Source organism: Rana temporaria, chromosome 4, assembly GCF_905171775.1.
Source record: "Rana temporaria chromosome 4, aRanTem1.1, whole genome shotgun sequence".
NCBI classification, from domain to species: Eukaryota; Metazoa; Chordata; class Amphibia; order Anura; family Ranidae; genus Rana; species Rana temporaria.
Window position 1 is genome coordinate 204,420,300 of NC_053492.1, and position 104,302 is coordinate 204,524,601.

The 104,302-nt window shown below is 43.5% G+C and overlaps 2 protein-coding genes across 3 annotated transcripts; both read right to left on the reverse strand.

Moving 5' to 3' along the window:
* Positions 1-2,089: 2,089 nt before the first annotated feature.
* CAPN10 (calpain 10) lies at positions 2,090-38,809 on the reverse strand. Of its 2 annotated transcripts, none has more exons than XM_040349736.1 (12): positions 38,539-38,809; positions 38,332-38,463; positions 35,207-35,403; positions 32,467-32,657; positions 27,004-27,145; positions 25,561-25,727; positions 23,799-24,058; positions 13,720-13,922; positions 10,764-11,013; positions 7,284-7,471; positions 3,947-3,992; positions 2,090-2,422 (listed from the first exon to the last, which is right to left on the reverse strand). In XM_040349736.1, exons 1-12 carry the CDS (start codon positions 38,650-38,652, stop codon positions 2,396-2,398), a joined length of 1,917 nt encoding a protein of 638 aa, XP_040205670.1. In that variant the 5' UTR covers positions 38,653-38,809; the 3' UTR covers positions 2,090-2,395. The 2 variants fall into 2 exon arrangements, with proteins under 2 accessions (XP_040205670.1, XP_040205671.1); XM_040349737.1 differs by having other exon boundaries at positions 38,738-38,804.
* A 13,379-nt stretch (positions 38,810-52,188) lies between these two features.
* Positions 52,189-80,444, reverse strand: RNPEPL1 (arginyl aminopeptidase like 1). Its single transcript, XM_040349738.1, has 11 exons — positions 79,090-80,444; positions 74,527-74,667; positions 70,980-71,131; positions 70,747-70,863; positions 68,467-68,702; positions 64,498-64,611; positions 61,955-62,067; positions 56,735-56,843; positions 56,428-56,655; positions 55,528-55,670; positions 52,189-53,842 (listed from the first exon to the last, which is right to left on the reverse strand). The coding sequence occupies exons 1-11, from the start codon at positions 80,137-80,139 to the stop codon at positions 53,600-53,602; spliced, it is 2,646 nt and encodes an 881-aa protein (XP_040205672.1). The 5' UTR covers positions 80,140-80,444; the 3' UTR covers positions 52,189-53,599.
* Positions 80,445-104,302: the final 23,858 nt, after the last annotated feature.

Genomic DNA, 104,302 nt, shown 5'->3' on the forward strand with positions numbered 1-104,302 from the left:
GGGTTAAGTATGTTCCCTGGGTGTGTTCTAACTGACTAGGGGAAATGACTGATCGCTGTTCACACATTGTATGAACAGACAATCAGGCATTTCTCCCCCTGACAGGACCGGGAGCAGTGTGTTTACACACACAGCTCCCGGATCTCGCTCTGTAACGAGCGATCGCGGGTGCCCGGCTGTGATCACACCCGCCGGGCACGCGCGTCAGGGGCGAGTGGGGGGGGGGGCGCACGCCCCTATTGGCTGCTCAGCGAGATGACGTAGATCTACGTGATCTCGCCCAGCAGAGCCAACCTGCCGCCGTATAACTGGTGGCTGGTCGGCAAACGGTTAATTGCAACAATTGTCTGGGTAAAGTGGTGCATTGTCTGACAGAAATGCAGGAGGGTCATAATTGCACATGATCCTGCATCTCTGGGTAGAGGGTTCGCATGCGTGCTGCTGGCGGCTCGTTTTAGCTGTCATTATATACAGCACAAGTTAAACGGTGAGTGTCGGGGTACTCAATGTCCACCGACACCAGCCAAGCATTGAATAAATTCCACCTCTTCCCCTAATAAAAGCACAGTACACATAAACACTGGTTGCGCACACAGTTAACCCTTTGATCGCCCTAGATGTGTAAACCCTTCCCAGCCAGTGTCATTAGTACAGTGACAGTGCATATTTTTAGCACTGATATTAGTGTCACTGGTTCCCAAAAAGTGTAAGTTAGTGTCAGAATGTCCACTGCAATATCGCAGTCCCACTATAGGTCGCTGATAACTAGTAAAAAATAAAAATATGTTGCAGAATACATATTGACCTAAATTTATGAAGAAATTCAATTTCTTTAAATTTTTTTTTGGATGCAGCTGAACTTGCATTGCACAACATCGCAAGTAATTGGTACAGCAATTTGGGTGCCAATCACATGCGATGTCTGTGTTCGCATATGTGTGAACCCAGGCTGACACAAGAGTTCCTTGCAATACTGGAACAGGAAACGGTCATCTCTGGGACAGATCCAAATACGGTCTGCTTGAGATTTAGTAAATTCTCCACAGTGTAATTTGTCAAAGTTCATAAGAATATTTTAACCACTTCAATACCGGGCATTTTCACCCCCTTCCTGCCCAGGCCAATTTTCAGCATTCAGCACTATCACGCTTTGAATGACAATTGCGCGGTCGTGCGACGTGGCTCCCAAAAAAAATTTAGATGCTTTTTTTCCCACAAATGAAGCTTTCTTGTGGTGGCATTTGATCATCTCTGCGTTTTTTATTTTTTGCGCTATAAGCAAAAAAAGACTGACAATTTTGAAAAAAAAAAAACTCAATATTTTTAACTTTTGGCTATAATAAATATCCCGTTTTTTTAATAAAAAAATTTTTTTCTCAGTTTAGGCAGATATATATTCTACTACATATTTCGTAAAAAAAAAAAAAAAGGATAGTGATTGGTTTGCGCAAAAGTAATAGCGCCTACAAAATAGGTGATAGATTTATGATTTTTTTTTTTTTACTAGTAATGGAGGTTGTCTGCGATTTTTGTCAGGACTGCGATATTGCGGCGGACAGATCGGACACTTTTGACATTATTTTGGGACCATTCACATTTATACAGCAAACAGTGCAATAAATATGCACTGATTACTGTATAAATGTGACTGACAGGGAAGGGGTTAACGCTAGGGGGCGATCAAGGGGTTAAATGTGTTCCCTGGGAGTGATTCTTACTGTGGGGGGAGGGGACCGATCGGTGTTCCTATGTACAAGGGACACAGCATCAGTTCTCTCTCTCTGACAGGACGTGGAGCTCTGTGTTTACACACAGAGCTCCACGTCCCTGGCTCTATAAATGCCGATCGCGGGTACCCGGCGGACATCGCGGCTGCCAGGCACGCGCATCGGCACACACGTGACGCACCAGGCACAGCTTTTACCCGATGCGCGCCCACGGCGGCGCGCAGGGAACTAGTAAACAGGAGGATTTGAGCCAGAAATTGAGCGCTGCGCTGTAGATGTTTTGTCTATAGCGCAGGCGCAAAGTGGTTAAGCTTGGAAAATATTAACTATAGCATTAAAATATATTTTGGACAAAGAATGAGTCACATTTTCTCCAGCTTTAATTTACCTCCACAGTAAACAACAGTTCAAAATAAACACAGTCATGGCGCAAAGGTAGGCAGTGTACAGTTTTATAAGGATTAGTAATACCAGAGCACATTTAAACAGAATTCATAGAAAACGCTCAAGAGGGTCTAAAAAGCTATTAGCTTTACAGGTCCTTTTCAAGACCACTAGGAAAGAATCTGGAAAACGGAGTTTAGAAATTTATAATAAATAGATTGTTGCATTCTTAACAATAATGATATTGATATTGGTTGGCTGGATTCAAAAATATCAAAATCTTCTTATTTCATCACTGTGACAACTGAAACCTGAAAAAAATAAAAAAATAAAAAATAAACAAAGTTCAGCGTTTGCACACATATGGCTGTCCAATGTAAGTATAAAACAAAGAAACAGAGTATTTGAAACCTAAACACACATTAAAGCTGGGGTTCAACCCTAAAACATCTACATACCATTACATCCAGCATACTGCTGACATCAACAGAATGCTGGATTTTTTTTTTTCCCGCTGTACTTACGTTTTTTCGTTGTTTTCACCCAACTTCCGAGTTCTCGCTCCCCCGGGGAGTAGGCGTTCCTAAGACGACGCATAGATGATTGACATGCGGGTAAAGCGTGTCATAGCCTTCCGAAAATATCCGAGGGGGACTCGGCACTTTACGGCGCCTGCGCAGTCAGCTCTACACGGCAGGCGCGGTAAAGAGCCGAGTCCCCGTCGGATATTTTCGGAAGGCGACGATGCTTTACCCGCACGTCAATCGTCTCCTGGGAGGATCAACACTTACTCCCTGGAGACATTGCGCAGAGCTCCCCGTCGGGGAAAGGGAGCGACACGCCTACTCCCCGCAAGGAAGAAGACCCGGAAGTGCGGCTGAAGACAGGTAAGTGTACACATAAAAAAAAAAAATGACAACACTACAAGCCTTTATTAAGGCTAGAGATAGGTTAGCGAAAAAGTTAATTTTGAGGGTGAACCTCCGCTTTAAGAGAAGAAGTACTCCAAACTATTTTTTGACTTTGAGCAAACTATAAATTCACCTTTATGTGTAATTTGTAAAGTGTGCTTCTCTAAAAAGCATGTCATGTACAAAGGATTATAATATTCACATAATGATCAGATTGTATGAGCTATAGAGACCATGGAGCTCTGAGTTTTCTGCTGGCTGTTACATTAGGGAATGAGATTTAAATGTATCCAAGTTCATTTTGTTTTCATCTGGCTTTGCTGGTCTGAAGTTACTTTTTAGGCCTCATTCACACAGAGCATACTTAAAGCCTCGTACACACGGTACGATTGTTGGACAAGGGCGTGTGCTAGGATCTTGTCTTGCATACCAACGGTACACAATTGTCATGACACGAACGTAGTGACATACTACGAGGAATTTCAGCTCTTGAGCGCCACCCTTTGGGCCCCTTCTGCTAATTTCGTGTTTGGTGAGCATTAATTCCGAGCTTAATTGAAGGATATGAATCAACTGTTCATGTGACCTGACTGAAATATCTATGGTGTGGCCTCTCTGGATTTTGACTGCTAAATGGGAAAGACATACCTAACAAGTGTTTACCCTATATTGATCTGGTGAGTGTAAACTCTGAGGGGAGTGGAATCGCTAGGTGGGGTGAAGGTTTTATTACTACACATCCAAAAAGGCCCCAACGAACATTCAGCAGAGCATGTTTTTCAGCTGGACTCACTTGTGACAGAGTGTATCATTGTAATTTTTGGAGTAACACACAAGAGCGCTGCTTTAGCCTTATGGATCACTGGAGAGGAAGGCTTACGTTTTATAATATCATTTATGTGCATTAGAAATGCATTCTCTCACCTCATTCAGGATTTTCCCAAGAGCCTCCTGGCTCTGGATGGATTTCCTGTAGCCAGAAAACAAACTAATGTTAAAAGGGCAAATCAATTATTACTTGTGCTCATTGGTCTATTTAATGCATATTTAATACCTGGATATTGACTGCAGTTAGGAGGTCTTATTTTACCTTTCCACATTATTTTGATACTGCATATATTGTGATTGAAGTGGACTCTGCTTTCTGTAAACAACTTACCATTTGATTTTATCATAGAAAACAAACATTTTGAAAAAAAAATTATTAACTTTTTTTTGTTCAAAATAAAAATTACTAGGTTTAAAAAACAAAAAGAGACAACATGTAAAAGACAAGAAAAAAAAACACACAATGCTAATGTCTGTGACCATATTAAAATAGAAAAGTAGGGAGAATAAATCGAAGATTGGATTTCAGATGAATTTACCATAGTCCACTGCAGACAAAGTTATTAGAGGACCACTATGCAAGTTTTTCTGTGTGGCAACGCTGCTTCCAGGAGACTACATGGGACAGAACAAGGTTATTTCTGAATAGAGAGTAGTCTCCACTCAGCCAGTAACCTATTGTGGAGATGTGCACTACAGAGGCAGCAGGGCAGTGTGGACACACAAGGAGTAACCCTACAGGCCAGTGCTATGACCAGACTGACATTTGAAGGTAAGGATTGTTTAAAGGGTCACTAAAGGAATTTTTTTTTTTAGCTAAATAGCTTCCTTTACCTTACTGCAGTACTGGTTTCATGTCCTCATTGTTCGTTTTTGCTTTGAAGTAGCTGTAATTCTGCTGTGATCTCCACACTTCCTGGTTGCCTGTTTCCTTATAACCATAGTACTGGGAGATTTTCACGGTGGTCTAAGCTGTCATTACTGTGTGTCTAAAACTCCTCAGAACCAATCAGATTAATTTTAAAAACAAAACACTGCCCTGGATTTGTTTGTTTTTGTTCTGTGAGTCTTCCCGACTCACCTCTCACACGGAACTTCATGTATGTACATTTAAAACCGAAAGTGAAACTAGAGGCACATTATATGATAGATTAAATAAAAATTTTAATCATTTTTAAAAGGAATCAGTTAACTTTTATGTCTCTATACCCTGTAAACAACCATTTCAGCAAAAAAAAATGTTTCCTTTAGTGACCCTTTAACACTATCTTGAGAGCAAGAGAGACTTTGCCTGAAGAGGCAGGGCGCCAAGCTGAGAATCTAAAATGAACAGGAAGCTGAATATTTTCTTTGCCGAAAACACCCCTTGTGGGTAACTCCTAAGTGGCTTCCATATGAATAAAAGTAGACAGTAAGCCTTAAAATGCAAGTTTGAAAGTATTTGTCACAACTATCCACGCAAAGGCAAAATCCAATATATAGATTTATACTTCTATTTTGTTGAATAAAGGAGCATTTTTTCATGACATAATTAGGACTCATTCACACATTAGTACTACAGTGTACACCTGTGTAAAGGCCATGTATACCTGCACAAGGATGCATAGTTGTTTCATGTATCCCCATTCATGTCCATTGGGATACAGTAGCTGCACACACAGCCACTGCTCTCAATATGTTTGGGGCTATGAAGTCATACTGGGAGCAGCGTCAGTGTCCATGCAGCTTCTGCATAGACAAAAACTGCCTGCACGAACCACCAGTGCATCTCCATGCAGGTAAACATGATACTTGCTGGAGTGTATGCTGTAGTATGCCCATGTGAATGAGGCCTTCTTACTCTATTTTTATGACATTAAATGCTATAGAGCATTAGGTCTGTCCCCGGTGTACATAAAGAAACAAAACCACCCAATTATAGATGGGCAGAGTTGGGATTCTGGGAACTAGGATGCACTGACTTGTACATTTCCAAGCACAGACAGAAGGAACTCCAGGAGAGCTGGTTATTAGCAGGTACATGGATTTACAAAGCAGGCATGCCTGGTGCACACTGCACAGTATCAATGCTAGGATGAAAGCACTATGCTGGTACACGGTGCACTGTGTTTTAACAGTAAACATCTTTAACTTGACATTTAATGTACAGTAAAACCTTGGTTTGAGAGTAACTTGGTTTGAGAGCGTTTTGTAAGACAAGCAAAAATGTTTTAATACAATTTGACAATTATGTCTTGATATAAGAGTAGCATCATGTCACAGCCGAGTATAAAATAGAAGAGAGGTGCCTCTAAGTGTAGCAATATGGTTACATTTAATGAAGGTACAACATTTAGCAACTCACATGGTTGATGAATAAAAGAGGCACACCAAATATGCAGGGATCCGGGGTAAAGCTGTCCACATAGACCATTCTCCTCCTCGCCATTGATGTAGTCCCTTTCAAGAGCGGTTCAAGCCTCACTTTCAGATCGCTCTACTGCAGGGTAGTCTTCCCGGTCACAATTGCAGACTGACAGCGGTGAGAGACGGCGGTGAGGGGGATGGGCTATGTGGACAGCTTTACCCCGGATGCCTCCATACTTAGATGTGCCTCTTTTAATCATCAACCATGTGAGTTGCTAAATGTTGTACCTTCATTAAATGTAACCATAGAGGCGTCTCTCTTCTCTTTTATACTCTGGAGCTCCTGCTGGATTTTTCCTATAATCCTCTTGGGGAGGCTGCCATTTGTGGATGGACATTTTATGGTTACACAACCTGGTCACATTGCTATAATCGTTTTATATAGACTATAGACTGAAGGAACGAATCATTTGAGTTTCCATTATTTCCTATGGGAAAATTTGCTTTGATTCGATTTCAAGTATGCTTCCGGAACGAATTATGCTTGTAATCCAAGGTTTTACTGTATTTGAAACTGAAAGTAGCTCTTTGTGGCACATTAGATTCATACAAGTTAAAGCGGTGTTCCAGCCGCAATTTTTTTTTTTTTTTAAAAGTCAGCAGCTACAAACTGCTGACTTTTAATAAGGACACTTGCCTGTCCTGGGTGTCTGGGAAGTCGCCCCCCGGAAGCCGATCCGTGTATCGTGTCACGGCGCCGCCATCCTCACTAAGGGAAACAGGCAGTGGAGCTTTGCGGCTTCACTGCCTGTTTTCTACTGCACATGTGCGAGTCGTGCGGTGCTTTGTGATTAGGTGGCTGTCTTCTGGGACACCCACACACAGGTCCCAGAAAACAGCGAGGGGACGACAAGAAGGAAGACTACCGCGGAATAGGAAGATCTGCCAACAACAGCCATTTCTGGTAAGTACAATTTTTTTTTTCCCATTTTCTTTGGAGCCATTTTATGTAATTTATTTTATTTTATTTTTTAAGGGTGGACCTTCGCTTTAACAACTGAAGCTGAAGAATGAACATTGCACTTACCGCTCCATCTTGGTAGATATGAATACAGAGAAGTCACATTCCTCATTAGGCAAGTAAGTGGAAGGCACAATGATGTACTGCCCAGGAGAAAGGTCACACATCATGGACACTTCATGTGAGTAACTGTGTGGTACACAACTGGCACGTGGCTCTTGTACAAAAGGTGAAAGGCTGCTATCAGAAGGAACCTACAGATGGGTTACACACATAGCATTTTAAAATAACCAACAGTGATTTCAACCACAAATCAGAGGACAACCATTAGGATTATAACAAGACCATATTTTTCCATTCATGTAATTTTATGGTAGATTTATTTACTACAGAATATTTAAATAGTGAATTAATCACTTCTGCAAAAGGGCAACATATTACAATTTTGTAAAACATTGGGGTTGATTTTCTAAAACCGGAGAGTGCAAAATCTGGTTCAGCTGTGCATGGTAGCCAATCAGCTTCTAACTTCAGCTTCTTCATTTAAATTTGAGGAAAAAAGCTGATTGGAAGCCGATTGGTTTCTATGCAGAGCTGCACCAGATTTCGCACTTACCAGTTTTAGTAAATCAACACAACAGTATACTAAATAGGATTGTAAATGAAAAACAAACAAAAAAAAAGTTACAGAAAAAAATATGCCCATTAGTCCATTAAATAGAGCAAAAGAAAAAAAAGTTGCCAGTTAAAGTTAATATGAAATGAAGATCATATCACAACATATAAAAACTCATGCACTAAAGCTCAGATCACATTTAACATTTGTTAAACATTGGTTTGGCACTTTGTTATAGGGTGACAATGCCTTGTCCCTGTGTTCAAACTGTGCTCCAGCATGGTCATGCTGGCTTCGGATGGAGACTAAAAACGGCCAATTTTGACACTTGTGTCACCATCACAAAACTCACCCAAAGAAATGCCATGCAGCCAACACTGAAGTGCATGCATGTAAACATAATGGGGTCAATTCACTCACGTTTACTGCATGCAATAAGGAAATCATGTTACTCGTTTGCATAAATTATTGCATGCATAAAAATTAAGTTAAATTCATTAAAAAAAAAGGATTATGCGGTATTTACAGGAAAAAAAAAAGTCCCAATAAATATTGCATAAAAGATCTTAAGTCCAATTTACAAACCGACCAGAAAGTAAAAAAGCATGCATGCTTCCGCCATCTGTCCAGAACCCTTCATTCTGAGCGCAACATACTCCTGATCCTTGCATTGAGCGCAGCGCACTCCTTGACCCTGCATTCTGAGCGCAACGCACTCCTGATCCCTGCGTTACGCTGAGCGCAACGCACTCCTGATCCCTGCGTTACGCTGAGCGCAACGCACTCCTGATCCCTGCGTTACGCTGAGCGCAACGCACTCCTGATCCCTGCGTTACGCTGAGCGCAATGCACTCCTGATCCCTGCGTTATTCTGAGCGCAACGCACTCCTGATCCTAGCATTCTGAGTGCAAAACACTCATGAACCCTGCACTCTCTAGTAATACTTAGGGCCCTTTCACACGTGCGGACCGTATGTCTGCATTTTCATCCGTCCGTTGTGGATAAAAACGGGACATACATTGGTCCCTATGTGATTACGGGTGTCAGCGGATGACCATCCGCTGACACCCGTAATCGTCCGCCTCCGCAAAGATCCGCATTTGTGGATGGAAGAAAATCCTATTTTTCTTCCGTCTGCCGGATCGGATAAACACGGACATACGGTCCGTGTTCGTCCGATCCCCCATAGGGGAGAGCGGAGGAAAGACAGGGCGGTGCCTGCACAGTGTGCGGGGACCACCCTGTCAGCTGCCAGCTCAGCGGGGATTTTACGGAGGATCCCCGCTGAGCTTTTGCGGACACACGGAGCGGATCATTACTGATCCGCCCGTGTGAAAGGGCCCTTATTTTATTTTTGTGCTCACAAATGCACTGCATTTACGATCCAAGTTTGGGGTTAACAATTAATCATCACACACAGCAGATCACAAAGGCAGTGCATTTTGAACACAGTGCAGAAAACACACATGAACATGCCTTTCTGGCACTGCATTCTGGTGTGAACCGGCCCCAAACAACAGGACACTGTGCCCGGTGATCTTTGACTTCATCAGTGTTGTTTAAGTAGATCTTCATCTCTTTAAAGGAAAACATTTTTTTGCCTAAAATTAATGTCTGCAAGGTAGACAGACAGAATAGTGTAATGAATGAGTAAATACATTCCTTCATCTATATCACCTCCGGCGTTCTAGTTTCTGTTCTCTCATTCACTTCCTGGTTTGCGGCGCTCGTTCATGTAAGAACTACATTTCCCAGTATGAACTGCGGCACGCCCAGTAATTCACACCTCCTTGAAGTCTCTAACACGTAGAGAGCATCCTGCCACACAGATGTAGTTCCTGGAGGGGGTGAGCACGTTACTGACCACTGCAGTAAAGCCTCCCATCACGGTGGTCAGTAAAATCAGACAAGCAGGAAGTGAACAGAACAGAGAAGAAATAGAGCAACTTCTGAGCAAAAACGAACAATGAGGAAGTGAAAAGAGGAATGTCTGGTAAAGGATGCTTAATATGAAAACATTTTTTTCCTTTACAACCCCTTTAAGGTTGCCTACCCCTGCCCTAATGCAATAGGCTGCACACACCTATGGCTACATTATTCATCTGTCCTTACTCAAGATGGCCATTGCTAGAAATGCTAGGGGGGTTTTTTAAAGTGATTTTTCAGCAAAATAAATCATGGAGACATGGATAGTAAGGGGAAATTTGCTTTGAATTTTAAAAATGTATTACACATTGTTTTTGGTTTGTTGTGCTTAGAGTATAATTTTTTTCTCCTTTTTTTTGACAGTGCAAGGCCCTGCCACATTGTGAGAAGTTACAGATTATTGTTTCTGTGCAGAAAGTTATAGATTTCTCTGGGTTTTGTAGTCCCGGATGGCCTGGAGCTTGAAGGCTTTGAAAAATTTTGGGTGGGGAAAAGTTCTTAATCCGTTGTTCAGTTCTTACTGGAGGCCTGCAGGCTGTGCAAGTATACAGTATGCTTAGGCTTGGCCTCTAATCACCCTATTAGAGGCCAAGCCCAAGTATAGCTCAGGACTCCCATTATTACCTTTTTTTCTTTCTTATATTGGTACATTTTCTCATTTTAAACATTTGATATGTTTGCCATTTTCTATTGTTAGGTATATTTTACATAACGTCCTAACTTTTTTGGAATTGGGGGTTGTAATTTTCCACCCACTGCAGTTCCTACCAGATTATTTTATTAAAAACATGGACTGATCATTCGAGTACAGAAGGGAGACCCTTCAACTCTGCAATTAAGAAATGAGTGTACTGTTTGTATTGAAGCTCACACAAAAGAATAGAGGGTAAGACATTACAATTATGTTTCCCAAACCAATGCAATTGCAATGTGTATAACTGACCAGGGGAAGAGGGGATTTTTTTTCTCAACAAAAGTGCAGTAACACTTAAACAATTCTTACCATGTACACATGGAACCCTATTGCATGGCAGTGTTTTCCCTGACAATGTTGCTTTAGTGTCACCCTCACCAGTCGGGCTTTACTGGGCACTATAAAAGGGATGGTTGGATTAAGGCAGTAAGATGGAAAATTCCTGCTGCCTCCGGCATTAACATCCTTTTTCCACTGGCCTTTTACTTCTCGGGTCTCCCAAGTTCCTTTTACATCATCTTCACTTGTGTTTAACTGTGGCTGATGGGAGGTTATTTCACTGTAGGAGACACACACAAAATTAGGAAAATATCAGTTAAATCTCCAGCACATTCATAACCAAAAACTGTATTACACAAATGTGCTTTCCATTTTGTTTTGAGACACACACACAAAAAAAAAAAAAACCCAACTAGTTCTAATAGGAACAACAATTAAGGTCAGGGAGATAAAAGAAAAAAAAAAAAAAGAAAAAAAAACATGACTGACATGTAAAAAGACTTTCCTATCCCAAAGTGTTCTCTGCAGCGTTATGGAGAAGGATACTGCAACCTCCACAATGCATTCTACATTTTACAAATGAAACATAAAATGCAGGAGCAGTGTGGAGTATTTACTGCAATGACCTACAACGATTAGCCACTGATTTCTGTTATAAATAATGCCCAGGAGACAATTATGATACATATGACAAGTGACAGTGATCAGTCTTCTTGCATCATGAAAAAAGGACTATGTCACTCGCCGACTTTCGATGCTGCCCATATTCCTGACAAGGAGAGTAAAAAAGTGCAGAAACCATAGATCTAGAGTGCACAATAAAGTTACTAGGATTGTTAACGCCATCTAGTGGCCATAATAAACATATCAGTCATATTACAGGCACTATTTGTGTAGGCCAGTGGTCTCCAAAACTGCAGCCCGGGGGGCAGATATGGCCCTTTGCTTGCCTTTATCAGGCCCTTGAGACCCTAATCCCCCACTGATACAAGGCACTATTAATTGGGCACTATTTCTTCTACACCAACAATAGGGCACTATTCATCCCACTGACACCAACTGCAGGGCCCTATTCATCCCATTGACACCAATGATGAGGCACAATTCCTTTCCCTGATACCAACAATGGGGTACTATTCCTCTCTCTAATGAGGGGGCCCAATTCCTCCCAAAGACGCCAATGATGGGGCCTTATTTCTTCCTCTAATACCAACACTCCCACTAATATCAATGATAGGGAATTCTTTACCCACATTGACACAGGGGGGCATTTTCTACTTCCACTGGCCACAGTCCGGCCCTCTAGTAAGAAAGTTTGGAGACCCCTGGTGTAGGCTATGCGAATGCTGAGAATTTATTTATTTTTTCCCCTTTTTATAAATAGACTCCAAATGTACCGTATATACAAAGTACCCTGAGTTCATTTTAAATGAGACAAATGAAAGAATAAAATGTATACATTGTATCTACAGTAACAATCCTTTTTTTTTCTTCATAGATCGTATAAAAAAATAAAATGTTTATGCAAGGCAATATCACCAAAATTCCTTGTTTGTCCCAAAATAGGAAAAACATATACATTGCTTTGTTGTCTTAAAGCAGAGTTCCAGCCGGTTAATAAAGTCAGCGGCTACACTTTTTTTAGCTGTTGACTTTTAATAAACACAAAGCCTCAGTTCTCTCCCTCTCCGCTGGCATCACTACTGTGGGCACCCAGCTGTGACAGCTTGTGTTGCATGTGCGAGTCATGCTGTGCATCCTGAATGGTCGGGCCATCTTCTGGGACCTGGGACGTTTCCAAGAAAATTGCAGGGAAGTAGGGGCCACCCAAGCGGAAGCTGGGTACCTGCCAAATGTGGCATGTCATGTGGGTCAGGATTCCTTAAAGCGGAAGTTCCACTTTTGGGTGGAACTCCGCTTTAAGTAATGACAGATTTATTGCTCAATCAATAGGCCCATGACAAACGTAAAAACTGTTCTTGCCCATAGGTAGTGTACAGGTGTGAAAGCTGAATTGGTTAAAGGATAAGTTCACCTTTTCTAACATGTTACATCTGTATTCAGAGTGTAACATGTTAGTTCTGCAGCTGCCCCTGTGATCCTCCCCTCCTCTTCTTGATCCCTGCTATAACAGCAGACCAGTGTCTGCTGTCACAATTGAAAAAAGTCGTGGCCGTTCGGGGCTGTGAATGGAAAACTACAATTACCAGCTTTGGCGGCTGTCAGGTTGTAGTTCTCACTGAACTACTGTGGCAATGTTGAGCGCTGTGGTAATTCACTAAAAGTTATTGTCTGTGTGTAACTGAATGCTTGTACGAGCACACAGCTTACACAGACAGTCTGCAAGAGTCCTGCATAGCACCCACAAACTGCTGATTGTGGGTGCAATGCTTTGCAGACTCCCAATAAAAGAAATAATAAATGCACACCTTTTTACCTGCAAAAAAAAATAAAAAATGATGTGCATTTATTTATTTATTTGAAAAGGTGAACTTATCTTTTAATCTAGCAATTTTTAGATTATTGTATAGTTTGGCTTTTGACTTGATTGTGATCTATGTTTGGTGCACTAAAAGATGTAGGGATATTTAAGTTTCTAACTGCATGTAAACTAGACCTTGGCACCAATACTGCTTTGACAGTGTAAAAAATATCAGAGTATATCCAAAGACCTCCCTGATCCAAGCGCTCTATGGGTGTAAGGATTAATTAAAATATAAAACGCAGAAAAGCAGCTATTATAAAAGGTAAGTATATATGAAAAGGGTGTCCTGAAAGGACACTAACAGCGCTAAATGAATGTCAATGGGATTCAAATGAACCTAGCGTTCATAATCTGCTGTGATGTGATATTCTGCAGATTATGAATGCTAGATTCATTTGAATCCCATTGACATTCATTTAGCGCTGTTAGTGTCCTTTCAGGACACCCTTTTCATACTGCTTTGACAGTAGTAAATTTAATATATAGTTTAAAAGATGCAACCTGAGGGTGATTGGTCCACTAGATAGGACTCGCAACAAGAAGTCCCCCTCTGTGTCCCTGAGGAAAGTGCTGGGTATAACCAGGTAATATCCAGGAGAAAGCTCACAGCGCAGGTGAAGCTGTCTGTCATAGGAATGTGAGGAGGTGCCAGCAACAACAGGGGACAGTACAGTCTTCTGCAAGTTAAAACGACGTTTTTCTACCTACAGAGAAAAGGAGATAAAATTTCCATTACATTTTTTTCCCCATAAATTTACAAAAGTGCTAACTAATTTAAGAAGATACAGTGCTCAGCATAAATAAGTACACCCCTATTGAAAAGTAAGATTTGAATCAATATATCAATGAACACCAGAACAATTTCCAACATTTTGACAAAACTGAGTTTTATAGAACATTTGTTCAGCTCATTACATAAATGAAAAAATATTAATATAAACTTAGATTGCAAAATCTTCAGTTTTACTCAAATTAGTTGATGCAAAAATAAATACACTCCACAACAAAAACTACTACATCTAGTATTTTGTATGACCACCATGATTTGTAAGGACAGCACCAAGTCTTCTAGACATGGAATAAAAAAGTTGGCGAAATATTAAAACATCTATCTTTTTCCATTCTTCAAGAACTACCTATTTTAGAGCCTGGATGCTTAATTGAGAGCGATGCTCAACTTGTCTCTCCTTAGAATTCCCCATAGGAGTTCAATTGGGTTCAGATCAGGAGGCATACTTGGCCAGTGAATCGCTTTTACTCTGCTGTTCTTCAGGAATGCAACAATGGCCTTAAATGTGTTTTGTCATGTTGGAAAAATACATGATGACCAAGGCACAGAGTGATGGTAGCATCTTTTCTTTCCATATAGAGCAGTACATCTGTGAATTCATAATACCATCAATGAAATGCAGCTTCCCGACACCAGCAGCACTTAAGCAGCCTCACAGGACACTGCCGCCACCACCATGTTTCACTGTAGGCACTAGGGTTGTCCCGATACCGATACTAGTATCGGGACAGATACCGAGCATTTGTGCGAGTTCTTGTACTCGCACAAATGCTCCCGATGCCAGATCCGATACCTGGAACCGGAAGTCGGCGGACGGAGAGGAGATCGGTCTGGCAGCAGCGGATCACGGGGGTAAGCTGGCCGGGGCAGTGCTGCATATTCCTTCCAAAGCGGTGACCGGAGCAGTCACATTCGGTACAGGAAGTGACGTTCCGTCGGAAGGTAAACATCACGACGCCCATTTTGGTACACCCTGCACTCGGCTGCAGTAAGCCAGCAGCGGACATCTTGTTGCACCCAGCTCATATAGTTTGGGCTGGGTGTAACAAGATGTCTGCTGCTGGCTTATTGCAGCCAAGTGCAAGGTGTACCAATATGGGCGTCGCAGTATACTTACTAGAAGTTAAATGACATGAATGATGAGAGGAAAGGAAGGATTTTGCAATTCTATATGCCATAAAGCATTGCAAAATCCTTCCTCTCATCATTCATGTCATTTATTATGCAATTGCCAATCAGTGCTGCATTTCAGTGCCTGCCCATAAGTGACATCAGTTCCATCTATCAGTGCCACCTTTCAGTGCCCATAAGTGCCGCCTATCAGTGCCATCTATCAGTGCCTATAAGTGCCATCCGTCAGTGCCCTTCAGTGCCACCTATGACTGCCAATTAGTCAAATTGTCACATGACATTAAAAAAAAGTATTGGTAATCGGTATTGGTGAGTACTTGAAAAAAAGTATCGGTACTTGTACTAAAAAAAGTGGCATCGGGACAACCCTAGTAGGCACCATGTATTTTTCGTTTTGTTTCTGTTCCAAAAACATTTATCTTGGTCTCATCATTCCAGAGTACAAATTCCCAGTAGTCTTCTTTTTCAGCATGGGCCCTGGCAAATTCTAGGCATGTTTTTTTGTGCATGGGCTTTAGGAGAGGCTTCCTTCATGAACAAAAAACATTCGTGCCATTACTCTGCAGTGTACGCCGTTTTGTGTCACTAAAAATAAATCACCCAAGTATGGCTTTCTACTTCTTCAGCCAACTGCAGCGAACTTGCATGTCAATTTTCTTCAACCCTTTCCATCAGAAGATGCTCCTGTCAAGGTGTTAACTTCCGCAGAAGGCCTGTACATCTGTGAGATGGTTGCAGTTACATCTTTGTTATATTTTTCTATTACTTTCGCTACAGTATTCTGACTGATAAGTAAAGCTTTGCTGATTATCTTGCAGCCTTCACCTTTCTTGTGTAAATAACATTTTTTTTTTTCTCAGGCCTTGTGACCTTAGTCTTCTATGTAGTGTCATTGTAGATAAAATGAAATAGGAAGGGGTTTTCTTTAACCATTTTCCGCCTGCCATATAGCATAATGACAGCCGGAAGGTGTTTTTTTTACCCTGACTGGGCGTCTAGCGATTGCGTGCAGCGAGGCGATCCGTGGTGTGTCAGTCTGACACACCGCATCTCTGATCAAGGTAAAGAGCCTATGACATAAGTTATGAAAGATGCAGATAAGGCACCAACTAAAAGCGGATGTGCCATGGGGAAAAAATATTAAAAGCCAGCAGCTACAAATACTGCAGCTGCTGACTTTTAATATTAGGACACTTACCTGTCCTGGAGTCCAGCGCTGATCGCAGCAGAGCACGAGCGATTGCTCGTCTCTTTGCTGCTCCCCCCGCCATCCATGCTGAGGGAACCAGGAAGTGAAGCGCTGCGGCTTCACTGCCCGGTTCCCTACGGCGCATGCGCGAGTCGCGCTGCGCCCACCGATTGGCTCACGCGCTGTGTGCTGGGAGCCGAGTGTTCCCAGCACACAACGGGCGACAGACGGGAAGTCAGAAAAACCCGTCTTTCGCCCGTAGCGTGTGGCCGGAAGTGGGTGCAAATACCTGTCTTTAGACAGGTATCTGCACCCCCCTCCCCCTGAAAGGTGTCAAATGTGACACCGGAGGGGGGGAGGGTTCCGATCAGCGGGACTCCACTTTAGGGTGGAGAACCGCTTTAATCAGCCACAGTAATTAATATGTGTTTGAGTTTAAAGGGATGAGGTGGCAACCCTACCAGGGATGGCCAACCATGACCACCAGGTAAGCCCACCAGGGATGCCATTTGTGCCCATCAGTGATGCCTACCAGTGCCTCCTGATCAGTGCTGCCTATCAGCGTTGCATGACTGCACAATTCTCATTCAAAATATGATAGCGCTGAAAGCTGGTCTGGGTAGGAAGGTGTATAAGTGCCCTATATTGAAGTGGTTAATTTAATGCTCTTTTATAATCAACTGTCTGCTGGACACCTGTTTAACCACTTAAGGACCGCCTCCTGCACATATACGTCGGCAGAATGGCACGGCTGGGCACATGCACGTACCTGTACGTGCTGTGCTGATGTCCAGCCGTGGATCGCGGGCGCGTGCCCGCGACCCGGTCCAAAGCTCCGGGACCACGGGACCCGCAGACCCGATCGCCGCTGGAGTCCCGCGATTGGCCCCTGAAGAACGGGGAGAGCCGTGTGTAAACACGGCTTCCCCGTTCTTCACTGTGGCGGCGTCATCGATCGTGTGATCTCTTTTATAGGGATCCACAATCGATGATGTTACACCTACAGCCACACCCCCCTACAGTTGTAAACACACATTAGGTGACACATAACCCCTTCAGCGCCCCCTGTGGTTAACTCCCAAACTGCAACTGTCATTTTCACAGTAAACCATGAATTTTAAATGCATTTTTTGCTGTGAAAATGCCAATGGTCCCAAAAATGTGTCAAAATTGTCCGAAGTGTCCGCCATAATGTCGCAGTCACGGAAGAGAAAAAAAATAAAATAAAAAAAAAAAAATCGCTGATCGCCGCCATAAGTAGTAAATACATTTTTTTTTTTTTTTTTTATAAAAATGCAATAAAACTATCCCCTATTTTGTAAACGCTATAAATTTTGCGCAAACCAACCGATAAACGCTTATTGCGATTTTTTTTTACCAAAAATAGGTAGAAGAATAGGTATCGGCCTAAACTGAGGAAAAAAAATGTTTTTTATATATATTTTTGGGGGATATTATAGCAAAAAGCAAAAAATATGTATTTTTCTTGACAAATTAGTTCAAGACCATGTTTCAAAAATTAATACACCCCAATGAAAGTCTTCGGAGCAAGGCTACATTTTGGACAACAAAATCCTAATTAACAAGAATTCAGTCTAATTATTCATTAACCACTTAAGACCCGGACCAAAATGCTGCTAAAGGACCCGGCCAGGTTTTGCGATTTGGAACTGCGTCGCTTTAACAGACCATTGCGCGGTCGTGCGACGTGGCTCCCAAACAAAATTGGCATCCTTTTATTCCCACAAATAGAGCTTTCTTTTGGTGGTATTTGATCACTGCGGTTTTTATTTTTTGCACTATAAACAAAAATAGAGCGACAATTTTGAAAAAAATAACAATTTTTGTGTGTGCAAATTCAAAAATCTTGGTTGCAATCAACTGGCTTCCCTAACTCCAGCGCTGGGTTTGAAAGCCCTACACTAGGAAAAGTCTGGCCTTGGAGGTCAGATAAATGGGGCAGTCCAAAGAGGAGACTTTCACCCCACAATGCCAGAATGTTGAGTTGCAATGGTCTGGAGTGAAACTGGGCATACAGCACTTCCTTGAAGAAGCAAACCATTATGCCCCGTACACACCATCACTTTATGTGATGAAAAAAAACGACATTTTCTGTGAAGTAAAAAATGACCTTTTTGAAACTTCAATTTTCAAAGACGAAGTTGCATACACACCATCGTTTTTCTCACAATGTTCTAGCAAAGCGAGGTTACGTTCCACCACGTTTTACCATTGAAGCTCGCTTCATAACTAGTTTCTGGGCAAGCGCGGGTGTAAAAACGTCTTTTTAAACAACGTTTTTTGCTACACACGGTCAATTTCTGTGAAGTAAAAAACGACATTTTGAAAAACGACACATAAAATTGAAGCATGCTTCAATTTTTTTGGTCGTTTTTTACAAGACATAAAACAACGTTTTCCCCACACACGGTCAATTAAAGTGACGTTTTTAAAAACGTTGTTTTTTTTCATCACATAAAGTGATGGTGTGTACGGGGCATTAGACTCAAACCCCTCATGCAGATATGAATTGCAAGCTTCCCCTGGGTCCAGAGGTCCCAAACATGAGACTGAAGGGAGAGAAGTTTGTCCTGAGGCAGAAAGATCCTGGATAGAGCCAATATCTAGAGTCACGCCTAGGTGCTCGAATCTGCAAAATGCATCCAGCGATGACTTCTCCAGATCAAGCATCCAATCTATGTGCTGCAGAGTCTGCACTCTATTGGATGCTGGCCAACCGAAACAGGGAGGGCTTTAAAGTGGTTGTAAATCCTTTACAACCACTTTATGCTACAGGTAAGCCTATAATAAGGCTTACCTGTAGCTAACCAGGATAGCTCCTAAACTTGCACGGTTTAGGAGATATCCCTTGTATGTGCTGATGTCATCGGCACATGCGCACTAAAGCAAACTGAAGCAATGGCATGCATGTGCCATTGCTTCAGTCAGTGTGCCGTTACCGGCGGCTCCTGTGCACATGTGACGTCATCGCTGCTCCGGAGCACAATCACAGTGCCGGAGCCGCGATACCCGGACGTAAGCCCCAGGAGAAATGCCACCGCCGAAGGGGGGTATGAGGACCGCTGCGGGGGTTGCAATGTGAGTTAAGTAGTTCATAATGAGCTAGTATGCTATGCATACTAGCTCATTATGCCTTTGTCTTGCAAAAACCTTGAGCATAGGACAGAGTTAAATCCAGGTCAAATACCTTGGTGAAAGCTTGGGGGGATAAGAATGAATGTGCAAGTAAGCATCCTGGAAATCTATAGAGGCCAGAACATCCTCAGATGTAGAAAGGCTATGACCAACCTGGCAGTTATTATTATTATTATTATTATAATACAGGATTTATACAGCACCAACAATTTACGCAGCGCTTTAGTCGCTCTAAAGTAACATTGTGTATATAGAAAAAGTCCAGGTGCTTATTGAAATATGAAATGGAAATATTCTAATAAAATATATGTTAAACAAGTGCATATAACTGCTACACAGATAAGTGACATACAGTGAAGAGCACCAAATGTATATAAACGCAAAATATATTGAAATGCAAATCATCACACAGATCCCTTCTGCGTGAAACAAAAATCTGTGAATAAAGATGGCAAATGTTCATGCGTGTAAAAAAAAGTGGAATAATAAAATGCAACATATATTGAAATAAAAAATATGACAATAAAAATAGTCCAATATATCTAAAAAGAAGAAAGAAAATTCCAGTCCCACAATGGAAAATCCATATACGTTAAAATTGAAAAAAGAGAGGGATAAAATGGCTGTTCACCACCACCAAGATGTATTCCTCCTCCTCCTACGGTACCCACAGGTAAAAAATGGAACCTTACCAGATAAGGTGGACATTCCTAGGGCAAGGTCATAGAGGCTTGCAGATGAACCTCTGCGGGGTCTTAGTACTCCTCCACAATGTCGAGATCATCCGACTCCTGTAGTCCTCCTCGTCTCCACTCAGAGTTGCCAAATGGAAAAAAGTGGGTATCCCTCTCTCCAAGGAGGTGAATCCCATACGTGGAACAGGGGGGTGAGAAAAAACTACAATGGTGAGATAACGCACCCCCCTGTTCCACGTATGGGATTCACCTCCTTGGAGAGAGGGATACCCACTTTTTTCCATTTGGCAACAAATGAATATCTGAAAAGTGTGGTGTGCATTTGTATTCAGCCCCACTGAGTCAATGCTTTGTAGAACCACCTTTCACTGCACTTACAGCTGCAAGTCTTTTTGGGTCTGTCTCTACCAGTTTTCACATCTAGAGAGAGTGAAAGTTTTGCCCATTCTTCTTTGCAAAATAGATCAAGCTCTGTCAGATTGGATGGAGAGCGTCTGTGAACAGCAATTTTAAAGGCAGTTACGGAGCCTAGCAAACAGGAGAGGATCCGAGGAGACGCTGCATCCCTTCCACATTTGTACTTATCGCGCGTTTTTACCAAATTAACTGTAAGTGCAATTTGTATTAGCCCATTAAACCCACTTTCAAGCAGTATCACGCTATGGGTTCCCTTTTTGTTTCTCATTTCATGAGTGATTGAAGCATCTACTTATTCTTTGGAGCAAGTTTTTTTGGAGTCATTGTCTATTTTGAAGCAAGTCTATTTGGGAAGACTTTAACTATCCCTGTGTCTGCTTAGACCGCTGTAATGACGGTCATTCATCTGCGGTAAGGAGACTACATCTCACTCACTGGGTGTTTCCTTGGTGGAAGAAGATCCATTCGTTTAACCCTTATTATGATGTGAATCACAATCTATGGACTTTTCTAGTTTGAAACTTGACCTTCACGGTTTTTTGTTTTCATATAAGTTTTAATTTCTTAACACATTTTTCATTATATATGTTCATTTCACAATTTCTCATTTTCACTTAGCGCTGTACCTTATTTTTTATTAATTTTAAAGTCTTGCCTCAGAGTATCAATTGGATTTAGGTCTGGACTTTGACTGGGCCATTCTAACACATGAATATGCTTTAATCTAAACCATCCAATTGTAGCTCTGGCTGTATGTTTAGGGTCGTTGTCCTGCTAGAAGGTGAATCTTTGCCCCAATCTCAAATCTTTTGCAGACTCCAACAGGCTTTCTTCTAAGTCGGATGATCTCAACATTGTGGAGGAGTACTAAGACCCCGCAGAGGTTCATCTGCAAGCCTCTATGATCTGGTAAGGTTCAATTTTTTACCTGTGGGTACCGTAGGAGTAGGAGGAGGAATACATCTTGGTGGTGGTGAACAGCCATTTTATCCCTCTCTTTTTTCAATTTTAACGTATATGGATTTTCCATTGTGGGACTGGAATTGTATTTCTTCTTTTTAGATATATTAGGCTATTTTTATTGTCATATTTTTTATTTCAATATATGTTGCATTTTATTATTCCACTTTTTTTTTTTTACACGCATGAACATTTGCCATCTTTATTCACAGATTTTTGTTTCACGCAGAAGGGATCTGTGTGATGGTTTGCATTTCAATATACAGGTGGTTCTCAAAAAATTAGCATATTGTGATAAAGTTCATTATTTTCTGTAATGTACTGATAAACATTAGACTTTCATATATTTTAGATTCATTACACACAACTGAAGTAGTTCAAGCCTTTTATTGTTTTAATATTGAGGATTTTGGCATACAGCTCATGAAAACCCCAAATTCCTATCTCAAAAAATTAGCATATCATGAAAAGGTTCTCTAAAAGAGCTCTTAACCTAATCATCTGAATCAACTAATTAACTCTAAACACCTGCAAAAGATTCCTGAGGCTTTTAAAAACTCCCAGCCTGGTTCATTACTCCAAACCGCAATCATGGGTAAGACTGCCGACCTGACTGCTGTCCAGAAGGCCATCATTGACACCCTCAAGCAAGAGGGTAAGACACAGAAAGAAATTTCTGAACGAATAGGCTGTTCCCAGAGTGCTGTATCAAGGCACCTCAGTGGGAAGTCTGTGGGAAGGAAAAAGTGTAGCAGAAAACGCTGCACAACGAGAAGAGGTGACCGGACCCTGAGGAAGATTGTGGAGAAGGACCGATTCCAGACCTTGGGGGACCTGCGGAAGCAGTGGACTGAGTCTGGAGTAGAAACATCCAGAGCCACCGTGTACAGGCGTGTGCAGGAAATGGGCTACAGGTGCCGCATTCCCCAGGTCAAGCCACTTTTGAACCAGAAACAGCGGCAGAAGCGCCTGACCTGGGCTACACAGAAGCAACACTGGACTGTTGCTCAGTGGTCCAAAGTACTTTTTTCGGATGAAAGCAAATTTTGCATGTCATTCGGTAATCAAGGTGCCAGAGTCTGGAGGAAGACTGGGGAGAGGGAAATGCCAAAATGCCTGAAGTCCAGTGTCAAGTACCCACAGTCAGTGATGGTCTGGGGTGCCATGTCAGCTGCTGGTGTTGGTCCACTGTGTTTTATCAAGGGCAGGGTGAATGCAGCTAGCTATCAGGAGATTTTGGAGCACTTCATGCTTCCATCTGCTGAAAAGCTTTATGGAGATGAAGATTTCATTTTTCAGCATGACCTGGCACCTGCTCACAGTGCCAAAACCACTGGTAAATGGTTTACTGACCATGGTATTACTGTGCTCAATTGGCCTGCCAACTCTCCTGACCTGAACCCCATAGAGAATCTGTGGGATATTGGGAAGAGAAAGTTGAGAGACGCAATACCCAACACTCTGGATGAGCTTAAGGCCGCTACCGAAGCATCCTGGGCCTCCATAACACCTCAGCAGTGCCACAGGCTGATTGCCTCCATGCCACGCCGCATTGAAGCAGTCGTTTCTGCAAAAGGATTCCCGACCAAGTATTGAGTGCATAACTGAACATAATTATTTGAAGGTTGACTTTTTTTTTATTAAAAACACTTTTCTTTTATTGGTCGGATGAAATATGCTATTTTTTTGAGATAGGAATTTTGGGTTTTCATGAGCTGTATGCCAAAATCATCAATATTAAAACAATAAAAGGCTTGAACTACTTCAGTTGTGTGTAATGAATCTAAAATATATGAAAGTCTAATGTTTATCAGTACATTACAGAAAATAATGAACTTCATCACAATATGCAAATTTTTTGAGAACCACCTGTATTTTGCGTTTATATACATTTGGTGCTCTTCACTGTCACTTATCTGTGTAGCAGTTATATGCACTTGTTTAACATATATTTTATTAGAATATTTCCATTTCATATTTCAATAAGCACCTGGACTTTTTCTATATACACTCTAAATGTTACTTTAGCGCGACTATTTCCTTTGCACAGTTGTTTCCACATGATTATCACATGTTTTATGTCGCAGTTTATTATTCACTTAGTTTAATTTTGACATATAAGCACCACTAGCGCAGTATTTACCTTTTTCCTTACGCAGCGATTAAATCTTAAATATTGGTTTATTGAGTAACATATTATTCTTCATTTATAAAGAACCCTACAGTAATTTCTTATACTTACCTTCCAGACATGAAGTCCAATAGCATACAGGAGAGTACTTTTTGAAATCATACTTCTTGACTGGTTTCTGCGTGTACCATCGGCAGATGATATTTCACTTTGTGGCCTTTGCATAAGTGCTAGATACACCTCACTTTGCTCCCTAACAACCAACCAGAATTTAGGGTTGTCAGTAAAACTGACATTATTACGGGATCCACCTGCAGTCTGACCTTTGACCCAGGAACCATACAACTGTTGAGCGTGGGGCAATGGACAATCTGTAACACAAGAAATTAACATGTAGGTACCATAGAACAAATACATTGATTGCTGATTATGATACATCCAATGTATTAAAAACATCATTACTAATGTCAGTCATTGTTTTTAAAACATGTAAGTTTCCTTGTTCACTCTCCTTGGAATACAAGGGAAAGGCCGCTAAAGAAAAAGCATACTAATGGGGAAACGTGGGGTGGGTGAGTAAGGCAAATTCAGTCTAGAATACTCATCTAGTACCTTCTGTAAAAAAAAAAAAAAAAAAAAGAGGAAGAATACTCATCTAGTGCCTGTTTTTGGTGACACGCAAAATTAAAAAATTCCAACATGTGAAATCAATTATTGAGACCCTATTACTATTTGGTGAAAACTGCAACTGTGCTACAGGTCTGTGTTCTCCACTGCAATAAGATTTCACAGAGCTCTTCATATACAGGCTGGGTAAATGTACTTTGTGTGCTGTGCAACATGTCCCTTTTCTGCTTGATGTATTAGCAGTCGGTTTCACACTTCCAAAGTAGACTTGACTCACTGGTGACTGCATGAAATATCTTAGTGCTACATTATGAAAAAGCAAGAAGTCTTAAGAAGATGATTTTAGGACTACTAATCCCGTATTACAACCAATTCAGCAAAAGGTGTCCACAGATCACCAACAAATGTGAATGGGGTGGATTCATCGGCTATGCCTGTAAAAAAATAGTAGGTAGTCTGTTTCTTGCATGCCAAGGTTTCATTTTCACTGGAATGTTCTTTAAAGTGATTCTAAACCTTGTTTGTTTTTAATAAGCAGCAAGTTATACTTAGCTGCTCTATACCAGTGTTTCCCAACTCCAGTCCTCAAGGCACACCAACAGGTCATGTTTTCAGGATTTCCCTCAGATGAAACGGCTGTGGTAATTACTAAGGCAGTGAAACTGATCAAATCACCTGTGCAAAATAATTGAAAGCCTGAAAACATGACCTGTTGGTGTGCCTTGAGGACTGGAGTTGGGAAACACTGCTCTATACAATAGTTTTGTACAGTGCAGCTCCGAATCTCTTCTTCTGGGGTCCCCAGCCAGAATTCCTGGCTCCTCCTCTTCGGCAAAGGCTGGTGACATCACCCGTAACCCTTCCCCTTGGTTTACTTTGGCGGTGGGGCAAATTACAACTCCTTCTCCAGCTTTATAAAGTAAAGTAAATTAAAAAAGGGAGCCGGCAACTACATTTAAATCCGGTGATGACAGTCAGCGCCGGCAAGTGAGGGAGCCTGTCTGTTCACACTGTGCCCTCACTATATACACTGCTCCTCTCCTGCCTCTCTCCTTGCACACATAGCCACCTTCCTTGTCGCACACGACATACGGAACACTCGTGTGAAAGGAGCCTATTGGGTTCCCCCAGTAAGAGAAAGAAGGTTACACCACAATATGTGGCTATCACTATGAGGACAATACAGCCTGCAAACTGCTTTCCAGCATATCTGCACAATGGACATTCTATAATCACATTAACTCACCTGTCCAAATGCTTTGTATGTGCTCTATCTCATCCATGGGAAACGCCATAATAACTTCATTAAACTCTTGCAGAAATTCTTCTTTCTCTACCCAGAACTCCCCATCTTGAAGACCATAAAGAAACTTATCACTTTCGGACTTGTCCATTAAGGCCCATTTATCACCTCTGAAGAAAAAAAGCAGAGTAAAACTTACTTTTTCATAAACCAAATGTTATGATACAAACAGTAAACAGTAAAGTGTAAGTTTAATACACAAGTCCTCACAGCTAAATAGCCATAGGATGCAGCTACACAAAGCCTACAGCACTCTGGTCACAGCAGAGGTATGGTGGCTTTATTCTCTGTCAAAATCTGTCTGTACTTCATATTTTAACACATTATTAAACTATGCAAACAAAATGACTGACTTTATAGGTTACAATCTGTCACAGATTGAGAATCCCTTCCTACTAGGAGCAGAATCAGGAGAGAAGACTTAGCTTTAGCAGCTGAGAAAACTGTGGAGTAAACCCAGAGAGCTCAGTGTGCCCACTCACTTAGTGATGATACAAGTCCTGAGAAGAACCAAGGCGCAGAGTCCACAGTACCGCCTTGTCTCCACCAGAGCTTCTAGGGGGTGGAGATGTCATGATGCAATTGACACCCAGATTACAGTCCTCTGACACACTCAAGAAGGCTGCAACTGACAGCAGCTTGTAGCGCCAGTGGACTGGATTGACTTGACAGTAGGTAACGCATAAGTGTTATTACCTACAGAAGTGTTAGGGCCTGTTCACACCACCACACAGGTACATTCTGTCATCTTTAGACGTGTATGGGTGCCATTGTTGTTGGCACTCCCATGCATCTGGCAAACACAGGTGCATTCTTGGCCACCAAATCGCAAGGAAACACAGTACTAAGTGGTCTGGTGTGGTTTAAAAAAATTGTTCTGCCATACTTTTTGCGCTTTTCCACACTGGAATGAACATGCACAGGGTCATCAAAGCAGGATACTGGGGAACACTGGGATCACATGGCTGGATGAAGGCTGTGAAAACACTGGGAGCGCAGGGCTGGAATCACCAACAACGCAGACACGCTGGGGATCATTGAAAGTGCACAGGAGCTGGGTACAGACTGGGCAGGCAATTTAAATAATGGAAATAACACTGGGAGGCAGAGGAAACCACTTGAAAAGTCGCAAGGGACCACAGGGTGTCCAGCTACTAACATGAGAAATGCAGAGAAATGTGCACCCAGCCCCTTTAAGCCTGGCCATGGATTTGCTGATCTGCTGTCAGAAAATGATTGGCTGCATGCAAGTGGCCTCACACAAGTGAAAAACATGATGCTGGACCATAAACAGGCGAGTATAATACAGCTTCTGCTTACTTGAAAAAAAAAAAAAAGTGTTCAAAAAACATAATTCCTTAATAAAAATTTGCAATTTCTACTTACTTCCTCCCCCACGCTCCACTCCAGCGGCTTCGCCCCCAAGGATTATGCACACATAATAAAATCAACTCATGTCCATACTTTGTGACTCCAGCCTTGATGTCTGTGATTGTAAAGGCATGAAATTCACCCAGATCTCCAGCACCTAAAATACATTTAGATTGAGATATTGGCATATTAAAATTTACAAACGAAAGAATGGGATTGTTGTTCATTGTAAAATCCTTTTCCTGAACTTCAATGAAGGACACAGAAAGTATTTTATCTTTGGGTTATACTGCTGCCTACTGGAGGAATGGACACTCTTAACCTAAAAACTGTAGGCTCAGAAGCTGGTATCAAATGATGCCACAATCTTCACCAGCCACCCCCTGCTCAGTGTGACTGTAAATGATAGTGTGTACCATGTGCGACAATCATATATTCAGTGTCCATTTTAAGCAGCATGTAAAGAAAGTACAATGAATATTATGCACTGCAGGGCAGTGAGCAGTAAGAAATGGTAGTGAAGAGCTGTAGAGTGTGTGGCATGTAGCAGAATAAAATAATAGGGCAGTATGTAGTAGTAGAGAAGCACAAGGCCATGCACAGTACATAGTGGCAGTTCAAAGCAAGCAGTGAAATGTGTTCTGGCAATGGTAGGATAGCAAGCAGTATGTAGTAGTAGGGCAGAGCAGTGGGGAGTGGTGGGTCAAGTCAGTGGGCAGTATGTAGTGGCTGGGAAGTGGACAGTAGGCAAAAGGAATCATGTAGTGGTAAGATGGCAAATAGCATGTAGTGGGCAGAACAATAAGCAGTGGCAGGGCAGTATGTAGTTGCAGCACAGTGTGGAGTGGCAAGTCAGTGGACAGTGTGCAATGGCAGTGGAGAGTGAACAGTGCAAAGCAAAGCAGTGTGGAGTGAAAGTGTGGGGCAGTGGGAATCAAGTGGCAGAGCATTGTGCAGAAGTTAAGCCTGGTACACACTCAGCGAAATGAAAAAACCTGGAGGAGCTCGGGAGGAGTTTGTTGTACTAAAAATGCAATGTTCCCCGCTGAACTTTTGTGTTCCGACAGGGGGACCCACAATTTTCCACCGACCAGTACACGTCTGATGACCTGGTTAACAAAATTCCCAGTTTTCGTATATACACACACACACACACACACACACACGCATCCCCTATTTATATCCTTGTATGTGCGGGAACCTGTGTACCCGGTGCCACCATGTTTGGCCTTGATGTGCTTGGCGGTGCATCTATTGGAGCATGCTATTGCTGCATATATTTATTTTATACCTATAAGGATTCTATAAATATGCATCCATCTCTTCCCCTGAAGAAAGAAACATAAATTTCCAAAGGTTTCTCAGTGAACATCCACAAGAATTTTGGCTCTTCACCATATCAGGGCAAACGTGACGTTCTAATTGATCCAAGCTTTAGGGTGCTCCAAGTATATGTATCTTTGGTGTCCTCGTGTAATGGATTTAACGATTTGATGTAGTTTAGACCATATGGTCAAACTTATTTTATCAATTCTAATAACATTTTGCATACTTTTTAAAACTTTTGTTATATATCTTTACTATTTTACACAATCTGCCTTAAAAGTACCAATTGGGGTCATAATTTTGGACAATTCTGACAAGGGACTGCCCCTCTGCCAGAGCACATCGGTCAGCCTTTGTAGCCATTAGCTGCCAGCACTGATCAGATACCAATTGGATGCCGGTTTTCCAGGATGCCTGCTTAACAGAAGCCGTCTTCTGTCAGACAGGCCGACGTACACACAGGGTAAATGTCGGTCAGTTTCTGTTGAACCAGCTGATACTGCCTGATATTTGGCCCATGTGTACCAGGCTTTAGTCAACCATCTGTCTGAGCAGGGAGGAGGAGGTAGCCACATCTTAGCCCGCCTTCCCCAGAGAGGAAGCAGAACTCAGAGATAGCCCACTGACTGCCAGCCACAGAGTGCATCTTATAGTGCACCGACAGGGAGGAGATGTACAGGAGACCAAGAAAACTGCATTCTGGGAGAGGCGAGAGCCATGGGCAGCCCCTGCTGTGTCTTGGCCCCCCCGCTAACTTGATGGGGTCTGGGCCCGGCACAAGAGGACTGGCTGTTACCCCCTATCAGCATCCCTGCCTGGTAGTAAATATATAAGAACAGATCAGGTGGTAGCCCAACACTGGAAAAACCTATGCAATGCCAAAGGATTGAACACTCACATAGTGAAGTATGTCTTGACAGGAAAAGGAGTAAATTATTCTAGGACCATAAGCTTGCAGCTAGTCTACTTGAATAACCCGGAATGGTAGAGAAAAAATAAATAAAAATAAAATCACCCTACAAATCCAGGGAGACCAAAGGGGAAGAATATGTAGCCATGAGGCAGTCTGAACCATAGTCAAGCAAGAAAGAAAGAAAGCTATTCTCAAAGAACTGGTGAAAAGACAGGGGAAGTTAACCACTTAACCCCCGGACCATATTGTTGGTCAAAGACCAGAGCACTTTTTGCGATTCAGCACTGCGTCGCTTTAACTGACAATTGCGCGGTCGTGCGACGTGGCTCCCAAACAAAATTGGCGTCCTTTCCCCACAAATAGAGCTTTTTTTTGGTGGTATTTGATCACCTCTGCGGTTTTTAGTTTTTGTGCTAGAAAACAAAAATAGAGACAATTTTGAAAAAAAATAATATTTTTTACTTTTTGTTATAATAAATATTTCCCAAAAATATATAAAAAAAAAATTTTTTCCTCAGTTTAGGCCGATACGTATTCTTCTACATATTTTTCATAAAAAAAAAAAAAAAAATCGCAATAAGCGTTTATTGACTGGTTTGCGCAAAAGTTATAGCGTTTACAAAATAGGGGGTATTTTTATTAATATTTTTTTTTACTAGTAATAGCGGCGATCTGCGTTTTGTTTTCTGTACTGTGACATTATGGCGGACACTTCGGACACTTTTGACACATTTTTGTGACCATTGGCATTTTTATAGCGATCAGTGCTATAAAAATGCATTGGATTACTATAAAAATGCCACTGGCAGTGAAGGGGTTAACACTAGGGGGCGGAGAAGGGGTCAAGTATGTTCCCTGGGTGTGTTCTAACTGTAGGGGGAGTGGCCTCACTAGGGGAAATGACTGATCTTCTGTTCATACATTGTATGAACAGAAGATCAGCATTTCTCTCCCTGACAGGACCGGGAATTGTGTGTTTACACACACAGCTCCCGTTCCTCGCTCTGTAACGAGCGATCGCGTGTGCCCGGCGGCGATCGCGCCCGCCGGGCACGCGCACGGGAGTCGGGGGGCCCCTAGTGGCCTGCGTGAGAGCCGACGTTATATTACGTGCTCTCGTGCAGGGGAGCCGACCTGCCGCCGTAAAACTTAGCAGCTGGTCGGCAAGCGGTTAAGAATGATGACCTGTTAAGAGAAATATCTGAAATCTACCCTAGTTCAGGAAAAAAAAAAAAAAGACATAGACCTCAACTCTGTTCCCATTACATTAATTAAAATGAAATGGCATTCTGTCCACAGATGGCTATCAGGTAAGATACTGACCCCACAGAGGCGATGACTACCAGGAAAAGAACATTTAATGATGAACAAAATTACCTCAAAAAGGAGTCCAAACAGCAGTTCCTGATCTCACGGAGTCATAGGGGACAAAGGAAACAGAACAAAAAAAGCCATTGATGTAAATGCTTGTGTAACTGCAGTGTGAGCTGGATTTTTGCTTCACTTTGTGAGTACATCTAAATCTGCTTGTACATCTAACACTATCCTCCCCCAGACTGAGGTGTGTCATTGGCTAGATCACCAGGTAAAAATAGAGAGGGAAAAAAAGAAGAAAACTAACAAACAGAGCCACCACATCTACAGTGAGGGAAAAAAGTATTTCATCCCCTGCTGAGTTTGTACATTTGCCTACGGACAAAGAAATTATCAGTTTATAATTTTAGGAGGTAGGTCTTTTTTTTTTTTTATAAGAAGAGACAGAACAAAAATATCCAGAAAAATGCATTTCAAAAAAGTTATAAATTGATTTGTAATTTAAACCGCTTCCCGCCCGCACAACATCATATGACGTTGCAGATTTTGAGTGAGGATATCTGAATGATGCCTGCAGATACAGACATCATTCAAACATCTTGTTTTACAGCCGACGATTCCATGAACCGTAAAAACAATCATAGCGGCTGTTCAGCCAATTGATGATAGCGGCCGTTTACCACGTGATCGCTCCGTCAAATGACGGAGCGATCACTTGTAAACAAACCGGCGTCATGTGATGACGCCGGTTCCTCCCTCTCCTCTCTGTACCGATCGGTACAGTGTGAGAGGAGAGGGGGGAGAGCGGAAGCAGCAGTAGCTGCTGTGGGCTGGATCTGTGACAAATGCAGTCACAGATACAGCCATCCCTCCCTGCGCAATACTCTGCAATACCCCCCATACTCTGCAATACCCCCCATACTCTGCAATACCTGCTAATATGACAGAAACGAGAATTTTTTTTATTTATTTATTTTTTTACAGAATTTTCAGTGTTTTTTTCTTTTATAGCGCAAAAAATAAAAAAACGCAGAGGTGATCAAATACCACCAAAAGAAAGCTCTATTTGTGGGAAAAAAAGGACAAAAAGATGGGCACAATGTTGTATGACTGAGTTATTGTCATTCAAATTGTGAGAGCACCGAAAGCTGAAAATTGGTCTGGTTAGGAAGGGGGGTTTAAGTGCCCAGTGGTCAAGTGGTTAAAGTGGATCTTCGCTGTATTTGAGCACAACAAACCAAAAACTCTATTTAATTCATTTTTAATATTCAAAGCAAACCCCCCCATCCATCCATGTCTACGTGATTTATTTTGCTGATAAATCACTTTAAAAAACAACCCCTAACATTTCTGGCCATGGACATCTTGAATAAGGGGAAATTATTCATGTAGTATTTCCTTCCTGGAATCTATCTGCCCTTAGCTCAAGCATGCATGCATGCAAGTTTAAAACAAGTAAATATGATATACTTTCCCAACCATTTAATTATGCTTGAAGTATAAGGATTAAAAATAATCAATGTTGATTGGGAGAGTGAAGTTCCACTTTAAGGGCCAGTTCACACCACATGCAGTTCAGTTTTCTGCATAGAAAAAAGCATGGATAGTAAGTTATATGGTTTTCAATGGCATAGTTCACACCAGTATGGTCAGGTCCAGTGAAAAAAAAGTACATGCTGAATTTTGTTTGCACTGGACTGTACTGGAACGAGATAAAATGCATCAAAAATGCACCTAAAACGCAACAATGTCCTGGAGCACACATGTCCTTATTTAAGGTTAGGAAGAAGAAAAAAATGCACCAAAAAACATCAAAAACACACATGCAGAAAAGCATCCGGGCTGCGTTTCTATGGTGTGAACTGGCCCTAAAGGCACCAAAAAAGTAAGAATGCAGTAAACCACTTCATAGATTTCTCTTCTACCTTCTTTACTGTGGAGCACAGAACAACTTATTGCACAACGATCCTTCAGGTCCAACATTCTGCAAAGCATTTTCTTCTGGGCGCTGTCCTCCACATCTTCTAAGGACCACCTTTCTACCAATCCGCCCGTCAGATCTACCAAAGCATCAACAACCTGACCTGCCCACAGGGACTCATAGGAGCCATGTAACCTGCCAATACATAAAACAAACATCCAAAATAAAGCGTGCTTGTTAAATGTGTGCAAAGTACATGTGTAAAGTTGATCTATATCGCAAGTGAAGCCCTTTCTTTTTTTTTCATTTTTTCAGCCCTTTCTAAGAGACTATATTGCACCAGATACAAATGACTTTTCAGCCCAAACAACCCTGCCTAGGATTGTATAGGTCTTTGGTTTAACACGTCACCTGGAATTTGTCCAAAAAAAGGTCACTTGAGAACAACTTACTCAATTTGTCCGCCAGCAATTGATGGTTGAGGCTTGTTACTACTAATGTCATTCACTTTTCTGAAGCAAACTAAGTTGGGGTGCTGTGGAGACTATTTATCACCACAAAATACACAGTAGAATGCTGGGATAGCCATGGGGAGTTCTCAGTTCCCTGTTCTAGGGTTGCGCCGATTCTGTTTGTTTTTTTTGCCGATGAATAGGAGGACTAATACCTTCAGTGCGATTTGAGCAATTCCTGTCTGAATCGCATGCGATTTCCCACACCACTCTTGTGTGAACCAAGGCTTAAGTTACTATGACAAGCCTGGGTTCACACAAGAGTGGTGGGGGGAAGTTGCATATGATTCAAACAAAAATTGCACTGCATTCCTGTTCAAATTGCATGTGTTTCTTAGCATTGCGATTTGAGCCTATTCATTTTGTATGAGCTCAAATCACACTGCAAAGGTATCGGTTTTAGGTATCGGTGCAATTGCACGAGTACCAGTACTTATGCAAATGCTCAGTACTGGCACAGAAAACTGGTATCAGTGCAACCCTACCCTGCGCTGTTGCTAGATGTTCCAAAGGAGGTTCTCAAATTGTATATTTATACTTAAAGGTGACTTTTACCAATAAAAGTGCATGAGCTGCCACTTCTGCCCTCCCTGTCAATAAATGCTAGTTGCCTGGATGCCCTGTCGACCCAATGGCTTTCCTACTTTCAGAGGTACTGACTCAAAACAAGTATGCATACCAAAAGTTATTACTTCACTTAAAGACAACAGCACAAGGGGAACACATCACACTGAGGCTGGGTGCACACCAACGCCGCATGCGGCTCCCAGTAGGGGTCCGGTGTGTGTGTCCTGGTTCACAGTTTCAGGTCTGATTTCAGTTAAAATTTTGGGCTGAATTCGGACCTGAAATGGACCAAAAGATGCAAAGGGCTACTGTGCAAATTCGCAGTGGAGATATGTGGATCGGCTCCATAGAGAGCTGGTCAAAATCTCCTGCTATTGCAAATTGGATGCGAGAAACCCGCACCCAATCCGCAAAAAACCTGCACCCTCAAGGCAAGGCAAGGAATGTCCCTTAATTTTTTATTTCCTTTTTTTGGTCGGTAAACTTAAAGTAAAAATTCACAGAAGAGGGGCAAGTTCCGCTCTTTCTCCTCCTCCCCCCTACTCCTTCACATTTGGTACTTTTGGGGGGGGGCGGATACCTGCTGTGGCGATCCAAACGAAAATTCGTCCCCCCTTATTCACCTGGAGCCTTCTGGGACACGTCAAAGACACGTCAGAAAGCTGTGGGACAAGCTGCAGCACACGCAGAGAGCACAAGAAGTTATCAATTCACAAGATATATTTGTCCATATCAACAGGTATTTGGACTTCTAAAACAGATATAATAATAATGGATTCATTGGTAGCAAAAGGAAGCAAATGAGAGTTCATTATGTTATCTAGACATTTCATAAAACAGCACTGCCAGGATTTCTCTGCTACCTTGGAAGAACTGCAGCTTGACAAAGGCCAGCCTAATCCTTTGATTAGATATTAAAAGGTGGATCAACCCACAGGTGAGAGGAAACTAGCTATACATTTTCTCTTGTTCAACCTACAAGCTAAAAAGGGGAAAAAATGAAGTAACACCCCCTTCCACATTAAACAATGTGAATTGCGGAATCTCCACTGCCGACTGATGCATTGAGCAGCCCCAGCACCCACAGCTGCCTAAACACAGTGGTGCTGCCGAATACTGACAGAATATAAAAAGATTCAGTCTCTGTTCGGCCCATGATTTGCTACCTGGCTCAGTCAATTTTTAAAACTTATTTTGTTGAGCAGGGTGGTGCTTGCAGGTCCACCCGTGGCTTGAATTTCAGTCGATCTGGCAATATGCCAAATTTCCAGTTGTCTATGCTCACCCATCTTACATCCCCATCACGGTGCGTCCCTACATCAGGTATCCCCAGCACAGTGCTTTTGTACCTTTTAGAGCCAGGCGTGGAAAGGGTGGGAGCTGACAGGAGGAGCCAACTGCAGGTGTGGACAAATTCCACTACCATCCTCCTGTACTGGAGGTGTGGCAGGCATGTGACATAGTTATTAGGATGCCAGGGGTTCTAACAACCAATCACTGAGGAGCAAGAGGAGACCTCTGCTGGGGACTGGCAGTCCAGATAGAACTGTCACTCAGTCTGGACCATTTAAGGATACCTACTGTATAACATTTATCTATAACTTCACCTTTAGAAAATTAGTAATCACAAATCAGATCAGAAAAGCAAGAAGACAGATGACATACTTGGCATAAGCTTTCTCCAAGAGTGGAAGCCAGAAGACTCCCTGATCTTGACAATGGGAGAAGCAGAGCTTTTGTCCCAAGCATGGTAAGCAGTCATCGATGGTCACCTCCACCCAACGTCCAAATCTCCAAAATCGGCAAGTAAAACGTCCGGTGTATCCAGGTTCATTCCATGTACACTGTCCTCTGGGAAACACCTTTGGGAAAAAAAGGACCATAAAGCATAGTCTGGAAAGGGAACATATGAGGTACATATTTAAACTACCCTGGTACTAGAGCAATTTTTTGTAAAAATCTGCATTTTTGCCTATAAGGGCCGGTTCACACTAAATCTTGTGTGGCAGCAGGGGGTAAAGGTTAAAAAAAAAAAAAGTTTTATTTTATTAAACTTTTTACATTTAATGTTATTTTCTTTTAATCACATATAGTTTTGAGCACAAGCGGCAAAGGATTTTTGAAAATTGCATTGGAAGATTGACTTTGGTGTTGGGAATTTATCACACTGGACTATATAATGACTTATATTTGTATTACATTACTTGTGTTACTGTACGGTCACGTCACTTTTATCATTATTTAGAACCAAGCGCCATACCTTTATGGCATTTGGGAACGTTGCATGTTCTACTCTAAAAATAGGATGTCAATCCTTTAAAACAGGGCTCGACAAATCCCGGTCGCCATGGCGACTAGAAATAGCCTCCTGGTGACTTGGCTTGAAAGGTGGGCAAAAAAAAAATGTTTTTTTTTTTGTGAAGTCCCCAGCTCTTCCTTGTGTGAGCTGGCACCATCTGGTGGTGGCTGTTGGTATTACAAGTCAAGCATTACAAGTTAAACAGCAATTCTAATGTAATTTTTCACTATTTTCACTGCCATCTTCTTCCCTCTAATTAGAACCCCCAAACATTATATATATTTTTTATCCTAACACCCTACAGAATAAAATGGCGATTGTTGCAATACTTTCAATCATGCCGCATTTGCGCAGCGGTCTTACAAGCGCACTTTTTTTAATTAAAAAATAAGACAACAGTAAAGTTATCCCCATTTTTTTTTATATTATGAAAGATAACGTTACGCCGAGTAAATTCATACCCAACATGTCACGCTTCAAAATTGCGTCCGCTCGTGGAATGCCGACAAACTTTTACCCTTTAAATTCTTCATAGGCGACGTTTAAAAAAATCTACAGGTTGCATGTTTTGAGTTAGAGGAGGTCTAGTGCTAGAATTATTGCTCTCGCTCTACCAATCGCGGCGATACCTCACATATGTGGTTTGAACACTGTTTACATATGCGGGCGCTGCTCATGTATGTGTTCGCTTCTGCGCGCAAGCTTGTCGGGACGGGGTGCGTTTTCTGGCTCCTAACTTTTTTAGCTGGCTCCTAGATTCCAAGCAAATTTGTCAAACCCTGCTTTAAAACAAAGACCTCCAGTGGTGCGCTGACACTGCTGCTGAGGCTTCCATGTTCACCTGGTCTTCCTTCCTTCTGGGTTCTCGGGCTTTAGCCATTTGCGCCCAGGAGTCATGGCCGTGGCACACAGCACTAAATATCTTCTAAATGGTGTACGTTTAGGAAATATTTACTGTACCTCGAGGAAAGCCTTAATATAGATTTTCCTGTAGGTAGAAATCAAAAGCAGACTTTACTACTGCTTTAGGCTGCGTTTACACTATTGCAAATTGGATGCCGGGCAATAGCAGGAGATTTTGACCAGTGTTCTGTCGAGAAGTGCCCCCCCCCCCCCATCGAATAGTGCCTGGGACGTCATAGCACAACAGCTGATTTGCCGATCAACTGGCCTGATCTAACCATGGCGCATGCGCACATCGTAGGAGATCAATTGGAAGTTCATCGCTCCTCCCCCTTCCCATTCAGAAAGTGCAGCATGCTTTGCGCATGTGCAGTAGGGAAGCCGCAAAGCTTTACTGCCGGCTTCCCTCTACAGGCAATGGCGGCGGCAGCACCCGAGAGCGGATCGAACTCTGTTTAAGGCCCCTTTCACATCAGCTGACCAATCAGGTGGACCCGACTGAACCTCTCTCTCATCTTCCTCTATGTGGTGGCAGATTTCATCGGACATATGTCTGCTGACACCAGCGGGGCATCCGATCTGACTAAAATCTGCTGAAAACAGACGTTTGCTAACCGTCCAGCAGGTCTGATCAAATGATAATCAGATGTAAACAGACGGCTTGTCAGTTCCCATCTGATCGTGATCCGATCAGACCTGCTGGACGGTTAGCAAACGTATCGCCATACATCTGTTTTCAGCAGATTTTAGGCAGACAATGGGAGATTCAATCTGGTCTACCTGAAAAACAGACAGGCTGACCTGATTGGTCCGCTGATGTGAAAGGGGCCCTAATACTGCCCTACAGAGGAGAGCGGGCTCTGTCCTTGTCTGCTCTGTATGGAGGAGCGGACATGGACTTGTCACCTGCCACCCTTTGGGCAACTTCTGCTAATGTTGTGCTATGGTTAGCATTGGTTTGGAGCATGATGTGTTTGTATAATACGACAAGACACATTTGTTGTCGGAAAATTTGAAAGCATGCTATAAAACATTTTTTTGTCGGAAATTCCGACAACAATTGTCCGATGGAGCATGCAAACGGTCAGATTATCCAACAAAACCCTTCCATCACACATTTAGGATGAGCTCCGGCCTGTTTGCAAAGCCCACGTGCAGAGCCCGCCAGGAAGTCGGCACTGCGCTGCGCTAATCACAGGCAGGCAGACATTTCCCGGTCTCTGCAGCCGTGCATCGGGACAATGTCTCCCTGCCTGTGATTAGCGCAGTGCAGACTTCCTGGCGGGCTCTGCACGTGGGCTTTGCAAACAGGCCGGAGCTCATCCTTATTTGTTACACACTTTAGGCCGTCCATTCCTAAAGGACAGGCCTGGCACACACGTCAGCGGCCCTGAAATCAGACGTGCCCACGGCAGCGCACATTTGCTGCTGTACAGTGCAGCTCGGCCAGCGGGGAGCCATTGTGAACGAATGGCACCGTATCCCCCTATTGCAAGTAGCGTGGAAGGGTACCTCATGTGGCGTCAAAGCACGTAAAAACACACACTTTCCCACAATGCAACAGTATAGAATAAATGAAGAATTGTACCTGGTGAAGAAGCTTTGTAGATTTGTGAAGAGCATAGCAGGCACATATAAACCAGCAGTCCCCCAATATCCCCTGCTTTCCCAAAGCAAGCCTGGCCTTCTCTGCGAATAGATGAGGGGATGGACAGATCTCCTGAGGGGAAGAAAACACACCTATTAATCACTGTGCACGGTGCAGGGAGGAGGACACTGTGACTGGACGGCTCACCTGGGGTCTCAGCCATGTAATGCGGTCACACAGAGGGGACAGAGGAGTACCCCCTCTCCGGACTAAGGACGACACACAGGGAGGGAATTCGGGGTCCACAAAGAGCCCCGACATGTCACCATGTATGGCATCTCCATCAGGCCCCCCTCACTAATACACACGGTAACGGTGTGACCCCGAGCACAGTGCACTGACACACCATCACACGGGGACACTCTCCACATCCTCCCATCCCCATCTGTTTCCACCAGCTACCCTGCGGCCAGCCAATCACAAACTTTCACACACAGGTCTGCATGAGAGGGGAGCTAATACTGGGCTGAGCGCCGCGCACGGGGATTGGCTGCCCCTCACACGTGGGCGGGGCTCTGCTGTAACCTTTATGTACCACTTTCCTATGATGGTTGTGACAGCACGTTTGGTTTCAGTGATAGACTGGGCATTCACTCGTGTGTGATATCTGGGGAGAATAGGCTAGCTTGTACATAGTAATTAATCAGCTTCTGCCCTCATTTGTTTGATCTTGCATGGTCCATCCTAAAAGCCACCCGGAATCTCTATTGTGTCCATTGCTCTAGGATACAGCTACATTGCATGTGCCTTTTCTATTGCTTTGTGGTCTAACTGATGCTCAGGTATAATCTAAGAACAGTTCATGTTCCTCAGGTCCAGGCTTATAGTGCCATATTATGTATGTTCGACTGAACTGCACCCCCACTAGCTAGCCCCCCTGGTGCCCAACCCACGGGCCAGAGGCCTCTGGGCTCCTACAGACATTGACCTGTTCGTTAACCTATCGCAGTGATCTCAGTCTAATGTAATGTTGCCAGTCTCTTGAAGCTGGTTACCAGACTTTAGCAACTTCTACATCATGTTCACATGTCTCTGACCATTTCTTGTATCATGTCTGCAGTCTCTATCTCCAATGTTATATCTGCAATCTCTGACCATCTTTTAAAATATGTCTGCAATCTCTATCTCTTGTATCATGTTTGCAGTCTCTGACTCTCTCTTGTATCATGCCTGCAATCTCTGACCATCTCTTGTACCATGTCTGCAATCTCTATCTCTTGTATCATGTCTGCATTCTCTGACCATCTCTTGTATCATGTCTGCAGTCTCTGACCATCTCTTGTATCATGTCTGCAGTCTCTGACCATCTCTTGTATCATGTCTGCAGTCTCTGACCATCTCTTGTATCATGCCTGCAAACTCTGACCATCTCTTGTATCATGTCTGCAGTCTCTGACCATCTCTTGTATCATGTCTGCATTCTCTGACCACCTCTTGTATCATGTCTGCAATCTCTAAACATCTCTTGTATCATGTTTGCAGTATCACGACCAGAGTCTGACCATCTCTTGTATCACATTCAGAGTCTCTGACCATCTCCTGCATCACGTCCGGAGTCTCTGACCATCTCCTGCATCATGTCCGCAGTCTCTGACCATCTCATGTATCATATCTGCAGTTTCTAACCATCTCTAGTGTCATGTCTGCAGTTTCTATCTCCTATGTTATATTTGCAATCTCTGACCATCTTTTAAAATATGGTATACAGAATAATTCCGTGCTGCCTTAAGGGTAAGCTGCTGACACACCAAGTACACAAATTGCAACAATGTGGAAACAAAAAAAGTGTAGCACTAATCAAAATATGTAAATTATTAAAAACGTGAAAATTAAAATGAATAAATACGTAAAAACTTGATAAATAAAGTGCTCAAATATTGATAGTGAACAATGTAAATAGAAATGTCACCATAAGCACCATGTGAAAGTCTATATGCAGGAAATTCAAAACGGGTGCAAAAATGCAAAGACTATCTGTCCTTGGAGTGATCAAACTTCGGTGTTGACAAAGTTCAAAATATGGTGACGACTTCAAACCGTCCAGATCTGTGCGAGTGATGAAGTGATGAAGTGAAGGGAACCACCCCACAGGTAAAAGGCTTGCCAGAATGTATGGACCCTAGAGAACCTACGTTCAATGGGTCAAAAAGGCTTGCGTGGTGGAACCACAGTGTAATTTGGGTGATCCTATGGACGTCAGGATGCTGTGCCAGAGATGACAAAACACCAGTAGGATAGAGAAAATCTCAGGGAAAGGTGACTTCCTAGTGGGTTGTCTCAGAAAATGATAGTACAGGGAATCCCAAATAGATGTAGAAAGGGTATGCCATATAATAGAAGAAAAAAACGGCCACATAGCGTAACTCTATATTACATATCAAAAGTTTAATGAAGTCAGAACACTTACATTTGTGATGATATTCAAGCGCTTTGTATAAAATGTGGCAACAATGGAGTCCTCCCGATGTGTTTCATCCGCTAGGACATCATCTGGGGTAATACCCCAGATGATGTCCTAGCGGACGAAACACGTAATATAGAGTTACGCTATGTGGCCGTTTTTTTCTTCTATTATATGACACAATCCTTCTAGGATTTTAGGATTCCCTGGACCATCATTTTCTATGAGACAACACACTAGGAAGTCACCTTTCCCTGAGATTTTCTCTATCCTGCTGGTGTTTTTTGTCATCTCTGGCACAGCATCCTGAAGTCCATAGGATCGCCCAAATTACACTGTGGTTCCACCACGCAAGTCTTTTTGACCCATTGAACGTATGTTCTCTAGGGTCCATACATTCTGGTAAGCCTTTTACCTGTGGGGTGGTTCCCTTCACTTCATCACTTCATCACTCGCACAGATCTGCATGGTTTAAAGTCGTCACCATATTTTGAACTTTGTCAACACCGAAGTTTGATCACTCCAAGGACGTTCCTGCATATAGACTTTCACAGTGTGCTTATGGGGACATTTCTATTTACATTGTTCACTATCAATATTTGAGCACTTTATTTATCAAGTTTTTACGTATTTATTCATTTTAGTTTTCATATTTATTTATTCATTTACATATTTTGATTAGTGCTACACTTTTGTTTCCACATCTTTTAAAATATGTCTGCAATCTCTATCTCTTGTATCATGTCTGCAATCTCTGACCATCTCTTGCATCATGTTTGCAGTATCACGACCAGAGTCTCTGACCATCTCTTGCATCATGTCTGCAGTCTCCATCTCCTATGTTATATCTGCAATCTGTGACCATCTTTTAAAATATGTCTGCATATTGGACCAATGGACAACCGGCCTCCACTCCTGGTTCGGGAGGTGCGGAATACTTAAGATGTCCATTCTCCCTAAATTTACATATCTCCTCCAGGCTCTCCCTATACACATACCGGCGGACTACTTCAGGCAGGTGCAGTCCATGTTTAAAAACTTTCTGTGGGCTGGAAAACATCCCAGAATCCACAGGACAGTGTTGTCTCTACCCAAAGCACACGGCGGACTGGCCATGCCCAATATTCGCACTTACTACCACGCGGCACACCTAAACCGGCTCATAGACTGGTGCCGACATAGGAGCACCAAACTATGGCCACACATAGAGCAGGCGCAGAGCGAGTTTCCCTTGCAGAGAGCCCCTTGGTGCGAAGCGACTTTACCCAGATCCCTGAGGTCTCACCCACTGATAGGCAACCCGGAGTTCGACCCGGGGGTCCATGACGGTAGATTCCGAGCCCTAAGGGAGTCGGGTGTGAGTCAAGTCTCCCACTTTAGTGTAATGGGCCGCTGGAGAACACTCGCGGAACTGATGGATCAGGAGGGGGGATTCCGGTTAGACTTTCTGCGGGCAAACCAACTTCAACACTTCTTACGCACCATGACTCCCCCCCAGGCAGGAAACCCAACTCTTACGCCGATAGAGGAGATATGTTCGGAGACAGACATACTACCACATGCACTGTCCATCCTACATAACATACTGATCACACCGCAGGAGGGATACCAGCTCCCCTGTATTGCGAAATGGGAACTGGAACTACATTGCACATTCTCGGCCAAAACAAAACAACAGATCCTGACCTTCACACACAAATCTTCTATTTGTGCTAAAATACAGGAAACAAATTATAAACTCCTGACTCGCTGGTACCGCACCCCGGCCCTACTTCACAAATTTTTTAGGTCCACATCGGACGTGTGCTGGCGAGGCCAGGCAGATGTAGGGACATTGTCCCACATTTTTTGGTCCTGCCCACTGTTGGAATCCTACTGGACGGAGGTTAGGAGAATATCACAGAAGTTTACCGAGCGCCAGATCCCGAACGACCCGGCATACCTCCTGCTGCATGCTAACACCTACCCCGCACGCGTGTATAAAAAATCAGTGGTACGACATCTATTAGACGCTGCCAAGGCGTGCATCCCCGCCTGTTGGAAATCCCCACGTCCACCCACGGTGGCAATGTGGCTCCGGAGGGTTGATGACATCAACAGAATGGAGGATCTCATCCTCACAGACCGAGACAGGCAAGAATCGTACAAGCAGACGTGGCAGCTGTGGAACGTTTTTACCTATTCAGACGAAGGACAAATGCTCAGGGGACTGACATAGACGGTTCGACCTACATCCCCCCTGTCTGGGAGGAATTGGCCCGACCACTCGGTAAAGAGATAGTAGGCCGGAAGGCTGCTTAACTCCATGCTCGCGGACACCTCCCCCCCATTCCCCCCCATTCCCCCCCCTCTCCTCTTCCTTCTGCTACTCTCTTCTTTCTTCCCAACTTTTTTGCTTTTCTTCTTTCTCTTCTACTTTTTGGTTAACGGAAAAAGAAGGGCGGGTCTGCAGACCCCTGACTTTGTACCGCACCTCATAGGTAGATGTCCTCTTGATGGCAAGTCCGTCGGAAGGGGACTAGACGCACTCAGACTCATGGTCGAGACGCTGTAGATCCATTTACTTTGTTATAACCACTGTCTTAACGTATTATACTGAGGTAAGCTGGTACGTATGAAGATGTTACTGTTTATGTGTTACTAATGTGGTCCTTGTGGACGCGCCTTTTGCTGTGAGTAAATAAAGAATTTTGAAAAAAAAAATATGTCTGCAATCTCTATCTCTTGTAGCATGTCTGCAATCTCTGGCAAGCTCTTGTATCATGTCTGCAATCTCTGACCATCTCTTGTATCATGTCTGCGGTCTGAGACCATCTCCTGCATCATGTTTGCAGTCTCTATCTCCTATGTTATATCTGCAATCTGTGACCATCTTTTAAAATATGTCTGCAATCTCTATCTCTTGTAGCATGTCTGCAATCTCTGACCATCTCTTGTATCATGTTTGCAGTATCACATCCAGAGTCTCTGGCCATCTCTTGTATCACGTCCGCAGTCTGACCATCTTTTATCACGTCTGCAGTCTCTGACCGTCTCATGTATCATATCTTCAGTTTCTGACCATCTCTTGTGTCATGTCTGCAGTCTCTGACTATCTCTTGTATCACGTCTACAATCTCTGACCATCTCTTATATCACTTCCAGAGTCTCTGACCGTCTCTTGTATCACGTCCGCAGTCTCTGACCATATTCTGTATCATGTCTGCAGTCTCTGACCATATCATGTCCACAGCCACCAACCATCTCTTGTATCATGTCCACAATCTCTGACCAGCTTTTGTCGCATGTCTGCAGTCTCTGACCATCTCTTGTATCATGTCTACAGCCACCGATCATCTCTTGTATAATCTCCACAGTCTCTGACCAGCTTTTGTCTCATGTCTGCATCGTCCGTATCTTGCCCCTCAAGAGAGTTGACCATCACCTTTCTAGCCAAAGCGCTACAGACCCATCTGACTTTGAGAAGAGGCTTGTCATTGCCCAACAATGCTCAAAGCTTGACACTATCAACCAAAAAATTCCACACATCATCCAACATCAGGATCTATTTCCTGGACCAGGATGATGGTGAAGAGGTCACATGACTGCTGTAAGCTACCTATGTGGTTGAGTTAAGTGAACATCAGTGGAGCCTTATATTTATCCTGTGGGTCCATTATGGCTATATACCAATCATGCTGTTTATGACTACTCTCCTTCTGGTAAGAGTTCACTCACTCATAGCACAGGGGTGCTGTGGATATCACTTGGAAGAATTTATGTATTGGAGGAATGTTTTCTGGATTTCACTTGCACATTTTTTTTCGAGTTTCTTTACTGATTTTGTTTTTATGTAGAGATTATATTGCACTTGCTTTGGACTCACATTTTTAGGTTGAGCCTATATTGTCATTATATTTGTCATTGTCATTATATTTTCTTTGCATTGATCATGTCTTCGGGGAGATTAGCGATGCATTCATATTCCTTAGTCATCGGTTATGGGCTAAAGCCATGTCATGTTTATTCTTGAACTCTGACTGACTATTTCAGATGGGAAGGTTCTGGAACAAGGTGATGAATACCCAATTTGGATTTATGGAATGTAAATATCTCTGTGGTGACATCTAGTGTCAATTTCAATAACTGAAACTTTTTTTATTTTTATTTTATAGACATTAAAACGGTACAATCCAGTCCACCTGCATGTCTGCACTAGTTGGTTTAATTCTTACCTAGACCCCCTGTAGAAGATCATTGTCCGTTTACACTTTGATTTGACCAATTAACATCCACATACTACATATTCACAAGTAAAACTACGTTGGAATAAACTGCCTGCGCTTTACCAGCGTTTTTCGGGCGCTGGCAGTGTGAAAGGCCTCTGAAAGCACTCGAGCTTTCACATTGGGATTGCAGATGCAGCTTCTTTCAGGCGTTTTACAGGCGCTTTTTTTTAACGCTAAAGCGCTTGAAAAATGCCCCAGTGTGAAAGGGCCCTTAGGCATGCTGTAGGATAAGAATCAGGTGTACGATTAATCAATTATACCAAGCAGGTGCTAATGATCATCAATTTCATATGGAAGTTGAAACGGTCACTTAAACAAAAACAGTGGTGTAGGAGGCTTAAAACTGAGTGAGGAACATCCAAAATCTACATTACTAAGATGAGGTTGTGAAATACAGTTTCATGTCACAAGTCATACACCATGGCAAGACTGAGCACAGCAACAAAACACAAGGGAACAAAGGAGTGGGCAGGAGGGACGGCTGCCCAGGGCACAGTGGTATCATGTGGGGGGATTTGAATAAACACATTTTGGGAGATGTGCCAAGAGTGGTGATTTAAGGGGATTTGTGCTAGGAGGGGGAATATGTGCAAGGATGGGGGATTAGGGAGAATGTGTGCTAGAGGGGATTTGGAGAATGGGGGAGAGGGAAATTTGAGGGGTAGAGGATGTGTGCTAGGACATACATCTTGAGGGTGGGGGGATTTGGCATGTTGGGCTCTAGATAACCTTGTCCTGGCACTGAGCAACAATACTGCATCAGCAAGGTCTCCCTTAGGCAAAAAATTTAAAGCAGGATGGGGTTTTCCCAAGTTGTCTTCCAGGACAGCCCTTGAGAGATGGAGCTCCTCCCATCGCCATAGGAAACACATTGCCATTCTATCCAAAATGCGGTCCCTCAGGCCATGGTCAATCATTTGTGTCTCCTCCGTCGAAGGAACATGTTGCAGAGGGACCAGGAGAAAGGACTTACTCTCTCAGGGGCTGCCTGAAGGGAGTGTAGACCGTACAGGGGGACTGGGTCCTAGCCGTTAGCTCCAGTAAGGTTCTTACCATGTAACTGTGGCTCGGGTACCATCCGGCAGACAGGAGCAGACCCGTCGCCCCCCTCCTTCCAGTGCCAGTGGCAGGGTGATGCAGGTTCCAGAAGGGTGCGGGTGAAGTGGCATGCGCCGTCCTTCTCATCTCCGGGCTACAGTCACGGTGGGGCCATTGATACCGTTTGCGTCACTTCCTGCGGAACCGCGTCATCACTGGGCGCCCAGACTTCTGGTTCCGGGTCTCCAGGGTGCAAAAGATGAGGGGCCCAGAAGATACCCGACCAGCGTCCAGCTAAACCAAACTAGCAGCTGGATCAGCACAGATGGGGGGGGGGGGACACCATGTAGGTAAATCCTCAGGATACTCTGGCGAAAGCACCAGCCAAATACAGGTAGGCTGAAAGGCAAGCCCCATACTGTGTTATTCACCTTATGTGTTGGTGGTTGTAAGGCTGGATTAGGGAACCCCATGGTGGTGGACGCCTCACTGTCTTGGGAATCTGCAGCATTGGTGGGTGCAGCACAGGTGTAAAAGGGGGGAGCCTGGTTAGCTAACACCCCCTACCAGTCTTTTCTGTGTTTCAGGCAAAGGAGACTCCCAGGGAGGACAAGTCTGGCTGCAAAAAGTGCCCAAATTGTGGGAACAAGCTATCCTCAAGCTCTAATAGAGCCTTGTTCAGCCAGTGTATTGCAAACCTGCTTAAATCATTAGCAGACTCCCCCCTGGCTAAGTTCCTCAACTCTTTTAAGGTCGAGATGGCATCAACTTTTAAATCCTTTAGAGCAAGCATTTCCAAAGTCCGGCCCGCGGTCCGGTTTTATACGGCCCCCACTTGCAATTTGCTTTTATCACTTTTGTGGCCCCCCCAAAGCTTCGCACAGGGTAAGGATGAGCTAGGTTTAAAAAATATATAGATATATATATATATATATATATATCTATATATATTTTTTTTTCTAATCCCTGAGCACCTCTCACTGATAAGTTGGGCGTGTTGCTGGGGCATGTTCCAAAGCCCATTGGGAAGCTGACAGCGCCAATAACAGACACTGAATCATTTCCAGGTCCACAGCTGCAGAGCTCTCAGTGTCTAAGTGCCTGTGATTGGTGGCAGTGATTCACTGCGCGCTATCAGAGTCCTGGGGGGCTCGCCCGAGGTCATCCTTGCAGTGAGAGGCACTTGAGGATTTCTCAGGGGATAAGTTTACTAGTGTAACAAAAATTCCTTTGTTTGGCAATTCAAATCTAACACAAAATGTATCACTTCCAGTGCAGAGCACTTCCATTCAGACTGTCGTCATCCCCGAGAATTTTCACCAAAAGTTCTCGTCGAAGCACTAGTCCCTCTAAGACTTCAGTCCATATGGATCATACCGTATTTGGACGATCTACTCCTCATGGCCCACTCAGAAGCAGCTTTGTCAGGATTTGGAGATAACACAACTCAGCCTGAAATGGGGTGGATAATAAATCAAGAAAAATCCAAACCCAACATATACCATTCTCTTTTTGGACTACAGCATTCAATCCATAGATGAGAGGATAGTGCTACGGGAAGAGAAGATATCCAACCTGAAATGGAGGATGTCTTACCTTGAAACCAGTCACAACTGCACAGTAAGAGAAGTGATGTCAGCATCAGGCCTTAGGATAGCATCAATACCAGCCATACAATGGGCCCGCTTCCACCGAAGAAGCCTACAGGGGTTTCTGTTGGAGGAACTAAAAGACAAAAGACCTAGAAGAGTAAATAACCATCCCTACCAGAAGTAAAGTGATCTCTATGGTGGTGGAAGGACAAGGAGAACCTACACAAAGGGATACTACCCATCACGTCCATACTGACCACAGACACCATCCGTTGGGGGATGGGGAGCCCATCTCAATCCGCACTGGGCCCAAGGCAAGTGGACTCCAGAGGAGAAAGAGTTCTCTTCCAATTGGATATAGCTGACAGCTATCTTTAGAGCTTTACTTGTCCTTTCAGGAAACAGTCCAGGGTCACCACCTACAGGTCCGTTCTGACAATACGACAGCTGTAGCATATCTCAACAAACAGGGGAGTACCAGGAGTCCCCGGCTGATGATAGCAGCCAAGTACATTTTTCAGTGGGCAGAAAACAACCTAAAATCCATCTCTGCAGTACATCTAAAAGGGGGAGCAGAACGATACTGCAGACTTAATGAGTCAACAGCAAGTGTTGAATCAAGAGTGGTCTTTGCATCCAGAAGTATTCGACCACATAGTGGCTAACTGAGGTGAAACCAAAAAGGTAGATCTTTTCACAACCAAGAAAAATGCAAAAGTTCCAAGTTTCTTCTTCGCTATGCCCAGCAGATTAACCCCTAGTGGTTGATGCTTTGCAGAACCCCTGGATCTTCAGCTTGGCCTATGCTTTTTAACCCCTCCACCTCATTCCAAGGGTTTGAGCGAAATTTCTAGTAGAAGAGACACGTTGAATCTTGGTGGCGCCATTCTGGCCCAAGAGACCGTGGTTTATAATGCTTCAAAAGCTAGAAGATCAACCTCCTCTGAGGCTACCCTCAGACAGGACCTTCTTTCGCAAGGACCTCTACTGCATCCACAAACCACCACACTAAAACTATCAGCGTGGCTAACTGAGGAAGAAATCCTGGGAGGAACAAGGGACTATCAGAGAGGGTTATACAAACTTTACTTCAGAGTCGAAAACCAGTCACCCGAGCTATTTATGGCAAAATCTGAAAAAAGTTTAATTCCTGGATAGACAGTAGTAGGAAGGAAAGAAAGAAAGGATACAATGTGTATCCTAGAGTTTCTTCAAGAAGGGATAGATCAGGGGTTGCTGCAAAGTACAATTAAAGTACAAGTCGCGGCCTTCAGCGTTTACCTAGAAAAACGCTTGCAGGTAGATCCACTTATCGCAAGGTTCTGTAAAGCAGTCGCAAGACACAGACCAGTCGAACAAGACATCAACCTGGGACCCATCTGTTGTCCTCAGGGCTTTTCTAGGGGTGCCGTTCGAACCAATCTCAATGGCCTCTTTAAGACTGCCCGCGCTTAAGACCGTACTCCTAGTTGTGATCATGTCAGCCCGTAGGGTGAGTGAAATGCAAACTCTTTCCATCAGAGAGCCTTTCCTCCAGATCTTGGACAATAGAATCATCCTAAGGACAGATCCTGGGTTCCTTCCAAAAGTGGCATCTAAATTTCACAAGTCCCAGGACATGGTCTTGCCTACATTCTGTCAAAATGCCTCAAAACGACAAAGAAAAACAATTTCATTTGCTAGATGTGAAAAGATGTATTCTAGGGTATTTAGATGCAACCAATACATTTAGGAGTGCGGATTCACTTTTTGTCCTGTTCTCCGGGAAACGTAAGGGTCAAAAAGCTTCCAAAGTCACTCTAGCTAGATGGATCAGTTTAGCCATTGCAAAGGGGTATAGAATACTAGATAAAGAACCTCATGGGGGTATTAAAGCACACTCCACAAAAGCACTCTCAGCGTCCTGGGCAGAAAAGTCTGGTGCCACCTCGGAGCAGATCTGCAAAGCTGCCACATGGTTAAGATTTACTACCCTTACAAGGCATTACTGATTCAACCTACTGTCTAGTCAGGACCAGGCTTCTGAGATTAAAGTCCTCCAAGCTGTGGTCCCCCCCTAATCTTGTGAGTACTTGGGGATCCTCTCAAGGGCTGTCCTGAAAGACAAAGGAAAACCAGAGTTAGACTAACTCTATTTCCAGTAGTCTTCCAGGACAGCGCAATCCCACCCTTGATTTAAGTTGGTGAATTGGTATTATCCGTTACGATTGTGTTTTTCAGTTCCATCCTTCAGTTCTTGGTGATGACTGACCATGGGCCTGAGGGACCGCCCTTTGAACTAAATGGCAATGTGTTTCCTGTAGCGATGGGAGGGGCTCCATCTCTCAAGGGCTGTCCTGAAAGACTACTGGAAATAGAGTTACCGGTAAGTCTAACTCTGTTTTTCAAGCTCTTTTGAAGAAGCACAAAGAAACATGCAACGTTGAGGACCAAAGATGTAGTGGTCGGCCCAGGAAACTTAAATGCAGCAGATGAAAGACATCATGCTTACTTCCCTTCTACGTCGAAAGATGTTCAGCAGCGCCATTAGCACAGAAATGGCGAAAACCATTGGGACACAGATATACCCATTTACTGTTTGGAGAAGTCTGTCCAGAAGTGGTCTTCATGAAAGAATTGTGGGCATAAAACTACACCACCAACATGGAAACAAGGCTAGGCAACTCAACCATGCACCAACACATAGTAACTGAAATACAGAAAAGTAGCAGCAGATCCTCTGGACTGAGGAGTCAAAAGAAACATCTGGCTTTAGCAGGAGGCAGCACGTTTACCGAAGGGCTGGAGAGAGGTACAATAATGAGCGTCTGCAGTGAAGCATGGCGGAGGTTCCTTGCAAGAGGAAGCTGCATTTCTGCAAATGGAGTTGGAGATTTGGACAGGATCAATGTTGTCAATGCTGAGAAATACAGTCAGATACTTATTCATCATGCCATAGCATCAGGTTGTGTGTGATTGGCCTCAAATTTATTTTGCAGCAGGACAACGACCCCGAAACATACAGCCAATGTCATTAAGAACTATCTTTGCATAATGACAAACAAGGAGTCCTGGAAGTGATCTCAACATTGAGTCTGTCTGGGATTACATGAAGAAACAGTAGGATTTGAGGCAGCCTACATCCACAGAAGATCTCCAAGATGTTTGGAACAAGCTAACTGCCAAGTTCCTTCAAAAACTGTGAACAAGAGTACCCTTAAAAAAACTAATGCTGTTTTGAAGGAAAAGGGTGGTCACACCAAATATCGTTTTGATTTGGAAATCTCTTCTGTTGTTTTACTTTCCATTTTAGGAATTGATAAAAATAAACTTTTAATTAAAACTTCCATTTTTAAAATCATTTTTAATTTAAAAAACATTTTTGCACACCTGACTAAAAATGTTGTACAGTACAGTTTATACTATGAGGACTACCCATCAGGTGGTGGGTCCATGACACCCTACATAGGATTCCAGGCCTCATTTGACTTCAGGACACTGAGGACATTTAATGGTGAAAAATAATTACAGCTGTGTAGCCAGTGAGGCAAGTCTACAGAATTGTACACTGCTTTGGGAAACAGGAAAGTGATGGAGGGCACACACACACAACAGTATACAGAACTGTTCATATGCAATGCTTATTTAATGCACACAAAAACATACCAAAAAATAAATAAAAAATTAAGATAAAAAGTATGGTACACTATTCCATCTCCATTTTTTTGGGGGGCAAAACAAAAAATGGCCTTAGACAGGTTTAGTGATATGTTGGTGTGTCACCTTTTATTACTGGCCAGGAGACAAGCCTGTATGGTGAATGCTGTACAAAAGGAAACAAATAGGAGACAAATATGTGCACTGCAATTACAGACCTTCCTAATGCCACGTACACACGATCCGAATATTGTACGAAAAATGTCGTCCGAGGAAGAATCGTCCGATAATCGGATCGTTAGTACAGGGCTTCTGTAAGCCGCTCCTGACAGTTCATCCGATATTTTTTCGGACGTGCACGAAAATTTTCCTCGTACGATACCAGATTGTACGATTTTCATTCGGTCAGTACAGTTGTCGTTCGAAAATACAACACAAATATATTACAACACATGACATCACTTCCGATTTTTTCGCCTTAATATGAGAATTTTCGTGACTTTAGTAACCTATTCAATTTCTACTTGCGACTAGTAAACGAAAAAAGTCGGACGATCTGTCGTCCGATTTTCGGATTGTGTGTACGTGGCATTAGAGGTTTCCAGTTTCCTTGTTGACATTCCATGTTCATTTTCCAGCTTTAACACTTACTGGGTCACTGATCTGGAATAAGCATGTAGACTGGGAGTCTTGACCAGTTTTATACTAGCTTTGTGAAAGGGGCTAGCTGTAGGATAATTGGATCATTAGCAGGCAGATAACTAACTGTACATTGGGTAGGTTGGGAGTACCACTGCACTTTGCTCATAAAAGACTGTCTTATTTGTATCTCTTAAAAATGTAGACAAGCATACAAATTATAGACATGTAAGCATTGTTTAATTTTCGCAGTCCGAATGCCATCTACAAATAACAATTAAAAAAACAACTTTTTTTTTATTATTCCTTGTCTCTCCTTGAGAAACAATGCTTACAGCAATACAAAATAGTATTAAAATTGGTAATTAGTATAGCAAAAGGGCAATGACTTGCTGGTACATGAGAGTAAAAAGAGCCATAGGGGTGGGGGAATAAATTATAAATGGAATATTGCCTCTGGACCAATCATCTAAATGTCACAGAAAAAAAAAAAAAAAATGACAGTCAACTGGCCAAATATGAAGAAAAATATGCATGCTGGTTATCCATTTTAGTCAGGGCCAATCACAAAAAGTGCCTTGTTGATAACACCAGTATGGGCTGCTACAAAAAGGAAATAGAATGAGCAGGCAAATTAAAGTGCAGCTAGAAAGATGTGCCCTAGTCAATTTAAGGTAAGGGTTTAACTTGCTATCACACTAAAACACATTTAAAAAAAACGGTTATTCTGCACCACTAGCAATCAAATTAAAATCAGGTAAAATAAAAACAATACTCCAAATGTTTAAGCAGAGTTTTAAAAATTCAAAAGTGCTGGAGAGTTAGAGTAAGCTTAGAAATGACATTCTTGATTCAGCAGAAATAATTATCCCTCTGCCCATTTAACAATCATAATCAAAAGAAACCAAAATAAATGGCTTGCCAGAACAAGCAGCAAAATATCAAATCCACAATGAAAACGTTAGTGGAAAAATGGAAGGGGAGCATACATTTTATTTTGTACTGTGTCCGTTTTAACCTCATCCTGGACTTACCACAGCCTCGGTCTTAACCTCTAGTAGGTGTCAGGGCCACATACGTTGTAAACATTTTATACCCAGGAAGGTGGAGGCATAGCCCAAAGTGTGTGTTTTGAAGTGGCTTGGACCAGGTCTTTAAAAAAAAAAAAAAAAAAGGAGCACGGGCATACCAATCCAGTAATCCGTTATAACTCAAGGGCTCTTTTAAACAATGTTAAATAAAAACAAAACAAAAAAACTTTTTTTTTTCCAGGGAGACTTTAGATTAACAAATATCTTCACTAAGAAGTTGTCTATATGTACTGCAAATGAGATATAAAATGCATAGATGTGTTTAAATCAACTTTAGCAGACCCACAGCAGGATCTCTTTACTCCACACAAAATATATGCACCATTGGCACCTAACTGCCATCTGAAGGCTAGTTATTTAAAAGTTCAGTCCTTGGGGCTTCATTGCTCCCCACTAAATAGAAATGGGTTGGATAGCACTATGCATGATCCATCCCAGTGCAAATTTCCACAACACTCCTACTCGTCTGCTGGGTCTGGGCGAGGCACAGCCAGCTAGGATTAGAAGTTACTTAGCAGATGCGTCATTGCTGGGTGAGCTCTGTCAGGCTGTCACATTCACATCCCTGAGAGAGGAAGAGCCTTGTGTATAGAGTTCAGTAGACAGCACCGGCAATGCAGAGTCTGGCTGCACCAAAGAACCTCCCTGAGCCAGGATCTGCTGGATGGTTTTACGTAGATTTGGATGTAATCGCCCATGAGTCTGACAGAAGATTTCCAGGGCGCAAGATTTCAGTGCTCCTGCACTAAGATCTTCATAAAGTGGGATAGTGTACATCCTAGAAGTCTAAAATAAAACAGAAGATAAACAGTGACATTATAAAGTATAACCGTTCTTACTGTATAAATAACATGCACTGTATAAAATTTTATAAATATATCAAGTATAAATTTAATTGTTATACCAAGATATCAATAACTACACATAAAAGAAAAATACACATTCTTAACCACTTAAGGACCGCCTCCTGCACATATACGTCGGCAGAATGGCACGGCTGGGCACATGTACGTACAGGTACGTCCTGTACTAGTACCCAGCCGTGGGTCGCTGGCATGCGCCCGCGACCCGGTCCGAAGCTCCGGGACCGCGGGTCCCGCGGACCCGATCGCCGCTGGAGTACGGCGATCAGTCCCCGGAGCTGTGGCGGCTGCATCGATCGTGTGATCCCTTTTATAGGGAGACACGATCGATGACGTCAGACCTACAGCCACACCCCCCCTACAGTTGTAAACACACACTAGGTGAACCCTAACTCCTACAGCGCCCCCTGTGGTTAACTCCCAAACTGCAACTGTCATTTTCACAATAAACAATGCAATTTAAATGCATTTTTTGCTGTGAAAATGACAATGGTCTCAAAAATGTGTCAAAATTGTCCGAAGTGCCCGCCATAATGTCACTGTCATGAAAAAAATTGTTGATCGCCGCCATAAGTAGTAAAAAAAAAAATAATAATTATAAAAATGCAATAAAACCATCCCCTATTTTGTAAACGCTATAAATTTTGCGCAAACCAACCGATAAACGCTTATTGCAATTTTTTTTACCAAAAATAGGTACAAGAATACGTATCGGCCTAAACTGAGGAAAAAAAATGTTTTTTTATATATTTTTGGGGGATATTTATTATAGCAAAAAGTAAAAAATATTGAATTTTTTTCAAAATTGTCACTCTATTTTTGTTTATAGCGCAAAAAATAAAAACCGCAGAGGTGATCAAATACCACCAAAAGAAAGCTCTATTTGTGGGGAAAAAAGGACGCCAATTTTGTTTGGGAGCCACATCGCACGACTGCGCAATTGTCTGTTAAAGCGACGCAGTGCCGAATTGTAAAAACCCCTTGGGTCATTTAGCAGCATATTGGTCCGGTCCTTAAGTGGTTAAGCGACTATGCACCATGGCAAGTTAATATGCTGGACTTACTGTGCCACACACTGGGCAACTACTCGTAGATCATTTATATAACAGCCTATTATCTAGTATAGGCTTAGAACAAACCCTATTATTTTTCTATTTAATCTATTATACCACCTTATAAAAAGGAACCGCTTGGTGAGGGGTTCTGGGATAGGTGGCTAGCAATACACAAAACCTGTAACTAAAAGACCTATTATTGTAAGTTTACAAGGTGTCTAGATGGGTTCAGGAAGACCTGCCAATATTTTGCTTGCTACATTGCTGTAAATGTGTAATTGTGAACCGTAAATTTCCTCCTGTATGATCTTATGTTCTCCTACCCATACTTCTGCAGACTTGCATGCACGCTCAATTGGCCTCTGTGACGTAATACAGATATGTTTACTATCCGTGTACATTGCAATTAACCAAAGTGGTTTTAATAAAGATGTTTTTTGAATGTGAAACCTATTCCTTGTAACTTGAGTGTTCTTGGTTGATGCATGCTAAGTACACACAGACGATAAATGGTTTTAAGTCACATTAGGTACTTTATAAAGATTTAAATTACTTGGCAGAGTAGAAAATGGCGCACACGGGGCATGTCTGGCTGGAAGTTATTTCGCACCACAATCTGTAACCAGCGAATCCGGATTTCTGTGTTCATAGTAGCCAGATCAGAAGAATAGCACAGGGAAAGCTGAAGCATCACCTCTAAGAAAAAAAAAAAGGCTCAGATACAACATGCCTGGACATCGATTTTAACACTGTTCAAACCTAGTAGGCATATCACCACCTAAATCAGGGATATGCAATTAGCGGACCTCCAGCTGTTGCAAAACTACAAGTCCCATCATGCCTCTGTCTCTGGGTGTCATGCTTGTGGCTTTCAGAGTCTTGCTATGCCTAATGGGACTTGTAGTTCTGCAACAGCTGGAGGTCCGCTAATTGAATATCCCTGACCTAAATGGTCTTACCAGTGTCTTTACTCAAATCTAGCTGCCTGGATCATTTCTACAAGAAAGCTAACAACCTGCAGTGGAAATGTATAAAAACTCATGGCTGCTATTGTTGCCTTGAGTCTATTTATACCATTTTATTTTATGCACTGTATTAGTAGTAATAGCGTTGGCAGTAAAAAAAAGTTAATTCTTAATCCCGACTAAAAACTGTCTGGTTGTTATGGGCAACTGCTCTGTATTTGTTACTGGCATTCCTACAATTTTACAAACAGAGCTCAATTACCAAGACAAATGTTATTTTTGGCTTACTGTTCCCTACTGTTGTACATAATATTTTTTTGACAGTCAATGTTAACTTCAGGTATACTACAATGTTAAAATATGGTGATACTAGGATCCTTGTACTGATAACCATAAGAAAGACAGTCATTTTAGCATTTCAGCATATGTATAGCTACTATAAATTTCAAAGCCACTTGTAAAATAATTGTAATATAGCATGCAGTCACCTGGTCGCAGTGGAGACTGATCTAACAGCTTGTCCAAAAAGAGTACAGTCTGGAAGGTTTGCCAGTCTGCAATATTGACAAAGGTGGCAGCAGCTTCAATATCCAGAGGTTCAGCCATCCACAGTTGACTCAAAGCTTCCACTGAAGAAGTGAACACAGATCCCTGAGAAAGATCTGGCTGGGTCAGGGGTGGCCCTGGAGCATTAAGCCAGCGATCAAAATCCAGACCTGACATTGGGGAAAATAAATAATGAGAACACATTTTATATATGAGAAGTAGTATATGTTTAACTATTACTCGCCTTACCTTCACTACATGATGGGCTCTCATCCCTTAAATGAGGGAAAAAGCAGAGATAGGACTCCAGCAGATCATTAGCTACAACACTGTGGAACTTAAACTTCTCAATATAATCCTGAAAAACAAAAAATGTAAGTTAATTGTATTTTAAAGTGCAACTAGCAAAAGTTTGTTAAAAGCGTTTGTTAACCTGAAATATAAAAATAAAGATCCTGTTCCTTTAAAGCATGTTAAACAGCACAGTACTTGTGCTGTGTGATTTGGCCCCCTGTATCACCTGAACTACCTGGCTGATCCTGCTAGTTTCTGCCCTTCTCTCTGTACGCTGACAACAGTGTAACATGGCTGCTGAGCCCCGACACCGTGGTCAGATTACGTGCCTCCGTCATCCGCTGTGTCCTCTGTCCTCCCTCCCCCCTCCCTGCCTGTCCACTCTGCTCCGGCTGCTCTAATTACTATTAATTTCTTACACTATCCTCTCTGGTTATATTTGTCCCCTTGTAATTGTTCTTTATAAAAATAATGCAGTATATACCTTATTTACAGGAGCGCTGATCTGACCCGCCATGTCACTCCTCTCTCGCATGACGGCTGCAGTATGCAGGGCCACCGCTCCTTCCCTCCTGACTGATGTCAGCGGGGGATTCTCAGGCCAAGAGGCGGCGGGTCAGATCAACGCTCGGTAAACAAGGTATATAATGCATTATTTTTATAAAGCAAAATTACAGGGGGATATTACATACATAACCAGAGAGGATAGTGTAAAGTTACATTGATGGCTTAAAAGGTAAAGGTATAATTTTTTTTCCCTAAAATGTAGCAGTTTCTTCCAAGATTGAGTTTTAGCATAACTATTAACATCTTAGGAACAAATTTCCCATGTTGCTGGGGTCCATTACCAAAGTCTATGTTTTCCCCATGGCAATATAGTTTATACTGATAATCGTTTTAAAGTGGTTGTAAAAGGTACAATTTTCGATTTTGCTTTTAAATGTCCTTATTTCTTCTGAGAAATCCTCACTTCCTGTTCTTCTGTCTGTAACAAAACACAGTAATGCAAGGCTTTCTCCCTGGTGTGGAGTGTCGTGCTCGCCCCCTCCCTTGGGCTACAGGAGAGTCAGGACGCCCACTAACACACAGCTTCTTTCTCTATCTAAAACGTAGAGAGCGCCCTGACTCTTCTGTAGTCCAAGGGAGGGGGCGAGCACGACACTCCACACCAGGGAGAAAGCCTTGCATTACTGTGTGGAGTTACAGACAGAAGAACATGAAATGAGGATTTTCTCAGAAGAAATAAGGACGTTTAAAAGCAAAATCGAAGGATGAGGTAAGTGAAGGAGGACTGCATTAAAGGTAAAGGAAGCCATTTAGGGGAAAAAAAATAAAAAAAATTGTACCTTTACAACCACTTTAAAACGATATCAGTATAAACTATATTGCCATGGGAAAACATAGACTTTGGTAATGGATCCCAGCAACATGGAAAGTTTGTTCCTAAAATGTTAATAGTTATGCTAAAACTCAATCTTGGAAGAAACTGCTACATTTTAAACTGCACATAAAAATCTGTTGAAATTAAAATGATCCTTGGAATTAGTACAGTAGTTCAGAATATTCACCTCTAATTACAATGCATGTACAATGTTTATATGCAAGTTAATAACCTGAAGTTGTAAAGGGTATCTCGGCTAAGAATATGCACACTAAGAACTGGTTCACACTAGTACGACTTCTTGAGTCTCACAGAATTGCATGACAAGGGTGAAACTCATTGCTTTTAATGATGCCCGTTATAATCCATAATCCGACTCAGAATGGTGGGATTTTGGAAAAGATTCCTGCACTACATGCAATTTACAGTGCAACTTGACCCCATAAAATACGCTTAGTCACACCACATAATCACATTGTAAATTCCATCAAGGTTGGATCGCAGTAGTGTAGCCTAAAACACCTATGTATTCCAAACAAGCTGTTAAAATACCTTTAAAACCAAGCCCTTATTCATCAATGAGGGCACGGAGGATAAAATCAACTTGAACGTTCAGAGGCACTGAAATCTTACCTCCTTAGAGCTCATGTATAATGGGCCTGTTCAGGATAAATCCTGCTGTTTTTGGGCACTAGGGAGGCACAGGTGCAGCGTACAGCACACTGTCAGCAACCAAAAATCAATAATAAAGCCCATATGTGTTGAATCTGTGCGCTGTCCTGTGGTACTCACATTTAGGGCTTTAGGCTTAGATTTTGGCTGATGCTGGTTAGTTTCAAACAAAAGGGAATACGAGCGCACAGGATCATGGTGCAATAACGTATTTTATTGCATATAAAATAATAAAATCAATACACTCACAGGTGAAGGTGAATAAACAACGTCAAACAGTTCCTCCAAAAGACAGCCCTAGCGAGGGACACATCCGTGCTTCAGAGTGGATGAGAAGACCGCTGGATGAGCTGGCTCCACAGACACAGGCTCATCAAGCAGCTGCCGACAGGCCGCAAGTGAGCCGCTGACTGAAGAAACAGCTGGTCAGGAGAGGGCTGTGGGGCACCTGTCCCAGGGACAGCTCTGGTAAAGCCAACCGATAGAGGATGCTGTAGTTATCCTGACAACTACCTACCTGTCAGCAGCTACTTGATGAGCCTGTGTCTGTGGAGCCAGCCCATAGCCCGTATTGATTTAATTCTTTTACATCTAATAAAAGACGTTATTACACCATGAGAATGTGCGCTCAGATTTCTCTTTTGTTTTCACAGCCATCAATTTCTTATTGATCACTAAGCGGCAAGGAGTATGGTGCTGGCCAGATTGTTTCACATTAAGGCCCCTTTCACACTGGGGCGGGAGGTGCGCTGACGGTATAGCGGCGATATTGCATTGAAATTGCGGCAGTATTCAGCCACTAGCGGTGCAGTTTGAAACCCCGCTAGCGGCCGAAAAAGGGTTAATACCACCGCCAATGCACCTCTGCAGAGGCGCATTGCCGGCGGTTTTACGGTTTCCCATTGCTTTCAATGGGAAGAAGCGGTGGAACAGCGGTAAACACACAGCTCCTTCACCGCTCCAAAGATGCTGCTAACAGGACTTTTGGAGCGGTCCTGCTAGCGCACTGCTCCACTGTGAAAGCCCTTGGGTTTTCACACCGAGACTGCAAGGCAGGAGTTTTTCAGGCGGTATTTAGGCGCTAAAACACCTGAAAAACTCCTCAGTGTGAAAGGGCTCTAAGCATTCTCATTAAGGGATTCCATGGTCAACGTGTTATTACTTTGGATTGGACATTTCTAGCACAAAGACTATTTCTGTTGTATTTTCTGTTGGTGAATTTAAAAGTCAAAGAGTTTATGTTACTTTTCCATTGCAATCTGTAGCTGTGACTTTCTAAAAATGGTATAGAATTTGAATGTGTCTTTATTATGCCCTGGCATTAATGGGGGCATTCACTATTTTGTGTACACAGCATCCTGCTCATGAAATTGGCTGACTGCTTTTTCCAGCAGTTTTTCACCGACTGCAACAATGGGACAGGCAGACTATAACTCAGCACCAGGGAATGAAAAGAAGTTAGTAGAACCCATACGTTCAAAAAATAAATAAAAAAAAAACAGCAACAGGTAAGACTCTCCAATAAAATCTGTATGTAACAGACCATGGTGATTTTTTTTTCTCAAGGAGTTACACTTTAAAACCAATTCTTACAGATAAAGTTACTACCATTAAGCTAATTTCATCCACATATATCTGTACAATAATTAAAAGAATGCTGTTACCTTTAAAGCAAAACTAAACCCATTGTTTTAACAGTTTAAAAAAAACAGCTGCTATCCCAGCACATGCTGAGAATGTAACGATCATTTTGGTTGTGCTCTCAATCAAACTGTCAAACCAGAAAATTGCCAGTGTCATAACTGATCACATGTGAAGCCTCAGGGCAGTCGAAGTTGACAGGCCAAGATGGCATCTTCAATGGCTGAAAATGATAGGAGGATTTAGTTCTGCTTTAAAAGACTTTGAGAAGATTTAACAAAGAGTGATGGCAAGCACAAGCTTGCACTACTCTTCTAAACATAAAAACTGGAGCAGATGTTGCTCCTAACTAACAAAAGAAGAGCAAGACACTTTGTTAATTAGAAGCAATCAGTTCTCTGTTATGTGCAGGGCCGATGCTACCACTAGGCAACGGCCTAGGGCGCACTGCTGCCTAGGGGCGCTCAGCCACTGGTTTCCCTCCGTGTCTGCATGCTCTGCAGGCTGCAGTATGTAACCAACTCCGTCTCAGGCAGCTGCTCCATCCAAGGTGCAGTGCAGCACTGGAGCCAGCGCTAGAGGAAGCAGAGCCGATGCTTCATGTATAGCGCCACCTCCTGTCACATGGGCAGGGCAAAGGGGGTGAAGCCAATGGGGGCGGCAAAATGAGGTTTCGCCTAAGGTGTCAAAAATCCTTGCACCAGCCCTGGTTATGTGGCTATGACAAATAGAGTACAGAGAACAGAGAGCTGGACCTGCATGTTCCAATCCCTCTGCCCGTCCCTGTCAAGCTCTGAGTAAGAGGAAGGAGGAGGGCTGTCAACACTGGAGCAGTATAAATGTTGTCGTCAAATTTCAATGTAGTTTTATTCACGATCTTGACTAAAATGTTATTTTAGTTTTAGTCATCTGGATTGTTTTAGTTGTATATTAGTTGACTAAAATCTCTGTTACATTTTAGTCTACTAAAATCTTATGGCTTTATTTAAATTTGCAGGAGTGACGTCATCGCGGCTCCGGCCATTCACATCGCCGGAGCCCGCGAACCCAGAAATAACTCCGGGAGACATGTCGCAGGTCACTGCGGTGTACAAGGACCGCTACAACAGTTTCGATCTAAGGCAAGTATTTCATAATTATTTAGTATGCGATGCATACTAGTTCATTGTGCCTTTGTCTTGCAGGTTGTGTTTTTTTTTGGGGAGTTGACAACCACTTTAACACTGCCCTGCAGGCTCTGCTCGGGTAGTGCAATTACTGCAGGGGCAGAAAGAGATGCGAGCCGACAGCTAATATTCCAAACGTCAAGGTTACACCTGTAGAGAATCTGTGGCAGTTTTCTATATGGTAAACTATCGTATTCCATCTGTGAAGTAGGAGCAGACCTGCGAAACAAGTCTATCTGCTTAATGTGGCACAGGCCACTTGACATTGATTTTTAATGGTGCAGAAGCTTAATCAATTTCCCAGTTTATCCTTACCCTGAGGAAGGCATCAAAGTTGTCCTGGTCCCCGCATAACTGGGACAAATAGTGCACAAAGCAAAAGCCCTTCTCATAGGTGAATAAGTTCATGAGGTTACTAGGGTTTACACCTAAAAGAAAAAAATAAAAGAAATAGTACAGGATATTAATTTTTACACATTTGTAAACATTAAAAAGAAAATGTTAATGTGAACCCGAAACAAGTTAAAGTGCAAGTTCACCTTTACAGAAAATATGGACCCTGCCCCCATCTCCCCTGGTCCCGCTAACCTGGAGTCAGGCAATCGATTGTTCTGACACATCAGATATCCCCCCATGGTTTTTCTCTTCTTCACCCGCGGTGACAGTACAGGCTACATGGGTTCTGATGCTCCTAAACATACCTCCTGACAAGGTACACTTTGGCGATAAAGCCGAAGGAAATTTCTAAGCCCCGGACCAGTGAGGCAGCAACCCAGTGTAGACCACGCTCCAGGTCAGCAGGGCTGGGGGGGGGGCGGTGGTGGTGGAGACAGGGTCCAGTGTAAGTTCACCTCTTTTCTGTAAAGGTGAACTTAACCTTTAAAGTGATTCAAACAATCACCTTGTAAACCTATTCAGTTTAAAATATAAATAAAAGGCAAAATATTTGTGTATAGATATAAAAAACAAACAAAAAACATAATACAATTTTTTTAGGCGAGCACCTTCCCTCTGTTCTCAGCTGCATAAGAGCTGAGGGGAGGGGAGGATAAGCAGCAGCACAGCTAGTGCAGCACCAACCACAGTGTGCCCTCCTGCTTAGTTTGGAGTTTTTAAAAAGGGAAAGCAGAGGGACTGGCAGGAACACCAGGGATTTTACATAAGGGAAAAATACAAAGAGAACAGGATACTTTCTTATACAAGTACATGGTACAGCAGGCACATATCAGGAATATAAAATGTTGGGGCAACAAACGCTTTAACTTCAATGCTCAGGCCCCAAAAATTGCTCATTCTTGCATTCTCTTTCCACGCTTTTCCATTTTCCCAGGAAAGTAAAATAAACATACCTGGAATTTCCAGAAGAAATAAAGAAAAAAAAAAAAGAAAAGAAACGAAAAGAAAGCTGCATTTTTTTACACTTTAAATGCACTGTGCAGCACCTCTTTAAGCCAAGCCCAAAAAACGTATAGCAAGATACACTGCAAATGCAGTACAAAACACAGTGCAAAATGCAGTAAAAAATGTGCAGTTTCTGGTGTGAAAGGGCCCTTAGAATGTCATATGGGGGTTTAGAGAGTCCAAAGCTATCACTCCTGAGGTGAGGTAAACATGGTGACAGGGGAGCAAAAAGTAGGTTAGTTGTGGGGGCCAAAGTTAGTTACCCAATTGTAAACTAGGGTGGATATAAATCAATTGAAAAAAAACAAAAACAAAAAAACAAAAACGGATTTGATTTAACCACTTGTCCACCGGGGCCTATTCTGGCTCTTCTCTGCTTCATGTAAAAACCAAATAATTTTGCTAGAAAAATTAATAAGAACCCCCAAACATTATATATATATATATATATATATATATATTTTTAGCAGACACCCTAGGGAATAAAATGGCGGTCATTGCAACTTTTTTTTCCCCTCGCACGTTATTTGCGCAATCATTTTTCAAACACCTTTTTTGGGGAAAAAAAATGGTTTAATTAAAAATTAACAAACCATTAAAGTTAGCCCATTTTTTTGCATAATGTGAAAGATGATGTTACGCCAAGTAAATAGATACCCAAGACGTCACGCTTTAAAATTGCACACACTCATGTAATGGCGCCAAACTTCGGTACTTAAAAATCTCCATAGGCGACGCTTTAATTTTTTTTTTTTACAGGTTACTATTTTCGAGTTACAGAGGAGGTCTGGTGCTAGAATTGTTTCTCACGCTCCAACGCATGCGGCGATACCTCACATGTGGGGTTTGAATGGCGTTTACATATGTGGGTGGGACTTACATGCGTAAACTCATTCAATGAATCCATGCTCTGCAAGCCGAGATAACATGCACTGCATTGATGCATTGACACAATTTCACAGTAACCATGAGATAAAATAAAGTTCAGGAATATTACTTTATCCAATTGTTTTGCAAATCTATGTACACTACAAACTGTATTATTGAATCAGTTCTGATATCGCCGTGTTACTAACCTGACAGCTTTTTACTCTGAATATGAAACCTTAAATTTTGTTTGCAAATATTAAAGATTCTAACTACCAGCAAGAATATGTCCTTACATTTAAAGCGCACCTGTCATTTCAAAACCATCATGTTAGAGCCTGTTAGCGGGCATCCACTCAGCTGCTTCTGCATCACCAGCTGTCCCATTAAAGTGAATGGGAATGTCGGTGAGTCAACAGCGTGTCAGAGGAGGAGCCGCTGCAGGACAGAGATGACGGTTGCTTTAAATTTAAATCGACTTGATTAAAATCAAATCCCCCTTGTTGTGAACACATGTTCATTTTATTTTCTCATTAAAAGCTTCTTAACAAACACTTTGGCATTTAAACAGTTTCTTACAGACTTCTTACCTGGATCCAGTTTGGCCTGCAGTCGGCTGAATGGTGTATCCTGACCAAGGATTCGGATCTGTCTGTGCAAAGCTTCAAGTCGAAAAGTTGTCTCAAGACATGTGAAAGCAGCACCTGACAGATAAACACAGAACATGGATTTATATAACTTGGGGGGGGGGGGGGGGGGACATATTAGGATAAAACATGCAGTTTGATTAAAATTGGCCTGTCAGACCTTTTATTATACGTCAATGTAGAATCCATGAATCACATGGATTTTCAGAGATCAATAGAAATTTGGAGTTTTTTGTTTCTAAGTGAATGAAGGGAAACTGTAGAGGACAAAAAAACAGTCATGATCTATGTGGAAGTAGTGCGTTTGTAAAATAACCACTTTTTAAAGCAGATGACTGTTTTAATTCTAGAGTGGCCTTCTATATTGCTAGACTTCGATGTACATTTGCTGCTATAAAAAGGAAAAAAGTGCTGCAAGATAGGCTTTCAAACAACCATTTGACAATGGGTCAGGGTGTGGGATTGCAGTATTTACTATTAAGGGACACAGGCACTCAGACTGATGGAGTTAATGCTGTCTAGTTTAGGATTTGGACGCTGGCAAACATACAATTGTGGCCAGCCCAATACAACCTCTCCTAATCCCACATGCCTTAATTTTGTGGAAAAGCATGATCCAAGAGCATGAACTTGGCAAAAGTGGATTGACCCATGTTTGGCAAGGGGCTCCTAAGCAAAAAAAAAATATATAAATAAAAATATCCAAATTACTTCTAGTTCATTGAGGGACACAAAAACCCAGAGACTGTCAGGGTCATACTGCTGCCTATTAGAGGACTTGCACACAAGCAAATACAAATGGTGGCCAGCCCAGTATAGCCCCCTTGTATGCCTAATGTCTGTGTAAAAGCAGTATTAAGAGCATGAACATAGCTAGGGATGAGCTCTGGCGTGTTCGCACAGTCCACGTGCAGAGCCCGCCAGGAAGTCTGCACGGCACTGCGCTAACCAAAGGCAGGGAGAGACATTTCCCAATCTCTGCAGCCCAGCATCGGGACAATGTCTCCCTGCCTGTGATTAGCGCAGCGCCGTGCCGACTTCCTGGCGGGCTCTGCACGTGCACTGTGTGAACACGCCAGAGCTCATCCCTAAACATTCCACAGGGATTGGACCCGTGTACCAAAATGAACTCCAAGAAATTGGTTTTACATCAAGTGCAAAAATCAAATCAAACAAAAATCAACATTCTCTCTCTGTCATTGAGGAACAGAAGAATTCAGAGACTGCGGGGAAGTTCAAAAAACAGGCCCACTAAAAACAAAACTGAAGACAGCTTGCAACTCCAAGAGCTGCCTGAAGAACCTTACACATGAAGCTGGCATCTGATGGGACCTAAACATTCACCTGGAAAAACTCCAAGAACACCTGGACAGAAGACCAGGTGGCATCCTTACAAATCTGGAAAACAGTAGCTTGGTGCCAAAAAGGGCTCACAGATTATGTCATGATATAAAAAAACTATCAATAAATGGTGCATTACATGCCATTCATGCTCACTCAGTCACTGTGAGATTTGTTTTCTGCAAAAAATCTGGTATATCCTGCTGCTCTTCATCTCTACCTCTGTCCTCAAGTCAGCTAGGGATTTTGCAGCTGTGGTGGCAACTCTGCACATGCTCAGTTTTTAGTGAGTTTCTGTGCTGAGCATTTCCTACTCATCACATCTGGGCAGCCCACGTGACTACAGAGTCACACATGTGGGTATATATACACAGTGGTAAATGACAGCCCATACCTTCCCTCCTCTTCTATGCCCACTAACCAGATAAACACAATTGGGGTGGGATATTACATGTAGACTAATGGAGGATTCACCTCCCTCTTATTATAAGACACAGCTTGTGACTGGCAGAAATCTGCCCACACCATGTTATTGCCAAAAAATTATAAAGATTAGATTTAAAGTATATATGTAAATGTAAAACAGTCTATTGATATTATTTATTTTTACTCTGTATTCCAAAGACCATTTTTTTATTTTAGTTTGAACATGTGACCAGCAGCAGAGGACTACAAGCTCCTTCTGCTTAGGTTTTTCTGCAGATATCTCAAGTGACTCTATATAGCTGTATATCGATTAGGAAAAAGGTACTTCGATTTTAATTTTTTTTTTAAACACAATAATTACAGTGCCATCATCCATATACAAAAATTAGAAGAAACAATATAAAATTAAATTAAGACCATAAACTTGAAAAATAAGCTGTTTGAGCCCCTATAAAATGGTGGAACGAGAAGCTGGTATGATTCCGAGAGCCTCTGAATTCCTGTGTCCCTCAATGAATGATGAAGAAATACCTATTATGTGAAGGCTAGATATGAGAAATTGGTCAGATATCATTCCATTAACTTGCACAGTCTTGTTTAAGCACTGCTTAGGAAAATACAGATCATCCAGGACTTTTTGTTTTTTTTTCAGACAAGGACTTATTCCCCTGAGACTGGGCGATCAGTGGATATCCAAAGAAGCTACTGTGCATCTTCAAACCTATGATCATTTCTGTTATGGGCTACAATCATCTCTACTAGAAGCATAGCCACTTTCTGAGAAAAAGATAGAAAAGGCTGTGCCCTGCCAGTCTGCTTCAGGGGAGAGCCCTTGTTCTCTGTGCAGAAGAAGTGGTCTCTTTGTAGAACCTTAACACTCTTTCGGAGTCAGAGCGCTTTAATCAGTAATGCTCATGTGCTCTGCGGATTGGGGAGCTCTAGCTCAGACTCAGTATGGAGTGTGTGCATGGTGGCATTGGCTTCTCTGCAGAGGTCCGAGAGCATGGATCTGCCGCAGGGTTGAAGGGGACAGACCTTTTAATTAAGTAAAGGCGGCTTTCTCAGAATTGTGATGAACCTGGATTTTTTTTAGCCGATTTTAACTAAAAATTCAATTGGGCTTTAAAAGAATAAATACGTTGTTTGTTTACAGAGCTTAGAAAGCCAAGATTCAGAACTGCTGGGCAATGGTAAAGTGGAGGTTCACCCAAAAAACTTTTTTTTTTTTAACATTAGATCGATGCTCATTTTGTCAAGGGGGATTGGGTGTTTTTTTTACAATCGAAGCAGTACTTACCGTTTTAGAGATGCATCTTCTCCGCCGCTTCCGGGTATGGGCTGCGGGACTGGGCGTTCCTATTTGATTGACAGGCTTCCGTCAAACTTCCGACGGTCGCATACATCGCGTCACGATTTTCCGAAAGTAGCCAAACGTCGGTGCGCAGGCGCCGTATAGAGCCGCACCGACGTTCGGCTTCTTTCGGCTACTCGTGACGCGATGTATGCGACCGTCGGAAGCCTGTCAATCAAATAGGAACGCCCAGTCCCGAAGACCATACCCGGAAGGGGCGGAGAAGATCGCTCTCTAAAACGGTAAGTACTGCTTCGATTTTAAAAAAACTACCCGATTCCCCTTGACAAAATGAGCCTCAATCTAATGTTAAAAAATGTTTTTCGGGTGAACTCCCGCTTTAAGCAATATGTGTAAAGCAGTCCTTAGTAGACTTTTGTTTTGGGTCTGTGCTATATCCATCCGTTGATGCCTTATCTCATATGTTTAGCAAGTGCACACTATGAATTTTATCTCTACTGGTTGCTTGTACCCCCCCCCCCCCATATATCCATAACAAAGATGTCACCCTTCACTTTTTTAAAGCCACAATCGCAACCCACAACTGTTAGTTCTACAATATAAAAGGAAAATTTGGGGGGATTCTGACAATGTAACTTGACTTTGTCATGGCAAGAGACCTTAGTGTGATATAGCTTTACTATTAATATAGAAAAAAAAATCGATTGGTTTTGCTAGAGTTGGCGTTTACGTGTTTGGAACAGGCCATCGATAGACAATTTGTTCTTTTGCCACATGTTATCAGACATGAGCAGTAGGGAAAGGCATTTCAAATTATACCGCAATTCACTTACCATAAACAAGAGTGGTGATACGGCGCTGGGCATATGTTGCCAAACCTTCACTCAACCACATTTCCTCCCAGCTGGCATTAGTGACTGCATTCCCAAACCAGCCATGTGCAATTTCATGGATCACATCAATAAGCAAGAAATCTTCACTGTCCAAGATGGAACAGATGACGAATGTCAGGCACGGGTTCTCCATGGCAACAATCGGAAAGGATGGGGGCAGGAAGACAATATCGTACCTGGAATGGAGGTAGGGAAGGGTAGTGGGCAAATGGGTTCTGGGTGAGAAAGACTTTTAAAGGGAATATATAAACAAGGGGTATCTCTGAAAACGAGTAAGCAGAAAACAAATCAGATAAATAAATCAGATGTTTATAGATACATAAAAAAAAAAAAAAAAAGAAGGGGAATAATTCATATTTGGTAAAAATAACTAAATAAAGCTAATGTTTTACTTTCCCTTTAAACACAGAAATGCTTGATTACGTCTTGTGATTCCCAACAATTTCAATAGTGCCATCCAACAGTATTTCAGGTAAAACACTTAGGTGCTGTATGCATAAACACACCAAGTTCTACTGTATATGCCCCTGGAAATGGGTAGAGGAAGCAGACACAGGCGTGCTGCAAAGAGTTCAGCATCAGATTTTGAAAGCGCAAATAATACCAATCAGCCCAGGTTTTCTAGCCTCTTCATCACTAAGCCCAATCCAGCCGATTATATTATGGCTATAAAGTGGCTTAATGGTCACTTTAACCACTTCCCTTCCCGCCCATAGCCAAATGACGTCCGCAGGAGGGATCTCCCATCCTGGGCGGGCATCATATGATGTCCTGGGCTTCCCGGCCATCTAAGAGGCAAAAACGTTTTTTTTTTTTATTGGAATATTATAGCAAAAAGTAAAATAATATCGTGTTTTTTTCAAACTTGTCGCTCTTCTTTTGTTTATAGCGCAAAAAAATAAAAACCGCAGAGGTGATCAAATAAAAAAAAATGCAAGAGGAGGAAGCCGCAGTGCTGCGATGGATAAGCCGTTAGTCTCTCTCGATCTAGACGGGCATATGACATGCTGATCAATTTAGGATTAGTCCTTCTTTTCACCATCATCTTGCTGGCCAGGAGATATTACAGAGCAGCGTAGACAACTTCCCCTTGTTTGACCAGCACCTCACTGAGCGAATATGAACAGATGTACCCTTCATTGTAATCCTAAATTGATCAGCATGTCATATGCTCGTCTGGATCGAGAGAGACTAACGGCTTATCCATCGCAGCACTGTGGCTTCCTCCTCCTCCTGCATCGGTGTCCCAGCTGGTCTGACGTCACCGACACATGTGAGATGGAGCTACACTTCCATCTCCCTGCCGATTGCTGCTTCCGTCTGCTCTACCGACACGTTGGAACACGGGCTCCATCTTCGGCTGCAACACAACAGGGGTATTGGCGCCCTTTCTACCCCCGCTGTGAGAGATTCACTGGACACTCTTCGGCTCCTCGTTGCTCAGCTAAATTTCGGTGACACCGTAAGCTTCCTTCTCTGTTTTTTTCATTTCCTTGTTTTACAACAGGACTGGATTTTATATAAAATTTTGAATAAATGTATTTTATGATCCTTTAACCTGCTGTGGGACTGCCTGCTTCTTTAAACCAAGGAGTGCTGGATTATTTTGTTTAGTACCGATTTGATCCGTATTCTTCAGTTATGGTTTTCATCCAGCTGCACTGGTCTTAGACCCCACTTCATTGATTATTATTCCCCCTTCTTTTTTCGACATGTTTTCACATTTTTAGCGCTTGCAATTTTTTGTTTTTCATGCTCTGTGCAGTGGTGTTGCACAAAGCAGCCCTGATCCTCCTCTTCTCGGGTCCCTTGCTGGCGCTCCTCACTCCTGCCCAGTGCCCCCATAGCAAGCAGTTTGCTATGAGGGTACCCAAGCCAAGCTGCTGCTCTGTGTCTATTCAGACACTGAGCCATGGCTCAACCCAGCCACCTCTCTTTCCTCATTGGCTCACTGACTTTTAATCACAGCAACGGGAGCCAATGACACCCACTGCTGTCTCAGCCAATGAAGAGGGATAGTCCCAGACAGCCGAGGCTCTCGTGCAACATCACTGGATCGAGATGGGGCTTAAGTATTAGGGGTGCCACTGCACATAGAAGGGTTTTTATCTTAATGCATAGAATGCATTAAGATAATAAACCTTCTGGCTTTAGAACCACTTTAACTGTCTCTAGAAATGTACAAAATATTTATATAGCTATAGTTACATCTGATCTTACCTTCCCCAGATATAGGGTCCGTACAAGCTCTCTGCAGCCTGAAGCCACTGCTCTACTCGCCCAGCTAGTTTACCGACAGCCAAAGGCAGCACACAGGGTTCAGCCCAAACCCGACTTCTGTTAGAAAACAAACAGTAAAGTACATAAAACCCAAGTAATAGCAGAAAAAAAGAAATACCACAGTGAACAAAATGCATCTAGTGGATGAATGCAACCATATGAAATGTAGTTACCTGGGGCCAATATCTGCTGGAAGCAAATGACCTGCAGTCAGGGCCACTAAATAGGCAGGAACAGGATGCTCCATGTAGAAGTGAAAGATGCCCATTTCTTCTATGTAATAACTGTGAGTACAGCTCATAAGCACCCGAATTCCTGCTGGAGCCTGAGGAAAGTATATATAGGAAAATACAATTAACACTGCTCAGTATAACATTTTCTTGAAGCTTCCATGGCAGGGAATAAAGGTTCTTCCGAACCTTGCTACCAAAACCAATCAGCACACAGCTCTAATTTTTAGCTTGCATACAATAACATAAAAAAAAAAAAAAAAAAAAGAGCTGATCTTAAAGCGGAACTTCAGTCATTTTTTCATCTTTCCATTAAATGCTCTGCCCTTGTTTTAACTTTGGATAGTAAAACATTTTTTTTTTCCTGACAGTAAATACCTTATACAGCCCACTGTTTGTCTAGTAAAAAGCCTAGGCTTATAACATCATGCACAGCGCTCTCTCACACTCTGGCGAGAGTTTGCCAGGAAGGGAGTCATAAGAGGGCCAATGAGAGCTTCAAAGCTGGGAAGTGTGCCTCTGTGTAAATCCAGGAAGTAAACAGGCAACAGCTTCAGCTGCCCACAGTTAAAATGGTTGCAGCCACATATGGTTACAGTATATATAAAATAATATGCAAAGTGGTTGGAGGGAAGCTTCAGAATGGCAAAGATGTTTTTTTTATTACAAATTATGTGAGCAGACTGCAGTTCCTCTTTACTGAACAGTCAATATACAAATACAGAGATTTTTATGAAGGTACAATCTCTGGAGTTACATGATTCATATAGTATCTTTATCCATGTAACAAAACCACAAAACCTGTAGTGACCACCGCTGTACAGTACAATTCTATTCTTATACCTTCCTCAGTCATAGCTGGACAACCTCACTTTTTATTCCATTACTTCCACTGTCCCATAAATAGATACCATCTCATGTATACAAAAGTCACACTCTGATGATTGTGACACCAGGCCTAAAAATATGCCAGTATTTTCAATGTGTCAGATGTGCTGTCATTCCATTGAGGCGCCATCACTACAGCCCATAAAAACTGTTATTCACAATTTGGTCAGTAAATCTAAATTAAAACCCATTCTCTACTATACTATAGTGGGTTTAAAAAAACAACAAAAAATAAAATAAAAAGCATAACAGCAATGACTAATCCTGTAAGGAAAATAAGAAGAAAACTGCGCTAATGGAAAAACAAAACCAAAACAAACATCAAGCGGCAATTCTCTTCTGACATAAATTACAGTATGGCAATAATATAAAGAAATAGAATCACGCTAATGATCATAAATACATGATATATAAAAAAAAAAAAAAAGTTAAAGAGTTCATTCAATTGGAAACCCAATTAGTCCATATAAAAATCCATCAGTGATTAAGATAATAAAAGTCTTGATCATCCCTGATGATAAATCCACCAACCACCTCATCCGGGCCTTTCTCCTGTACCCGGGACATCACTCTTTCAAGTGGATGTGGAGTGTACCAAGAACTCCAATGACCCCCAGGACCTCAGAGGCCCTCGTGCACCTGCACAGGCTGTACTGCCGATATGTCCACCCCTGGGTGATGTCCCGGGTACAGGAGAATGGCATTACCAGGAGAAAGGCCCAGGCTGGGTAATAAGCCATAGGCGTTGTTTGATCCCTTGTAATTGGGGGGGGGGGGGGGATCAACTGGAGCTGGTAAGCAGCAAATTCTACTGTTGGTGGCGGCATTGTTCACATGAGATGGTGGTTTTATCAGGGATAATCAAGACTCACTATATTAATCACTGGTGGATTTGTATATGGACTGATTGGGTTACCAAATTTAATGAACGCAAGTTTTATTGATTTTTTCATGTATTTATGATCATTAGCGCAATTTAATTATTTTTTATGCTTAATTCTGTACCAACCAACGATGACGCACATTGCATCAATTAAATCAACCTCAATATTTTAAGTCCATAACAATGCAATAATAGTATCACAGCAAAACAAGCCGTACCAAATGGCTCGCCCCAAAAAAATAAAATAAAAAAAAAAGGCACTTGTCTGGACAGAGAATCAATGTAAAATACAAAATAATAATTGATCTTATCTACAAAAGGCAGGCACTGTTGTTGCTAGACCCTCAGGAGTATTCCTCCAATGGGTGCCTTGCTATGGGGTTAGCTATGGCCAATATTCTTTTATTGGATTTACTATAACGTAAAACTTTAGGAGGTGCTGATCTTTTTGTCTGTTGTGGTTTGGAAGTAATAGAAGATATCACTATCACTCGCAGATTACCTATTGCAGGTGATCTGTCTCTGACTTTGCATTACAGAGCAACTGTAAATAAAATCAGGACTCAGATTTACTGCCTATTATAATAATATCATTAACTGCAGAGAATTTCTGATTACAGGTAAGGACTGAAGCCAATTATCACTGTAATAGGAATCTGCAACACCAGGCAAAGAGGTAAACTGCCACTTGGGACACTGCAACTAGTGATTCTAATCCGAGTCCACCAACCCTACCGATCCTGATCCGAGTCAATCCCCCCCTACCGGTGCGGACCCGAGTCCATCCCCCCCTACCGGTGCGGACCCGAGTCCATCCCCCCCTACCGGTGCGGACCCGAGTCCATCCCCCCCTACCGGTGCTGACCCGAGTCCATCCCCCCCTACCGGTGCTGACCCGAGTCCATCCCCCCCTACCGGTGCTGACCCGAGTCCATCCCCCCCTACCGGTGCGGACCCGAGTCCATCCCCCCCTACCGGTGCGGACCCGAGTCCATCCCCCCCTACCGGTGCGGACCCGAGTCCATCCCCCCTACCAATGCTGACACGAGTTCATCACCCCCTACCAATGCTGACACGAGTTCATCACCCCTACCGATGCCCAAATCCATCACCCCTACCGATGTCCAAATCCATCACCCCTACCGATGCCCAAATCCATCACCCCTACCGATGCCCAAATCCATCACCCCTACCGATGCCCAAATCCATCACCCCTACCGATGCCCAAATCCATCACCCCTACCGATGCCCAACTCCATCACCCCTACCGATGCCCAAATCCATCACCCCTACCGATGCCCAAATCCATCACCCCTACCGATGCCCAAATCCATCACCCCTACCGATGCCCAAATCCATCACCCCTACCGATGCCCAAATCCATCACCCCTACCGATGCCCAAATCCATCACCCCTACCGATGCCCAAATCCATCACCCCTACCGATGCCCAAATCCATCACCCCTACCGATGCAAACCCATCACAACAGTGGATCATTTTTGCAAGAATGTGGCAAGCCCTGGTTCGCACTATGAATTGCACAGTAATGTGCTGTGTTTGTGACCTTTATTTGGCGTGTAAACATTGACAGCAGTGCGTGCAAAGACGTGCACAGATCACCGGTTTCCGGCACCATGTTCTAGTGTCCACCGAGGCTAACTGGACATCAAAGCTGCTGAAAATAAAATGGTTATCAAAACAAAGACTGTTTAACTTACCTTAACAGAGGCAGAGTAAGTACACTTTACAGCTGGTGTATCAAAACATGGGAAGAAGGAGCGATTGCAAACAGAGTGCCCCTGAGTAAACACAAACAACTCTGAGCTTCCATAGGAGAGGTCAGGATCCAGCCACCATATCTGAAAAACATTGTTGGAAATATATTGCAGGTAATATTTAAATACTGATGCAGCATGGGTAAAACTATGTTTTTGCTAGAAGCTGAAGCTTTTTTACACCAACAAAATATTTTTTTTATTTCTAGAAGGCTCTGGTGGTATGCACCTGACATCTCCAGGTCTTCACACTTGCAACACCCATGAGAAGTGGGTGCCACTTGGAACACAGAAGAACTGGAGATCTCATAGCTAGTTTTTACTGTATGGAAGAGACCACAGCTTACTAGACCTGTAACTAAAATAACAAATCAGTGGCCAGGCTGTGGTCATTCAAGTATTGTTTTTTTTCTTCCTTTGTCTGAATTTCTCACTTCCTGTTTCTCCTCAGTAAGCTTGCCCCCATCATCCGAGCCGTTCTGGGTGGGGGTTAGTCAGTGTGCTCGCCCCCTTCCTTGGGACTACATCCCTGCGGTGAGATGGTGTGAACACAGTGTCTCCCCACAGGGCCGCTCACACATGAATCAAACAGGAATGCTTTGTGGGTTCCCATGCAATTCACACGCAGTGCAATTTCAGCCTATTCATTTTAATTAGGCTAAAATCGCACCTTACAGCACCAAAGTAGAGCATTCACATCTTTTTAAATTGCACTCTAACCAGGTCACATGATACAAAAGGACCATGTGATCCGATGCGAGAAAACACACTGCATTTGTGACCTGCGTTTGGGGTGTCTTTAACTTTCTATTGACACAAGCTGCAAATTTCAAATGTAATGCACTATGCATGCGAGATCTAAATTGAACAGGAACACAGCAAAGTCCCTGTGCAGGCATGGAGAGAACTGGCCCTAAAACAAGCCCTCACCGACCTCTGTAGCTGCAGGCACTCTGGAGCAATTGATTCTTTAATTTCATAATAAAGGCAATCTGGTCTGGTTGTAGCTTGCTTCTTAAAGAAAGCTTCATGCTGATCTGCTGCGGAGCAGCGTTCCCATGGTTTTCATGCAGGTTAGCTGCACTTTCCCATAGAATTCTATTATGTCGCGCAGTTTTACTGAATGCACATCAAAGTTCTGCATGCAGGACATTATTCAACTTTGGTCAAAGCTGCATAGCTTGTTTTTATCTACAGATGCCCTGTACCTACATAGGCATTTTTATTGGTAGAGGTGAACTACGCCTTTTATCTGTGTCATCTTGGTGCTTATGTTTTCTGAATTCCTTGCTATGTTGACCTTTAGGCTGCATGCAAAACTGTACATTTCCTAAACGTGTGACAAAACACACAAAAATGTGCATATTGCATCACGTTGCCGACATGCACAGCAAACGTGCTGCAATAGCAGGTCACGCTTGCAGTGCCATTAATTGTTAAAGCATGGGTAGCAGATATTTTGCAACGTGCACTGAAAAAATCCCTTTGTCATATGTAGGGCAGCCCACTCAAGGTAATGTGCCGATTTAGGTGCGACACGCGATACATGATGCACAATGCGCACAAAAAAAGCCTGCAAGCAGGAACACACCTTCCTGCTATGCTCAGGTGTGAATAGGGCCTTAAAAAGGAGAAGTCCAGCCTGAGGCTTTTTTAGGCTGGACTTCTCCTCTGGGTCACAGCAGTGCAATTAGTTTTGTACTCCTTTGACCCTTTTTCAGCAGAGAACGGTGTGAAGTCCGCTCTCCGCTGATGTCACATATATCAGAGCGAAGTCTGGATCCGCCATCTGTCTTGACCAATGGCAGTCTCCCTGCCCCTCCACAGCACATCGCTCCGATGAGAGTGGAGGATGAGCGCAGGAGATATGCTGACTGACAGGCAGCATCTCTCCACTCGGGCAGGGAACCGAGCCATCGGTGGTGTTCGGTGGCTTGGTTCTCAGTGTAGAGGTGCGCAAGGGACAGCAGCAGCATTGGTCTGATGCTCCATCTACTGAGGTAAATATGAAAAAAAAAAAAAAAAAAAAAAAAAGCCCCATAATGTTCAGTGCCATTTGAAAAAGATATACAAGCTAATAAAGATCTACAATGTTGCCAAATAATAATCTGCATGAATTAGATACTTTTGTCATTTGAGCATTATATAAAGTTTGGGGTTACTTTGTAAATGGAGAAGAAAAAAACTCAGTGCTGGAGGTGCTGAGGTTGGGGTTGGTCGGTTTCACAACAGGTTCTGCTGCCTTAGTTAGGCTGGATTCACACCTATGCATTTTTAGTGCTTTTTGCGGATTTGCACTACGGCCCATTTACCATGGTTTCCTATGGAACACGTTCTGTAGTGCAAATCTGCAAAATTAAAAAAGCACTAAAAATGCATAGGTGTGAAACCAGCCTTCGTCAGATAGCTCTGGGGGGAGCAGATGCTTGACCACGTGTGTGTTAAAGTGGAAGCCTAACCAACTAACGCTAAACCTACTCTCTGCCACATTCTAAGCCACATAGGGTTTTTTGGTTTGTAGTTCTCAGATGCAGATTTAAACTGCAAGATGAGAAAGAATCATCGCAGATGAATTAATCAACCGGGACAGGATTTAATTTGTAATGAAAGAGATAAAAAAAATTAAAAAAAATACACAACATTTCAAATAATTGATATACTGGAGCAGCACAGTGGCTAAGTGGTTAGCACTTCCACCTAGCAGCACTAGGGTCGTTGGTTAAATTCCCTACCATGGCACTACTGTCTGGAATTTCCATGTTCTCCCTATACCTGCCCACTCCTAAAACATGCTGGTAGGTTAATTGGCTCCTGTCTAAATTGCCCTAGTATGTGTATGTATGAATTTGCGTTAAGGATCTTAGATTGTAAGCTTCATTAGAGCAGGGACTGATGTACATGTAAAATATTTAAATTGTAGTGCTACATAAATACCTATAATAAATTAAATTTTTGTTTGGCGGTTAACAAGAAACTAAAAATAGTAAAGTATGGTGCTTTAACCAATTCAATACCAGGCACTTAAACACCTTCCTGCCCAGACCAATTTTCAGCTTTCAGTGCTGTCGCACTCTGAATGACAATTGTGCGGCCATGCAACACTGTACCCAAACAAAATTGTTATTATTTTGTTTCCACAAATAGAGCTTTCTTTTGGTGGTATTTGATCACCTCTGGGATTTTTTTTTGCTAAACAAATTAAAAAAAAAGACAGACATTTTAGTTTTTTTCTGTTACAAAAATGTGTAAATAAGTACGTTTTCTCCTTCACTGACAGGCACTGATGGGGCTGCACTGTTGGGCACTAATAAGGCAGCACTGAAAGGCAGCATGGATGGGTGGCACTGATGGGCATCACTGATTGGCAGGCATTATTTGGCACTGATTGGCATCCACTGTGGGCACCGATTGGCATCCCTGGGGTGACTAGTGGTGGGCATCCCTGATGGTCCAGTGTGGGCATCCTCTCGAGGGCTGTGCTAATAATCAGCACAGACCCCCCCCCCCTGTCAGAGGGGCAGCCGATCGGCTCTTCTCTACTCGCATCTGACAGACACGAGTGTGGAAAAGACGGTAAACAGCTTTTCCTGTTTCCATGATTAAACACGACTGATCACGTGATAAAGAGGCTTCGTCAGAGACTCTTTACCTAAATCGGAGTTGCGGTGTGTCAGACTGACAGGCCGCATCACCGATCGATGCGATGCTCGCCCCCGGGGGCACGCAGCGGCTTGCTATCCTGATCACATCAAATGACGTCTGATCAGGATAACACAACCACTTTGCTATATGGCGGGTGGCAAGTGGTTAAAGGAGAAGTATAGCCAAAGTTTTTCTTTTTGCCTGTACTTCTGTGGATCACAGGAGTGTAGCTCGTTCTGCACTCCTGTGACCTGGTCTCAGCAGAAAGTGGGCTGAAGCCGACTGTCGGTTGACGTCACAGCGCGGGTCCAGGCTCTGGATAGAACCATCCCGACCATATGGTCGCAATCCACCCAGAAGCCTGGAACGGCTTTGGGTGGGACTCCGCTTTAATCTACAACTACTGTGTTGTTGTATATTGGGTTTTTGTATATTATGTTTTTGTTTCCTTCCTGTAAGCACCATTAAAGCCCCATACTTTACCATTTAGTTTCCTATATACATTGGGGTGTGGCGCTGTAAATACCATTGTTTACAGAATATTGTTTTGCGGTTTAGCTCCAACCCACCTCTATAACCTTGGCACTCCCCCAAAACATCCACACTTCCTGCTGTGGGACAAATGTGACGGTCCCTTTCCAACCCCACAATGCGGTGGAGAGTACCTTAGCAATCCATGACCAGGCCCAAGTACTGTATACTCTATGTAAATGTTTCTGATAATATGCAACTAGCGACTTTCAGAAAAGTCAGGGAGCAAGCTACTACATTGGATCATGGACATGCAGGAATTCTGAGGGATGACTTTCTAGAATTTCGTGATAACAACAATAATCATCAGTCCTGTGGCAATTAAACACTCACCGCAGGACCCTCGCCCGTGACGTAGTGTACAATGACCTGGAACGTCTCGTTCGTTCGCAGGGTTTCAGGCACAGTGATGGTAAGCGCGGAGCCATAATCTGTAAACTCTTCAACCCTAAAGTCCAACGGAAAGCAGCAGGTGGAGTGAGCGGGCGCAGAGTCGCTGGCACTATGGAACTCACATGGCTGGCTAAAAGTGCAAGGCAGTGCTTCCGACGCAGGAATGTCCATTGAGGAAAGGGCAGCGGGTATACTAGAAGTGGCAAAGCCGCTGTCACGGGTCGGGGACATGAGAGAGTCTGAGGACCAGCATGACGTAGAGGATCGGGAAGACAGATCGGTGGCGGGGGAAGCAGTAGATGTAAACAGAGCTGAAGCAGAACTTTTAGGGGAAGATCCTGGAGGCTGATGACCATTGATGATGGGACAACCCGTACCAGAAGAAACGTGGTCTGTAACGTCGTCACCTGGCGCGAGGTGTGGCAAAGTGGTAGAACTTTTTGAACGTGGAACAGACAGGTCGAGGGGTTCCGGGGTGACCACCGGTGAGGATTCCGCTGTAGCGGGGCTCACCGTAGATGACTGAGGGGTGGCGTAGGATGAAGGGTCCATGGTGGTAGGAGAATGTGAGGGCCCCAAGTCTTGTTTACACTGGCACCCATGGGTGGGGTCCTCAGGGTTCCAGGGGTGGTGAGCACTGTAGTCACTAGGAGGACATGAACAAGGTCTCTCGTTCTTCTTGCTCGGTCTCCCCCCTCTTCTACACCGGACAGAGCTGACTCTAAGCACCGGGTGAACGTCCAGAACCAGAGCCGGCCCGCCTGGCACCACAGGGCTCAGCTCAAGCACCAAGCAACCAGACAGTTCCCGGCTCTCAGGCCGCAGCTCCAGGCCCAGGTGGAAGTGATGGAGCCGGTAGAGCTGGAAGCTGGAGGCCGAAGCTGGGTCAGGGGGTCCCGGTTCAAAACGCTGCGGGGAGTCCGGGCCTGGCCCGGGGTGGAGAGGGCGGCGGCAGCAGCACAGCGCCGGGCACCGGGCAGCCGACGCCATCGGACACGGGACAACGATCAGGTCACACTATGTAAAATCCATCGGGGCCGCAGAAGGCCTAGACCGGGAGGAGAGACAGCCGACACCGGCCGGGACAGGAAGTGACACAGTAGAGGCGAGGCCTGGCCCGGAACAGCCCACCCGGTATACAGCGGCTCCCCGGGTGTGTGCTGCGACCCCTGTTTACACGACGGCTGTTGGAGCGCTATGATCGCCTATTTCCAAACGGCTGTACACGCCCGGGACCGGGGGAGAGCTGTCAGTGAAGTTATACGAACCGGCAGACACGGGCCGCCGCTAGGTGGCAGCATTTCCTATTTCCTTCTCAGATTGTGCCATACAGGTGACCTGAGACAGCCCAGCTCCCCTGTAGAGGTCACAGGGGCTGCTCTTCAGATCACTATCTACCCTTGCTGGCAGAAAAAAAAAATCTAATTAGAAATACAACTAAAGGCAAACTTTTTTTTATTTTGTATTAACCCAGGGGGTGCCCAACCTTTTGAAGAGCGAGGGCCACTTAAAGTGGAGGTTCACCCAAAAAATAAATTTTTAACATTACATTCAGCCGAGTTGTCCTAATGACAATCGGCTGTTTTTTTTTTTTGTTTTTTTTCGTACATACCGTATTTTCACCGCCGCTTCCGGGTATGTCTTCTGCGGGACTGGGCGTTCCTATCTGATTGACAGGCTTCCGACCGTTGCATACTGCGCATCACGAGTTGCCGAACGTCGGTGCGCAGGCGCTGTATAGAGCCGCACCGACGTTCGGCTTCTTTCGGCAACTCGTGACGCGCTGTATGCGACGGTCGGAAGCCTGTCAATCAGATAGGAACGCCCAGTCCCGCAGAAGACATACCCGGAAGCAGCGGTGAAAATACGGTATGTACGAAAAAAAACAGCCGATTGTCATTAAGACAACTCGGCTGAATGTAATGTTAAAAAATTATTTTTGGGTGAACCCCCGCTTTAAAGCGGTGGTTCACCCTAAAAACTAAATTTTCTTATTCCACTGCCCCCCCACATTACAATCCGATTAAGGCTCTTATTATTTTTTTCATGCTGTACATACCTTAGTACAGCATATTCACCCGTGCATCCGGGTTGCGAGTCCCGCGGGAGTGGGCGTTCCTCACATGTGTGTGATTGACGTTTTGCCCACAAATGAGCTCCCCCCTGTCGCGTAAGCCGCGCCATGATTGGCGAAAGGAGCCGAACGGCGATGCGCAGTATAGCGCCGACTCGCCGTTCGGCTCCTTTCGCCAACCGTGACGCGGCTTACGCGACGGGGGGAGCTCGTTTTTGGGCAAAACGTCAATCACCGGCATGTGAGGAACGCCCACTCCCGCGGGACTCACAACCCGGATGCACGGGTGAATATGCTGTACTAAGGTATGTACAGCATGAAAAAAATAATAAGAGCCTTAATCGGATTGTAATGTGGGGGGGCAGTGGAATAAGAAAATTTAGTTTTTAGGGTGAACCACCCCTTTAAGAAACTTGATAACCAGTCGCGGGCCACAATGAGCAGAGCAGGTGGATGACAGGTCACGGCTACTCTCCAGGCCTTCCGATCCGCCCAGATGGAAGGGGACGAGTCATGGGGCTCTGCTCCGCAGCCGTTTTCTTCCTCTACCACCAGCTTCATGCACAACACTGATGCTGTGGTATGACGGGTCGGCAACCTGCAATCTGGGCTTGCCAACCCACGATTCCAGAGCAGGAGGTCGCGGGCCACTGGTTGGCCACCCCTGGATTAACCACTTGCCAAGCCAATTCTGACACTTCTCTCATATATGTAAAAATCAGTTTCTTCTTTGCTAGGAAATTACTGAGAACCCTAAAACATAATATATATTTTTTTTTAGCAGAGGCCTTCGAGAATAAAATAGCGGTTGTTGCAATATTTTATGTCACACTGTTTGTTGCACAGAGATTTTTCAAACAGTTTTTTTGGGGAAAAACTACACTTTTATCAGTTAAAAAAAATGATATCCCTTTTTTTTGTAAAATATGAATGATGATGTTACGCTGAGTAAATAGATACTTGCAGGGCTGGACTGGGACAAAAATCTGGCCCTGGACTTCATCCAGACTGGCCCACTTTGACAGGTCTCACCCATGGCAGCCGGACAACTCCCGCAACCCCCCCCAGCCCAACCACCCAAGCCCCCTCTCCCCCTTCACTAGCCGTTCTACTTCATTAGAGTAGAACGGCTGGTACTGGTACTCTTATAGGCAGTACCAGTGGGGAAGCTAGACCTTATTTCACCCGGGGCAAACAATCAGTTCGGTGCCCCCCCTTATGGGACAAGATTAGGCAGAAGTGAGAAACTCCCAGGCCATAGCTGTTGAGTCAGCCGTCTGTCCCCTACCCCATGCACCCCTGTCGTCGTTCCTGCTCCTCTGGTCCTCCCCCTGCTTCTTTGTCTCCCCAGGTAAGCACTGCGGGAAGGGAGAGACAGAGGAGCGGAGGGGGGGGGGGCAGAGGTCCGCTGTCACTGAAGCTGGCCCACTGGGAAACTCCCTGTAGTCCCAATGGCCAGTCTATCCCTGGATACCTGACCTGCTATAAAATTACGCACTCTCGTTGTATGGTGCCAAACTATGGTACTTTAAAATCTCTTTAAAATGTAAACATCCCTTGTGATAGCAAAACAGCATGACAGGTCCTTTTTTTGGAGAGATCTGGGGTCTATAGGACCCCAAATCTTTCCTCTACCTTTGAAAGCAAAAGACCAAAACAATTATTTTTTATTTTTTGCTTTAACAAAAAAAAGCCTTGTTTACATGCTGGAGGAACTGGAAGTGATGTCACTCCGGTCCTCCAAAGCCACAGAGATGAGCAAAAGGCCATCTTGACTTTACTCATCTCTATTGCCCCCAGATGGGTCCCGGGTTTCATCAGGTAAGACCGGAAAGCAGGGGGGGCACCACCCCTACCGCCGCTTCTAAAAATGATCCAGTGATGAATATGCCACTCGGGCCACTTTTATCTTGTAGAGAATCGCAGACTGAAAAAAAAATCACAGGGCTTATGGCATATTGCTGCAGCCATAACCCCAGTATTCTACTTGCCAACCAGGATGTAGTTTGTCTATGGCCCAGTCGGCATTTGGTTAAGGGAGGGTTATAACCCCTGTCATGTTTTTGCCTTTGCAGAGATTTCTCTTCACTTGCTATCCCATAGACATAACAGGAAGTGAGAGTAAGGGAATCCCAGGGTGTTAGCAGAGTTAGTTTACTCATTTCCCTAGTGCTAGGCCCTGCCACTGTGTGAGGATAGGCAGAAGACACAGGTTCAGAGTGATGTTTCTGAGTGGAGAAGACTGGCTAGTCAGTGTTCTCCAAGTTTTGTAATCCTGGCTCAGGGTCTGAAGCTTGAAGGTATCACATACCTGGTGAAGACTGGAATGTTGTGGAGGCCTCTCTTGCGCCTCCTGCCCAACACTTCTGAAGGTGGAGACCGAGAGTGTAAGTGGCACAAGGGCCGTAGTAGCTGGCTGGTGATGTCCACTCCCTAGAGCTGGTAGTTGCAGTCCTTAGAACAGGATGCAGGAGCAGCTTGGCACCAGAGTAGTAGACGAAAACAGGACTGGGAGACAGGCAGCAGCCAGCAACAACCAAGCAGCGAGGGACTGAATCAGCAGGCGAAGCAAGTCTAGATGGCAGGCCAAGGTCAGCAACAGCTGGACAAAGCAGTACAGAATCGGCAGACAGAGACTAGTCCAATAAACAGGCCGAGGTCTGAGTAATCAGGTAAAGAGTTAAGTGAAGCAGGAGCAGAAGCAAAGTCCAAAGGCAAGCAGGGTTATGCTCAGGTGCAGGAGATCAGGTCTCAGAAACAAGCTGAAGACCATTCAGCAACTGCTCATAGTGACAGACCAGTCTAAATAGGCCACTGTTCGCCACATGTGCACGCTAATTGGTATGTGCACTCGCACACATAACGAACTGGCACAGAACATCTAACATTGCCTCCTCACTTGGAAAAATGAGCATGTGTGCAAAGCGTAAACGCATGAGCAGATGCACTGGATTTCTGGTGCTAGGAATCCCATTTACCTTACAGAAAGTTCAAAGTGTTTTGGGAGGGATAAAGTCTTTAATCCTTGTCTTGGGAGGGATGGAGTCTTTAATCCTGTATCCAGGTCTTACTGGAGACCTGCAGGCTGTGTAAGTGCACATGACTGTTATAAGCAAGCCTGGGTATAGCTCAGGGGCCATGTCAGGAAAGAGCTGTGTGCTTCTATTAAGAGAGCAGATATCCTCATTCCATTCCATGCTGGAGAGATTTCCTATCATCAGGACTAAGAAAGTCAGGACAGCTGTGGGAGACTGGGAAAGCTAAAGTGACCACGTAAGTCCAGGAGACAGAGAGAGTCTGTAAGTCCCGGGGGACTGAAAGGATCTCCTGGCACCCTGGGCTCTCTATCTAGAGGCCAGGAGTGGTTCCATGCAGTAAGGTGTTATATCGAAAGGCTGAGTGAGCCAGAGAGCTGAGTCTGAGGGATCCTGACAAGAACAGCGGGGCTGCTAAAAAGTAAGCCAGGTGGCTTAGCATTTTCGTTATTTGTTCCGCTGTTGGAAAACCCCTGCGAGGGCAAGACTTTACTTTTAAATTTAACCACTTGACCATCACTCCACAGGAAATTAATCACGGCTGTATGAATTAAATTCATTCATAACAGCTTTGTTGACATTGTGATCATGTCATCGCATAGAGATCACCTGATCCCTCAGCCGCTCAATGCAGCCAGATACCCACGGGCGTGCATGTGCCAGGCCACGTATATTTACATTGGTAAACCTGGCCTTGTCACCCATACAAAGTAAAAGTACTGTGGGTTGGAGTTAAGTGGTTAAAGAAAAGCGGGCCGGCAAGCCCTTAATTCAGTGTTTCTGAACCCAGGGTTTTGGATTTCGTGAAATGTCCCCAAGGGTTCCCCAGTAATCCATCCGTCAATTGTAGGCAGCTGACGGGGAGATCACATACCCTTGCCGGATGATAGAGAGCAATGCAGGGAAGCGGCTGTTATAGTGCTGGTCTCCTCCACCCCTCCTGTCCATCCCAGGTGTTTATATGTGACATCATATGGAATGGACAAGAGGGGGGGGGACATTGGGGAACAGCACAATACAAGAGGACTCATCACAACCCCTTCCCTGCAGTGCTCTGCATTTGAAGAAAACCGCTCCCTTAATGTTCCCTGCTGTGCTCCCCATTATGTGCCCTGTTGTGTGCCCCATAATGTGTTTAATGTGCCCCATGTAATGCGCCTTCTGAAGTTCAACCCAGAATTGAGCATCTGTGCAGAAAAAAAGTTTTGCATTAAAGTGTTACTATTTAAATAATAAATCAATTTTTTTTAATGATATTTCTAAAAATTATTGTTGTTGTTTTTTTTTCAAAAGATCACAGATAATGTTGTAATTTCTATTGAAAAGTAAAAAAGAAAAAAGTTGACTTTAGTTATACGTACCTTAACCCCTTCATGACACAGGTAAAACAAATCCTAACTCCTAAACGCAGCTTTGAAACTTTGATATGTGTTATTAAAACTTTGCACATAATACTTAGTGGTGTGGTGGGCAACTTTCTTGATATGAGTGACCTCAAGTGTGGCCACTGACATTGACAAACGGTCACACTAAACCACTTGACCTCCGAAAGATTTACCCCCTTCATGACCAGGCCATTTTTTGCGAAAAAGGGCAGTGCGTTACTTTAACTGACAATTGCGCAGTCATGCAACATTGTACCCAAATAAAATGTATGTATTTTTTTTGCCACAGATAGAGTTTTCTTTTGGTGGTATTTGATCACCACTGTTTTTTTTTTTTTTTTTTGCGCTATAACAAAAAAAGGCCGACTTTTTTACTTTCTGCTATAAAACCTATCCAATAAAAAAATCGAATTTCTCCATAAATTTAGGCCAATATGTATTCTGCTATATGGTTTTGGCTTACGCAAACATTATAGCGTCTACAAACTATGGGATATATTTATGGAATTTTTATTTCTCTATCTCTTTATACTAGCAATGGCGGTGATCAGCGACTTATAGCGGGACTGCAATATTGCGACGGACAATCGGACAGTAAATTACACTTTTTGGGAATCAGTGACTAGTGATCGTGAAAAAAATATGCACTGTCACTGTACTAATAACCCTGGCTGGAAAGGGGTTAAACCTCTAGGGCGATCAAAGAGTTAACTATGTGCCTAGTCAGTGTTTTTGTGTACTGTGTTAGGTGCTTTTACTAAGGGAAAAGATGTATTTTGCACAAAATTCTTTCCTCCTCCCCCTCAATGAGAACTGAGACCTGCCTTGTTTGCATAGGGATATCTCAGCTCTGTGTGTATTACCGACGATCGGCGGGTGCCGGTGGTCATCCAGTGCCCAGCACCCACAGATCGGCTTCTGCTGTGACAAGTCACAGCAAAAGCAGCCCACTGGTGGTGTACGTGCACCCCCTGCACAGGAGAGCTGCCCTGTAGAAGTAAAACTGCTGTAGGGCAGTCATAATGTGGATAATATTCAGTGTCTGAGACAGCAGACACACAACATAATATGGGCAGGGTACAAGATTTGGTCAGAGACTGCAGTATTCTATGAGGCTGGGTTCACACCTATGCGAATTGGTTGCGGCTTAAACTGCATCCAATTAGCATAACATTATAAAATACATTGATTTCAATGAGGCTGGTTCACATATATGCGATGCATTCGCACTGCGCATTGCCGAAGAAAACGTGTGCGTTTTCTAGGCATTGCGGTGTGGCTCCGGTGCAAATTCAGGCCCATTATCTTCTATGGGCACGCATCTGATTCGCAGATGTGTTCATTTCTCTTCAGGATTTCTCTCATTCACCTCAATACACTTCCACCCTCCCCCTCCCAGGTCTCCAAATTCGCAGCTAAAACGGAGATGATCTGCTGAACAGCTCTCTTATCTCTCTGCAGAGATTAGAGAGCTGAAATTTGCACCGCACAAGTGTGAATCCGGCCTCAGAGTTATTGGAGACTGGGGAGATGCTTTAGGAGACATAAACAGGGGAATACTTACATAAGACTGCTAGAGACCATTGCTGTAACAAGGCAGTAAGAAACCATTAGTGTCTGCAGGGCCTTGAGGGCTGCACAAGAAGTTCCAAAGGGCTGCAAGTACCCCCGGGCCACAGGTTGGGTACCAGGAATTAGTGTATCCAGATGAATTACACTTTTTTTTTCCAGAACAAATTGCGCCATTATTTGGAGGTAAATGTTAATCTCCTGATTATTTTAAGTTAGGAAGACTGGCCCAAAAGAGTAAAAAATATATTTTTTAGAAATGTAGCTGTATATTTCCTACAATCACCATGACCTATCACCAAAATACAACCCCAAAAAAATTCTCCTACTCTTGACAATCGTAGTGATACTACTCATGTGTATGCTATTTGTTTAGATGTGATGGATGTGTTAATGTTCTAGGCTTTCGTTCCTTTAATAAGGTGATCCAGCCAGTAAGTGTGTTGTTTTAGAGTGTTGAGACAAACCATTTACCATTTAAAGGGTGCTTACCAGGGCCGGGACAAGGTGGGGGTAAGAGGGACATCTGCCCTGGGCACAATGCTGTGCTTAGGAGGAAGGGGCACTGGGAGATTGTTTGTGCTCTATTCTCCATCTACCTAAATGACAGGAGTGACCCCTGCTGTCACTGATTTCATATAGGCAGCTGGAGAATAGAGCACAGAATGCAAACTGCAACAGCTGCAGGAGTGGGGATTCTACTCTCACCTCCCTCGATCAGCAGCATCTGGAATCTCTGTGCTGCCCATCCTGAATCTGATGCGACTGGGGAAGTGGGAGAATTAATATAAGTGGGTTGAGGCTACCTCTGGTTTCAGCGCTGTCAGTGCACAAGTTTTTACCAGCTTACAGCGGCAACCACCTCTCTCCCTTTGCCAGTCCACAATTTACTCTCATTTGATTGGCCACAAATTTGGGTACAGAATTCCCACCATGACATCTAAGCAGCACCAGTGTTTTTTTTTCTCTTTATCCTTGTAAGTGGATTTTTTTACTGAATCTGCTCAAAGCGATCATACTATGATTGCATATTGTGGCACTTGCCATTTACTGCGCTTTTTTCTGTGGAGTACCAATGGGATGCTATCGTTGTTCTGTGATGGATTAGGGTAAAATCACAATTTTTTAAGTTAGGCTAATTTTTGTTATTAGAACCACAGAATGTTTTCTTTCTTTTTATATTCTTTTAATTTCTTTTTATGTAGTTATATTGTTTTTTTATATTCATAATATGCATCTGTGAAATATATGTATCACAATAAGTGTTCATTTTCCTTAAGGATTTTATATAATTTTCCTTGAGGATTTTAAAGCTGATGCTATGAAAAAGCACTGAGATACAGTGCGAAACGCGTCAGCTTTTTGTTCTGATTCTTTTGGCCATGGCATGTAATTTTGTGACCAATTTTTATTAAAAAGGAATTTTTTTGGAGTGCGGCTGTCCCAGCCTTTTTCTTCGAGTTTGCATTCTGATTGCATTGCCTGCACCCTTGGTTCGGATCTTGGGAAATTGGCTCTCTGGTTCTCTTGAGCGGTGATTTTTCTCTCCAAACTCACATCTAGCTATTTATTTTGTGTTTATTTAATTTTTATTAATAAAAAAAATATATATACATAATTGACACTGACAAAGATCAAACCCTGATATAGCTATTTTATATATATATATATATTGTGACAGGAACTCAGGTAAATCTGTGGGTGTTGTCACAAACGGGACATACATTTCTGCCTTGCTTAGACAATACACTAATCATTATTAGGCGTCGGCTGTGAGAAATAGCCAGACAAGGTCTAAGGGCGTTGAAAGACTCCAGCTGTTCAGAATGAGGCAATTAAGGCCTCTATAAGTAGCCCAGAGGATTACCACTAATTGGCTGCATCACTCCTAAGGCTGTGTGGGTAGGAGAGCAGTGCCAGAAGGTCTTCTGTGGAGGTGAGGAGAGGATTGATTTTTTCTGTGTGAAACAAAATCAAGACTATTGTTTTGTGCTGTATGACCAGCACTGTCTACCCAGTAGTAGGCTGTGTTAGACTTCATAGATAGGTTCCTGTGTGGAAGGTAGATGCCCAGAGTGGCTAGGATTTATTTTATGTTTGATTTTGTTTATGCTGTTTGGATGCTTGCAATTGTTTTCCAGCAAGATGGAAAAATAAACGAGAAACTTTGTTTTCAACCATCTTCAACTGACAGTCTGTATAAATTCAGTGTGTGGTGAACCCATCCAAGGGGTCACACACCCCGCTACCGAGCTAACCCCTTACAATAAATAAATAAATATATATATATTTTCTGCAATCTTCTCCTCTAACAAAAAAAAAACTAAACATAAAATGTATTTTTTTCTCCATTCAAAGGAAACACAGGGGCGAGCTGTACAATACCTGATCACTGTGATAGCCAATCACCAACTATCACAGGGGTAGCCAATCGCCGACTATCACAGGGGTAGGCAACCCCCGACTCGGGTGCCACAAACGGCACTTGAAGCCACACTTTTTCTCAGTTGCTGGGGCCCAACTTATGATCCTGCACACAGGTCCATTTAAAAAAACGCCCCTGACCTGAGCTCATCATTGACATCACATACAAGCACAGAGGTGGATCAGCAGGATGATTATGCCAGGACAGGTAGATGTGTCTCATCTCTGTTTTCTTTTCACCACTCTGCATATCATAGATGAGAAGCGGGTACAGCGGTGGGGCAGATGAGCAGGGTGAGTTCAGAGGTGGGGCAGATGTGCAGGAGGTACAGTGGTGGGAGACAAGAGAAGTGGGTTCAACGTAGGACAGAAGAGCAGGGGGGTTCAGTGTTGAGAAAGAAGAGTAGGGGGGTTCAGTGGTGGGACAGAAGAGCAGGGAGTACAGTGGTGGGGTTGATGTGCAGGAGGTAAAGTGGTGAGAGGGATGAGAAGGGGGTTCAGCGGTGGGACAGAAAAGGGGGGGTTCAGTGTTGGACCAGATGAGAAAGGGGTTCAGCGGTGGGACAGAAAAGCAGGGGGATACAGCAGTGGGGCAGATGTGAAAGGAGGTGCATTGGTGGGACAGATGAGCAGGGGGGTAATAGTGGTTTGGCAGAAGAGCAAGGGGTACAGAGGTGGGGTAGATGTGCAGGGGGTACAGAGGTGCTGTAGATGTGCAGGGGTTTACAGTGGCAGGGCAGAGGAGAAAGGAGGTACATTGGTGGGACAGATGAGCAGGGGGTTACAGTGGTGGGACACATAAGCAGGGGGTTACAGTGGTGGGGCAGAAGAGCAAGGGGAAAAGAGATGGGACAGATGTGCAGGAGGTACAGTGGTGGGGCAGATGAGAAAGGGGGTTACAATAGTGGGGCAGATGGTTTCAGTGTTTGGACAGATAAGAAGGTGGCTCAGCAGTGAAACAGAAGAGCATGGGGGTACAGCATATGTGCAGGGAGGTACAGTGGTGGGGCAGATGAGAAAGGGGGTACATTGGTGGGGCAGATGAGCAGGGGGTTACAGTGGTGGGACAGAAGAGCTGGGTGGTACAGTGGTGGGGCAGATGTGCAGGGATTGCAATTGTGGAGCAGAAAAGCAGGGTGGTACAGAGGGGGGCAGATGTGCAGGGGGTTACAGTGATGGGGCGAATGTGCAGGAGGGTACAATGGTGGGACAGATGAACAGGGGGGTACAGTGGTGAAACAGATTTGCAGAGGGGACAGTGATATGAGGTTTGAAGGTGCATGAATTGAGGCTGATATAAGGACTAGAGTTGCAGGTAGCCATGAGCTTCGAGTTCGAGTTGAACTCATGTTCGACTCGAACATTACCTGTTCGCCTGTTAGGCGAACAGCGAACAATTTGGGGTGTTCGCCGCAAATTCGAAAAGCCGCGAACACCCTGTTAAAGTCTATGGGAGAAATCTGAAGTGCTAATTTTAAAGGCTATTATGCAAATGATTGTCCTAAAAGTGTTTGGGGACCTGGGTCCTGCCCCAGGGGACATGTATCAATGCAAAAAAAAAGTTTAAAAAACGTAATTTTTTTATCGGAAGCAGTGATTTTAATAATATTTAAAGTGAAACAATAAAAGTGAAATATTCCTTTAAATTTCGTACCTGGGGGGGTGTATAGTATGCCTGTGAAGCAGCGCATGTTTCCCGTGCTTAGAACTGTCTCTGCACAAAGTGTAATTTCTGAAGGAAAAAAAGTCATTTAAAATCACTCACGGCTATAATGAATTGTTGGCTCCCAAAAATCCACACCAGACCCATTATACGAGCATGTAACCTGGCCAGCCGCAGGAAACGAGGGGGGTCAAGAGAGCGCCCCCCCCTCCTGAACCGTACCAGGCCACATGCCCTCAACATTGGGAGGATGCTTTGGGGGTCTGTGACCCCTCAAAGCACCATGTCCCCATGTTAATGGGGACAAGGGCCTCATCCCCACAACCCTTGCTGGTGGTTGTGGGGGTCTGCGGGCGGGGGGCTTATCAGAATCTGGAAGACCCCTTTAACAAAGGGGACCCCCAGATCCCGGCCCCCCCTATGTGAATTGGTAATTGGGTACACTGTACCTCTACCATTTCACTAAGAAAGTGTAAAGAATTGTAAAAATAAAACACACACACCGTGGAAAAACTCCTTTATTAAAAAAATAAAATAAAAAATCCAGCCGTGGTAATCCGCTCTCGGTCTCCGTTTCAACGCTGTCGTTATCCTGCGACGGGTGATCTCCTCTCCGCCAGTGTCCAGCGATGAGAAGCTCTCTTCATCCAGGTCCGGGATCCAGAGCGCACACATCGCTGGCCGCCTGTCTCCACTGGAGACAGCCCGGCGAATTATGCGGCTTGAGCCAGTGACAGCTCTGATATAGGTGAGGCAGGGCTACCCGTCACGTGACCCCGTCCCCCTCCGACTACGTCACTAGGGAAACCCAGGCTCTCCCTTGCGTCAAAGGGGGCGGGGTCACGTGACGGGTGGCCCCGCCTCACCTATATAAGAGCTGTCACTGGCTCAAGCCGCGTAATTCGCCGGGCTGTCTCCAGTGGAGACAGGCAGCCGGCGATGCGTGCGCTCTGGATCCCGGACCTGGATGAAGAGATCTTCTCATCGCTAGACCCGGCGGAGAGGAAATCACCCGTCGCAGGATACCAACAACGTTGAAGCGGGGACCGAGAGTCGATTACCACCGCTGGATTTTTTTTTTTAAAATAAAATACTTTTTCCATGGTGTGCGTTTTATTTTTACAATTCTTTACACTTTCTTAGTGAAATGGTAGAGGTACAATGTACCCCATTACTAATTCACATGGAGGGCCGGGATTTGGGGGTCCCCTTTGTTAAAGGGGTCTTCCATATTCCAATAAGCCCCCCGCCCGCAGACCCCCACAACCACCGGGCAAGGGTTGTGGGGATGAGGCCCTTGTCCCCATCAACATGGGGACATGGTTCTTTGAGGGGTCACAGACCCCCCAAAGCATCCTCCCAATGTTGAGGGCATATGGCCTGGTACGGTTCAGGAGGGGGGGTGCTCTCTCGCCCCCCCTCTTTTCCTGCGGCCAGCCAGGTTGCATGCTTGGATAAGGGGTCTGGTGTGGATTTTTGGGGGAACTCCACGCCCTTTTTTTTAAAAATTTGGGATGGAGTTCCCCTTAAAATCCACACCAGACCTGAAGGGTCTGGAATGGATATTTGGGGGGAACCCCACGTCATTTTTTTTTTTATTTGATGGCGTACCATACCTGAAGGGTACCAGACCTGAAGGGCCTGGTAATTGAATTTGGGGGGACCCCAATGCTTTTTTTTTATTTTTATGAATGACTTTTCTCTGAATTGGCGGGAGCCGACAATTCATTATAGCCACGATTGATTTTAAATGACTTTTTTTCCTTCAGAAATTACACTTTGTGCAGAGACAGTTCTAAGCACGGGAAACATGTGCTGCTTCACAGGCATACTATACACCCCCCAGGTACAAAATTTAAAATGAATATTTCACTTTTATTCCACTTTAGGCATTATTAAAATCACTGCTCCTGAAAAAACGGCCGTTTTTAAAACTTTTTTTTTGCATTGATACATGTCCCCTGGGGCAGGACCCAGGTCCCCAAATACTTTTTAGGACAATAACTTGCATATTAGCCTTTAAAATTAGCACTTTAGATTTCAAACGTTCGAGTCCCATAGACTTTAATGGGGTTCTAAAGTTCACACAAACTTTTGGTCTGTTCGCAGATTCTGGTACGAACCGAACGGGGTGGTGTTCGGCTCATCCCTATTTGCAGATATTGGGGCAGCAGGAAGTAGTTTAAAGCATTTTCTTTATAAAAAATAGTTCTCGTGATTGATAGTGTGAAATTCACATTTTTTTTAGTTATATATACTCGGCACGCTCGATTTCTTTGAAAACATTTTTCGGCACACTGTGCTCAAAAGATTGCCTACCCCTGGGCTATCGCATACATCACATGATCGAGAGTCGGTCCTCTTGGCTCCTGATCATTAATATGAGACCCGGTGACCGCTCAGTTTCCATGCTCGGAACACGCTGTCAGTATAAACACAGGTACCACATATGCATCCCCAGGGAAGAAGACATGCTTCCACGTGGAACTCTTATCTCTGGTCTTTTCCTACTGTCTGTCTACAGTGACCCAGTCACCTGTAGCCATCATCAGCACCAGCTGCCTGGGTTTTGGGTATCTGAGACTTTGCCTCACCCTTTGGGTCCATTTGCATCACTGCTATGTGGGTGCAATATGTCTGCAGACAGAGGAGATAAACCCGCTGCCACAGATGACCCCAGCCCATATTCTCTTAAAGTGGAAGTAAACCCTCCTATTGTTTTCAGCCAAGGAAGCGGCCATCTTGACCTCTGTTTAATCTGCAACTGCCATGATGCTGTACATGTGACCTGTTATGAAACCAGCCATTGGATGGTTTGGCAGTTTGGTTGAGAGCACAAACAAATGTGACAGCTAGCATTTCCGGCATGCCGGGAATGTTAACTGTTTTGTAACTATCAAATTGAAGGGTTTACTTCCACTTTAACAGTTCTGGGGACATTGCTCCGTATCCACTAGGAAAACCATTGCCTGCAATCTGGAATTATGTGATCCCATTTATAGGGTCTAGTCTCCTTCCCTGTAATCAGGATTTTGTGGTCCGATTTACCCAATACCTCATGAATATTGGCCGCAGAGCATGCTCCACCACGATCCCCTGCAGAGTTCATCTTCCATCAGGTTGACGTACCTTGTGTCCATCTCCGACTCAGATTCAGAAACCCTTACAATTTATCTCTGAAGAAACTGTTCTTAAGTAGAGATGTAAAATTTCCGGAAATTATGAAGCCATGGGAATTTTTTTTTTTTTTTTCAGAGAATTTAAAAAAAAATTCAACGTGGAGTAATTTTACATATTGAAAGTAGTGCAGTGTATAAAAAAAAAAAAAAAAAAAAAAGTATAATGTTTGAAATAAAAAGTACAGCATATTCAGTAAAAAAAAAAAACTTGTTTTACATTTTTTTTTTTTTTATTACAAATAAAACAACAAGGACTACACATGAGAACAGGTAACCACTCCCCTTTCCCTCATAATAATGTAAAATCTTCCTGCCAAAATGCATTTTCAGTTACTGACAATGCTGATCTAGAAGCATATTTTGCTCTATAAAGAGCTTGATCAATATTCTCCTGATTTTTAGGTATAATTTTCTCTATAAATGAAGGCATTGTGTGAGGCCGTGGCTTGTAACAATTCCTTACTTGAAGATGCTGCTGGAAAATAAACACTTTGGGATTATCCAGAAGCAGCAGATGGAGTGTTTCTGGAATGAGAACTCTGGAATGAGTGTTTCTGGAATGGAGGGAAAAGCTACTTGCACCACTGTACCTCCTGAACATCTGTCCCATCTTTGTTCCCCCTGCTCTATTGCCCCACCAATGTAACGCCCTGCTTATGTGTCCCACCGCTGTACCTCTTTTCTCCTCTGAACAGTTGCCACACCTTTGTACTCCCCCTGCTCATCTGTCCCACCAATGTACCTCTTTTCTTATCTGCCCTGACACTGTACCTCCCCGCTCATCTGCCCCACCGCTGTACCCTCTTCTCGTCTATGATTTGCGTGATATGCAGAGTGGTGAAAGGAAACAGTTATTATGAGACACATCTACCTGTCCTGGCACAATCATCCTGCTGATCCACCTCTTGCATCTAGCCCGCGTGCTTGTATGTGATGTCAATGATGAGCTCAAATCAGGGGCAATTTTTTGAAGTGGGCCTGTGTGCAGGATCATAAGTTGGGCCCCTGCAACTGAGAAAAAGTGTGGCGCTCCGCAACAAAAGTTGGTTGACGCAAAGGTTCAGGAATAATTTCATCAAAGTTCCCAGAAGCTCAATAGTCACCTGAGCGTTTTTTTAAAGTTAAGAGTTATTACCGTGATTTTGTACAGATCACCAGTGTAAAAAGCACTTGTAATCTTCCCCGAAGAAGCTCATGTTTTTTTTTGAGCTAAAGGCGTTTTGCTTCAGGTGACAAAAACGCTCAGATGTGAACAGTTGCCATTGAAATGAATGGGATTTGTGCATTTTTCTGGCGTTTTGCGAGCTGAAAAAGGTCAGGTGTGAATGCAACAAGTAGAGGTTCAAGTACCTTTGTAATTTTTCTTGTTTAGGGATTTTAGCTCCAGGATAGGATGAATACTCCTGCTGGGTTTTGGCACCATGAACAGGTTTCTATAGAATCGTTTGAACCTGTCCTACAGAGGAGCAAAACAACATTCTCTGGGAAGAGATGGTTCAGGGTAGTCTGCAGATCTGTTTAAGAGAAGAAAATGAGAGGTAGTTTTGAACTTTATTATTTTGTACCCCTATAAAACCAGCAAATGAACCCACAGGGCTGAGACATCTGTGATCTAGAGGAAGAAAAACAGATGTACCCCTGCTCCCTCATTGTGAAGAGGTTTTAGGGTTAGACGTGGTAGACTTTGTGCTCCAAGTCTCGTGCCAAAAAGGAAGGACTGAGTTTTGGCTTAAAAAATAAAACCGTAGGATGAGAAAGGGGGTTTAGAAGCCTTCCATTGTGAAAGTACTGTACTTTTCTTCCTGCAACATCTTTGATGAATTTATCAATTCTCATTAATTATGTTTATAATACTTGTTTATACATTTTTCACAAGACAATGCAGACATCACAATACCCGACATACCTTTACCAATCCATTCCATATATAAATCTATTCTCATCCGATTACATAAGCATTGATTGGGAAAATCCCTTTAAAGTTTATCACACCAATACATTCCTACTCTCATGCTTCCCTTTATCTTAACATACCATCTACACAACATTACCAGCAAAAAAAAAAAAAGGGAAATTCCCTGACATGGAACTCTATATGTATGTTGATATTTGTTTGGAGACTCTAAATTCTACCCATTGCCGCCATATCCTTAAAGTTATTTCTTTAAGGCCCGCTTCTGAATCTATTGTCAGCTCCAGAGTATGCATCTGACTAATTTCGCATATCCATTCTCCAATTGAGAGCGTCCCAGTTTTCTTCCAATTTCGGACTATAATTGTATGTGCTGCTACCAACATGTGTCTTAAAATACCCTTCTTTATAGCTTCTATAGATCCGGGAATCACAGATAAAAGAGCAACCAATAAATCTGGTTGAAAATTAATCCCCATGATTTTGTGATGTATTTTGTCGATCTTGGTCCAGAATATCAACACTTTCGGGCAATAATACCATATATGAGACATTTGCATTGTGACATCTCCAACATGTCTCCTTATTTTCACTATTAATTGTATGCATGTCTACTGGGCATCTATACCACCTTGTTAGAATTCTATAGTTTCTTTCCTGATATCTACTAGATATTGATAGTTTATGTGCTATAAAGGAAGGTTCTTTCCCATTCCACTCTGGGAATGATCCTTCCCAGTTCTTCCTCCCATCTAGTTATAAATATTAGTTATTTTTCTACCAGAGTTGTTGATATTGTATCCATTTATTTCTGCATTCTAAACCATAGGAGTCTATCGGGGGAATTTTGCCTTCAATCAGGATCTGGACCACTCGTGTCCTCGTTTCTACACCATTTTGGAAAGGTCAGGGCATTCATTGCTGGTGTAAACTCATGGTTTCCAAATAAGGGTGTCATTGACCCAATCTGCATGGACCATTTCTCGTTTTTTTAACATTGCATCCCATGCCTTTAATGTGGAGGATACCAACATCGGCATTTCTTTCATGGAGGGTCATAAATTACGATTGATCCATGGTAATGATTTAAGTTGGATTTTAGTGACATCCTCCTCTAATTTCACCCACTGTTTGGTTTTTGCGCTGTGAAACCAATCCACTATTCTTCCCATGAATACCGACCGTAAAAATTATGAAAGGTCTGGGAGTGCTAGACCTCCCTTTTTTTGGCCCTAATCAGTATTTCTCTGCTGATTCAACGTGTTTTATGGGCCCATATAAATTTCCAGATCGATCTCCGAAGATGATGCATTAAATTAGTTGGAAAATACATTGGGATTGTTTGAAATACATATAGAAGTTTCGGAAGTATATCCATTTTTACATTAACCCTTCCAAGCCAGGAGAAAATAATCCTATCATATTTTTCTCATTAAATAGACATCCTCTTCAAAGGGCATAGGCAACATTTGCAAACAGCTTTAGCAGACAAGGCTTTCAGCCATAGTATTCTGCATTAATGGATAGAGATGAGAGCCGTTTCATGATTAGACCAGGGCATTAACATAAAAGGCATAGGGCAGCTTTGGCAAATGCTCCACCAAGTTTTGACTTAGAAACTATGATTCTGCTGGTTGTTCATTAATATAGCCGATGTAGCTGGAGTGTGTCAAACAAGAATTACAGCAATAGCTGGTTGCAGAGCTGAGCCTGCAAGGTTAAAGAGGCTTTGAAAGTGTCTCAGGTCTTCTGTCAGCAGAACCTTTAAAATGGTGAAACATCTTCCATAGGCATAAGATGTTTAAGAGAGGAAAGGGTATATTACCAAAACAGACCACTTCCTATACAACTTTTTCAACTGGATAGTTTGACAATGATTCTCAGAGGGGTGAAAAAATGTTCAGAGTTAGCCCAATCATAAAATGCCCATTCTATTTGTTCATGAAGGGGGCATGTCTTTTTGACAGAACAGGTCTCTTAGTATCCAAGGGAACATGGTGAGATGAAGAATTGAGTGCAACAATGCAAAAGCGTTTGCACACTGCATACGTTAACATACACTATATTGTCAAAAATATTTGAATGCCTACCTTTACATGAGCTTTAATTGCATCCCAGTCTTAGTCCATAGGGTTCAATATTGAGTTTATCAGCTGTAACAGCTACAAATTTTCTGGGAAGGCTGTCCACAAGTTTTAGGAGGGTGTCTATGGGAATGTTGGACCATTCTTCCAGAAGTGCATTTGTGAAGTCAGGCAATGATGTTGGACAAGAGGCCTGGCTCGCAATCTCCACTCTAATTCATCCCATAGGTGTTCTATTGAGCTGTGGTCAGGACTGAGCGAGTTAGGGGTGTATGAACTTGACTAGCCTGCACACTCACACAGTGAACCCCTTGATCAACCCCTAGTGTTAACCCCTTCCCTGCCAGTGACATTTATACAGTAATCAGTGGCTATTTTTAGTTCCGATTGCTGTTTAAATGTTAATGTCCAATCTGCTGCAATCCCTCTAAAAATCAAATTTTGCCGCCATGACTAGAAAATAAAAAAACAAAAAACAAATTATAATATAAAATGCCATAAATCTATTCCCTATTTTGTAGACATTATAACTTTTGCACAAACCAATCAATGTAAGCCCATTGCATTTTTTTTTTTTACCAAAAATATGTAGAATGCATTTTTTTTTTCAAAACTGTCTTTTTGTGATCAAATACCACCAAAAGAAAGCTTTATTTGTGGGGGGCAGCAATTTTGTTTGGCTACAGCGTTGCATGACTGCACGATTGTCAGTTAAAGCGACGCAGTGTTGTATCGCAAAAAAGGGCCTGTCATTAAGGCGGCAAATCCTTCCAGGACTGAAGTGGTTAAAGTAGTTAGATGTCTGAGAAAGTATGACATGGTTGGAGAAAAGTAAGCCTTGGTCAGGTAGGCCACTTGTTGCGAGCCCAAGATAAAGCTAAAATCGGATGCAAAGAGCGGTGTAAAAATAGGTTTCTGGTGTGGTGCAGGGGAAGCATGGTCACTTAGTGATTTGAGTGTCTTGCAGATCTTCGTCTGAACTTTTTTTGTGGCTGTGCCTGTTTTCTGCCACTGCATCGGTGAGGGCATTACTCAAGAGTAGGGCATGGGAATGGGGTAAGCATGTCTGAACGAGTCTGCAGCAACCCAGGTGTATGTAGCCCTTTCTTTAGCTATGTCCTCAGCGCATAAGGGCTGTAGGATGTACCCGAGTACGACTGCGAGTCGCTCATTGTACACTCTCTCTTCCCCCCCCCCCCTCCAGTGCCACATTTGTATGCTTTCTCCACTTCAGGGAGCTTCAGCCATGGGAATTGATGTCACGGCTGGGGCTCCCTCCTCCTCCCCCTGCCACTGGGCCAGTAGAAGGGAGGAGCGCATGCGCTGTAGGGGTCCCGGCGTGAAGCTGAAAGGCTTACTTGCAATGGAGGCGGCATGCACCTAACAGCTGATGGAAATATCAGCTGCAGTGCAGTCGATGGACTTCAGGACAGGCAAGTGTCCGATTATTAAAAGTCAGCAGCTGCAGTATGTGCAGCTGCTGGCTTTTAATTTTTGCAGCAGTGGGTGGACCTCTGCTTTAAAAGGGCTGGGTGAGTGCCTTAGCAGGATCCAGTACTCAAAGCAGCATTACAGGCGGTCCCCACAGTGTGGGATCTGGGTACAGTTCCCAAGGTTATACCGAGGTTGCACCGATCTGGATGTACTGCTTCTGTTGTTGAGGTGTTAATTGAAGTATGAAGAAAAATAAACTAGTACAACCACCTTGTCAGATTTTTGTTGCTGGATCAGTACTGATGTCTCCCCACTGTCATAATAAAATAACTCAGTGAGAAGGATTCCGGCATACACTTCAAATGTGCGGATGGGGGAATCTAGTTTTTTTGTTCGGCCCTCTGGTTCAAAGAAAAAAAAACATCTATGCGCTGCCTTAGATGTCATGGGAAGCTCCTGATGCATACTTGCGATTGGGAACTTCCGATCATGTGACTGCTGTGACAAGCAATCATAATCGTCACAAGATCTGAAAGCTCGTCTCCATCTCCAGGCATTTAAATCCTCTTTAAAATGGTTGGAAAGGAGTTCACTCCTAAACAACCGTTAATAATGGTGGATATTCATAGGCATTATATATATATATATATATATATATATATATATATATAGTAAAGAATATTAAAAATAGGATTTTCTTTCGTCATACTTGGCTGTAAAAAACACTTTTCTTTGAGCACATCATGGGACACAGAGTTAGGCCAATATTCATTACCTACTGGGTTATACTTCATCATCAGGTGAATGGACATTAGTAGACCAAAGGTCGTTGGACAGGAAGTGATCCCCTATATAACCCCTCCCATACAGGAAGCATATCAGTTTTGTACTGAACACTCAAAAAACGAGGGACGGGACCTCTGTGTCCCATGATGTACTCAAAGAAAAGGATTTTACAGGCAAGTATGATGAAAACATTTTATTTTATTTTTCATACATCATGGGACACAGAGTCAGGCTAATATTCATTACCTGCTGGGACATCCCAGAGCAAAAGCCTTGAGGGGAGGGGAGACACCCTGCCAAGCAATAGCCATCAGAACTTATACGGCAGCCTGCAGTACACCGAGGCTGAAAGCTGAATCCTCGGCTGCTCGAACATCCACTTAATAACATTTTGTGAACGTATGCACTGAAGACCAAATCTGAGCCACAGAAACCTGATGGTGAAATGCCCAGGAGGTTCCTACACCCGTAGGAGAATGAGCTCTCACCCTAAAGGGAGGAGCTTTATGTATTAGACCGTAGGCCTAAATGACCAATCGATGGACCCAATTGGCAATGGAAGCTTTGGAAGCTGCCTGCCCTTTCCTGGGTCCTTTTGGTCTGATCCTCAGATCTCCGCAGATCTAGACAAATAAACCTTGACCTAGACATCGTCCAAAGAATGCAGTCGTCTCTCTTCTGCCGAACGAGGCTGAGAGAAAAAAAGAAGGCAAAATAATGTCCTGATTTAAATGAAAGGCCGACACCACTTTTGGCAAAAAGTATGGAACAGGTTGTAAAAATGACCCTGTTGTGGTGAAGGATCAAGAACGGTTCCCTGCATGAAGGGGCTGCCAACACCCTTTTAGCCAAGGCGATGGCCATCAGGAAGGCTAGCTTGCGTGACAGCAAGTCTAATGGGATTTCCTTAACAGGTTCAAATGGTTGTTTCTGCAACACACACAGCACCAAGTTCAAGTTCCAAGGACACATAGGTGACCTAACAGGGGGGGAAGCAATCAAGTTACCCGCCTGCATAAAGGTTCTGACCAGTGAATGGGAGGCTAGAGGACTTTGAAAGAATACTGAAAAGGCCAAAACTTGACCTCTGATTGTACTCAAAGCCAAATTTGATTTATACAGACTGTAAACAAAAAAGAGAATTCTCCCAATCATGTATTTCTGAGGATGCCATTTTTTGGCTTCACACCAAGCAATACAAGTCTTCCAGACCTTATGACCGCTCTTCCTCGTGACAGCTTTTCTAGCATTCACTAGGGTAGACACCACTGGTCCCGAGATGCCTGCACAACAATGTGGAAGGAGAGGGACCGAAGGGAAAGCATAAACCAGGGAGTATTGGCTCCATGGAACTGCCAGAGGATCTCTTGTTCAGGACACAAACTGCTGTGGCTTGTTGTGGAACCTGGATGCTAGTAGGTCGACCTATGGGCATCCCCAACATTGGCAAATTTCCTGAAACACCCCTGGGTGTAGGGACAATTTTAACGGGCAGATCTGCTGAGATAATCTGCCTTCCAGTTCTCTACTCCCAGGATATGGACTGCCGATATAATTGGCACCTGTCCCTCTGCTTAGGCTAGTATGTGGTTCACCTCCTTCAAAGCTGAACGACTCCTGGTACTGCCTTGGTGGTTTATATAGGCCACTGGAGTGGCATTGTCGGACTGAACCCTGATAGGGCATTCCTGAAGCTCCACCATCCCTGACCGTTGGGCCAGTCGTACTGCCTGTAATTCCAGGACATCGATGGGCAGAATCTGTTCTGTCCTTGACCATTTCCCTTCAGCTGTGCAAGTATCTCCTGGACCTCCTTTTATCCAGATTGCTCGGAGGCAGACTCATCTGCCGGTCACAAAGCCAAATCCTGAGCTTTAAGCTCTTCTCCATCCTCAACCCATTTCTGCTCCAGGGAGGGGGGGGGGGGGGGGCGATGATCTGTCACACTTCTTTGCCACCCTGCAGGATGGAGGCAATCATGCCAGCAATCCTGTGCTCTAACCCGGCTGAGGACAGTTCATCACTGGTGATAAAGGGTGAAGCAGCAGAGTTGACTGTAGGCACAATACCAGACAGGCGCAGCGGGTTCAGATTGCCCAGAAGCCTCTGATCTTTTAGGGGATACAACACTAGGGATACAACGAGGTTCATCAGGAACTACTGATGACATAGGTGTGTCCTTCCCTGTAGTGTTAGTCCTGCTCCTCTTTTTTGAAGACATTTACTAGCCACAAAAAGGGAGTACGTGGGTGTAGATTTAACACACATCAGAAGGGAGTCTGCTCTGTGTCCCACAGCTGCCTTCTAGAAGCACTGCATGCTTGGCCTACACAACTTAAATCAGGGCCGTTTGAAGGAATTAGGGGGCGCCAAGCAAAATGGACATCCCGCACGCACAGCGCAGAACACCAACAGCCGGGTGGATGGAAGGGGTGATGGTGGGGCAAGATGAATCACTAGTGCCCCAGCATAGCATGAAATATAAAAAAGGAGGGCTCCATATGGTGTAGATCAACCAATGAATTTTCTTTATAAAAATATCTTACAAATCAGTGTAAATATAGCCAATAAAAGTGATCACAAAATGGTAAAATATGAATAAAAGCAATGTGGGAAGCATAAAGATGCCAGCATCTTTATGCTTCCCACATTGCTTTTATTCATATTTTACCATTTTGTGATCACTTTCCATCCACCTTGACCATTACACTGCCCACTACACTAACCTGCCTGATCCCTACACTGCCCACTACACTAACCTGCCTGATCCCTACACTGCCCACTACACTAACCTGCCTGATCCCTACACTGCCCACTACACTAACCTGCCTGATCCCTACACTGCCCACTACACTAACCTGCCTGATCCCTACACTGCCCACTACACTAACCTGCCTGATCCCTACACTGCCCACTACACTAACCTGCCTGATCCCTACAATGCCCACTACACTAACCTGCCTGATCCCTACACTAACCTACCTGATCCCCACACTGATCCATACACCGACCTAGCTGATCCCTACACCGACCTAGCTGATCCCTACACCGACCTAGCTGATCCCTACACCGACCTAGCTGATCCCTACACCGACCTAGCTGATCCCTACACCGACCTAGCTGATCCCTACACCGACCTAGCTGATCCCTACACCGACCTAGCTGATCCCTACACCGACCTAGCTGATCCCTACACTGACCACTACACTAACCTACCTGATCCCTACACTGACCACTACCCTACCAGATCCCTACACTGACCACCAACCTACCTGATCACTACACTAACCTACCTGATCACTACACTGACCTACCTGATCCCTACACTGACCTACCTGATCCCTACACTGACCTACCTGATCCCTACACAGACCATTACATTGACCTACCTGATCCCTACACTGACCACTAACACTAACCTACCCGATCCCTACACTGACCACTACACTAACCTACCTGATCCCTACACTGACCTGCCTGATCCCTACACTGAGCTACCCGGATCCCTACACTGACAATCAAACGCTGCCACTGTTCCATCAAATGCTTCCACTGTGCCCCCGCCCGCTGTCTGATAAAGGGGGTGGCTGGAGAGAGGGGGGTGGCTT

What these genes read in the sequence shown, in the direction of transcription:
- RNPEPL1 (XM_040349738.1), bottom strand. Translation starts at nt 80,139, where the DNA reads ATGGCGTCGGCTGCCCGGTGCCCGGCGCTGTGCTGCTGCCGCCGCCCT. An exon ending in TCACGGGCGAGGGTCCTGCG is followed by an intron (nt 74,668 to 79,089) that starts GTGAGTGTTTAA and finishes AATGTTTTTCAG; the next exon opens with ATATGGTGGCTGGATCCTGA. An exon ending in GAGCCCATCATGTAGTGAAG is followed by an intron (nt 56,656 to 56,734) that starts GTAAGGCGAGTA and finishes CCCCAATGTCAG; the next exon opens with GTCTGGATTTTGATCGCTGG.
- CAPN10 (XM_040349736.1), bottom strand. Translation starts at nt 38,652, where the DNA reads ATGTCGGGGCTCTTTGTGGACCCCGAATTCCCTCCCTGTGTGTCGTCC. An exon ending in AGTGGACCAATCACCCTCAG is followed by an intron (nt 11,014 to 13,719) that starts GTTGCATCTTTT and finishes TGTCTCCTACAG; the next exon opens with TGAAATAACCTCCCATCAGC. An exon ending in TAGGGTTCCATGTGTACATG is followed by an intron (nt 7,472 to 10,763) that starts GTAAGAATTGTT and finishes ACCCATCTGTAG; the next exon opens with GTTCCTTCTGATAGCAGCCT.